Genomic DNA, 144,179 nt, shown 5'->3' on the forward strand with positions numbered 1-144,179 from the left:
TAGGCACCGACAACAACATAAAACAACGATGAATTGTATGCTATAAATTCAAAGTGAAAGTGGCTGCCTCTTTATTTATTATGGAATTGCTGGTTGTATTTACCAGCTTCAATGCAAGCTTGAGATGCTGACTCGATGCATCAGCAATCATAGATTACTCTTCTCAAGGAAAGTTCATTCGACACTTTGAACATACGTCAGTCTCTTAGTAGCTAAGAGGAATCCCTAGAAGGCACATGAGATTTTACATGGTGTTTTGTAATTGACCCATAATAAGCTTTGTATTGTCATATTTGGATCACCATTCCTTTTAACTAGCACTTAGATGTTAGCTCCTAAGACCCGAGACTTCATCAATGAGACTCTTATCATGTTGTCAAGAATATTCCACTTCTATCTCACATCTCCTTATTAATTACTATTGTAGTAATCCCAAAAAAAAAAAAATTAATTAATAATTATTAATTAAATAATATAATATAATATTTTATTAATATAATATAATATTATATTATAATATTATAATATATAATATAATAATATTATATATATATATATATATATATATATATAAAGTTTCTAGGAAACATTTCCCACTGAAATCCCCCCATAGCCGTGAGCTCTCTCCTTCTCCTTACTCTCTTTCTCTCTTTAGCTTTCTCCTCCATCTCTCTGCCAAATTGAAAAACGAATACCATTTTCGGATCCCAGCTTTGCTCTTCAACGTTTTAATCGAAATAATTTCGTCGTTTGGACGTTGTAGGCACCACTCCAAGGTTAAGGTAAAGGAAATAGATTATGTCAGGTTTTGTTTTAAAATATGTCTCATTTAAATTGATTATTTTTATTTTAATTATTTTCATATATTTGAGTTAAATTAAACTACGGGGATTTGATCAAATTAGGTTTTTGGGAATATACTGGAATTAAATTAAATAGGTGAAATTAGTCATACCTGCGTTTTTGTTTAAATTTACTGCGTATTTATATTTATAAGAATTTCCTAGGAAATTTATGAAATTATAATAATAATAATAATTATTATTATTATACAAATTGTGTGGCATGAGAATAATTTATGATATTGCATTATTAAAACCTGTTGGAATTTTTGAGAATATGTAAATACTGTGAAATGACTATTGATAATTTTGTGTTGAGAAAATGAGTCCGTACTGAGAGGATGGGGAGGAATGCTCAGTATGAAAATTTTGTTGTGAAGTCTGTACTGAGACGATGGGGAGGAATGCTCAGTATGGAAATTCTGTTGTGAAGTTTGTACTGAGATAATGGGAAGGAATGCTCAGTATGGAAAATTTTGTTATGAAGTTCGTACTGAGACGATGGAGAGGAATGCTCGGTATGAAAATTTTGTTGTGAAGTCTGTATTGAGATGATGGGGAGGAATGCTCAGTATAGAAATTCTGTTGTGAAGTATGTACTGAGACGATGGGGAGGAATGCTCAATATGGAAATTCAGTTATGAAGTATGTATTGAGACGATATGGAGGAATGCTTAGTATGGAAAATTCTATTGTGAAGTCCGTACTGAGATGATGGGGAGGAATGCTCTGCATGGAAATTCTGTTGTGAAGTCTATACTGAGACGATGGGGAGGAATGTTTAGTATGGAAAATTCTGTTGTGAAACCTGTACTGAGACTATGGGGAGGAATGCGTAGTATGGAAATTTTGTTGTGAAGTTGGTACTGAGACGATGGGGAGGAATGCTCGGTATGAAAAATTCTGTTGTGAAGTATGTACTGAGATCTTTGTTGTGGAGGGCTTGCTGAATTGGGGGACGGCGATACGTAACGCCTCAATCTTAGCAATTTGTAGATTTATATAAATGGGGTCAAGTATGGGCTGATTTTTACAAATGGAAAGGAAAATATATATTTTCAAATAAATAGGTGTGAGTACAATTTTATATGTTATCTTAGTTTAATTTTAAATAATGGATATATTTGCCTACATAAAAACTCATTTGCCACACACTGATAATAATCTATTCCGTCTTACTGAGAAATATCTCGCCCCAATAACTTTATCACATTTCAAGAAATACAGGGAGCCCAACTTAGTGAGCTTCGGGAGGGGGCTTAGTTATTATAGCTTAGAGTAAGTGCTTGTGAGACACTGATATGTATATAGATATGTTTTTGTCTATTTAAGATGTAGTATGAATGCTTGGAGGTACATGTGTAATTACGGTGATATTAGAACTCTAGTATAGTTTTGAGGTTTAAAATATTTTCTGTTGCATGATTTTAAATTGAGTTATGGACAGGTGTACCCGGAACCCCACTTTGGGTTTGGGTCGTTATATTATGGTATTAGAGATTGTGAAATGGATTTATTTATAGATTTGTAGCACTCCGGGACCCACCGGGTTTGGGGCGCTACAACTATGATCATGTATAAAGAGATAAATTCAAGCAATGGTTGTATAGGGGCAATTATTTGAGTAATGAGTATGTGAAGAATGCAATTGGGAAGACTAGAGAATTAAGAAGAATTTTGAGGATAAGACATGTAAACCAAGGATGTCCATTTTGAGTACTCCAAGGTTCTTTTTATCAATGACTAACAACAATGTATTTTCATATATGATGTCAAGGTCTACAAAATTAGTCATTGCTTGCCAAGATAACCGATTTACACCTCCCTCAAAGTTTCGTCATTTTTCTCTCCTTTCTTTCTACCTGCTCTTTTTATTTTTTATCTTTTCTTTTCTTTTCTTTTTTGCCAATATACCCCTTTTGGTGCCAATTATGGTTTCCATTGAAGGTTGGCTCTACAAGTATAGTGCCCTTATAAATTTTCACCATATAAGCAGACTTTCTAAGGTACTAATGTAGTGACCCGGAAAATAGGAATAATAAGAAGAACAAAGAAAAAGAAGGAATTTAGATTGGTATAGACCAAACCGTCGATGGTTTGGTCGGGAAGTAGAAAATCGTCTACGATTTTGTAATTATTGTGTTACGATTAAGGGTAAAATGGTGAAAAGGTTTGGTTAAAAGTCAAACCGTTGATGGTTTCAGAAAAACCGTTGATGGTTTTGTTTGGCAATAGCTTGAATATAAAGCATCCTGCAACTCATTTTTATTAAGGAAATCAAATCTCTCTCTCTCTCCAAGAGTTGCGGCTCTCACTCTTTCTCTCTTTGATTTCTCGCCTGATTTCAGCCCGAATAAGCTGATACATGTGATTTTGGGATCTCGGCGGCAATTCTCTGCAATTTAACCGAAGTAATTTTGTGAATCGGGAATTTTAGGCACCACTCCAAAACCAGGGTAAGGAGGTTATTTTTTAAAAGTTTAGCTAGTTATTGGTAATATGTGGGCCTAGGTATGTTGAATGACTATTATTCTGGGGTTAAGTTGATTGAATTAGGGTTTATGGATACAAGCTTTGTGCAGGCACGGCAGGCATACTATTAGATTCACTGCAGGCATAGTTCCAGGATGTTGACCTTATGGGTCATTTCCAGTTTTGATAATGACAAATACTCTTGGTATTTAATGTTTTCCAAGTTTGTGTGCAAGTTCATATTGACGAAATCAATTGATGGCACATGAAGACTTGACGAAAACAAAGACCCTGAAGCTTTCTCATTATTGTACTTTATATTATTGGCTTATTTAGGTCTGTAATAGTAACATAAGGCAAAGGTCTATAATAATCTGCATTGCATGCATGTAGGAACTTATAAGCTCAAGACCGTAGAGAGACCTTAGGGAAGAAGGTCGACCTATGTCGGATTTTTTCGGTAGGATAGAAAGACCTTAGGTCCCTAATCAAATGCACAAACAGTCCCCAATATCACCTATAATATCAAGAAAATTAATTGAAGAGAAATTGGGTTAAATTGTGAAAATTGAGAGAGGTCGGGCAACCGAATTCCAGGTGAATAAATCACCTCGGGCGTCTAAACTGTTGGGAAGTCAACAGTTTGACTTGTGTTCAGGCTGCCGAACCAAGAAAGACCCTAACGCCCCCGAGCGACCAAACCCCTAGATGTGACCTTTTCACCAACTCGGGCTGCCGAGTAGTTCAGTTCAAAATAGGCCCCGAATGACCGAACCTCTGTGTTCGAGCTACTGACCCACTAAATGGGCACTCGAATCTATGAATAAATGCTACTAACTTTTGTTTGGGCTACCGAACCTACACGTGGGCGACCAAACTGTTTAAAATGAGTTTTTTAATATGAGTCTATTCGGGCAACCGAACCTCGGTTTAGCCACTTGAATCTCTCAGGTAAAATTAATTTTTACTAAAAATTAAATGGGGTAAACTGGGTTAATTTTATTAATGGCTTTTAAAAAAAATTTAATTATTCCCATTGAGTCCCCAACAGTCAAAAATTTCCCCTTGCTTATATATACATGTTTATTTGTAATAATCAGCAAGGATTAGAAAAATTGATTAGGGTCAAACTCTCTCAAATTCAAAAATCCTTCTTTAGCCTATGATACTCTCATACACTTCAAAACATCATTTTCCTTGATCATTCAAGTGTTGTGAGTATATTTAGTGTGCTTGTGCATCATTCTAATTTGCTCATACACTCATTTGCTATATTGATTGTTTGATTTTTGTTGAGAGTAAAGCTTTAAGTTCTCCCATCAATTTTATTTGATAAATCTTGTGTGGAAAGACTTAGTGGCTTGTGGTTCTTGCTTTGTCATTGCAAGTTACCTTAGCCTATAATTTTTTGTGTGTAAAAATATTTTACAAACTCAAATTTGAATATCTCATTGTGCATTGTCATTGAGAAAATTATTTTGCAAATATTCTAGATTTCTATTAGTTTGAATCTTTGAAACCTTAAACTAAGATTGAGAGTTTATCATTGCCTAGTTTTAAAGATTAGCTTGTATAATCACTTATGTGCTTGACTTGAGATAATCACTATACTAAGTGTTGATTGCACATGTAGGGCACCGACCTTACAGTTCTTACATTATTGAGGTGCATTGATTGTATTGTGCGGAGTGGTACATATTCGCTTGTGTAAGAAGCATTTCCATGTACACAAAACTTTAGACACATTGACTAGCCCTGTTGAATAGTCCTGGACTGGCTCAGACCCGGTTAGGAAAGTTAGGTGCGCCATCCTACTAAGGCATGTTGGTTGAGGTCAGCCCCTTGAATTGACCTCGTTGTGATTGGTGCTACTCCACCCATTAAGTGAGCAGTAGTGAAATCCATATGCTAGTGTGGCCAAGGCGGGGACGTAGGTAGTATTGGTCGAACCCTAATAACATATCACGTGTATTGTTTGCTTTTTCGCTCTTTACTTTTACTACACGTGTATGTTTATTTATTGATCGCATAGATTGACCCTAGGTTGTGTAATATTGCTAGATTGGTTGTGTAAGAACCCGAACCGTGATATATGGATAAATTAATAAAGAGAAGGGTAAAATGGTAATTGACCAGACTTTGTCAACGAAGCCATACTTCATCGACAAAGGCTTTCTGTTAGTCGGCAACGAACTGTAGAAGCTCGTTGATGATGAGAAGCCGAGAGGTTTCAGAAAATTGGGAATCTCAGGCTCGTCGATGAGGTCATCGTCTCATCGACGAATTGTCTTCAGTGTTCGTCGACGAAGATGCCATCTCGTCGACGAGGGCGGTCAAGTGAAAGGGCTTTAAATATCCATTTTCATTACTTCTCAGCTAAAAGATATCAAATCCTCTCTCTATCTCTCTAGGAACTGAACATACTTTCTCTCTCTCTCTCTCTCTCTCTCTCTCTCTAGATTTCTTCGTCATACGTTGTGGGAATCGTTGATCCGACGTTACCACGAGGATCAGGGAAGAATTCTCTATAAGATCCATGGATTGGATCTTCATTCTGGGAGTTTTCAGGTTTTGGCTCGAAATCGAGGTGAGGCTTTATTTTTAATTCTGATCCGGTAGTTATGTAGGGAACAAGATTGTGAGTATCTTCTGTACTATGCTTTATAGGTTTTGAGAACTCAGTTCGCTATTAAGAGATCGTAGAATTCGGGATTTGTCATTTGGGGAAAGGTAAGGGGATTCAGTATATGTCAGTTATTTTTTAAATTGGACTTGGTAGAACTGTGGTTCACGATCCTGTGTGTGTTTTTGTCACTCATTTGGGAGAATCTAACAGGTAAAATTATGGGTTTTTCATGTTATAGTTTTGGGGAAAGGGAGCGACGGGTTACATCCCTAGTTTTGTTGGAAAATCGTAAATATATTGTGATATATTGTGTTATAGGGATGGTCGTGCCTTGACTTGTTTACACTATTTATGTTTGAAAAATTATGATTTTAGATTACTAAATGAGTGTGGTTTGTTTGGTTATATGAACATGCATGGTTGTGTTTTGTTGAAATGCAATAGGAACTGGGTTCCGAATTGTTCTAGGTATTGAAAGAGTGTCCGGCTCTATATCCGAGGGCGTGAGTAATTGCCTGCCATGTTTGGCAAGAGTGTCTGGCTCTAGATCCGAGAGTGTGAGCCTTACTGGCTAATCATCGAAGGGTGTGGATCCACCAGTTGTACTGGTACGATGCCATGGGAGCTTGGGGCTACGTCATGTGTCGGGGACGCCGTGTAATGCGAGCCAGCTTCGGGCTGAAGGGTGTGAAGACATCGGGTTACTTGATCATGTGTGTGTGCATGAATGCACCGTACTGGAACTGTTTTGTGAAAATACTAGAATTACATTGAATTGTGTATGTTTTGTGTCATGATGACACTCATATGCCACACAATAATATAACTTGTATCTTCCTTACTGCGAGGTGTCTCACCCCTACTGTACGTACATATTTTTAAGGTTCTTCGAGTAATCGGAACTAGCATCCTTGTGTTGGGAGCGTAGTGGTCGGTGTACTACGGGAAGCACTTGGGTAAGTACTAGGACTGTACTGGGTTGTCTTTTATGGTTTTGGCTAACACCCGGATTGTCTTTTGTATTATGGGACCTGAATTCCTTTTCTATAGACTCTGGTATGGTATAAATTATGTATAGAAAGACCTTTTTGCACTGTGCACATGGGTTGCATATGGATGTGTATAGGGTGTATGGGAACCCCATAGGGTCGGACCCTCATTCATTATGGTGTATCATGGATGTTTTGTATGATATAGGGACATGTTAGGTTACTAATTCACCCCTAGGTCCCATTATTGTGTTCGAGGCATGACCACTTGGTATCAGAGCTAACCAGGTTGTTAAGTCTTGTAGACTTGGTTAGGCATAGCTGTGTGTACATACCGGAGTATAGGATGTTGGAAATGGGTAGCGTAGGTCGAGGGTTGTTTTGTTGCTAGACAGGGACTCATCGGCGGTGTTCCATGTTTTTCCTGGAATGAGGATTTTAGTAAAATCATGGCAAACCATTGATGATATTCGTGTTGGTGTGATGTGACAGACCTGGAGCTATGAGGTTGTACTTAACATGATTAGTTGTAGATGATTGTGTTAATTGTACGTGTTGTAGGAGTACTAATAGATTCCAATCATTTTTCAGAATGGGGCCCAAGGATAATAACTTGGAGAGTGGCTCTGAGGAGACGGCGAGTGATAAGTCTCCTTCTGTGCCTCAAGGGCTGACGAGGCAGGTGCTACAGGAGATCGAGCGAAGTGTTAGGAGACGCCAACACTCTCCTATTGCTGCAGGGTGCACCATTAATAGGTTCACACGCATACACCCTCCGATGTTCTCAGGAGGACCCGATTCGATGATAGTGGAGGAGCGGGGTCGAGAAGACCGAGAGGATTCTAGAGGTCTTACACTGCACAGATAGGAAGAGAGTCCTCTATGCTTCCTTCCAGCTATCTGGGGAGGCAGGGCGATGGTGGACTACAGTGAGTCTGCTGGAGAAGCAAAGAGTCGGTCCTATGGAGATGACGTCGAGCCGTTTCAAGGAAGTATTCTTTGAAAGATACTTCCCGGCTTCCACACGCGACCCTAAGGTGGATGAGTTTTCTGCTCTGACTTAGAGGAATATGACGGTGTAGGGTTATGTTGACCGGTACATAGAGTTATCTCGCTTCGCACCGTGTTTGATCTCGAGGGAGTACGAGAAGACTCGGAGGTTTGAGAAGGGTTTGAGGAAGGATATCCGCATATTAGTGGGTATGCTTCAGATCCGTGAATTCTCAGTGTTGGTGGATAAGGCCACAGTGATCGAGACCGGCATCCGAGTGGATGAGGTGGATCAGGAATCAAAGAAGAGGCTGGAACCTTCTGGTTCTCAGTCTGAATCTCATCAGGGATCATGGAAGAAGTGGAACAGGGGCTCGGGTTACCATTAGAATACCGAGCATCAGGGTTCTCAGATGAGCCAATCGAGTGATCGTTGTATCAGGTGCCACAGATGGCATAGTCGTGAGTGTCGGCTATTTGGGGGTAACTGCTACAACTGTGTCCAGTCAAGTCATATGCATGGGATTGTCACACACCACAGAGGGGTACGCCTTCTTTGAGTCAGAATCAGGGAAGTAATCAGGTATCCCGTGGGACTTATTAGGAAAACACAGCTCCGATAAGGGTGTACTCGCTTACTCCAGCTGATGCTGAGCATGCAGGGAATTTGGTGACAGGTACTATGATGTTGCTTTTAAATAGAGTTGTGGTTTTATTTGATTCGGGTGCCACCCACTCCTTTATATTTGTTAATTTTGTGAAACTGTGTGGGGTGGAGACCCAAGTCATGACAGAAGGGTTGTCTATAGTTGCACCATTTGGGAGTGTATCATTTTATAGTAGGATGTTAGGAGACTACCCAGTGGTAATTCAAGGGAAGTTGCTATCAATGAATCTTATGATATACGATATGTCGAGGTTCGACGTCATACTCGGGATGGATTGGTTATTCTCCAGTTATGTTGTGATCAACTGTCGTAGGAAGGTGGTAGTATTCAGACCTCCTTGGGAGCAGGAATATGAGTTTGTAGGATCATGTGTGTGTTCGACGCCAAAAGTTCTATCGGCACTACAGGCGAGGAGGTTACTCTTAGATGGATGTTAGGGGTACCTGGCTTGCGTAAGGGAACCGTCGCAAGATGAGTTGAGGCTCGAGGATATTTGGGTAGTCAGCGAATTCCTGGATGTGTTTCCAAAAGATTTACCCGGTTTATCTCTGGATTAGGAGGTGGAGTTCGTGATAGAGTTGCTGCTTGGCAAGGCACCGATCTCTAAAGCTCCGTACAAGATGACTCCAATAGAACTTCAGGAGTTGAAGGAGCAGTTGCGGGAATTACTGGACAAGGGCTTCATTCGACCTAGTGTTTCACCCTGGGGAGCTCTAGTTCTGTTTGTGAAGAAGAAGGATGGGTCGATGCGTATGTGCATTGATTATTGTGAGATCAACAAGGTGATGGTGAAGAATCATTTTCCTTTGCCTCGTATCGATGATCTCTTTAACCAGTCACAGGGGACGGAGGTCTTTTCGAAGATCAATTTACGGTCAGGGTATCATCAGGTGAGGGTCAGATCTGAGGATGTTCCAAAGACTACTTTCCGAACCAGATATGGCCACTATAAGTTCTTAGTCATGCCTTTTGGGTTGACAAATGCTTCGGCAGTGTTCATGGATCTGATGAATAGGGTTTTCCATTAGTACTTGGACCAATTCGTAGTGGTATTCATTAACGAAATTCTAGTATACTTGAGGAGTTCAGAAAAGTATGAAAACCATCTGCGGTTGGTACTACTGATTCTGCGGGAAAGGAAGTTGTATGCTAAGCTAAAGAAGTGTGAGTTCTGGTTGAATCAGGTTGCATTCTTAGGTCATGTGGTGTCTAAAGACGTTATCTCAATGGATCCTAGCAAGATCGAAGTTATTGTCGATTGGTTGAGGCCGAAGAATGTTTAGGAGGTTCAGAGTTTTCTGGGACTAGCGAGTTACTATCGTCAGTTCGTGGAGCAGTGTCTGACGTGTCAGCAGATGAAAGCTGAACAATAGAGGCTGGCAGGGCCGTTACAACCCTTAGCTATTCTGGAATGGAAGTGGGAGCATATTTCCATGGATTTTGTGATCGGATTGCCTCCAACGCTTCACGGGCAGAATACCATTTGGGTGATTGTGGATAGGTTGACGAATTCTGCTCACTTCTTACCAATGAAGGTTAGCTACCCTTTGAGTCAGTTAGAAGACATGTACGTGCATGAAATAGTTAGAATGCACGGGGTATCGGTATCCATTGTGTCAGATCGAGACCCGAGGTTTACTTCTCGATTCTGGACAAGTTTGCAAGAAGCACTGGGGACGAAGCTTACTTTCAGTACATCGTTCCATCCCCATACTGATGGACAGCTGGAGAGGACAATACAGATCTTGTAGGATATGTTACGAGCTTGTGTGTTAGACTTCGGTGGTAGCTGGATACAGTTTATGCCACTGGTAAAGTTCGCCTATAACAATAGCTTCTAAGTGAGTATCGGGATGGCATCGTTCGAGGCTCTGTATGGTCAAAGGTGTCGATCTCCTATGTATTGGGATGAGGTTGGTGAATGTTAGGTGTTAGGACCTGAACTCGTGCAGCAGGCGTCTGAGAAGGTGGGTTTGATCTGAGATAGGATTAAATCAACTCAAAGTCAGCAAAAGAGTTACGCAGATGTTCATCGCCGTGAGTTAGAATTTGAAGTGGGGGGTAAGGTATTTCTGAGGATGGCTCCGATGAAAGGGGTGATGAGATTTAGGAAGAAGGGCAAGTTGAGCCTGAGGTATATTGGACCATTTGAGGTTCTTGAGTGAGTGGATCCGGTAGCCTATAGGATTGCACTACCCCCAGCACTCTCCAGGATCCACGATGTGTTTCACGTATCCATATTGAGAAGGTATGTGTTGGATGCATCGCATGTTGTTAGCTACGAGGACTTGGAGATTGGGGATGCTTTAGCATACGAGGAGATACCTATTCAGATTGTATACCGTAAATTTCAGAAGCTACGTACCAAGGACATACCATTAGTGAAGGTATTGTGGCGGAATCATGAGGTTGAGAAAGCTTCTTGGGAACTAGAAGCGGAGATACGCCGGAAGTATCCACAGTTGTTCTGAGTATGTGTGCATTACCCTACTTTGTATTGGAATGGGTGGTTAGTCGTCAAGAGTGTGTATTACTGTGAACACCTGAGACAGTTTATGTATGTAACCACGGTATTCCTCCGCCATAAGTGAGGGTATGTATATATTGTGATGGGGCTGCATTGTAGTAGTCACCGGTTCTTTCTAAAGTTGAGTGTGTGTGTTTGGTAGTGTGAATGAGTTCATGAATGAGAGATTGCAAATTTCAAAAAATGAAATTTTTGTAAGGAGGAGAGGTTGTAAGAACCCGAACCGTGATATATGGATAAATTAATCAAGAGAAGGGTAAAATGGTAATTGTGCAAGCTTCGTCAATGAAGCCAGAGTTTGTCGACGAAGGCTTTTTGTTACTCAGCAACGAAATGTAAAGACTTGTTGATGAGGAGAAGCTGAGAGGTTTCGAGAAATCGGGAATGTTAGACTCATCGACGAGGTCACCCATCTCGTCGACAAATTTTCTTTAGTGACTCGTCGACGAAGACGTCATCTTGTTGACGAGGGCGGCAGAGTCAAAGGGCTATAAATATCCATTTTCATTACTTCTCAACTAAGAAATCTCAAATCCTCTCTCTATCTCTCTAGGAACTCAACATACTCTCTCTCTCTCTCTAAATTTCTTAGTCGTACGTTGCGGGAATAATTGATCCGACTTTACCATAAGGATCAGGGAAGAATTCTCTACAAGCTCTATAGATCGGATCTTCGTTCTGGGCATTTTCGGGTTTTGGTTTGAAATCAAGGTAAGAATCGATTTTTAATTCTGATCCAGTAGTTATGTAGGGAAGATGATTGTGAGTATCTTCTGTATTGTGCTTTATAGGTTTTGGGAACTCGGTTCACTGTTTAAGGACCGTAGAGTTCGGGATTTGTCATTTGGGGAAAGGTAAGGGGATTCGGTGTATGTTGGTTATTTTTGAAATTGGACGCGGTAGAACTGTGGTTCATGGTCCTGTGTGCGTTTTGGTTACTTATTTGGGGGAATCTAATGGGTACAATTATGGGTTTTTCATGTTACAATTTTGGGGAAACGGGGCGACGGGCTGCATCCCTAGTTTTGTTGGAAAATCATAAATATATTGTGATATATTGTGTTATAGGGATGGTCGTGCCTTGACTTATTTAAACTTTTTATGTTTGGAAAATCATGATTTTAGATTACCAAATGGGTGTGGTTTGTTTGGTTATATGAGCATGCATGGTTGTGTTTTGTTGAAATGCAATAGGAACTAAGTCCTGAATTGTTCCAAGTAGTGAAAGAGTGTCCGGCTCTATATCTGAGGGCGTGATTAATCGCTTGCCATGTTTGGCAAGAGTGTCCAGCTCTATATCCGAGGGCATGAGGCTTATCGGCTGATCATTGAAGGGTTTGAATCCACCAGTTGTACCAGTACGATGCCATGGGAGCTTGGGGCTACGCCATGTAATGCGGGCCAGCTTCAGGCCAAAGGGTGTGACGGCACTGATTTACTTGATCATGTGTGTGTGCGTGAATGCACTGTACTGGAACTGTTTTGTGAAAATACGAGAATTGCATTTAATTGTGTATGTTTTCTGTCATGATAACACTCATATGCCACACAACGATATAACCTGTATATGCCTTACTGAGAGGTGTCTCACCCCTACTATACGTACATATTTTTTTGGTCCTTCGAGTAACCGGAACTAGCGTCCTTGTGTTAGGAGTGTAGTGGTCGGTGTACTATGGGAAGTACTTGGGTAAGTACTAGGACTATACTGGGTTGTCTTTTGTGGTTTTGGCTAACACCCGGATTGTGTTTTGTATTATGGAACCTGAATTCCTTTTGTATAAACTCTAGTATGGTACAAATTATGTATAGAAAGACCTTTTTTCCGTTGTGTATATGGGTTGTATATGGATGTGTATAGGGTGCCTGGGAACCCCACAAGGTTGGACCCTCATTCATTATGGTGTATCATGGATGTTTTGTATGATACAGGGATAGGTTAGGTTACTAATTCACCCCTGGGCCCCATTATTGGGTTTAAGGCATGACAAGTTGACTTAGGGACAAATTTTTTGAATACCCAATTCACCCCCCTCTTGGGAATACACCAAATCTAACATAGGAAACAAATAAGAGGATAGATTATGTCAGGTATTTTCAGAAAAAAGTTTACCGTTTAAAATATAGTATTTCATTCAGAAATTATATATATGAATTAATGTAAGTTTTTGGGAAATCTGATTTTTGAACTGAGAAAACCCTGGAAACAAATTTATTATTATTTTTCAGAAAAATATAATCTTCCTAGATAGCCAGCAAATTATAGAATAGCACTCACTTGTGTGGCATGAGTATAAATACTTTATTGTAGATATTAGCTTGTCAGATTGTTTTATGGTTACACAGAACAAGCATGTTTTCGTAATGAATTTTTAGAAAATCAATAAACAATACAAAACTTATGATATTTTCAATACATTGTGATAATTCAGGCGGCTCAGATGTCGTGATAATTTAGCTGGCACAGATGCCATGATAATTCAATCAACCCAAATGTCGTGATATTTCAGCAGGCTCAGATGTCGTGATAATTCAGCTGACCCAAATGTCATGACTAGATATATTTATAACAGTTATTCCGGAACATTATTATGACAGATTTTACATAGAACCATGAAAGAGTTATATTACAGTTATTTATGAAATGTACTATATGATAACAGAACCCGGATGACTTACTTTAATTTCAGAGCACGGTACAATAGCTATTAGTTTATATTAGTGCCACCACACTTCTCAGATAGAGTGTCGGTGTATGGATTGTAAATTGAACCTAGTATAGTAGTGTGTCCCCCTAGCAGTCTGGACCAGGCTAGGTAGGCCAATCATACTTACAGACGAGTCAGTTTTGGCTTAGTATTGTAGGCCAACCATTGTTAGGTCCCACCTACGGGCTGCACAACACAATCATGTGGGGGTAATACATGATATCAACTAGCTATACATCCAGGGGAGAATTTCAGTATTATATAGATATAGCAGACGATTAATTTCAGTATTATACAGATATAGCAGACGATTAATTCCAGTATCATACAAATATAGCAGACGATTAATTTTAGTATTATATAGATATAACAGACGATTAATTTTAGTTTTATATAGATATAACAGACGATTAATTTTAGTATTATACAAACATAGCAGACGATTAATTTCAGTATTATATAGATATAGCAGACGATTTATATGCATACAGAAATGTATTATGGCATAGTATGTTTATGTTGAAATACAATTTCTTTAGACTTATACAAAACAAATTTTCTTTCTTGACTTATCAGTTACAGTAAATTATATTACAGTTTATTATGTACAGTACATGTTTATATCACAATAAAACTCATGTGCCACACACTGATGCTAATCTATCCCACTTACTGAGAGGTGTCTCACCATAGAATTCAAACATTTCAAGAAACCTAGATAGACGAGCGGAATGAGCTCCGAGAGAGAGGAGATTTTAGTACTGCCCCAGCTGTAGGGTAAGTGTTTGAATTGGAAGAGAGATTTTGTGTGAGTCCCTAGAATATTTCTATAGATTTTTGGGGATGTATATGTATAATTATGAAGTTATTAGGACTCTAGTATTGTGTATAAAGTTTAAGTATATCATGTTTTCCACTGCACAGTTAATATGTATTTATAAACAGGTATATCCCAAGTACCCCACTTTGGGTCCGGGTTAACTTTGTTTACAGCTTGTGGTATAAGAGTTTATTAAGTAAAATGGAAAGAAAAAATAATATAGCAAGAATTTTCAAGGCGTTACATTGTGGTATGAGAGCCTAGGTTGTTAGGTTCTGTAGACTTTAGTGCACAGTAAAAAACAATACCAAAGTATAGGAATATATCTTGAAGAAGATAGGAAATGAGTAGATCAAGATTTTAGTGAGTCAATGTTGGAAGTGAAGATGAGAATTTATGGTTTGTTCCGCAGTTTGGAGGCAGGAACTTTGTGGTGGTTTTTGTGATTTTCCTGGAATGATGATTTTAAGAAAACTATGGTAAACTATCGTTGGATTTTGTTTCTAAATTGTAGGATTGAATCTTAAATTAAGAATTAGGACGTTAGGTTAACGGGTTATATAAGGTTCTTAGTTGGATTAATGTATTAGTCATGTTATGAAGTTAGGATTCTAAAATTATGTTATTTTGCTTTCAGGATGGACCCTGGGAATGATAATACGAATGCTGGTGGGGGTAATGGAGCGGGGCCTTCCAATATAGGCGGTGATGATTCTGATGCGGTACTGCGCAGTGTCGTCCAACAAGTAATGGCAGAAATAACATGAAATTCTAAGGAGCAAGACTGCCCACCAGTGGATCAGGGCTGTTCGATCAGAGATTTTACTCGTATGAATCCCCCGTCATTCTCAAGAGGAGCTAACCCGTTCGTGGTTTAGAAATGGATCTAAAAGATCGAGAGAAGATACTAGCAATGCTGCACTGCACTAATGAACAGATAGTTCTGTATGCCACATTCAAACTGACAGGGGAGGCTGAGCATTGGTGGTTTGCTATGAGACTCCTAGAGGAGCAAAGACCAGTACCTATAGCCATGACCTAGACTTGATTTAAAGAGATGTTTTTGGATTGATATTTCCCTGCCACCATTAGAGAAGTTAAAGTGGAGGAGTTCTTGAATTTGACCCAAGGGCACCTGACGATTCAGCAGTACGTGGCAAAGCTTGTTGAGTTGTCCCGCTTTGCCCCTTACGTAGTCCTAACGAGGTAAAGAAGACAAGAAAATTTGAGAGATGCTTGAAGTAAGAAATTTATGAACAGGTGGTAGTTTTGAAGGTGCAAGATTTTGCAGAATTGGTAAATAGGGCCGTTGTAGGGGAGACGAGCAGGCAGAGGGGTGTTAAGGTGCAGAGTTAGAGGAAGAGGCCCATGCTTCTTGGATTTCAAGGGGGTACCAGCCGGGGCCTATGGAGAAGAGGTAAACATAGAGGGGACAGAGACAGGAGATAGGAAGCCATGGATTTCAAGGCGAGCAGACTTATCCTATTTGCTCTAGATGTGGTAGGAGGCATGTGGGAGAGTGCCGAGCAGGAAGAAATGTCTGCTACCAGTGTGGTAGACTGAGTCACTTGGCACGAGATTGTTGTGCGTAGCCGAGTAATGCTCCCGCCCTCAGACAATTTTAAGGAAATAATCAAGCACCTCGAGGTGGCCAGTAGAGGAATACCACGCTGGCACGGGTTTACGCACTAACACCGAGACATGCTAAGGCGACTGGCGATGTGGTGACAGGTATTATTACTATGCTTTCAATTAAAGCTATTGTTTTATTTGATTCAGGGGCCACACACTCTTTTGTATCTACGAGGTATATCAAGTTATATGGGGTAGAAACTCAGTTATTAGACACCAAATTATCATTAGTCACACCGCCAGGATCAGTAGTGAGGTGTCGAAAGGAACTTAAAGGGTATCCAATGGATATTCAGGAGAGAGTGTTACCAGTTGACCTCGTAGTGTTAGACATGCATGGATTCGATATGATATTGGGAATGGACTGGTTAGCTGCCAACTATGTCAGCATCTGCTGTCATAAAAAATAGGTGGAATTCGGACCTCCTGGAGAGCAGGAGTTCATATTTGTGGGGTCATGCGTGCGTTCCTCACCACATCTAGTGTCAGCTATTCAAGTGAGGAGACTACTCTTGGATGGATGTCAGGGGTACACAACTTGTGTGAAGGAAATGCCAGAGAAAGAATTGAAACTTACCGATATACCAATAGTGAAGGAATTTTTTGAGGTCTTTCCAAAGAAGCTACCTGGATTACCTCCTGGCAGTGAGATTTAATTTGCTATTGATTTGCTTCCAGGGATGACATTGATTTCTAAAGCTCCCTACATAATGGCTTTAGTAGAATTTAAAGAACTAAAAGATATGTTGTAGGAATTATTAGATAAGGGATTTATCAGACCTAGTGTATCGCCCTAGGGAGCACCAGTTCTATTTGTAAAGAAGAAAGACAGGTTGATGAGGATGTGCATTGATTACAAAGAGATAAATAAAGTGATAGTTAAGAATAAATATCCTCTTCCCCGTATTGATGACTTTTTCGATCAACTCCAAGGAACACAAGTTTATTCAAATATTAATCTTCACTCTGGGTACCATCAAGTGAGGGTCAAAGTAGAGGATGTTTCCAAGATAGCGTTCCAAATTCGGTATGGCCACTATGAATTTTTGTTTATGCCATTCAGACTGACAAATGCTCCTGCTACGTTCATAGACCTAATGAACAGAGTTTTCCATCAGTACTTGGACCAGCTTGTAGTAGTTTTTATTGATGATATACTGGTCTATTCGAGGAGTCCCGAGGAGCATGAGACACGCTTGAGGCTAATACTTCATATACTTGGAGAAAGGGAACTGTATGCTAAATTCAAGAACTGCGAATTTTGGTTAGAAAAAGTTACATTCCTTGGGCATGTGGTATCTAGGGATGGTATCTCTGTAGATCCAAGTAAGATAGAAGCGGTGGTGAATTGGGTGAAATCGAGGATTGTGTAGGAGATTGGAGGTTTTTTGGGACTAGCGGGATATTATTGTCGGTTCGTAGAGGGATTTTCTAGGCTATCAGGGCCTCTGAGACAACTAAGAAGGAAGAATACTAAGTTTGAATGGAATGACGATTGTGAGCAGAGCTTCCAGGAATTGAAACAGTGGCTCGTCACTGCATCAGTTTTGACTATTCCATCAGGAGATGGTGGATTCGTAATCTACAGTGATGTGTCTCAAAAGGGGCTTGGATGCGTGCTAATGCAACAGGGGAAAGTTGTAGCCTATGCTTCTCGTCAACTTAAAGAGTATTAGAAGAATTACCCTATGCATGATTTAGAGTTGGCTGCAGTGGTGTACGCATTAAAGAGTTGGAGACATTATCTGTATGGTGGAAGGTGTGAAATATTTATAGATCATAAGAGTTTGAAATATTTCTTCATACAGAAGGAGCTGCATATGAGGTAGTGGAGATTGTTGGAATTGATTAAAGATTACGATTGTACCATCAGTTACCACCCAGGGAAGTCTAATGTGGTAGCTGATACATTGAGCCGTAAATCAAGGTGCGCATCCGTATCAGCAATAGTAATTGCACCTCATATCAAAATGGATTTAGAAATACTTGGTGTAGAGCTGGTAAAGGGTAGTTAGTAGACATTAATTGCTCATCTGGTACTTCAACCAACTTTTCTGGAGAAAATTAAGATTGCACAGATGCAAGATGCAGAATTAGTAAAGATCAGAGATAGAGTGTAAAGCGGATAGGGAGCTGATTTTAATATTTCATATGACGAAACTCCAAGGTTTCGTAGTAGGTTGTGTGTACCTGATGACGCCTAAATTAAAAAGACTATTTTGGAAGAGGTGCATTGTTCCCTATATACAGTACATCCAGGAAGTACGAAAATGTACAGGGATTTGCGAATATCCTTCTGGTGGAGCAACATGAAGAGAGAAATTGATGAATATGTAGAGCAGTGTTTGACATGTCAACAGGTGAAAGTTGAACATCAAAGACTAGCAGGACCATTGCAACCACTTCACATCCTCGAATGGAAGTGGGAGCATATTTCTATTAACTTCGTACCGGGGCTACCACCGACACTTCATGGACAGGACGCCATCTGGGTAGTCGTTGATAGATTCATGAAGACTGCCCATTATCTTCCCATCAGAGTTAACAGCTCCATGGGTAGATTGGCAGAGCTATATATACAGGAAATAGTCAGATTGCATGGAGTGCCTGTGTCTATCGTTTATAACCGGGATCCATGTTTCACATCTCAGTTCTGGAAAAGCTTATAGAGAGCTTTGGGATCCCAGTTGACTTTTAGCATGACCTTTCATCCTCAAACCGATGGACAGACAGAGAGGACTATACAAATATTGGAGGTTATGCTGTGTGTTTGTGTGCTAGATTTTGGAGGTAGCTAGATTCAGTACCTGCCATTTGTGGAATTTGCTTACAATAACAACTACCAAGCCAATATTGGGATGGCCCCGTATAAGGCATTATATGATCGGAGATGTCGATTTCCGTTATATTGGGATGAAATTGGAGAAAAGCAGATATTGGGGCCAGAAATTGTACAACGAGCTTCTAAGAAAATCAAGCTTATTCAGGAAAGAATTAGAACAACTCAGAGCTGACAGAAAAGCTATGCAGATACCCATCAACGAGCACTGGAATTTGATGTAGGTGATAATGTGTTCTTGAAAATTGCACCAATGAAAGGGGTAATAAGATTTGGGAAGAAAGGTAAGCTTAGCCCTAGGTATATTGGGTTGTTTGAGATATTAGAAAGAGTTGGCCCGGTTGCTTACAGGTTAGCATTACCCCCAGTGCTATCTAGAATCCATGATGTATTTCTTGTGTCCATGTTAAAGAAATATGTCACAGATCCATCTCATATAATAAGTTATGAGGCACTAGAGATTGGTGAGACCTTATATTATGATGAAGTGCCCGTTCAGATCTTAGATCATAAAGAGCAGGAATTACGCACCAAGAAAATCCCACTAGTGAAAGTACTCTGGAGGAATCATGCAGTTGAGGAAGCTTTGTGAGGGTTAGAGGAGGAAATGCGTCAGAAGTACCCACATTTATTTAGTGGGATCTAGCATTAGCTAGAGAAAGGTAATGGTTCAAGTGAGAAATCATGAATGTACGTAGATTTTCGTGTAGGTTAATTAGTTGAATGTAATAGTTTTCTGTTTTGGTTGGTTTTGGGAGAGTTTTGATTTAGTTATTGTAATCTCCTAGAACTGTATGTGTAACCACAGTATTCCTCTGCCATAAGTGAGGGTAATTAATAAAATTTTAGCATTTTTCCTTAAGATTGGTGCTATAGATAGATGACAAATTTTGAGGATGAAATTTTTATAAGAAGTGGAGAATGTAGTAACCTGAAAAATAGGAATAATAAGAAAAACAAAGGAAAAGAAGGAATTTGGTTTGGTGTAGACCAAATCGTCGACGGTTTAGTGGGAGAGCAGATAACCATCGACGATTTTGTAATTACTACAGCACAATTAAGGGTAAAATGGTGAAAAGGTTTGTTTGAAAGCCAAACCATCAACGGTTTCAGGAAAACCGTCGATGGTAATCCTGCAGCTCATTTTTATTAAGGAAATCAAATCTTTCTTTCTCTCTCCAATGGTTGTGGCTCTCCCTTCTTCTCTCCTTGATTTCTCGCATGATTTCCACCCGAATCGGCGGATAAATGTGATTTCGGGATCCCGACGACAATTCTCTGCAGTTTAATTATAGTAATTTTGTGAATTGGGCATTTCAAGCACTGCTCCAAAACTAGGGTCCGGAGGTTATTTTTTAAAAGTTTAGCTAGTTATTGGTAATATGTGAGCCTAGGTATGTTGAATGATTGTTATTCTAGGGTTAAGTTGATTGAATTAGGGTTTATGGATACAGGCTTTGTGCGGGCACCGCAAGCATAGTATTGGATTCCCTACAGGCATAGTTCGAGGAAATAAGTAAAAGGATAGATTATGTTAGGTATTTTGAGAAAGTTTACCTTTAAAAATATAGTATTTGATTCAGAAATTGTATATATGAATTAATGTAAGTTTTTGGGAAATCTTATGTTTGAACTGAGAAAACCCTGGAAACAGATTTATTGTTATTTTTCAGAAAAATATAATCTTCCCAGACAGTCAGCATATTATAGAATAGCACTCACTTGTGTGGCATGAGTATAAATACTTTATTGCAGATATTAGCTTGTCATATTATTTTATAGTTACACTGAACAAACATGTTTTTATAATGAATTTTTAGAAAATCTATAAATAGTACAAAACTTATAATATTTTCAGTATATTGTGATAATTCAGCCAGCCCAGATGTCGTGATAATTCAGCCAGCTCAGATGCTGTGATAATTCAACCAGCTCAGATGTCGTGATAATTCAACCGGCCTAGATGTCGTGATAATTCAATCGGCCCAGATGTCGTGATATTTTATCCGGCCTAGATGCCGTGATATTTCAACTGGCCTAGATGCCATAACTAGATATATTTATAACAGTTTATTTAGGAACATTATTATGACAGATTTTACACAGAACCATGAAAGAGTTATATTATAGTTATTTACGAAATATACAATATGATAGCAGAACTCGAATGACTTAGTTTAGTTTCAGAGCACGGTACCGTAACTATTAGTTTAGATTCGTGCCACCACATGTCTCAGATAGAGTGTCAGTTTATGGATAGTTGATTGAGCCTGGTGTACTAGTGTGCCCCCCTGGAAGTCTGAACCAGGCTGGGTAGGGCAATCGTATTTACAGACGAGTCAGTTTTGGCTTAGCATGGCCTAGGAATATGATATCAGCTAGCTATCCATCTAGGGGAAAATTTCAGTATTACACAAATATAACAGACAATTAATTTTAGTATTATACAGATATAGCAAATGATTAATTTTAGTATTATACAAATATAACAGATGATTAATTTCAGTATTATATAGATATAGCAGAGGATTAATTTCAGTATCATACAGATATAGCAGACGATTAATTTCAATATTATACAGATATAGCAGGGGATGATTTCAGTATTATACAGGTATAACGGACAATTTATATGCATACAAAAATGTATTATGACACAGTATGTTTATGTTGAAATACAATTTCTTCAGACTTATACTGAATAGGTTTTCTTTCCTGACTTATCAGTTACAGTAAATTAAGTTATAGTTAATTATGTACAGTATATGTTTATATCAAAATAGAACTCATGTGCCATATACTGATGCTAATCTATCCCACTTATTGAGAGGTGTCTCACCCCATAATTCAAACATTTCAGGAAACTCAGACAAACAAGCGGAGCGAGCTCCGAGATAGAGGAGGTTTTAGTACTGCCCTAGTTGTAGGGTAAGTGTTTGAGTTGGAAGAGGGATTTTGTGTGAGTCTCTAGAATATTTCTATGGATTTTTGGGGATGTATATGTATAATTATGAAGTTAGTAGGACTTTGGTATTGTGTATAAGGTTCGGGTATATCATGTTTTATGTTGCACAGTTGATATGTATTTTGAACAGGTATATCCCTGGTACCCCACTTTGGGTTCGGGTTGACTTTATTTACAATTTGTGGTATTAGAGTTTATTAAGTAAAATGGAAAAAAATAATATAAATAGAATTTTCGAGGCGTTACACTAATGCTGTGTGGATGTCTCTTATATTGGATTCTATTATGATATGTGGCTCACATACTGAGTGGAAAGCATGCACAAAGGGAAACACATAAAGGAAATCAACATGCAGTAGGGGAAATCGTTGACGGTAACCCCAAACCGTCAACGGTTTAGGGCAGTGTCTGAGAGAATTTACATTATGTCTGAAACCATCGACGATATGGCACAAAACCATCGACGGTTTGGCATGGGAACCCAGCGCAGATTTTTGAATTTTGAAAAAGGGACATTAAGTTGGTTGGGGTTTGGAGGGAAAGCCTTCAAGAACTCTATTTATATATCATTAGTGATGTATGTTAAATTAGGTGTAATCCCAAGAGGGGGGTGAATTGGGTATTTTAAAAATTTTTTGAATCTATTTACCACTTAATTCCTACTTGTATATTTAGCAAACCAATCTTAGGGATTTATAACAAACAAAATTCAATTTACCAAAGAGTTCTTATTACCCAATTAATTGTGTACAATGTTATTCAACCTATACATGCAATATGAATAGTTCAAATATAGTGCTGAAAGTAAAGAGTAAAGGGAAGAGAGAAGACAAACGCGGTTTTTATGAGGTTCAACCAACTCGGCCTACGTCCTCACCTTGAACAACCACTCAAGGATTTCACTAAAAAATCCCTGCCCCTTAAATTGGGATGGAGCTTCCCTTACAATCAACTGTTTCTAAGAGGTACAACTTTCTCCTCACTCGCTGCTTACAAGAGATACAACTCTCTCCTCAACCCCGGTTCACAAGTCGAACCGTGAATACAATGAATCTGTAAAACACTCAAAAATGCTTCCAAACAAAAGCTCGTGAGTACAATTCAGATTCCTAATACATTAACATATGATATAACTTGAAGCTCAGAATGTATGAAATGATACAATCATTTATGTGTGATATGCTTCAACACACAAAACCCTTTTCAACAAAAACTCCCAAGTAATGATATATTTAAAACGCTTTGGAGAATATTAGGGTTCTTAGTTCACTTTGCAAAAATGCACAAAGATCTAGTGTGAATTTATCAAAACCTTTATCTTGAATTTTTATCAATCTAAAAACAAAAAACTTTCTTTCAAATAGTCACTCACAACTCGAACTTTGTAATATGCAAATATATATATATATGATATGTATTCCAAAGATCAAACACTGAATATAAAGTTTCAGAAAATATCCTTTGATAATATAGTGGTATAGACACTATGGATATTCAAACAAGTCATTTTGCAATATGAAAAGTATCAAGTCTTTGAATAAAAGAAAACTCACTTGACTCATAAGATTTAATTAATGACAACAGCTTTTCTCAAGTGATAATCTTATAAAAAATGATTTTAATATATAAATATAAGCACACTCAAGATCAAACTCTTCACACTTAATCAAAATAGATTTTGTAATACCAAACTCTTTCAAGAATGAATATCAATCAGCAAATCAGTTTAAATGAAGAAACTCTATGAAAATAACTTTTGACGAGAAGATTGATTTACCAAACCTCATTATTAGAATGAAAACAAGATGAGTAAATGAGTTCCCTTAGATATTCTGAGTTGATTTGCCTAAGCTTGATGTATGTAGGCTAGAGTGCAAGCAATCGTGTATCAATATGCTCAACTTTCTCAATTCTCTTTCAAATCGAAGGTCTCTTCTCTTATCTTTTCGTTTTTTTTTCATGTGTACTAGGGTTTAGATATTCAGTATATATAGTGTCTTACCCTTAGAATTGATCTCAACCGTTGGATCAAAAGATATCTCACGTGTTTGCACAATAAAAATTAAATTTTTAATCTTTCCAGCAAGTTCAGATGACTAAGGTCAAGGGCCCAGACGACCGAAGTCACTTTTATCCTTCAAAAAAATAGTCTGGACACAGGGTCAGATGACCGAGGTCAAGGTTCAAACGATTGAAGTGTCGATTTCAGATGACCGAGGTCAAGGTTCAGTCATCCGAGGTGCTTCTGTCAGTTTCTATTTTTCACCCAAAAATCTTCAGACGTCTGAACTTATTCTTCAGATGTCTGAGGAAATTCTTCAGTCAATCGAACTTAAAGTTCAGTCAACTGAAATCCCCAATTTTTGCATATTTACTTTCCAGTTCAAAAAATTATTTTTCTTTCTTTCTTGGCTCTTTTATAAAAACATTTTCCAAGGTTTTGACATTAATTCTAAGTCCATGAATGTCCCCTAATGATGTTCATGAAATGTATGAGTCCTAAATTCATTCTAAGGTGTATGTTGAGCCGCAAATTAAATCATACGAAAATGTAAATACATGAGGTCTAAGTACCCATTCCCAAGATGTTCTTAAATTTTGCCGCTTGCATCTTGATTCTCGTACTCTCTGAGTTCCATGGATCTTGCCAAGATATGTATGCTTTACTTTAATGTTTCCATGACTCGTTATCCTTCCGTGCATGCTTAATATGGGTCATGTTCACAAACTCAATGCACAAATCAAATACCAAGTGATTTGTCATTATCAAAACCGGGTTGGACTCGTAGAGTCAACAATGTATTTTGTAATGTTGTTCATATCTTTGACACAAGATAGTAAGAAATATTGTCGATTGCTCCTATGGACGTAGGCATTGTCAAACCACGTAATTCCTTTTGTTGTTTCTATTGCTTTCATTATAGTCATTGTGATTGTCATTTTTGTATTATTCATTATTGAATATTGCGCTCATGTGATTGTTTATTCCATTGTGCAATTCGATTTTACACAACAAATTGGTATCAGAGCATTGTTGTAATGGCTTCAGGCACTTTGTTTGCGAAATTTGACGTTGTCAAGTTTGATGGAACCAGAAAATTTGATTTTGGCAGGGAAGGATGAAGGATTTGTTAGTTCAGTAAAAAATGGTGAAAGCCTTGTATGGAGTTCAAGTGGAAGGCATGGATGAGGCAAATTGGAAGGAATTGGAAGCAATGGCACTGGTGACTATCAGGATGTGTTTGGCCGATGATATGCTATATCACGTCATGGAAGAGGATTCTCCTGCGGTTGTTTGGAAAAAGCTTGAAAGCTGATATATGTCTAAGTCTTTTACAAATAAACTTTTTCTTAAGCAAAAGTTATATTGGCTTAAGATGGTGGAAGGTTCGAAATTGAACCAACACATCAATGCATTTAATCAAATCATAAGTGATTTAATGCGGGTTGATGTGAAATTCGAGGAAGATGACAATGTGTTGATGCTACTGAATTCCCTGCTAGCGTCTCACACATATGAGAATTTGGTTACGACTCTAACATGGGGTAAAGAGACCCTGAATTTGGAAGAGGTAACAAGTGCGTTGTTGGGCTTTCATCATAGAAACAAAGTCAGCGATGAAATTTAACATGGTGAAAGGCTTGTGGTGAAGGGTAACCAAGAACGTGGGAGAGGAAAATTTAGGAATGGATAAAATCAAAATAAGTCTTGATCGCAGTATAATAAGAAAAAGTATATATGGTATTTCAAGTGCAGTAAAAAGGGGCACATAAAATCAGTGTTTCTGGAATGGAAGAAAGGGAATGCTGAAAAGTAAGAAGGTACTTCAAAATCAACAAATGTAGTTAAAGAATGAAATTCATAATTCAGTGATGGTGATATACTTTTAGTTTCGTCAAGGTCAGATCACCTCTCAGACTCTTGGATCTTAGATTTGGCGTGTTCTTACCACATGACTCCACATAAGGAATATTTTAGCACTTACTAGTCGATTAATTCTGGTTCCGTCCTTTTAGGTAATGATGTTTCATGTAAAATCATTGGAATAGAAAATGTAAGAATTAAGATGTTTGGTGGTGCTGCAAGAACTTTATGTGATGTAAGACATATACCGAACCTACGAAAGAGTCTAATTTCATTAGGCACTTTGGATTGTAATGGATTCAGTTACAAGTCTGAAAATAGAATTATGAAGGTGTGTAAAGGTGCTTTAATGGTGATGAAAGGGTAGAAGTTAGAGGGAAACATCTATGCACTGCTGGGCATTATAGTTGCTGGTGAAACTGCAACCATAGATTTTGTATTTGATGACACCATTTTGTGGCATATGCAATTAGGGCATATGGGTGAGCATGAGATGAAGGAATTTCATAAGAGGAAACTTTTTGAGGGTATGAAAACATGCAAACTAAACTTATGCAAGTTTTGTGTTTTTGGGAAGCATAACAGGGTGCAGTTCAAAACAACAATTTACAAGACGAAAGATATTCTTAATTACATTCATTTTGATGTTTGGGGGCCGGTGAGAGTAGCATCATGGGGTGGACATATGTATTTTGTGATTTGCATTGATGATTACTCACGTAAGGTCCAGGTGTGCTTCGTGCGACACAAGTCAGATATGTATGCTAGGTTTAAGTTGTGGAAAACTAAAGTGGAAAACCATATCGAGAGGAGAATTAAATGCCTCAGGTCAGACAATGGGACCGAGTACGATGATTCTAGGTTCATGGAGTTTTGTGAGCAACAGGGGCATAAGGGAATATTTCACTATTCGCCAGACACCTCAACAAGATGGTGTGGCTAAAAGGGTGAATTGAACTCTAACTGAGAGAGCTTAGTATCTTAGGCTGAATACAGGGCTAGAAAAAAACTTCTAGGGGTTGAGACACTTAGTATAGCTTGTTTCTTGGTAAACCGACCGCCAAAGGCATCACCAGAGAAGAAAGTGGCAGAGGAGGCATGAATGTGTAATGCGGTAGACTACTCCAGTTTGAGGGTATTCGGTTGTACAACCTATGTGCACATATCTAGTGAGAAGAGATCGAAGCTTGATGCAAAGTATAGGCACTGCATTTTTCTGAGATATCCGAAAGGTGTGAAGGGGTTCAAGTTGTGGGATCTAATAGCAAATAAGGTGGTGATCCGTAAAGATATAGTTTTTGATGAGAAAGTTATGGTGAAGCATACTCAAGAAGATGATGAAGAGAAATAAAAGTAAAAAAACTAGAACAAAGATGAGCATATTGTGCGGGTAGAGTTAGAGGCTTAGGGCAATGATCATGGTCCCCCAATTGCAGGGAGTTCTAGCTCGGAAAATGAGCAAGTTGATAGTGTTCCTATAAGAAGATCCAGACGCACTATCAGACCATCGCCTAGGTGTGGAATTGATGAACTAGTATCTTATGATTTCATAACCAATTGCAATTTCCAACTACTTTTTAAGAGACAGTGCACGACCAGGAGATAAGTAGATGGATGGGTGCCATGGTGAAGGAAATGGAGTCGTTGCATAAGAACTAGACTTGGGATTTGGTGAAGCTTCCAAATGGGAAGAGGGCGATAAGTTGCAAGTGGGTATATAGGAAGAAAGAAGCAATTTCAGAAAAGGAATGCGAGAAATTCAAGCCACAGTTAGTGGCAAAGGGGTGCTCGTAGAAGAAAAGAGTAGATTATGATGAAATCTTCTCACTTGTGGTCAGACACTTCCATCAGGGCAATGTTGGGATTAGTGGCACATTATGACTTGCATTTGGAACAAATGGATATGAAGACAACATTTCTCTATGGTGAATTGGAGGAGCATATCTATATGGTACAGTTAGAGGGATTCAGTCAACCTGGGCAGGAGCATTTAGCTTGCAAATAGAAGAAGTCTCTTTATGGGCTGAAACAGTCTCCAAGGCAATGGTACAAAAAGTTTGATTCTTATGTGATCCAGATAGGCTACAGGAGGTGTGAGTATGATTGTTGCGTGTATGTGAATAAGTTTGATGATGGTTCTCTCATTTTCTTATTGTTGTATGTTGATGACATTCTAATTGCTGCGAAGGACATAACTGAGGTAAATTAGATGAAAACTCTATTGAATAAAGAGTTTGACATGAAATATCTTGGTGCAGCTAAGAAGATACTTGGGATAGAGATTTGTTGGGATAGAACTGCAAGGAGATTGTGGCTATCTCAGGGCGGTTATGTAGAGAAGGTGTTGAAGAGGTTTAGCATGACTGATGCAAAATCGGTATGTACACCTTTAGCGAATCACTTTAAATTGTCTACCACTGAATGCCCAAAGACGAATGATAATATTCGGGACATGTCAAATGTAACACCCCGACCCCGAGGGGCCTGGGATATTAACTTTTTACTACTGATTTACAGCGGAAGCAAATAAACTCAATTTTTATTAAACCAGAGCACTAATTATCCATATTACAATCATTTATTTCAAAAGAAGAAAAATTATATAAGCATAAATATTTGGCATCATACTAATATTTCTAAACAATCTTTATTTTTCTATCCCCACCCGCATGCTTGCTAAGCCTAATTTCCAACATACTCTTCAGAGTTATCTGAAATAAAAATATGATTGGAGTGAGACGACGCTCAGTAAATAAATAAGATTATTATTAGTGTGTGGCAAAAATGAGCTTTTTAAAAATTTCGTAAAACAATATTTAACATTATAACTTCAAAACTATCTCTAGAATAAATATAAATTTAAAAATTTCTACATAAAACTTTTACCATCAACTATAGCAGTAAAATTTTATAATCATATACTATAACTGTTAAATTAAACTTTTAACTTTAAAACTGTATAAATATTTAATGATAAATATACATATACTTTTCCTTATACGTTTTCTTTAGATCGTCATTTAAGCACTAAAATGATCATTTTCATGTAAACTTATACTTTTCCTTCAAATCATCAATAACTTTGTACACGTAATTAAATATGTATAAATATATATTGTAAAAAAACCACCCTTAGGCTTGTTTGCTGTAAGTCATGTTTACCCCCATGACTGAGTTGTGCGGTCCGAAGACTGGACTTAGCTGGCTGGCCGACCAAACTAAATCAACGTACGTAAACTTGAAGTGAGATTTTCCTTATTAAATCCTGGTCTGGAACCAGGTGTGCACTCAGGAGAAATCCACTAACATAAATAACCACTCTGTAAACAGTGTGGGTGCACTCTGATCCGTATAAACTTTAAACTACGGTACCGAGCATCTGTAACTTTGAACTTTTGTTGCCATAAGGGATTTTAAAATCATCTTATTATAATTTATGCAATTTAAAATAATATCGTGAAAATCTCATCTTTACTCATATTTACATAAAAAATGTAACGTAGAAATAAACTCATGCCACACAATTTTTTTGTCTTAAAAATATATATAATTTTATTTTTGAATAGAAAGAAATGCTGAAAATTTACCCGAGGGGATTAGAACATTTCTTAACCCAAAAATAGATGCAAGTATATTAAAGATAGAACTGGTATAATCAAATATGCGTAAAAATAAACTCATAAAAAATTTTGTGGAACTAATTAACATAATTGAAATTTACTTATAAAATAAACTCGGGTATGAATTTTAAATAAAAAAAACTAACATAATCAAAATTTACTTACCTTCTTCTTTTACCGTGTGCTACGAACACAAAAACTATCTTTAAAAAATGAGATCGGAAAGAGTGGGTGAGTGAGAACTTACTCAAAATTCTCTTTCCACCACAAATTCTTTCACTCACTAATCCTTCTCTTCCTTGAAAAATTGTTGTGAAAAATGAAGGTTGAGAGCTCCCTATGTATAGGAAAATTTTGGGGAAGAAATGAAATTTATAAAAGTGTGGGGAGATGGGTGAAATTATAATTTTTTAAAAATTAAGGAATGGGTAAGGGATGGGCAAGGTATGGGTTGAGTATGGGATGGGGATGGAGGCCATGTGGGAGTGCTTGCCACCATTCCCATTAAATAAATTTTTAATTAATCACTTACCTAATTAATTAATTAATTATTTTATTATTTTTCTTAATCATTATTATCATTATTATTATCATTGTTTTTACTTTTAAACTATTTTTAGTATTTATTTATTTTATTATTTATTTTTAAATAAGAATTAAATTTAAATTTTGAAAATTCATGTGGGCCCCACATGGTCTTGTGGGCCCCACACAACTTCGAGACCCGAATGGATCCTACGTAACTCGAATAACCCTCATACGAGTTTATGCGTCCTACATAGTTTTGAGACTCGTATAAACCTCTACATGGCTTCGAGACTCATGTGGGCCCCACACAGTCTTGTGGGTCCGGCATAGGATACTTATATTATTATTTTTTTATCATATAATTCTACAAATTATATCAATTAAAACATTATTTTATGTACTTATTTACGTATATAAACAGTGTCTTGTGGCTCCGGGACTCATGTGGACCCCACATAGTCTTGTGGGCCCCACATATGATACTTATATTATTATCATCATATTATGTATTTCTACAAATTATGTCTGTCAAAACACTATTTTATATATATATACTTATTTACGTGTACAAACAGTGTCTATCCTGTTTATCTTATGAAATTCCATTTTGACCAGGCCGACCTCCAAGGAGCGACTGAGCCGCAATGGTTTCTGAGTACTCGCTTAGATAAGGTCTTTCTTAGGCATCAAACATGGAATCAAAGATCTTACAGAAAAACACTTCTGTATTGATATTAAATCAATGACCCTTTTAATTATTTTATTATTATTGTGCTTTAATCATATATATATTTTTGGGTCATCACATCAAAGGTCCCCTATGGTAGTGCTGTGGGGAGTTTAATGTATGTCATGGTATGTACAAGATCGGACCTCGCACCTGTAGTCAGTGTGGTGAGTAAATTTCTTTCAAATATGGGTAGACAACATTGGGATGCCGTTAAATGGATTTTTAGATACTTATGGGGTACTTTTAATTATGACATCGTGTTCGGCAAGCAATAGAGTGATCCGTTAGTTGCGAGGTATGTTGATGCAGATTATGCAAGAGATTTGGATGACAAAAGGTCTACATTGGGGTATGTATTCACCCTTGTGGGAGGAGCTACTTGTTGGAGGTCTATGGTATAGTCTCTGGTGGCATTATCAACAACTGAGTCGAAGTATATAGTAGTCGCCAAAACTGCATAGGAAGTGTTGTGGCTTACTAGTTCAGCTAAGGAGCTGAGCATACAATAAGGTGGAGTTGAGCTGCGTTATGGCAGTTAGAGTGTCATCTATTTGGCAAAAAATCAAGTATATCATACTAGAACCAAACATATAGATGTAAGGTTCCATAAGATTCGGGAGTTGATTTCTTCATGTGAACTTGTACTTGAGAAAGTTCATACATCTGAGGATGTAGCGAAAATCTCGACAAAACCAGTTACAACAAATAAGTTCAAGCATTGCTTAGACTTACTTCATGTCTCCAACTGCTAGAAAGGAGACGGTCCCAGCTTAATGTCCCAAGGTCAAGGTGGAGTAATGAGTTTATGTTTTCAATTTCTCCTAAGGGGTGTATGTTCGCCAAGGTGGAGATTGTTGTGATATGTGGCTCACATATTGAGTGGAAAGCATGCACAAAGGGAAAACATGAAGGAAATCAACATGCAGTAGGGGAAACTGTCAGCGGCAACCTTTAACCGTCGACAATTTGGGGCAGTGTCTGAGAGAATTTACATTCTGTCCGAAACCATTAATGGTATAACACAAAACCGTTGACGGTTTGACTCGGGAACCCAATGCAGATTTTTGAATTTTGAAAGAGGGACGTTAAGGTGGTTGGAGTTTGGATGGAAAGCCTCTGGGAACTCTATTTATATGCCATTTGTGATGTATTTTATAATGTTGTTCGTGTTTTTGACACAAGATAGTAAGAAAGATTGCTATTTGTTTCCGTGGACGTAGGCATTGCCGAATTACATAATTCATTATGTTGTTTCTATTGCTTTCATTACAGTCATTGTGATTGTCATTTTTGTATTATTCATTGTTGAGTGCTGCGCTTGTGTGATTGTTTCTTCTGCTGTGCAATTCAAGTTTACACGACAAATTCCTTCCCAAAAACCTTACTGCTTGTCTTTCTTACTTTGTGATTTGTTCATCCATTTCGAAGCAAACAAATCCTTTTATAGATATTTTGATTTTAGAAACTCAATCTCAGGGTGTTCTTATGACATGGAATGAAACATAGGCTAGGTAAAAGTGCAAAAAATGAAGGACTTCATAGCTTTATGAGAATAGAAAAGGATATATGAGGCTCAAAATTCATATCTTTGGTTGTTTTAAATTGATCAAGGATCACCTTTTGGCATGTCTCAAGTTATTTTTCCCTTTTCTTCTTTTTTCTTTTATTTCTTTGCATCTTTTCAATCAATGATGTCATTTTTGCCTTATTTATTTTTCCTCTATAATGTAGCCTACGTTTTGCTCCAATGTCGGGTGATCTCTTCAAGTTGAACTGCCAAACTGCTCATGAGTGGTAGATTCGTTTGCCACCCTCTTAACCAAATGGACTCACCCATTATTGGTTGGATAAAATTTGCCTTGAACAAAAAAGAAAAAAAGAAAAAGTGTATACGTTGTCTCCTTCTATTTTTAAAAAAATGTTTTAGCTCTCGAGCGAAGCACTTTCAAAAATTGTTCAGGTGCCTCTCTAGCGATATCCAAGGACGAATCTATTCCGTCTTTCTCCAAAAATCGAGCAAATGGACTCGCCCTCGCCGTGCCCGACGACTCCTCGGTGGAACGTCGATCGGCCGTTTCTCACCGGCCGCTTCCACCAGGCGTTCTCTCTTCCCAAAGCAAAACTATGTTTTCATAATCACTCGCTTCGCTTCCTTGAACTGTTTGCTCATTTTCTCTTCACTTGCTCTGGAATTTGCTTGTATAGGAGATGAAGTTGTCGACATCGAGGGCGGAGGCAAAAGGCTTTTCCATGGAGTCGTTTAGGTACGAGTGTGCATTACTCTGTGTTTGTACAAATTAATCAAAATTTTCATTATCATTTTGATCATCTAACTTTGTATCTTTTGAAAGTACATTCTGCTATGTTTGGTTGCTTGGAAAGTTTCTGGGAAAAAATTAGGATGTTGAATTACTTTGTTTAAAATTTTGGGTAATTTGGAAAGAAAAGATATCCACGGAAATAAAATTATTTATCGTTTTATATATGAATAAAATTGTCATTTGATCTTATGATTTATTTATTTTGATTTTATTTGGCAGTCCTGGATTGGAAAAGGCCATAGGTTGCTACCATGCTTCTGTACAGGTATGCTTTACAGTTTACACTACACACAGCACACCCCTTGAAAGAAGAGATTAAAAATGCCATCCTCAATGTTTTTTGACTTGTGTGTATTGTAGTGGATTTCCTTCCTTTCCATTACATAATATCTGCTTAAGATACTTTTATTGATACAGTTATCTAAAAAATAATTTTCTTATTATGTGGTTAGATATTTTGTGCGGTTTACAATATCTAACATTTAACTGGCGCAACCATCTAAGCTTTTGTGCTTGTGTGATGTCAACGCAACACCACTTGGCTCTGCTTTTGCAAAAGAATTTTTATTAAGAGAGAGTAAAGTTAGCAAGAGGTTCAAAAAAAATGAGGAAAAATTAGATAAGTTCCATTCTAATGCCTTGGCAAATCATTAAAGAAATACCCCTAAAACACTAAAAGCCACCATTCCCAAAGCAAATATTAAGGTGTATTTTGATTTCGTAAAAATTATATAGTTCCTTTCTGTCCATAGATTCAAGGGTGCATTGCATTCGGTTGCTAGGATAGGCTAGGCTAAAGACCTTTAGCCTATGTTTGGTGTTACTCTATGGTAGGGTAGGACTAGCCGAGAAAGGAAACTTATCCCATTTCTATGGGATAAGGCTGGCCCTCTACCCCCACCGACAATCCTTGGCTAAAAATATTTGGCTGGTCATAAGCCTTTTCTTTGTTTGGTGAGGGATACATGGAGTGAGGATATTTATAGAGGTTGGGAGGGTTTTGTGTTTATGAGAAAGATCAAAAAGCTTAAGTGTTGTAGAAGTGTAAATTTTTGGAGACAATAGAACTAATAAAAGCAACATTTTGGGAGAATTGGATTGGTTGAATAGGAAAGGGAAGGAAGGGGATTCTTGTGGTTGATGAGGAGGTTGAGAGGGTGGGTTTAAAAAATCAGTTAAGGGGTGTAATTTTTAGGACATTAGGAGTTTGAGGTAGGGGGCTAAATATAAGTGGGTCAAGGAGGGTAATCGTGATTCCAAATTCTTTCATAGTCTGGCTAATGGTAAAAGGAGTACTATTAAGGAGTCGGAGTTGATGGAAAGAGAGGTTAATTTTGACCCTGTTGTGATAGCAAGTTAGATTACTGATTTTTTTTTTTTTTTTGTTTTTTCCTTTTTTTTTTTTTTGCAAATATTTTTGTCAAAGGAGGATGGGAGTAGTCCAATGATTGATGGTTGGAGTGGAATCTCATATCTTTCTTGGTTGGAGAAGCTTTTTGGGGGAAGTGAGGTTAGGAAGGTAGTGTTTGAGATGGATAGTAATAAGGCTTTAGGTCTATATGGTTTTAGTATGAAATTTTTCTAGGATTGTTGGGATGTGGTTAGAGTGGATTTAATGAATATTTATAAGGAGTTCTTCCTTGATGGAGTTCTAGTTAATAGCATTAATTCGACGTCCATCACTTCTGGTGCCTAGGAATATTATATTTGTTAATGTTGTTGATTTTTGTCCTTTTAGTCTAGTTAATGGTGTCAGTGCATATTAGACTATTGTGAATGTGCTTGAAAATATGCTGACTTCAGTTACTAGAGATATGATTTCTCAAGCACAAAAGTGTTTTTGTTGGGGGTGAGCCAATTGTGGATGATGTTTTAGCGAATTAGCGGTTATTGAGGTTCTTGAAGATGTGCAAAGGAGTAAAGGGAGGGAATTTGTGGTTAAATTGGATTTGAAAAGGTTTATGATTGAGTCAATTGGAAGTTTCTAAGTAGGGTCTCGGAGAGGAAAGATTTTGGGTTTAGGTGGAGGGCTTGGAGTGGGGTTGTTTGTCTAACGCTTCCTTTTTTGTTATTACCATGAAAAGCCTAATCATAGTTTACAACTTTGCGATGTTTTAGGTTGGGAGATCTATTATCTCAATTTTTGTTTGTCTTGGCAATTGACTATTTGAGTAGAATGATAGATAAGGTAGTTGGTAGATGGTTTGTTAAAGTGATTCGGTTGGGAAGTGAGAGGGTCATTGAGTTTCATCGTCTAGTTCTCTAATGATGCTATCATTTCTTAAAGGATCATAGGGAATCTTCTTTAAATATGCTCACTATTATACAACTTTTGTTAGAGTAATTGGGGTGGGAGGTGAGAGGGTCATAGTGTTTCATCTTTAGTTTGTTGGTGACCCTATCTTTTTTCTTAAAGGATCATAGAGAGTTTTTTTTTTTTTTTTTGAATATGCTTGCTATTTTATTTACAACTTTTTTGAGTGTATTTCAGAGTTAAAAATGTAAAATTAGGGAATAGTGGGGCAGTAGGAATCAGTTTGGGACTTGCTAGACCTTTGGAGTTGGCTTCATTAGTGGGATTGCTACCCTAGATTGGCCTTTGACATACTTAAGGATTCCTTTGGGTGGTAATTCTAGGGTGGCGGGTTTTTGCACTTGTGCTAGAGAAGGTGGCAAAGCATCTAGATGGGTGGAAAGGTGCTTTTTATTTTTTTAGGTGGCTGCGCCACTCTTATTTAGTTTTGTCTCTCTAGTATACATTTAAATTTTATTTTCTAGTAAAGATGAGTAGTGGAGAGAAGGTTAAACTTGATAATCAAGAAATTAATAGCACTTGTAGATTTCGATATCTTGGATCTGTTAGGCAAGTGGAAGGGGAAAATTAAAAAGGATGTAATACAAAGAATTAAAGTAGGTTGGGTAAAATGAAGGAGTGCGTCGGGCGTGTTGTGTGATCATAGAATATCCTTCAATTTAAAAGGAAAGTTCTATAAGATAGCTATAAGGCCAACTATGCTTTATGGTTTAGAATGTTGGGCAACTAAGAAACAACATGTACAAAAAGTAAAGTTGTCGAAGTACAAATGTTAAGGTAGATGAGTGGTATAACATTAAAAGATAAATTTAGAAAAGAGCATATATGCAATAGACTAGGCATAATCGAAGGTAAGATAAGGGAGGGGTGGTTTGGATGGTTTAGGCATTTGAAAAGTAAGCCTAGTAGTGCACTAGTGAGAAAGAGTGAGTTAGTTATTGTTTCTAGCATGAAAAGGGGCAGGGGTAGGCCTAAAATAACTTATAGTGAGGTAGTGAGGAAGGATTTAATAGCACTTAATTTCGTAGAGGAAAATACTCTTGATCGGGTGAATTGGCAGAATAAGGTTCATATAATTAGCCCCGCCTAGTGGGACTTAAGGCTTGTTGAGTTGTTGTTGTTTATTTTTAAAGTTCTTGTATGGGTAGCTAGGGCTATAGGGATAGCTAGGGTTATTGACAGAATCATGAGATCTTCTTTAGTTTGGATTGGGGAGAAGAAAGATGATTTTGTTGGTTGGGAGGTGATGTGTAGATCTAAACAAGGTGTCAAAATTGATGTCTAAAAACATTGCCTTGATGAGTAAATGGTTAATGGAGGTTTCCTTTATAGGCGAACTCACTTTGGCATAAAGTAACTTAAAAGTAATTTTGGCTTACAAGAAAATGGGTGGGATACTAAAGTAGGTTTTAGATCTTCTTTGAGAGTCTTTGGAGATGTATATGTTAGCTTTACCATGTTTTGTTATACCGAATTTGGGTGGCTAATGGGCTTCGCTTTCATTTTTGGAAAGATCCATGGGTGGGGATTTGGCTCTTTTACTGTGGTTTCCTCGTTTGTATCATCTTTCTTCGCTTCATAATGGGGCTATTTCTTCTCTTTTTGCTTTCTAATGGGGAAAATTTTTTGTGGGATTTTCATCTTTGTAGATCTTTAAATGATAAGAGAGGTGGACGAGCTGTCATCTTTGTTGAGTTTGTTGGAGGGTTTTTGTCCTTCCAATAGGGAGAATGTATCGTCTTTGACGATTACTATAGACTTGGGCTGTTTGTTTAAAAGCAATAAAGGCCTTTTAAAACCTCTGATGTGGCTGTTGGTTAAGGAGGGAATCAATTGCTTGGGTGATCGCCCTTTTGCCTCCTGTTTGGTGAAAAAGACTCCCATGAGTTGTTATAATAGGTCAAACTATCTCCTGGTAAAAGGGTACTAGAGTCATAGTGGCGGCCATAACCCTTTCTTCATTGGTTCATGTTGTGCTTCCTGACAAACTCCTTTTTCCTCTATGTATAGAAAGAAGAGTTTGTAAATCCAGCTTGATGTGGCTGTTGGTTACGGAGGCCCAAGAGCAGAATTTTAAGTCTATATTGGGCCTGGTTAGTGTAAAAAATTCAGTAGGGTAAATCACAGCTAGGCTAATCGAATGGGCAGGCCCAAAAGCCTAGTCAGGTTCCCAATCAAAACGAATGCTTTTTTTTTTTTTTTGGAAAACTGCGTGGCTACAGGATTTAGTCTCTCTTCAGAACAGAAGCAAGTTGCGTTTCGTTCAGTGCTTCAAGAGGAGAGAAGTAGTTCCTCCGAGAACATAAAAGAGAAGGAGGCAAAACTAGTAAGATGGGTCTTTAAAAATTCTACTTATTTTCTAGAGGGTGATGTTTCTCCTATTCTAGAGAAGAATGATAGTAGTTGTGGTTATAGGATTGAGTTTGGGGGGATTTTCTTCAGAGAATTTTAATTCTTGTGAGGTTGAAAATCAGGACTTATTGTTGGTCCGAAAGGAAATTCTGCTGGTTAGGAAGCCAATTCGGATAATTTGAGGATTCAAAAGGTTTACATTCACCTTAAGTGCAAGTGGGCTTTAAAAGGAGGAAATATTTTGAAGATAAACGAGATTCATCTGGTGAGAAAACAAAATAACATTCTTGAAAACTAAGGTGTAGTCCTTAGAGGGGGGGGGGGGGTGGTGAATTGGGTTTATAAAAATTTCTTTAAGAATCTTTTTATAAATTCTTTCTCAACCTTTTTATATTCAACAATCACAAATGTAATGTTTAAGTTTTAATCACTAGACCAGCTGAAAATCAAATTCAAATTTTAAGACTCTGTGAATGAGTATATCAACTTGATCTTGCAGCAATTTCAATCAACACCCAACCAATGAATTCACAATGTAGTACTTTCAGCTTTTGAATATTTCAATCCACTCAACAAGATAGAATTGATTTCAATATGAAAGAATTCAACCAAACATCCAAAACTCAGAAATTAAATAAGTTTGATTAATCAATGAATCAATGAGTCTTTGAGTGTTAATCAATCAACGTACTCCCTTACGGTTTCCACAATAGATATTGATTACCAACGTACTTCCTTTCTGTTTCTGCAAATCCCAAGGGCAAATCAATTTTCAGCAATTTAATTCACACCCATGTAGTTTATAGATTTGAAATAAACAACGATATAGTTATATATGCTGAAATTTAAAGAGAGTAAGAAAGATAGTGAGACCGAGATTTTTACGAGGTTCGGCTATACCCGCCTACGTCCTCGCCTTAGGCACACCACCTAAGGATTCCACTATAACATTCCTTTATGGGCGGAGTAAACCTTTTACAACACTCCTTCAATAGGTTGGAGCCCTCCTCTCCAAGTGCGACGTTTCAATAGCCCTGAGCCGTCAAGAAAACAAGAGAAGAAGAATTAGTTCTTGCGTACAAGAATTACTCTCAAACAGAGCAGATTAGTACAAGATATAGCATAGCTAATCAATACTTCAATGTAAATATCAATGAAGAATAGAATTGAAGCTCAAAGAGTATATCACTGGGATCTTTCTTTGATTGATTCAAAATTCAGAAGTTTTGCTCAGAGATTGGTGAACAATAACTCAGTAATTCTCAAAAAATCTTAGCAAGTAGATGTGTGCAAGAAGGCTTTGAGAGAGTATGAGCAATATAGGCTTGAAATCAGATTTTCAATTCTTGGTGTTTTATTTGATTTGAGAAATCATGTATTTATAGAGCTAAAAAGTCATATTTTCGTGTTGCTCAAGTTACTTGGAGTTTTTCCCAAGTTTTGACAAAGTTTGGGGCACAAGCAACTCATTTTGGAAACATTTAAACGCTGTCTTAAAACTAGTCGTTATGAAGGTCAGTCGACTGAACTCGTCAGGGTCAGTCACCTGATCTTTGAATTTCAGCATATTTTCGAAGTTAGTATGGGGTCAGTCGCCTGAACTCTCAGGGGTCAGTCGACTGAGCCTATTCTGTTTCCTAACTTTAATTCAGAAAAAATGTCAGTCGTCTAACCAGTCAAGGGTTAGTCGCCTGAACAGTTAAAACACTGTTTTTAAACCTTGTTTCCAAAAACTCTTGCCAGCTTGTTTTGATACTTTTGAAAGATATTTTCAAGGGTTTTCAAAATAAGGTCTCTAAGTCCATAATTAACCCTAATGAGTTTCAAAGCATTCATTTTGATATTTAAATGAAGTACTTACACAAGACTTCCTTAAGACTTTAAAACTTTCTAAACTTGAAGTCTTCATGCATATCTTTGCTTTTAGTCCATCTTGTCTTGAGCTTCAATATCCTTTAAGCTTCCATAAGATTTGTTTGTCTTTGACCTTTTAAACTTCCTTTTGATCACTTGTTGTTGGAGTATGAGCTTTTAATAATCACTTGTGATCTTGGACTCTTAGTACTTGAACTTTTGAACTTCATATACTTGATTTCCTGAAACATCATTACTTAAACCACAACATGTTAACTTTGCCTTGATTTGTTGTCATCAAAATAAGATTTGAAAGCCATGTTAGGCCAACAATTCTTAGGAGAGATTATAAAGGTGTTTTAAGTATAGTGGAAGAGCCAATCGGGAGATGGCTAATATGAGTAAGGATAGCAAGAGATGGGGGGATATTTTGGAGGTTGATAGTGTAGGCAGTAGTGAATTTAATGTGATAGGGGTTTACTTTTGTATCAAATTCGGGATTTGAAAGGATTTTCTTCCGACTCTTCTTCTGATTGCCTTGGAGATTTATCTTATGTGCCGCCTCCTCCTCTAGAAGGTTTAGATGGAATTAATATTTTTGAGAATGATGTTTCTAAAGAAGAGCTGAAGGTAAAAGATGGAATTCTTCCCACTCCAGTTCAAGAAACTTTTGAGAAAGACATTCAAACTCAAAGTTTGTTGGACAACTTGGGCCTCATGTTGTTTGATGGAGGAAAGGAAGTTAGGCTTGGTGGTAAATCTAAGGAAAAGAAGGGTTAGAAGGAATCAGCTAATTAGAAGTGTTCGGTGGCCTATGACGGGAAGGGATTAAAAGGGGCTTTCTTGGTTGATTTCAGTTTTTTTTTATTAATTATTTATTATTATTTTTTATTTTCATTATTTTATTCATTTATTTTTCTTTTGTTTTTCCTTTTTAATTTTTGAGGATTTAGTATCCTTGCTCTGATTGTACATTCTCTTTGTGTCACCCACTATTGATGATGTAAACGCTGCTTTCCATTTTGCTTTCTGGCTGTGACTAACGCCTATTTATGAAATTAATTCAGTGATAATTTTTTGTTTGGACATGTAGGAACTCATAGTCATTGACGATCTTCTCTCTGCCTTGGTTGGGATTGAAGGACGATACACTTCAATTAAAAGGGTCCATGGAAAGGAGGATGATCTTACCTTCCAGGTTGATGCATCTATGGATTTAGCCCTTCAGGTGATTATTTATCAAATTAGTTCACATATTCTGAATCCCGGCATGAGCATGTTTAATACACTTTTCAGGATGATGTTCATGTTTAACTGTTTAGGAGAGGTTTGGATTTTTGGCCTCATTATGCTCATGTGGTTGGTAGGTTTCTCAATATTCTATGACTTGGTTGAGACATTATTGCAGGAATTTGCAAAGCGGTTATTTCCTTTATGTGAGAGCTTTTTGTTGATTAATCGTTTTGTTGAGTCAAGATCTCAGTTCAAGAATGGTCTGGTTAATCATGCTTTTGCTGCTGCGCTTAGAGCATTCCTTTTGGTATGTTTTTCTCCCTTTTTATTTGTTTGTTTTGTAATTTGTTTTATTATCTTACAATGCACTATAGCTTATGCATGTTCTGTTTCCTCTATACTGTAATTAAATATCTAGCCTTTCATAGAATGGCTAATGGGAAAAAGAGATGTAATTATTTTAGAGAGTTGGAGTTAAGGGATGGGAAAGTGGTGAGGTCTGCTGATTGCAAGATAAGAGAGCTGTTTCTTTAAAAATCTCTTACTGAGGAGGATCATTCTAGGCCTATGATTGATGGTTTAATTGGAACCCCATTTCTAATACCCAAATGTCTTGATTGGTGAGGCCTTTTTGAGGAAGAGGAAGTGAGGGTGGAGGTGTTTGGTTTAGAGAGGGATGAGGTTCCAGGTCCAGATGAATCTTGTTGGGACGTGGTGAGGAATTATTAGAGATTTTTTCATGAGTTTCTATGGGAATAGGGTCTTGGGGAAAAGTGTTAACTCTCCTTATCTACTTGCTGTTTAAGAAGAGCAGATGCTATGGAACGGATTTTTGGCCTATTAGTTTAGTAATTAGTGTGTGCAAGATTATTGCTAAGGTTCTTACACTCAGGTTTGGTGCTTAGTCATACTATTTCACATGCTTAGGAATTAGGATGCTTTTGTTGGGGGTAGATTGATAATGGATCCTATCTTAGTTGTAAGTGAGGTGGTTTTGAATGTTTATTGAAGGAAGAAAGAAGGGTATTGTTTTTAAGTTGGATTCTGAAAAGAAACTATGATCATGTTAGTTCAGAGTTTTTTGATAAGGTCTTTCTATACGAAAGATTTTGGTGAGAGATGGGGAAATTCGATGAGCTTTTCTTTTTTCCTTTTTTTTTTTGAAATGCAAAAAAAAAGGATATTTCATTAAAGAAGAAAGAATGTACAAGAAGAAGAATAAAACATCCTCCTATAAATAAAAGAAAACAAGAGAGAAAAAACTACAACTGAAATAACAATGCCTTTCTGTTCTTGCTTTAGATTTGGAAATGACACCTGTTTAAACAATTAGCTGCAAAAAGACCCTATCCCATAGCAAGAAACATGTCATCTTCTTCCCCATAAAAGTACATGCGTTTTTTTCCAACCAAATTCCCCGAAGAACTGCAACCATAAAGTTGAGCCATCTCTATTCATGCCAAAACTTGTAAAGGAAATAGCCAACAAATTCTCTACTTGGACAAACCCAATTCTCTCTCTGTAACCAAACAACTTATTCCAAAACTCCAAAAGATAGAGCAATGCCAAAAGGGATAAGAAGTGGATTCTGAATTTTTAAAACCTATAGCAGGGTCATTTGGAAATAGAGCCGTCAAAGGCCTTCTGCTTCACAGCAGATTGTTGATGTTAACTCCATTAAGAACAACCAACCCAATAAAAGCCTTAATCTTAAGATCGGACTTTGGCTTTCCAAATAATGCAATGAAGTAGAAAGGACATTATATTTAATAAAATGCTCAAAAAAAAAAAAAAAAAAAAAAACCCCTGAAAAATCTAAAGCCCACAACTAAATGTCCCTCGTATTGAAAGGACAACAATCCTCCAACAACAACAACGAAGAAAAGAGAGAAGAAAATTTTAAAGGACAATGAAGGTTATGAGAGGATCAATATGGAGATAGAATTGAGTCTGATTGTATAATCTTAGACTTTTCCATGTCATGTGCTCTTACTAAAATGAATATATGCTTTAAATAGAGAGAAGAACACTTAACAACCTCAAGAATGGAAAAATTAAAAGTTGAATATATTTATATTTTTTTAAAAGTAGGAATGTAGATTGTTTATCATGTAAGGATTGTAAAGTTATTTCAGTGCAAGGTCAACTGCACAATATAGAGTTTTAGTGTTAGATATATGTGTTAAAAAGTGGAAGAGAAATGGCAACATAAATCAATGCAAGAGAACTAGGCAGTGGAACCTAAAGGGAGAAAATGTAATAAAATTTAAAGAAATCAAAGTGGGTGATTGAACAATAGGGAATAGTGTTGGCACAAACACTTTTAGAGTAGGATAGCTAGCTTTATTTTTAAATAATAAAACAAATCTATTAAAAATAAAACATAAATGAAAGTATAGCTAAATCTTTTAAAAGATAGCAAAAGAGACTTTAGGTGAATCTAGAGGAATATTTTCGGCTAAAGAAATTTGATGGTGGGATCAAGATCTCCAAAAAGCCGTAAACACAAAAAGAATTTGATATAAGACATGGCAAAAAGATCGAAGCATGGAAAACTTTGAAAATTATAAACAGGAAAAAAAAATTGCGAAGTGATGCAAAATGAGAATCAATATGCTTTGTCCTCTTATGAAACATTGGGTTACTAACAATATAAAAGCAATTTGTTCATAAGAACACATATCTGTGGGTTTTGCTACCAAGAATCCATCTCTAACATGAAAGACTGAAAGACATCAACCACGTAAGCTCACTTGCAGTATTAGCGATAGCTGAGTATTCTACTTCAACACTAGATCTTGCTAGAGTTGTTTGTTTGTTGCTAGGCTAGGAAATAGGATTACGGCCTGGCAACAGGATTACATCCCACAAATGTATAGTATCTAGTGGTAGACAATAAAGCCAGCCCAATCTGCATCACGATCTCACAATTTCTGTTACATTTATGTATCAAGCATCTATCATAAAAGCATTTGTGATACCATACAATCCTATAAGCAGCATCATATGGTTATTTGGAATTTCCATAAATTGACTCACTACCCACAGAATGGATATGTCAGTTCTAGTGATCAACTTGCCAACTAAATGCCTAGATTTATGTTTTCAAAGTCCAATCCAACATCCGCAAACAACTTCATGTTGGGAGCCATAGGAGTATCAGCTGGTTTACCTCTCAATGTCTCAATTAGTAAGTCCAAGGTATATTTTTGGGAAAAGAAGAGGGACTTGCATATGATATTTATTGACCTTGAGAAAGCATATGATAGGATACCTATGGTGGGTTTTAGAAAAAAAAGGGTGTATGTTGTAGGTGTACCGATGCCATTAAGGATATGTACGATGGAGTAATGACTAGTGTAAGGACTATGGATGGAGAAACTAGAGAATTTCCAATTACCATAGGTGTACATCAAGGATCTGCTTTGAGTCCTTATCTTTTTGCTTTAGTGATGGACCAATTGACTAAGAGTATTCAAAAGGAGGTTCCATGGTGTATGTTATTTCCAAATGATATTGTATTAATTGACGAAATTATGGACGGAGTAGAGGCTGAGTTAGAATTATGGAGAGAAGCTTTGGAATCAAGAAGCTTTAGGATAAGTAGAAATCAAATAGAATATATGAAATGTAATTTTAGTAATGATAAGAGGAATATTGGAGACAAAGTTAAACTTGATGATGAAGAAATAAATAGCACTTGTAGATTTCGATACCTTGGATCTATTATTCAAGGTGAAGGAGAAATTGAAGATGATGTAATGCATAGAGTTAAAACCGGTTGGTTAAAATGGAGAAGTGCTTCAAGTGTGCTATGTGATCATAGAATACCCTTAAAATTGAAAGGGAAGTTTTATAGGATAGCTATAAGACCAGCTATGCTATATGGATCGGAATGTTAGGCGACAAAGAAACATAATATCCAAAATGTAAAAGTTGCCAAGATGAGAATGCTTAGATGGATGAGTGGCATAACATTGAAAGATAAATTAAGGAATGAACATATTCGTGGTAAGTTAGGTGTAGCTCCTATAAAAGATAAGATAAGGGAGGGACGACTCAGATGGTATGGACACTTGCAACGTAGGCCTTATAGTGCATCTGTGAGGAAGAGTGACTTTGTTACTGTGGGGGGCAATAGAAGGGGTAGGGGTAGACCTAAAATAACTTGGGAGGAGATAGTGAGTAAGGATTTAATATCCTTGAATCTATCAAAACAAATGGTCCATGATCACATAAATTGGCGGAAAAGGATTCATATAGCCGACCCCACTTAGTGGGACTAAGACTTGGTTTTGTTGTTGTTCTGTTGTTGTATATTTTTGCTGATATACATCCAGCCCTTTATTACATTGTACGATCTCAATCCAAGAAAGTGATGCAAAGTACCCTAGTCATTGATTTGAAGATTTGCTTAGAGCCACCTCTTGACATCTACAATCCTGCTCTGGTCATTAGCAATGATGATGATATCAATATATTACATAAACTACTAGAAGTACCACACTAGTCTTCTTTTTTTGGACAAAGATGGAATGATGAGAGTAAAATTGGATAAAACCAAATGTAGATACCCTCATACTAAATTTGTCAAGCCGAGCTCAATGAGATTGCTTAAGAGCATCAATGGCCTTATGCAACCTACATATGTTAGCATGCTATCATTGAGCAATGTATCCACGTATATACCTCTTCCTACTAATCTCCACACAAGAAGGCTTTCTTTACGCCCAATTGGTATAAGAGCTGATCAAAATTAATGGCTAACAAGATCAATATAAAAAAAAAATTTAGTCGAGCAACAAGAAAAAAGGTCTCAATATAGGCAGTGTTTTAAAAGACATTCTTAAGGTGCGCCTCAATGCGTTTTCAAGCAAAAAAGTTCCAAGGCGTGTTTTAAAATGTGAAACTCTCCATTGTGTACGCCTTTTGCAGCTGGTTGTATGCCTTAGCCGAAAAAATGTGCCTTTCATGCCTTAGAGTTTAAGGCAAATGCAAATTGATCCCCTCATAAGCCCGTTTTCTAAAATAGAACAGCTATTTTAATAAAGAGAAAATAGCATATTAGGTCATGAATCCCCTTCGTTTGTGCAAGCTCTAGTTCCTTCTTGATGATGGCAGCCACCCAATGAAGCATCCCCTCCACGAAGCATCCCACTCAACAAAGCAACTCCCTTAATGAAGCCCCTCTTTGACAAAGTTGTGCCGATCTTCTCCGGCAAGACAACTCCTCTAGCGCCATCATCTCTCTTGTAGAGCACAATTCCCAACCTTCTTTTTCCGACGGGCTGATTGGTGTCTTCAAGATTTTCTCTCTCATCTCACTTCTCGACAATTTCTCTCTCATATCTCGAGTCTATCTCTCATCATTGCGTCAAGTCTTCTCTCAGTTTATAGAGACAGAGGTGGTGCTCCCCCATCCCTTTTTGTACTCGTGTAATTTCAATTAATTGTGCATGTGGCTGTTTCATTAGAGTCCATACCATGGGCATGTGGCGGATTTATGTGTTTAGACTTTAGAAATATTTTTTCCATACTATTATTTAGTTTTAAAATTGAAGCAAAAGAAATTGTAATTTATTTGAATAAATTTCATATTAATTTTGATATATATATAAAATTTATTTTTATATATTTAATATAAAAAAATAAATTCCTAAAGGGCTTATGCTTCACCTCCTCGAGGCTTACGCCTCACTTTGTCGGGGGTAAAATGCCTCACCTTATGCCCCGGCCTTTTAAAACACCAGTCAATACCATATGTTTGGGTGTAACCCTAAAGGATCAAGCCTTAATCCATTCAATACAGTTGTAGGGAAGATATCTAATGGTGTAAACCTAGTTACACCTAACCAGCTCTTTACTAGGAGGTCGATCCACTAAGGCCCATGTCCTCGAAAGGTCAAGGCATCCATTTCAACCTCCATTGCATGTTTCCACTAGTGTGACAAGCCAAGCTTGTTTAGGGAATTATGATTTTCTATGACCACTTGTCTTATGCCCATGGGATGGGTAATCATCATCTAGATACTAGTGTAGGTTTCATTCTCAGAGTAGGATAATGCCTTGGTGAAAATCATATGACTTTATGATCACACTAACGTTTCCTAATGATGGATTGAGAATAACATAGAATGCTCTTTAGGAGTGGGTAAGTGTTCATCAATCATTGTGAAACTCACTAGCTATTGCAAAAATGATTAGCTTACTAGCTTCCCTCGCTAAACACACGCACCTATGGAGGTGTCATTAATGAATTGCCTTGCTTTACAGTTCACTATGTGACTCTTGCTTACATTCATGTTTTCTTACTACTTCCACTTTGTCACGGTGTTTTTGAATTTGTTATTTGGTGAAACCATAGTTTACTTTTGGCTCACTAGTTAAGCTTGTATGTTACAACTAGTGCCACATGCCCTTAGTGAGGTGTGAAGTGTTCGGCCTGTGACAATTAGTATTAGAACTTGGTTAATTGGTTTATAATTTGGTTGCCTTTGGATTGCGGTGGTGGGCGAAGCATCAGTCCAAGAACTATGCTGCACACTAATGCCAAGAGAATTGGTGCACTAGAGGCAAAGGCTAAGGCTGCCAGCCATGTGGGTGTAGGGATGGCCCTACTTTCAAAACATGGTGATTTAGAAGAAGGGTTAGGCATTGTTGGGAGATGTTTGTGGTATAGTGGAAGCCGTGCGAGCGAGCTTAATGCTAAGGTGAGCCTCATGGTTTCTGGGATTCCAAATCTACATGGGGACAATATGGGAGAACAAGGGTTCTAGAGCCAAGAGCATATGGGGGTGCCTATGATGCCAAGGAGTTGGAGAACTTCTTATTTGACATGAAGCAATATTTTCGTGTTGTTAGGACTGAATCAGAGAAAACAAAAGTGTCCATGGCTAGAATTTAATTGAGTGGAGATGCTAAGTTGTGGTGGTGTACCAAGTATAATGAGATCATGGTCGATGTGTAATTGACATGTAGGTAGACTAGAAAAGAGAGCTTAACACCCAATTCTTCTGTGAGAATGTTTCTTTTTTTTGTTTTGGATAGAAAAAGAAATTCATTAGAAATAGAAATAATGTACAATTAGGAGAGAAGACGTCACCTCAACGAAATCTGGGGATCCCCAGAAAGACAAAAAATAAAAATAAAAGACAGCAAACTAAAATCAGCATGTCCTTAGAAGGGACTGCCAGTCACCTTGAACATTTGACAAACACATCCCCTTAAAATTTCCGTTGCCCACACACCGCAAAGAAGTCATAAAAAGCACCTTTTCCCACACCAACCAATATGGAATCTTCTTTCTTTAAAAAATATGCAAGTTATGTTCGTTCCATAAGCCCCACAACACTGCAAATAAAGCACAATTCCATAAAGCAATTCCCTCCTTCCTCCTTTTGAACCCTACAAAAGATATTACCAAGAACTCCTTCACTATTATAAGACAAACCCAACTTTCTCCAAAATAATTGAATAGCTTGTTCCAGACCTTCCATGCAAAATCATAATGCAAGAAAAGATGAGAAACAGATTCTGAACTGTTGAATGATTAGGTAAAATGGAATACCTAAACTCAATGACAGGTCTCACCCTCTATTTATAATATATGTCAAGTACAATAGGAATAGCCATAATGCCCTTACTAACTCACACTTTTTACAAACAATGCTCTAAAACATAATAATAATGCTAAATGACTAAATAACCATTTACACTTCCCCTCGAGCAGGAGCATATATATCATATGCTCCTAGCTTGTTACAAATGAATTTCACACAAGCACCTCCCAAGGCTTTAGTGAACAAATCAGCAACCTGAAACTCAAACTTCATATGAGTAGTTGTAATGAGCTTTTGTACAAGTTTCTATTGAATAAAATGACAATCAACTTCAATGTACTTTGTTTGCTCATGGAAGACAGTATTGGAAGCAATATGAATAGCAGCTTGATTACCAACGACAAAGATACAATATTCAGTTGTGGATCTTTGGTTGGAAGGTGACCTGACCCAATTTGCATGTGTATATCCCTGAATATGAGTATGACCCCGATCCTGATATAAGAGAACTCTCCTTGGTGCACCTTTGAGATATCTCAAAATGCAAACTATTGCATCCTCGAGATTTGTTCTCGGGGATTTGAGAAACTGACTCATAACACTTGTTGCGAAGGATATATCTGGTTGAGTGACTCTGAGATAATTCAACTTTCCAACAAGTTCTCGATACTAACCTGGGTTTGGCAACAAATCACCACCCATATTTGGCATTAACTTACTATTGGGATTCATGGGTGTATCAACAAGTTTGGATCCCAATGGCCTTGTCTCATCTAAAAGATCAAGAACATACTTCCTCAATGGCAAGACAGTTCTTGTACGAGATCTCGATACTTCTATACCCAAGAAGTACTTAAATGGTCCCAAGTCCTTGGTCTGAAACTTACTTTGTAGGAAAAGTTTTAGGTCCTGGATGCCTCGATTATCATCACAAGTGATCACAATGTCATCCACATACGCAATAATAAAAATCCTGCCAAATGGAGCATGACAATAAAATACAGAGTGATCTATTGCACATCGATGGAGGCCAAACTCAAGTATTGCAACACTAAAAGAACCAAAAAACCATGCCTTTGGAGATTGTTTTAATCCATACAATGGTTTCTTTAGTTACATACTGAGCCTGACTCCCTTTGAGCAACAAACCCAGGTGATTGTTCCATATATACCTCATGAAGATCACCATGTAGGAAAACGTTCTTCATATCTAACTGATGTAGAGGCCAATGACAAGTGGTGGCTAAAGAAATCAACAAATGTACTGAGGCAAGTTTGGCAACCAAAGAGAATGTGTCTGAATAATCCAAACCATACACTTGAGTATACCCCTTAGCAACAGGGCGGGCCATCAGACGAGCTACAAAGGTATCAAGATTGAATTTCATAGTGTACACCTATCGCAACCAACTATAGACTTACAAGAGGAAGAGGTACTAAATCCCAAGTATCATTATCATGTAGTGCACACATCTCTTCAACCATTGCTGTCCTCCACCCAGAATGGGATAAGACTTTAGAAATAGATCTTGGAAGAGCAATGAAAACATAGTACTAACAAAACAATGACAAAGGGTGACAAGAAATCATAAAAAACATAATTAGAGATCGGATATTGGGTACAAGTGCCTTTACCTTTTCAAATAGCTATAGGAGGATCAACATCATGGGAAATAAAATCATTCAACAAGGGAACTAGAGGCACAGTAGTAGAAGCAAGAGGAGGCACTTCCCCCTTGAGTTGCCGTGTGTATGCCTGCAAATTGGGATGATCCAAGCGACGAGAAGGACTCAAATTGGATGAAGATGTAGGAGGGTTGGGGACAGATACTAGGTTTGGATCTGGAAGGTAAGGCAGAGGAAGAGACTCATTAAGGTCAACAAAAATCAAGGAATCAGAGTAGTATAGCGTAGACTCAAAGAAGTTGATATCAGTTGAGACAAAAAAATCAATGTAAAGCAGGAATATAACATTGATATCCTTTTAGAGTTTAGGAATGACCAAAAACGATACATTTGATAGCACAAGGATCCAACTTATCCATTCTTGGAGTTAACTGATGGATAAAGGACACATAGTCGAATATACGAGGAGGAAGGGAGAAAAAAGGAGCCTTATAGAAGATAACTAGATATGGGATTTTACCACCAAGGAGGGATGGCATTTTATTGATGAGGGAGCAAGCAGTGAGCACAACATCACTCTTAAAAACTTTGGACATTCGTTTGATACAATATGGTACGAGTGACTTCAAGAATATGTCTGTTTTTCTGCTCTGCAATCCCATTTTGTTGTGGAGTGTGGGCACAAAAGGACTGATGGATCATACCGGAGTTAGTCATATAAGTACCGAGTTGGATACTGAAGTACACCTTAGCATTATCACTACGAAGTATCCTAACTCGCATATCAAATTGAGTCCTTATTTGGGAATAAAAGGCACAAAAGATATCAAACAACTTGAAACGATCTTTCATTAAATATAAGAAAGTCATCCTAGAGTAGTCATCAACAAATATAGAAGTACTGAAACCCCAAATTTAATGTGACATGACTAGGACCCCAAATATCAGAATGGACTAGCATGAAAGGACTAACCACTTGTTTGTTGACCTAGGAAGCAAAGATAACATGATGATACTTGCCCAATTGGCTAGATTTGCATTCGAGATTAGACACAGAATTCAATGTAGGAACTAGCTGTTTCAACTTATTTAAGGGTAGATGACCAAGGCGACAATGGATTTGAAGTGGTGTAATTGTGATTGTGTAGGCAATGGGTTGAGAAGGCAACTCAAAGTAGTAAAGTTCACGAGCCTCACATCCTATGCCAATTGTCTTTCTTGCCTTCAAATCCTGAATAACCATAGAATCAGGGAGGAATGTGATAGAACAATTTAGTGACTTTGTAAGCTTACTAATTGACATGAGATTGAAAGGAGATTTAATAATGTTTAAAGCATAAGAAAGAGAGATTGAAGGAGTAGGATTTAATGTTCCTATCACCTTAACAGCAATAGTTGGGACTCATCAGCAAGGGAAACTTGAGGTAAATTTTTAGGATACAGGAGATCAGAAAAGAAGTTGGTTGCACTTGTTATATGGTCAGTGGCAGCAGAATCAATAACCCAAGTACTAGTAGGAAGGATACCAGATAACATACATACTGTAGGATTACCTTTCTGGGCAAAAGATGCAATGTGATTTGATGCTTTTTGAGACGATTAATAGTGTAGAAACCTTGAATATTCCTCATCTGATATAGTCACAGTACACGGTTCACTCGAACAAGTGACTAATGAAAGAACCATACTTTTGGGATTTGCAAACTCCGTCCCAACATTCACAAACTCAGACCAATGATCATAAGATTAATTGCTGGAACAATTGGAACAACCATGAACAAGGTGACCCACCATGATCAAGTCACAAATTAATCAGTACAGGGCTGCCACAGAACCAAGAAACTCAGACGCAGCCCCAAGAAAGCAACACACAGCACTGGAACAATTGGAGAGGTGGACCACTGAAGCTCCATGAACAAATCACCAACAAACTTATATAACACTGCCACAGCCTTCACAAAAGGAGCTTATAAGCACTGCCACTGCTCCAAGAAAATCACCAATGATTGTTACAAACACTGAACAACAACTAATGTATTACCATGAGTGCATGGTCACAACAAAGATTGGATCTTTGAGCAAAACACATGCCCAACAGATTGATATTTTGGTATATGGAAGGAATTAGAACATTGAACCGAAAAACACAGCAAATTCCACTGTTTCAGACTCAATAGATACAATAACCATTTATAAACAGCTTCACGGAGCATCAAACAACCATTCCTTGAGTGCTGCACATGAGCAATTAAAAAAGGTGAGATCTTTGGACAAAAAAACATCACAAAAAACTCCAATAACATGTTAATAAAGGGATTGGATCACTGCTGGATGATTTCAGGTCAAAACCATGCCAGAAAATAGGTTCATGCGCTGGCGCGTGGGGTCGGCCCTGGCAGCCTTTGGCTGGCGCATGGGACACTGGCTGTAGATGGGATTTCACTGAGGGGCAGATCGGCAGTGTCTATCGGTGAAACAACAACAACAACAACAACAAAACCAAGCCTTAGTCCCACTAAGTGAGGTCGGCTATATGAATCCTTTTCCGCTAATTTATGCAATCATGGACCATTTCTTTTGATAGATTCAAGGATATTAAATCCTTACTATCTCCTCCCAAGTTATTTTAGGTCTACCCCTACCCCTTCTACTGCCCCCCACAGTAACTAAGTCACTCTTCCTCACAGGTGCACTATAAGGCTTACGTTACAAGTGTCCATACCATCTGAGTCGTCCCTTCCTCATCTTATCTTCTATAGGAGCTACGCCTAACTTACCACAAATATGTTCATTCCTTAGTTTATCTTTCAATGTTATGCCACTCATCCATCTAAGCATTCTCATCTCGGCAACTTTTACTTTTTGGGTATTATGTTTCTTCGTCGCCCAACATTCCGATCCATATAGCATAGCTGGTCTTATAGCTGTCCTATAAAACTACCCTTTCAATTTTAAGGGTATTCTACGATCACATAGCACACTTGAAGTATTTCTCCAGTTTACCCAACCTGCTTTAACTCTATGCATTACATCATCTTCAATTTCTCCTTCAGCTTGCATAATAGATCCAAGGTATTGAAATCTACAAGTGCTATTTATTTCTTCATCATCAAGTTTAACTTTGTCTCCAATATTCCTCCTATCATTACTAAAATTACATTTCATATATTCTGTTTGATTTCTACTTATCCTAAAGCCTCTTGATTCTAAAGCTTCTCTCCATAATTCTAACACAGCCTCTACTCCGTCCCTAGTTTCATCAATTAATACAATATCATCTGGAAACAACATACACCATGGAACCTCCTTTTGAATACTCTTAGTCAATTGGTCCATCACTAAAGCAAAAAGGTAAGGACTCAAAGCAGATCCTTGATGTACACCTATGGTAATTGGAAATTCTCTAGTTTCTCCATCTATAGTCCTTACATTAGTCATTACTCCATTGTACATATCCTTAATGACATCGGTATACCTACAACATACACCCTTTTTTTTCTAAAACCCACCATAGGTATCCTATCATATGCTTTCTCAAGGTAAATAAATATCATATGCAAGTCCCTCTTCTTTTCCCTAAACTTTTCCATTAATCTTCTTAAAAGATAAATAGCTTCTGTGGTAGATCTCCCAGGCATAAAATCAAATTGATTTTCTGAAATCTTCGTTTCTAACCTTAATCTTTGTTCAACTACCCTTTCTCGTAGTTTCATCGTATGACTCATAAGTTTAATTCCACGATAGTTATTAAAATTTTGAATATCTCCTTTATTTTTGTATATAGGTATTAAAGTGCTTTTCCTCCATTCATCTGACATTTTCTTAGTTTTTACAATTGTATTAAATAAATTAGTTAACCATATAATTCTGTTATCACCCAAGCATTTCCAAACTTCAATTGGGATGTTATCTGGTCCCACAGCTTTCCCATTTTTCATCTTTTTTAGTTCAAACTTAACTTCGTTAACTCTAATTTTGCGAATAAATCTTATATTTTTAGTCTTTTCCTCATTTGACGATTCTAAGTTTAAGCCTTCTATTTGGTTTTCGTTAAACAACTTACTAAAGTAACTTCGCCATCTTTCTTTAATATCTTCGTCCTTAACCCAGTCAATATCATCCTCACTTTTTATACATTTTACATTTCCTAAGTCCTTGCTCTTCCTTTCTCTAGCTTTAGCAAATTTAAATATATCATCTCTTTCCCCTTTTTTTGTACCTAATCTATCATACAAACTATTAAATGATCTATATTTAGCTTCACTAACGGCCCTTTTTGCATCTTTTCTTGCCTCCTTAAATTTTTTAAAGTTATCTCTGTTTCTACATTTTTGCCACGTTTTATACCAAATTCTTTTTTTCTCTATGATTTTTTATACATTTTTATCCCACCACCAACTTTCTTTGTTATTCGAGAATCTTCCTCTTGATTCACCTAAAATCTCTTTTGCCATCTTTTTAATAGAGCTAGCTAATCTATTCCAAAGAGTATTTGTATCTATCCCATCCTCTAAGGTCCAATCCCCATCTTTGATCATTTTATCTTTAAATTTTATTATATTTTCTCCTTTTAGGTTCCACCATTTAGTTCTCCTACACTGGTTTATTTTATCCTTTTTCTTCCATTTTTTAATACATATATCTAATACTAAGACTCTATGTAGTGTGGTTAGGCTTTCACTTGAAATAACTTTACAATCCTTGCATGATAAACGGTCTACCCTCCTAGTTAAAAAAAATCTATTTGACTTCTATTTTGTCCACTTTTAAAGGTTATTAAGTGTTCTTCTCTCTTCTTAAAGCAAGTATTCATTATACTAAAATCATATGACATAGCAAAGTCTAAGATCATCTCCTCAGACTCATTTTTGTCTCCATATCCATACCCGCTATGTATCATCTCATAATTTTTATGATCTCTTCCAACATGTCCATTTAGATCTCCTCCTATAAATATTTTCTCAGTCCTTGGTATGCCTTGTATAATACTATCCATATTTTCCCAAAATTGTCTCTTAAGATTTTCTGCTAAGCCAAGTTGAGGAGCATAAGCACTAATGATATTTGTTATCTCTTGTCCTAATACCATCTTGATTTTTATAATTCTATCCCTTACTATAGTTATATCCACAACGCTATCTTTTAAGTTTTTGTCTATAATAATGCCTACTCTAGTGTACCAAAGTTTAAATCATGATTTATCGATTTCTCTAGCTTTCTCCCCCACTCACTTAGTTTCTTGAAGGCAAATGATATTAATTTTTCCTCTAATCATTGTATCCACAATTTCCATGTTTTTACTCGTAAGTGTCCCTATATTCTAAGTTGCTAATCTAATCCTAGTTTCCTGAACTAACGTCTTTACCTGCCCACGTCTAGAATGATGCAAGAACCCTCGCATATTTGACATCGTACTCGGGCGCCAACACGGCCCGTCACTTCGGGGCGACGACCTAACCCACCCTCGCTCACTTTTCGCTACATCCGGGCAGTTCAAGTGCAATGCGTCGTTCGTAGGTGACTATGGTGTTTTTTTTGCAAAATCTATAGTAGATTTGATATTCTTGAACTGGCAGTGTCGTCCTGAAAATTCCAGCGATTGGTCTGACTTTTGGCTGCTGGTGGCTGTTTTCTAGGGCTATAATGTTGCTAGAAATTCTTCTATGATAGTAGACATGCAGTGGATTTTTGGTTTCAGGCTTCGGTTTTGATGGTGGTGGTAACAATTAGGGTTTGGGTTTCAAAATCATGCTCTAATACCATGTTGAATAATTGGGTAAAATGGAAGTCCTAAACTCAATGATAGGTCTCTCCCTCTATTTATAATATATGTCAAGCACAATAGGAATGACCATAATATCCTTACTAACTCACACTTATTACTAACAAAGCTCTTAACACATAATAATAATGCTAAATGACTAAATAACCATTAACATGAACAATCAAAACAAAGCATACCAAATTCAAATTACAATGCTCAGCCCAAACTGCGAGATCTTAAGCACACCGATACTACAATGGAGTGTGTGAAATAACTCTTTGTTTTGAAGTTGGATATTCAAGACGTGAGAAAGATAAAGTATTCTATTTCCTTGAAGGTTTGAACCATGGCAAGGGTTGAAATTCATTGACTAAGAGTTCACTTCTTGTCTACCGCACAAACTACTGCAAAATGATTGACTGACTATGCTAAAAAGAGTTCCCCCATGCCTATGGAGAGTGGAATGCCGAGTAGACACAACAAAAAATCTTTCAATAATGACAAACCCAAGTGTGGAGGACTTTACACCAAGGCATCAACTTCAAAGAAAGCGTTGATCTTTCAGCACATTCTTTCGTAAGGATAGGTTGCATGCATCTCATGTTGAAGCCTTTATAAAGTTGTTGATTAGGCTAACAAGTGATGACTCAATGCTTTGCAAACCTGCTTGGCAAAGGGGATACTAGGATAAGTTGAGCATAAGGAGGAAACCCCTAGAATAGGTGCAATGTAATTACTCAATGTGTTGGAGAAGCATACAAAAGAGCTTAAAGTTACCCATGCTAAAGGGTTAATGTTTGTGGATTTGGGTATCAATGGGAAGATAACCCATACTATGGTGGATATTAGGGCTACCCATAACTTTTTCTCACATTGGGAAGCAGAGAGACTCAACTTGAAGTTGTATAAAGACATAGGACTCATGGGTTATTTCTGCAGCCCAACAAACGCCAAGAGTAGCCAAGCAAGTCATTGTGAAGCTTGGACAATGGGTGAGACATGCAAATTTCACAGCTGTTCAATAGTTGCCGTTTGCTGATTCCTTTGTCTAATTAGAGATCACCCTTGCATGGTGTAAGCAATGGTGAAGAAAGAGGACAACAAGAAGTTCCTTTCTTCCATGCAACTAAAGAAGGGATTGAGATGGGGTGGACCAAGTTAGTGGTGGATATAGACTTAGTACAAGAGCTTATGCCTACTGTAATCCAATATGCATTGGATGAATACAAAAAGTTTTGATGTCACATAAGCTACTACAAAACTTGTCTCTATGACGTGGTGTGGAGCATAAGATCAAGTTGCTACTTGAATGAAGCCTCCTACTAAAGGGCCAATGCCTCCAAAGTTAACAAATTGAGGAAACAACTAAATGAGTTATTGGTGATGCCCTTTTGGTTGATGGATGTGCTAGCTACTTTTCAAAATTACAATCTGAACTCAAATGCGGATTGATTCTTTTTTTTTTTGTTTATTTCCTCTCCATTCATTTGGTGCGAATAATTTTTTGAACGATGAAATCTACGAAAACCTAATGTGTATCGCATCTTCAAAATTGTAACCTTCCTATGGTATAGCTTGTTGCATGGGTCGTGAGTGGGAACATAGTATGGAAAAAATTACAGAAAACCGAACAATTATCAATGGTTATACGGGTATCCCAAGTACAATGGAGATGCTACTTCTTTCGGTCTGATCTTAGGCCGTGACTCACCTTCCCGTGGACGAACCTTACCCGAACCTGGGTGATCTATCCATGACCAGGATGAAGCTTGGGTAAAATATGCGGGTCGGAACTTACCCGACAAGGTACGTACCAATGAATCGGGTACTTTCATGACTTTCTCAAGAAGTTCATTGTGGTATGCCTAGGTGACATCATTGTCTATAGTTCCACTTTAGAGGAACATGAAGAGCATCCTAGGTGTCCAACATGCTGAAGGAGAACAACCTACACATGCAGAGAGAGAAGTGCTCTTTCTCTCATAAGCATATCAATTCCTTGGTCATATGGTTGAACAAGGTCGTTATTTGGATGGATATGGAGAAGGTGAAAGCTATCCAAGGTTGGGACTTGGAAGACCCCATTGACAATCAAGGAGTTGTATTCCTTTCTTAGACTCGCCAATTACCATGGCAAGTTCATGGAGGGTACTCAAAGACTACCCCATTAACTAAATTTTGAAGCCTTTGACAACTTGAAGGAAGCCATGATGCAAGATCCAACATTGGCTCGTCTAGACATAATGAAGCCCTTTGAGGTACTGATGTTGGAGTACTTTTACAGGACAACCATCCTACTGGCAAGGTCTTCAATTTCAATTTTGGACTCAAATTTTGAAGCTGCAAAAGTACAGAAATTTCAACGGAAATTTCGATTTTGATTTGAAAAAAATAATGGAAATCAGTAGTAAAGCATGAAATTCTTTTATTGAACTTTAGGAATGGTTAATAGACTTAATAATATAAGTTTTAGGACTAATGTTTTACAAGTTAAATACATCTATGTTGTGTATGAGGTGGAAAAGTTGTAATATAATATGTATGTCAAACATATTTGTAAGATAATGTGCATTAAGCATATTAAGTTAATGCAAATGAAATTCATAAATCATTTAAAATACTATCTATTATACAAATAATGATAATTTTGACATGAATGGTTAGGTAAAATGTTGTTGGAAGTTTATTTTTTCATACAATTTTAAAAGCGCTCATAATAATCTTTTGTTTCATTAAAATAAAAAAGAAATAAAGAGAGAAATTTCACTTTGCTCCTAAATTTCTCATTTGAAGTGTAGAACATTACATTCTATAGTTAAAATTTTGATTAGTTTTGCTAAATTTTTGAGATTTTGATAAATTTCGGATGATTCGTTGAAATTTTAGACAAAAATTATGTAAAATGGAAATTGACAACCATTTCAATTTCAAGTGTGATCGAAATTGGAAATTTTGATAGAAATTTTGACAATTTCATGGAAATTTAAGACCATGTTTGTTACTAATCATTGTATGTGTGTCAAATAAGGTTTGGGAGATAAAGGAGAAGTGTTTCATGGAGAATTGTGCAATTTAAATTTTTTAGGGGCAAAGATGTTCAACATTGGTCCTTAATGAACCTTTTGGGGTGAGATGCTAGTTCATTGAAATATGGTGGAGGATTTTTTTGTGGATGTGGACTTGGGTGTTTGGGTGATCTTCTAGCAATATGATTGTTTTGTTGTTATATGGGCGGTACGGAAGGAAAATAAATGACAGGATTTCAGTGTTCTCAACCTCATTGGTTTTACTTTGTGATATAGAGTGGTTTACCTTGCATCGCTATGGAACTCGGTTTCAAGGGTAGGACGTTGTGCACTGGGCTGCCCTTCCTTGGACTTATGCGGGAGCGTTGTGACCCAGGCTGCCCTTTGTTTTTTTTTTTTTTCCTTCAAGGGTAGGACTTCTTGCCTTTTTATTTTTCATCCTTTACTCTTCCTATATGAATGTATGTTTGTTTATATATACCAAAGAAAGTTACATGACAGAAATGGAGATAAAATTCTATGGTCATGGCCAATATTTTTCAATGTTTCTCATCCATGTTCCTGCACCCATAGGTACGAAAATAGAAACTACAAAATTGAATGATGATAACAGGTCTTTTTACATGTTATTGTGCCCATTTGATAGCATATGGTTAAATTCCATGCAGTGCTCTATAAATCTAATTGATACCCTGCAAATCCTATTTAAAAGGGCACACTTTACTAACACAGCACAATTCTCATTTGTTCGTACATTAGATATAAATGGTTGCCACTACTAATCTGCTGCCACAATTTTTTCTATCAGGATTACCAGGCAATGGTGGCACAGCTTGAACACCAATTTCGGCTGGGAAGGCTTTCCATACATGGATTGTGGTTTTACTGTCAGGTTTGACTTTATCTTGAGCCAAAAACAACCTTTTCTAGAATATTCACTTATTGTATCTTTCACCATGCGTTGCAGCCAATGATGGGATCAATGCAAGCTCTGTCCGCTGTAGTGCAGAAAGCTTCGGCAAATAATTTTTTGGGTTCTGCGGTTCTTAACCTCTTGCAGAGCCAGGTATAATATTATCTTTGAGCAAGTCTGAGATGTTACCATATTGAAATATCATTTGAGAAAACTTTTAGGCAAATTCATGGAGAGTATTGCGAGAACATGCAGAAGAATCAAGGTAGAATGATGACACAGAGCATGTCAATCTTTTTTCTCTTATTTGACTCCCAACCCTAATGAGGATCCCTTGGGTTTATACTCTTCGATTTGGAAAGATAAAGCTCCCTCAAAATAGAATCTTTTATTTGGACTGGTACTTGATAGAACAAATACTAATGATGTGCTTCAGAAGAGAAGACCTAATAAGGCCCTGTCACCGGATGTTTGTGTCCTTTATTTGAGTAGTGGGGAGACTTCCTCACACTTGTTTCTTAATTGCCCATTTACTTGGGCTGTCTAGAATAAATGATTTAGTATATGTGGTGAAGGTTGGATTTGTCTCTCCACTTCGAAGGCTTTTTGCTCTATCACATTTAGAGGTTTTCAAAAAGCTAAGGATAGGAAAGCCTTGTGGTGTTGCACTATTATGGCTGTTATTTGGTGTGTTTGGTTGGAGAGAAACGGAAATTTTCAAAGGGGTGGCCACAGAAAATAATTTGGTTTGGAGTAGAGTGGTTTATCTTGCGTCTTTGTGGGTGTTGGCTAATGACTGTTTTTGTCATGTTTCTCTGGGAGACCTGCAGCAGGACTGGTTGGCTCTGCTTCATTGACTTGGCTTTCAGATTTGGATGATCTCCTGATGTAATTTTTTGTTATTGTTGTAAAGAGAGGATTACTTATGCTCCTGATTTTCCTTTCTTTTCCACTTTATTTATTTATTTATTTATTTTGTTGTACATTCTTATCTCTTCTAATAAATTCTTTATAAAAAAAAGAAATGGGCAATTTTGGGATTATTTGGGAAATTAGCATAGGATTGGTTATTATTACATACAAAGTTATTTAAAATTAGACTATTTAATAAGTATTGATTGTGAAACAGCCTCTTGCAAAAATGCAAGGTAAGGTTGCATCATAGATGCATTGTGATCCACCCCTTCCTTGGTCCCGCATATGTGGGAGCTATGTGCACCGGGCTGCCCTTTTTATTGGTTGTCAATTTTAATAGTTGTCTTGTTAAAATGTTTATTTCTTCAGAGCAATTATAAGTGTCCAACTCGTGGGAAGAGATTATAGAGTAATCCTAAGTGTCCGACTTGTGGGGTAGAGATTATAGAATGAGCAAAGTTATGCTTATGTGCAATTTTTAGTGAAGTTTCCTATTTATCTTCTTCTTCTTCTCTCCCCAGCTTCCTCTTTTATAATCTTGTTTTGTCCTATCCATATTAAACCTATTCTCTGTTTCACCCCCTTTTTTGCACAACCGTTAGAATCAAAAGCATCAAATGGTTAAATTTTTGAGAGAATAAAATGTTGTTGGAATAAGAATATCATTTCCTGAATTTAAAAAGTCTCTTGTGATGCTCTCTCTCTCAAAACCTCTCCCTTTCTCCTTCTCTCTCTCAATCTTGGTAAAATTCGTTATGGCTGCAGCAGGAGATGACAGGAGAGGATCTCAAATGTTGTGTACAGATTGAGGGGATGATCTTTGATCTGAAGTTGGATAAAATGGGCGAGGTGTATCTTTTTTCATTCTTGAGCACAATCCATTTTGTAATAGTTGGGAAGGCTGTCTTCAAGTGCTGCAAAGTGGTTTCCAGATGGGTTGTTGTCAATTTTTGGAAGGTTGGTTTGGGGATTTTGAAACATTAATATTGGCAGGATGAGGTATTGCTGTACTAGATGGTGATTCAAGCTCTGAAGGTTGGCATGTATTTGGACTCGGGGCTTGGTTGGAAAGAAAAGAGGGTTTTGGTGTTTGTTCCTGGTGGATCAAAAGGATATGGGAAGCAACTATTTGTAAAAGTAATTTAAGTGTTGGCTAGGATTTTCCTTCTTGATGCCGGTGGTGCAGGTGAAGGAGGCCAGCTAGGCATTGCTGAGACTGGTTTGGAGACAGAAAAAGAATCAGTTCTGTGCATGTTGTGGCGGTGAGATGCAAATGGCAAATTGGGCATTCATCACTGGTAGCTATTAATCTTCATCTAGAGGTTACTTTTCCTGCAGCTGAGGTGGCTAGAGTTTCGGTAGGGGTGGCGATGGTGACAAAGGTGGCTAGAGTTTCTCTTGGGGATGAGAACACAATGAAGCTTGGGGGGAGTTGGCCTGGGTGTTTGATGATTGTTTTGGACATGGGCCAGTTAATGGAAATAAAGGAGGCTTTTTTACATCTTAGATAAATGAACAGGCCCAAAACCAGAATGTTGTTGGTTAGACTATTAGAGTTTATTTATGTCTTTTAGTATTATTATTATGTTTGTTAATATGTTAATTAGAAAGAGTTAGTAATGGTATTATTGTCATTAGAATGTATTTGATTTGAATTATAAATAGAGGGAGAGACCTATCTTCAAGTTAGGTCATTCATTCTATTCAAAATCTCAACGTGGTATCAGAGCGAGATCCAACCTAAACTCTATCATATACTTGGCTGTCGCCAGGAAACACCATCTCGTCACTACCTTTCTCAGGCCCACTCCCATCCTTCATTATTACAAAAAACCAACCATATGGCCAAAAACATAACCCTCTGAAGCCTACCCCCACAAAATCCCATCGCTGACAACAGCCCCACACGCTGGCCAACTGCTGGCAGTGCCGACCCCACACACTGGCACGTGAGAGAGTTTTCGGCCACTTTTTCCTTTGCAATGTTCTGATTCCTTCTCTAGACTACATTATCAAGCTGTTGGGGATGTTTTTCGCTCAAAGATCCAACCTTTTTCGACCATGCACTTTTGGTAATCCGTTAGTTTTTGTTCGGTGATCGTCAAGGCTTCTTTTTGAGTTTCTTGGAGCAGTGGTAGTGTTCGTAAGTTAAGTTGTGAAGCTGTTGCAGTGCTATATCAGTTGCTAAGTCGTTTACCTTGTCCGTGGTTGTGTTGGTGCTTAACATCGTTTGTAATTGTCCCGATTAGTCTTGATTGTTCTTCATGTTTGAGAATGGTGTGGCTGCTAGTTTGTGAGTGTTGGGATGGAGTCTATGAATCCCAAAAACTTGTTTCCTTCATCGCTGCCACAGATAACAGCTCAAACGTTGCATGGAAAGAATTATGTTCAATGATCTAAAGCTGTCCGGGTTTATTTAGCAGGTCTAGGAAAATCTGACCACTTGCTCCAATCTGATCCTTTTGTTGAGAAAAGAAAAGAAGTGTGGATTCAAAAGAATGCCTTGATTGTTCTTTCTTATGGAATTCGATGGTGCCATAGATTGCACGGATGTGCATGTATCTAGATACGTGCAAGGAGATTTGGGATTATGCCACTCTTCTATACTCAAGTAACGGTGCATGTATGTATGATTTATCCTAGGAATACTTTCAGTTACAGCAAGGAGATAGGAGCATTGTAGATTATTTTGGAGAGATGAAACATATTCATGAGGAGCTTTGTGTTGTGCAACGTATAACTGCCGACGTTCATGAGATGCAGAAGCAAAGGGTGCAGATGATAGTTCTTCGGGTTCTAGAGGGCTTGAGACCTGAGTTTGAGGCAGTATGGTCTTAGATAGTAGTGCAGGGTTGCCATCGTTTGCTGATGTTTATTCTCATGTCCTTCGTGCTTCCTTTAGCAGACATTCTCTGCTCTTGCATCTGGCTTTAAGAGGACAACCTTTGCTACATAGGGTGATTTTAGTTCTCTACCAAATAAGCATAGAAGTTATCGAGGTGGTTCGAGTGGTTGTGGTGGTAGGATGGATGAGATAGAGACACTCCTTAGTGTACTCATTGTGGTCGAGCTAATCATACTATTGAGCAATCTTGGGATCTCCATGGTAAACCTTCACATGTTGCTAATGCAGCCGCCATTGACTTCATAGCTTTGGGGGTAGCCAATGCAGCCACCATCGACTCCACCCCTTTAGGGCTGAGTGGGTGGCAGCGTATTGTATCCATGTCAAAGGAAGAGTATTCCAAGTTCCAACAATATAAAGCATCACAACAAGCTTCTCTTCCCATTACATCTCTTGCCCAAACAGGTAATCCCACAATATGCCTATCATCAAGTACTTCTCGTCCTAGTCCTTGGGTGATGGCTCATAGACTCCATTGCCATTGATCATATCATAGGTATACCTAATTTCTTCTTTACTCTTCAATATCTTGCAAATTTACCTTGTGTTACTTTTGCTGATGGATCCACCATTGTCATAAAGGGAGCTGAGACTGTAAATCCCACTTCTTTTATTTCTCTTCATTCAGTTTTGTATATTCTTAAGTTTCCTTTCAATCTTATGTCAATTAGCAAGATTACTAAATCTATGAATTGTTCAATAACATTCTTCCTTGATTCTTTGGTTATTTAGGATTTGAAGACGAGGAAGACGATTGGCGGAGGGTGTGAAGTTGGTGGACTTTATCACTTTGAGCCGCTATCTCCTTCAACCGCCTGCACTGTTGCTGCCACACCTCTCCAAATTCATTGTTCCCTTGATCATTCTTCATTGGAAAAATTGAATTGTCTTGTTCTTGATTTGAGTTTTGTGTCTAGTCTTGATTGTGAGTCTTGTCAGTTGGGAAAACACCATTGTGCCCCTTTCGCTTCCTGAGTCAATAAATGGGTTGCAAGCCCTTCTATGTTAGTCCATTATGATGTTCGGGCTCCTAGTAGAGTTGTGTCTAAGTTGGGTTTTCAACACTTTGTAACCTTTGTGGATGATTATTTAAGAATGACTTGGCTATATTTAATAAAAGGTCATTATGATTTATTTAATATATTTTGTGCCTTTTGTTCTGAAATAAAGGCTCAATTTGGTTTTCCAGTTTGAATACTTTGAAATGATAATGCTAAAGATTATTTTAGTTCACAATTTACTACTTATGACTCAGTTTGTTTTTGTCCATCAATTATCATGTGCCCACACTCCTCAACAAAATGGGGTTGTAGAGAGGAAAAATAGACATATCCTTGAAATCACTTGCACCTTACTTTATCAAATGCATACACCTAAAGTGTTTTGGAGTGATGCTAGACTTACTGCTTCCTATTTGATCAATAGGATGCCATCCTCTGTTCTTAATGGTAAAATTCCCTACTCCATTCTCTTTCCTAATTCACCTTTACTCTTTCTCCCTCGTTTATTTGGGTGTGTGTCCTTTTTTCATTAACTAACTCTTGGGGTGGATAAGTTGGATCCTCATGCTATAAAAGGTCTTTCTAGGATACTCATATACTCAATGGGGATATCATCATTATAGTCCTGTGCTGCATCATTTATTTGTTTCCGTAGATGTTACCTTCTTTGAGTTTATACCATACTACACCTAGTCCGTTAGTGCTTCCGAGCCTGATGAGTCCCTTCCTTTGCCTAATCTTTCTGATTCTAGTTTGTTGTCCTTGCCCAATCAACCATTTGAGTCTCCATGCAGTTCGAGTCCTTCTTGTCGCCTTGATCATCCTAATTTGCTGGTGTATTCATGACAGAGGCTCCTAGGAAGAGGGTCTCCTTTAGCTTCTACTGCCACGCCTTTGGTTTCCTCGTTTGATGATCCCATGATGTTGATCCTCCGATTGCTGTTCGGAAAGGTAAAAGCACATGTATCCTGTAAGAATTAAGATGTAATAAATATAATAACTTAAATTAAATTAGTGAGACAATTACAAAAAGAGAAGCTGAGGTGTGGTAGGACCATTGTCCTTAAAACTGATTTTGTGCTTACGGAGAAAATCTATCGAAGCAAATAGTCACAGTGCGCACGGTCTCCAAGATTACCCAGCTAGGTTCGGGTTTTTGTGCACTCACAAACTCCAGAGCTTTAGGAGCTATAGTATATGGTTACCCAATGTAGAGGAAGAAAAATAAACAAGAATGAGATGTTAGAAAAGAAAATAATAAGAAGATATCTACTAGAGACGACTACTAGATGATGGAGAGAAAAAAGTATGTAAGAAAGAAAGGAGATATGTTTCTTTGGTTGTGTTTTGGAAAGGGCCTGAAATAGCCTTTTTAAAGCTGCATAGAGGAGTAACTTCCAGCCTGTTATTGCCGCAGAGTAATGGTATTTAACCATTCAAATACCACCATTAATATCTAGCTGTTGGAAGACATTAAACAAAAAAATAGCTGAAAATTAACACCAAGAAAAAAAACTGCTGCCATTAATCCACAAAATAAAAACCAAAAACTGCTGGAATTTGAAACATCTCCAACAATCCTCCATATGTTCCAAATTATGAAACAAAACAAAACAAAATAAAAAAACAAAAGTAAAAAAAGAGGTTGGGTAACCACGAAAAGTCATGCAAAGGGTGACAATACCTTTCAGTTTGAATTGCACTTAGACAATGTGTGCTAAGAGCGGCAAGAACTTGGTGAATTTTATAATCTTAAGCCACCTCTTTTAGTGCAACTCTATAAACATACAACTCACATGACATTTCTAAATACAAGGCTCTTGTGGGTTGGTACGAATAGGCCATGCACCATACCTAGATTTTCATGAATGCTCTAAAAAGTTTTAGCCCACTAAACTTTCATAGGAAACGGCCCTACTTCCACACTCATATAGGTGAATCCATCAAGTGTGTAACTACAACTAAACACACCACCTAACAAAGGCTTTGGATTCATTAAGAGATAAACTCATCAACACATATGTTGTCGGTGTACTATTCCAACACCATAGGGATGAGCCAAACAAAAAAATAGTGCTCAACAAACTACCCAATGACTTGTTATTACTCATTGGACTTAATTCATGGGATCTCTAATCATATAGGTTGGGTTGCCATCATTAGTAGTTTATGTTAAGGGCTTAAGACCCAACCCCCTCGATGTTTCTTCTACTAGCTTTCTAGCTAGTCCCTTTGTCAAAGAATTTGTTAAATTTGTCTTTAATCTCACATAACTCAAAGTGATCACTCCAAGTGAGATTAATTCTCTATCTTTTATCTTAGGTGTATATGCCTACTCTTGCCATTATAGGTCTTATTATTTGCTCGAGCTATTGCTGCTAGGCAATCACAACCTATGGACAAAGGTGGTATCGGTTTAACCCACAAAGGAATATCTGCCAACATATTCCTTAACCAATCAGCCCCATTAGCTGTTTTCTCCGAAGCTACAAACTATGTCTCCATAGTGGGCTTTGCTATGCATGTCTGTTTATGGGATTTCCAAGAAATAGCAGCACTGACTAAAGTAAAAAATAGCCACCCATAGACTGATATCAGTTGTGTCTGATATCCAATTAGCATCAGAAAATGCTTCTACAACTGTTGGGATCTACAATAAAATGGTCCATAATTTGTAGTATCCTTAAGATATTTCAACACCCTTTTTAGTACTATCCAGTGGTTATGCCTAGGATTATGATTTTATCTACTAGGTCTACATACTGCAAATGCAATATCTGAGAGTGTATAATTCATTGAACGCATTAAAGAACCCACTATCTGAGCATACTCAACCTTAGCAATAGGATCACCTTTATTTTTCTTTAATTGCAAACTAGCGTCATAAGGTGTTTTAACAGGTGTGCAATCAACATGATAAAAATTTTTTCATAATTTTTAACACATAATGTGACTGGGATAAACAAATACCATTGTGCTCACGTATAACTCTTATACCTAGAATTACGTCTGCTTGTTCCAAGTCTTTCATTTCAAATTTTGAGGCTAGAAACAATTTCGTTGAGTTGACGATTTTTATACTGGTGCCAAATATTAACATATTATCAACATATAAACATATTATTACACCACTATTACCATCAAATTTGCTTTACAAACATTTATGCGATTCATTAATTTTATATCCATCACTTATAAGAATGTTATCGAACTTTTCATGCCATTGTAAAGGTGCATGTTTAAGTCCATACAAAGATCTAACTAATTTACAAACTTTATTCTTGACAATATCTACTTTATATCCTTCAAGTTGCTCCATATAAATTTTTCCTTCTATATCACCATTCAAGAGTGCAGTTTAATTTCTTCTTCTATATCACCATTCAAGAATGCAGTTTTTACATCCATCTGGTGTATATAGAGGTTATATATAGAAGCTAAGGCTATTAAAACTCAAATAGTTTTGACCTTTGTAATTGGCAAATAAGTATCAAAAACATCTTCCCCTTCTTTTTGGTAATCTAGCTTTAAACTTATCAATACTACCATCTGGTCTCAACTTGTTTATGAATACCCATTTACACCCTATTGTTTTATATCTAGGTGGTAAATCTATAAGATCCCATGTGTTATTTATTCTTAAAGATTTTAATTCATCTTCGATTGCTTCTCTCCAAAACATAGCATCTAGTGAAGTTATAACTTGTTGATATGTAAGTGGATCATCTTCAACTAGAAAATTTGTCACCAAGTTAGATTCATAAGTTGTTTACTTTCTAAGTCTTTTACTTTTCATAGGTTCAAGATTTTTTTGCATTGTTGTCAACAATTTCTTTTCCATAAGATGTTTTATCTATTATTTCTTCTTTATGTTTTAAAGGAAAAATGTTTTCAAATTTTTTTTGCATCTCGCGCTTCTATTATTGTTTTCGGTTGTAACATATTATTATTAGATCTAATGATTAAGAATCTATATGTAGCACTATTTAGTTTTAGGACAAATTTTCCTTTTCTTTACTTTTTGCAAACCTACTTTAGCTAAACATCCCCACACTTTCAAATATTTTAGGTTGGGTTTATAGCCATTCCATAATTCAAAAGGTGTTTTATCACTTTTCTTAGGTGATATTTCATTGACTATATGATTAGTAGATAGAATAGCTTCTCCTGACATAAGAAGGCAAACCTGAACTTATTTACATTACATTCATCATATCTTTCAATGTTCTATTTTTCCTTTCAGCTATACCATTCTGTTAAGGTGTATAAGAAGCTATTACTTCATGTATTATCCATTTTGTTCACTAAATTCACTGCAAAATCTTGATTCGTATTCCTTGATCAGTTCTTAATTTTTTAATTTTCTTATTTTTTGATTTTCCACTTTTGTTTTTAAACTTAATAAAAGCATCTTTAGCTTCATCTTTTGATTTTAATAAATAAAATATTGTATATCTTGAGAAGTCATCAACAAAGGTTATGTAATATTTTTTTACCACCTCTACTCATCTGATTTTTAAATTCTCCTAAATCACTATTGATGAGTTCTAATAATTGTGTACTTCTAGTTTTCACAGATTTAAAAGGTTTTCTAATAAATTTAGCTTCTACACAAATTTCACATTTTTCTTTGTTAGAGTTAGCTAAGTTTGCTATTAAACCTAGATTCTGCATTCTTTTAACAGAAGCAAAGTTTATATGTCCTAATCTATTAAGCCAAAGATCTAATGAATCAACTAAATAAGCAGAAGAACAAACATTTTTATTCATACTATTTATAACATTCAACACAAATAGTCCATTATTACTGTAACCCTTACCCAGGAGGACAATGTTACGAGTCAAGATCAATTTGTTTGACTCAAAAACCAGTTTGATACCAACCGTATTGAGGATGGATCCAGAAATCAAGTTTCTCCTGATATCTGGTACATGCTGCATTAGTCAAGCTTAATGTTTTTCTAGAGGTGATCTTAACGTTCACAATACCCTTTCCTAGCATAGATGAGGATTGGGCATTACCCATAAATACTGATTCCTGATCAAAATTTTCATATATGTTGAAAATATTACGATCACTGCATATATATTTAGTGGCACCAATATCCACTACCCAGTCATGTGGATTTTCCACAAGATTCACCTCGGATAGCACAACAGCAATCTCCTCATCTTCTACTATATTGGCTTGGGGCTTGTCATTATTATTATTATGATTATTATTACTACTACTACTACTATTATTGCCACCCTTCTGGCGAAACCTACAAAGAGGTGCATGATGTCCAGGTTTACCACAAACATAACAGTTACCTTGTGTCTTCTTTATGTTGGAGGAGTTGTATCTCAGTCGATTGTCAGAATGGTCCATTCCGATTGTCTCCATGGTTGTTGATTCGGTTGTGCAGTCGATTGTTGGTTTGGTTGTTTCCTCTGGTGTTGAACCTTCTGTTTCTATAGCTTCCCTTAGCTTGCTTCCCAGTTCCGAAGTTTCCCATAGATATCGCCTGGCCATCTTCCACCAAATTTTCCTTTCCCATTACTTCATTATTCTGAACTGCCATTTTTCTATTAGCTTCCTCTATCTGCAGGTAGGCAATAAGTTGTTCTAAGTTCATATCCTTCTTCTTATGCATCAAAGTTCCCTTAGTCTCGTTCCAAGATGGTAACAACTTAGCAATTAGGGAAGCTGTTTAAAATTCTCGATTTTGGAGATCTAGTGTTTTTTCATTTGTCATCTTGTAGCGCAGGAATTTGCTGCAAGGAAATTTCTTGGTTCAAACGTCTTCTGTGATGAAGTTCTTGTTGAAGATTTCCCATATTTCCTTGGCAGTGTCATACTTACAGTAAACATCATAAAACTCATTCCCCAAAGTATTGAGAATGTAGTTCTTGCACCTCTCATTGTCTTCCTCCCACTTTAATATGATGTGGTTATTATTTCCTTCTGGTTGAGGTTGGGGAGTTTCTAGAACATAGACCACTGACAGCGTTTTTAAGGAAAAATAAATTTTTTTCTTTCCAACGCTTGTAATTGGTCCCATCAAAAGATTCCACATGGGTGAGATCTGCTAGTAGTTTCTTCGGTGTCGGATTGAGAGCGTCCATTTCGGTTTTAAGATTGTATGAATTAAGATGTAAAAATAATAACTTAAATTAAATTAGTGAGACAACTACAAAAAGAGAAGCTATGGCATGGTAGGACCACTGTTCTTAAAACTGATTTTACGCCTACGGAGAAAATCTCTTGGTGCAAATAGTCACAATGCGCACGATCTCCAGGTTTACTCAGCTAGTCTTGGGTTTGTGTGCACTCACAAACTCCAGAGCTTTAGGAGGTATAGTATACAGTCACCCAATGTAGAGGAAGGAAAAGAAACAAGAATAAGACGATAGAAAAGAAAATAATAACAAGATATCAACGAGAGACTACTACTGGATGATGGAGAGAAAAATTATGTAATAAAGAAAAGAGATAAGTTTCTTTGGTTGTGTTTTGGAAAGGGCTGGAGATAGCCTTTTTATAGGCTGCATAGAGGAGTAGCTTCCAGCCGGTTATTGCAGCAGATTAATCGTATTTGACCGTTCAAATACCACCATTAATATCTAGCTGTTGGAAGACATTAAAAAAAAAAAAAAGCTGAAAATTAACAGCAAGAAAAGACATTACTGCCGTTAATCCACTAAATATAGAACCAAAAACTGCTGGAATTCGAAACATCTCCAACATACCGAACTTCCCATTTCCAACTATGTTTGCTATGACTGCTTTTCTCCCACCTATTATTGTTTTGTTACTGGTCTATCATTATCTGCCCTTGCTAAATTTGTTTTGGAAGCCTTAGCCCACTCTGGGTTGAGGAATGCTATGGTTGAAGAGATGAATGCTTTACATGACAATGGCACTGGACTTGGTATCTTTTCCTCCTAACAAGTTTGTGGTTGGTTGTCGCTGGGTATACACTGTGAAAGTCAACCGTGATGGTTCCGCGGCTCGTCTAAAGGCCGGTCTTGTTGCTAAGGGGTATACTCAAGTATATGGTTTGGATTATTCTGACATTTTTTCACTGATTGCAAAACTTAGTTATATCTGTTCATCTCCTTGGCTACGACTTGTCATTGGCCTTTGCATCAGTTAGATGTTAATAATGCCTTATTGCATGGTGCTCTTAAGGAGGAGGTCTATATGGAGCAACCTCGTGGGTTTGTTGCTCAGGAGGAGTTAGGCTTAGTGTGTTGGCTCAAGAAGGCACTATATGGTTTAAAATGAGCCCATAGCATGGTTTAGTTGTTTTAGTGCTGTAGTACCTGAGTTTGGTCTTCGACGGTATGCAGTGGATCATTCTTTGTTTTATTGTCGTACTTCATTGGGTAGGATCCTTGTTGTGTATTTGGTTGATATTGTTATTACAGGAAATGATGATAAAGGTATTTAGAGTCTCAAACGTTTTCTACAAACTAAGTTTTAACCAAAGATTTGGGACCGTTGAAATACTTCTTGGGTATAGAAGTATCTAGATCTCTTATGAGAACTATGTTGTCATAAAGGAAGTGTGTTTTTTGTTTATTTTTGAAATTCCAAAGGGAGTTGCTAGCAATATTGAGAGAATTATGAGAGATTTTTTGTGGTCAGGGGTGGGGGCTTTAAGGATTGCTTAGTGAATTGTGAATTGGGAATTGGTGTGTAGGATTAAGAGAGAGGGTGGTTTGGGTCTTAAAAGTTTGGTATTTGAAAACATGCCTCTTTTGGCTAAATGGCTTTGGTGGTTCCAGTTAGAGGTTTCCTCCTTGTGGCATAAACTAATCAAAAGTAAATTTGGACTTGATGGGAATGAGTGGGTAACTAATTTGGGTTCTAGATATTCTTCGGAAAGCCTATGGAAATCTATTTCCCAGATTTACCCTCTCCTTATTCCCCATAGCAAATTTGTGTTGGGTAAGGATTGCAACATTTGTTTTGGGAAGATATTTGGTTGGGGGAGGGGGGGGATGTTGTTTTGGCCACCTCTTTTCCTTGTTTATTTCATTTGAGCTCAGGGCAAAATGATCCCATTTCTTCGTATATTGTAGATTCGGGAGGTCCTCTACCTTCTTAGGATTTTCATCTTAGGAGAGCCTTGAATGATAGGGAAACTATTGAATCATCTTCTTTGTTGGCTATGTTGAATAATTGGAGGGTATCTTTCGAGGATGATAGTCGATCTTGGTTGTTGGATTGCTCGGGTTCTTTCTTTGATTTTTTGTTTGGTTCCAATCATTCCTTCTCTCTTTACAAAGCAACGTGGAAAATAAATCCCCCATAAAATCAAAGCATTTCTTTGGTTGGTTGTGCTTAATAGGATAGACACTAATGACCTGCTGCAGATGGAGAGACCTTTAAAGGCTTTATCTGCTGACATATGTATGCTTTGTTTTGATTGTTCAGAATCAGTTTCTCATTTTTCTTGCATCGCGGTTTTGCATGGAAGGTTTGGAATAAGCTATTCAATTATTTTGAAGAAAGTTGGGTTTTTCTGAGAATAGTTAAGGAGTTCTTGGTAATATCTTTTGTGGGGTTTGGGAGGAGGAAGGAATGTATTGCTTTATGGAATTGTTCTTTATTTGCAGTGTTATGGGGCTTGTGGAAGGAACAGAACTCACGTATTTTTTCAAGTAAGAAGGTTCCATATTGGTTGGTGTGGTAAAAGGTGAATTTTATGGTTTCTTTGTTGTGTGTGGGCAATGGAAATTTGAAGGGGATGTGTTTGACAGATGTTCAGCACTTCAGCGGGATTGGCAGTCCTTTCTAAGGGCTTGCTGATTTGATTTGCTATATTTTATTTTTTGTGTTTCCTTTTTATGTTTTGTTTCTGGGGATTTCCAGATTTTGTTAAGGATATGTCTTCTTTCCTGATTGTGCATTCTTTCTTTATCTAATGAATTTCTTTTTCTATCAAAAGAAAAAAAAAACAGCCCCAAAAATCAACTGTCCAAGGTTCTGATGATACTTTTAAGTAGGGACCAAGGGGGTTCAATTTTTGGGTTTTCAAGTAGAGGTGAAGTTCAGAAGGGCTCATATTGCATTAGTCCTGGTCAAAGTCAGTGCAAGGAGCAGTGCAGTTCTCGCAATGGCTCTACTGGTGGGAAGGCATTTTTTTTTACAGAGAAAAGATTAGGCAAGGGTCTCAGGCTGCACTACGGGAAAAGAGCCTAAAGGTTGCTGATGGGAATAGCAGTTGTCTGAGTGTGATAAATCTTCTCCTGGCGGGATGTCGAAAGAGATTTCTTGAGAAGATGTTAATTCTGAAGGGACTCAGGTGGAGCAGCAGTTTCTGACAGTTGGTCACGGAAAGGAGTGAATCGGCAATTGTTTGTGTTCTGAGGTGATGCGTAGATTTGGGGATATCATGGATGACAAGGGATGAAACAAGGTTGACGATATGAAGGCGTACAAGGATCATCCAGAGTCTAACAAGCAGGTGAGCAAATTCTTCAAAAGAGTTTCTGCCGGGATTTTGTTTTTAGGAGTCTAGGAATTGTTCTAAGCTAGTTTAGAGTAGGATAATGAAGGAAGTCATATTGAGAAGGAAAAGGTGTCGATCTTTTGGAAAATGAAAGTTAAATATAGTGATTTCGTCTATGACAATGTTTTACTGTTGGATGAGTTTTGGGAACATTTTGGTAATGTTTCTGACTCTTCCAGTTGTAGGGTTGGAGGATTTACCTATTCTTGAGGAAGGGAGTTTGGTTGAATGCTTGGCATGAATTGTCATTGTATGGATGGAATTTTACCCACCCCTGTGGAGGAGGTTAGTGTGAAGGATGTTGAAGCTCAAAAATTGTTGGATAGAATGGGAATGTGGCTGGCTGATCCTGGGGGGGAATGAAATTCGCTTGGATGGTGCTAAAAGTAAAGCGAGAAAGGGCAGTGTGAATTAGCAACTCTGCATAGCTCTGTCAACTATGGCGGGAAGGGTTTAAGGAGGGTTTCTTATCAACAACTTGTTAGTTTTTATTTTATTTATTATTATTATTATTATTATTATTATTATTATTATTATTTTTTGCTTCGAGGATCTCTTGTCTTCTCTCAGATTCTATCTCTCTGGTTGTATTATTTTCTATCTTCTCTTTGTTAATAAAACTCTTTTGCTACCCAAAAAAAAATGTTATTGGACTGTTAAGCTCTCTGGTGGTACTCTTTCTCCATTAATTTTAAGTGCCAAAATGTTGCGGTTCATTTCTTTTAGTTATTGTTGTGACTTTTTCGATTTCAGGCTAAGGCCATGGCTGGTGATAATGCAGTGAGGTCATTGCTGGAAAACATGACACAACGTGCAAGCTCTGCATATCTTGGCATATTAGAAAGGTACTCTCAAGCAAGCCCACAAAGCATCCATGATTATGCTTTTGGGGGCTTTTCTACCCTGTTTGCCATGTAAAAATCTTTCTTTGATTGAAGATCAGAAACATTTTTTGCTTCGAAGAAGTAAAACTCATGCTTTTATAAAACTTTTGTTGGAGTTTTGAGTTAATTGCTGCTAGAAGTATATTTCTCCATTTCTGCACCTTTTCATTGCAAAAAAAAGGGATCAAAGCTTAAACTTGAGGTTGTATGACCTCAATTCTTTGCTTCTTATCCTTTGACAAAAGGTTTTACGAATTTATGTGATTATACTATGAAATATGAGTATGTTATTGTTATCATATTTTTGATTAAAAAAAAAAAAAATTTCATTAAGATGAAAAATTATTGTTATCATCTTTTTGATAAAAAAACAATAAATTTCATTAAGATAATAAGGACATACAAAGCAGAGGATATGGTATCACTGTAAATCAGCAAAACCAAAAGTACAAATGAAAATTCCAATGGAATAAGAAACAACACGTTGTCAGCAATGTCACCTGATTCTTCTTGAAGTCCAAAAAAATGTGTTCCCTTGAAACAGAGATGAAAGACCACGGAGATTCCAGAAATCCAATTCTATCCAAAGCAGCAGTATAGTCAGCAAGCGTCCATGAAAAGTATGAGCTTTTCTTTCCAATCATATGCTGCAATTAAAACAAGAACAGCACAATGCCACAACCTATTACCATCCTTGTCCCTCCCAATATCTATGAAAGAAATAAGCAAGAAGGGCTCCATCAACTCCAGGCACAAGCATTTCTCACCGAAGAGCCTAAACAATCTATTCCACAAACTTCAAGCTGTTGAGTTGTACAAGAAAAGTTGGGAATGAGTCTCAGCCAAGGTCTTAAATTTTGATTTCGACTCAAATTTCGAAACTCCAAAAGTATGGAAAATTCCATGTGAATTTTGATTTCGATTAGAACAAATAACAAAAATCAATAATAAAGCATGGAATTCTTTGTGAAACTTTAGAAATGGTTAACAGACATATAATGTAAGTTTTTTAGGACTAATATATTACAAGTTAAATGCATCTATGTTGTGTATGAGGTGGAAAAGTTGTAATATAGTATGTGTGTCAAACATATTTGTTAGGTAATGTGCATTAAACATATTTAGTTAATGTCCATCAACTCCAGGCACAAGCATTTCTCACCGAAGAGCCTAAACAATCTATTCCACAAACTTCAAGCTGTTGAGTTGTACAAGAAAAGTTGGGAATGAGTCTCAGCCAAGGTCTTAAATTTTGATTTCGACTCAAATTTCAAAGCTCCAAAAGTATGGAAATTTCGATGTCAATTTTGATTTCGATTAGAACAAATAACAAAAATCAATAATAAAGCATGGAATTCTTTGTGAAACTTTAGAAATGGTTAACAGACATATAATGTAAGTTTTTTAGGACTAATATATTACAAGTTAAAATGCATCTATGTTGTGTATGAGTGGAAAAGTTGTAATATAGTATGTGTGTCAAACATATTTGTTAGATAATGTGCATTAAACATATTTAGTTAATGCAAATGAAATTTGTAAATCATTTAAATATTATTTATTATACAAAGAATGATAATTTAGACATGAATGGTTAAATAAAATGTTGTAAGTTCATTTTTTCATATAATTTCAAAAACACTCGTAATAATCTTTTGTTTCGATAAAAATGAATAAAATATATTAAGAGAAAATTTTCACTTCACTCCTAAATCTCTCATTTGAATTTCATGGAAATTTCATTGCATATTTAAAATTTTGATAAGTTTTGCTAAAATTTTGAGATTTCGATAAATTTCAGATGATTAGTTGAGATTTTGATGGAAATTATGCAAGATGGAAATCGACTGCCATTTCGATTTCGAGGGTGACAAAAACTGGAAATTTCAATGGAAATTTCGACAATTTCGTGGAAATTTAAGACCATGGTCTCGGCACTGTCAAAGAACCTAACACAAACATCTGGGGATAAAGCCTTGTAAGGCCTTGAACTCCACAGAAGATTGTAGGTGTAAACTCCATTAAGGACTGCCAAGCGCCAACCAAACAAATGGCTTGACCTTGGAAGGGGTCTTGTCTCATTAAATACAATTAATGAGAGGAAAATATATAAGGGAGTGAATCAAATGAGAGGAAATAGGTTCATAAAAAAAAATGTCAGAAGTATCCAAGGTCCAGACTCTTAAATCCTGCCTTGGTAAAGGCTGGAAAGCATCCAACAAACTGAGTAATAAAGGATGCTCAACCAGCTTTGTTAAGATTTCTGTGAAAGTTAAAATTTCAAGAAAAATATTCCTTTTCTATAACCGTGAAAGAAGAAATAGGGGCATTTTGTGACAAAAAGACACAATAAAGAAGAGGGGGGATGATAGACAAAAGAAAATCACGCCCACATATCCTTCCTATAGTTATTTGGTGTTATAACCAATGTTGGTATCTGCCAATTAGTAAGGGTATTATGGTCATTATTGTTGTTCTTGTGATTTATTCCGGGCTATTTATCTTATTTGTGGTTGATCTTAGTTGTTTTGTGTTGGGATGGAATCCATGAACCCCAAAAACGTGTTCCTTGTTTGTTGCCACAAACTACAAATGAGAAGTTGAATGGAAGCAACTATGTGTTGTTAGAGGCTGTCAAAAATCTATTGACAAGCTTAGGTAAGTCTGAACACTTGTTTCAGTTTGGACCCAATGACACCAAACGAAAATAAGTATGGGTGCATGCAAGGTCTTAAATTTCAGTTTGAGTAAAATTTTGAGGCTCGGAAATTTTGATGCTGATGTCAATTTCAATTCTGATTTAAGATAATGGTGGAAATTAATAGTAAAACATAGAATCCTTTTTATGAAAAATTAGAAACTATTAGTAGCTATAATTAATTAATTATGCATGATTAGAACTAAAATATTATAAATAAAAACCATCAAGGGCAGGTATATGGGGTATAAGGTGCAGTAGCTGTAATATAATGAACATATTAACTCTCTCTTTCTTGCAATGGGATGCACTCTCTTTCTCTCTCACTAAATGTCTCATTTCTTTTTTTTTCATGAACTGTGCCATGGATTCAATATAAGGCAGAGAGATGCACTGACATTCGATCTTCATGTTGAACAAAGTGGTGGAGAGTCCTTATTTTTTTAGTCTTGATTACAATCACTCATGCACTAGGTGGCCGAGATTCCCTAAAGTTGCTGCGAATTGATTTTCTCATTGCTTGTCAATATTTGGTTGATTGGGAAGAGGTTTTCGAAGCATTCAAATGGGTAGTATGCAGTATTTCATGCCAACTGGTTTAACAAAGTTGGGTAAGTTTTTGGAGTTAAGGTTGGGATGGAAAGGGAAGAGATTTTCTGTGTTTCCCCAGGTGGTTCAGAAGGTAATGAGTGGCAAAGCTTTGCTAATGGGTTTTGCAAGTTTGCTAGGGATCTCCATCTTGATTCTGGTGGCAAAGGTGAAGGAAGCAAGATATTCTAATTGGAGTCAGGTGGTGATGGAAGAGAACAATGGCAGGGAATGGTAAGATCTGTACTTGGTGTGGTGGTGAGTTGCGATTGAAGGAACCTGAATATTCTTTCCTGGAATACATGAGTTTTTGGAGACGATGATTCACACAGTCAAGGTGGCTAGGGCTATGGAAGGAGCTGCAAGGTTGGTTGAGGTAGCTAGCGTTTCTCTTGGAGAGGAGGAGGTGATGAAGATTGGGCTTGGTCGTTGCTCTTCATCTTGAACCTGGGCCAGATACTTTAAAAAGAATGAAGTTCATTTTAGTGGTGGGACTGCCATTTGAACATGCTCGTATTCAGGGTAATCACGGCTTGGTTATGGAGCATTCTTTGGAAAGAAATAGAGATTCCTTTGCATTCCAAATTGGCCAATCTCTATTAAACAGGCCCATAATCTTAATATTGCTGCAAAGGAGGCAGGTACAGGAGCCTATGTAGCTGATCGACTTGCTAGTAAGGGTCAAGGGGATTCTATTTGTCATGTTTCAAGTAGCTGAGAGGCCCAAAAGTCTTTGCATTGCAATATCAAAGCCCAAAGGGATAAGTGCAAGGAGTAGGGTTGTTTGCGTGGGAGTGATGTAGTACGGAGGGAAGTTTCAGTCATTGTAGGAACTGCAATCAGTTGGAGGCCAGAATCTGGAATAGTTTGGGAATGATTCACCCACAGAAGAGGTGGGTATTTCTAGGGAAAGCAAGGATGGAAAAGTATGTAAAAAGGCCATGGATATGAAGGTGTATGAGCATCAATCAGCGAGAAAGGAGGGGAAAGGTAAAAAAATGCTTTCTTAGTAATTGTATGAGTTCCAACATGCAAGGAGGAAAGTTTATAAAGATAAGATGATGCTGGAAGTTTTATGTTGAGGAATATTAGAGCTGTTCTAAGCCTGACTTAGATAAATGAGGTAACCATTTTTCAGAAGGAAAGAAAATGGGGGGATATTTTGGAAGAGGACTGTTAGTATGAGTGATTTTGTATGTGATGGAGGACAATTGTTGGATGAGATTCGCCAAAAAAGAGATTATGTTTCCAAATCTTTTGTTGCACTTGGGGATGTCTCTTTTGTGCCTCCTTCTCCCTTAGAAGGTTTGGAGGATATATAGCTATCTTTGAGAAGGGAAGCTTGGGTGCAGACTTGGATGTGGCTAGTCAATGTAGGGATGGGTCATTACCTACTGCTTGGAGGTGCAGGATGTTTATTAACTAGAAAATCCGTTTTTCTTCACCTTCTCAAATTTCCCATGCCCAACTATTTCTATGGAGCCACATCGTTTGGAAGGCTAGAGTTCCATTCAAGATCCAAACCTTATCTGGATAGTGACTTTGAACAGGATTAACACATGAATTGCTTTTGATTAGAAGGCCTTACATGACTTTCACGCTTGATATGTGTGTGATGTGCTGCGATTCAATGAAACGAATGCGTACCTTTTCCTTCATTGTAGGGAAAGGTGTGTGATCACTGGCTTGATTTGCTACTCACCTTTCAGGTACCCATTTTTCTGGCCTTGGTGAAGCTTGGGTGTCGCCTTGGGCTGTGGAAAATTTTTCCGTGGAACTTACTGGGGTTTTGGTAGGAGCAGGAAGGGAGAAGTGCTTGCTTTGGCATAGCACTGTGTTTGCTATCTTGTGGATGGTATAGGTCAAAAGGAATGCGAGGACCTCCAATGATTGCACAACTTCCCCAGTTTTGCTATGAGATGGAGCTACATTTTAGCCTCTATGTGGGTCCATTATTTTGGGTTTTATAGGGGTTTGCTGTTGCCCGATTTTGTTAGGGATTGGCAGGCAGCACTTTTGTAATTGCCTGCAATTTTTTTTTTTTTTTTGTTGTATTTCACTCTTTTCTTGGGGGGACATCTTGTTCTCTGTTGGTTCTGCTGTTAATATCTTTCTTTTTCATTTAAAAAAAAGTGCAAGATGTTAGTGGTCAAAAGATTTTGGATGATATGGGAATGTGGCTGGGTGATCTTGGAGGGAATGAAGTTCGATTAGATGGAGCTAAAAGAAACGCGACTAAAGGTTAGTGACAGCTAGCAAGATTACTGAGCTCGACGAGTTACAAACGAAAGGGCTTAATGAGTTCTTCTTTTCTTTAATTAAGATTTGCTTAATGAGTTTTTCTTTTCTTTAGTTCTTATTTCCTTTTTAGTTTTCTCTCTTCTTTTATTTTTTTGCTATGAGGATCTCTTGTCCCCTCCTAGGTTTTAATTTTCTCTTTCCCTTCCCTATCTTAATATATTTATTTTGCAATAAAAAAAATAATGTTAAACATATTCAATTAATATAAATGAGATTTATAAATTTGTTAAATATTATTTATTATACAAATACAAATAATTTAGACATGAAAGGTCAAATAAAATGTTGTAAATATGTAAGCTTAATTTTTTTTATAATTTCAGTAGTCCAAAAGCTATAATTCACATCCTTATAATAATCTTTAGTTTCTGAAAAAAAAAAAAAGAAAGAAGATAAATTAAAAGAGAAATTTCAATTTGGATTTTGACTCTTAAATTTGGATTCTAAGAGAATTTCATTCTTTAGTTAAAATTTTGAAAAGTTTCACTGAATTTTGTTGATTTCGATAAAATTCAATGATTTGTGGAAATCTTGATGGAAATTTTGAACAATTTTGTGGAAATTGATTACCATGGGTGTAGCAACACACATTGATTGTCTTCCTACTGTGGAACTAGTGAAACTTCTACCCTAGGTTGCACCAATTCATTGGATCTAGATGTATGCAAGGAAATTTGGGACTATGTCAAACTCCTATGCTCCTGTAACATAATCCACGTGCATGATCTCTCCCTTTGAATATTTCAACTATTATAGGGAGACTTAGAGTGTCAGTACTTCATGGAGATGAAGTTCCTCTATGAAGAGCCTCTTCATGCAACCCTTAATAGATGATGTCTGTGAGGTGTAATGGCAAAGGGAGCGTATGAGAGTTCTTTGAGCCTTAATGGGTTTGAAACTTGAGTTCCAACTGGTCTAGATTCTTAGTAGTGTAGAGTTGCCATCCCTGGCTCATGTTTATTCTCATCTACTTTGTGCCTCCTTCAGAACTTATTCCCCAGCTCTTGATTCTAGACATTTCTAGTGCTCTAACCTCTAGTTTTGAGAAGCATGTGTTTGTTGCACATAGCGGTTCTGGTCATCAACGAGATAGGACCAAAAGTTCTTGGGGTGGTTTGAGTACTTTTGCAGCAAGGCCAATGTGGTAGAAATACTCCATGCAAGTGTACTCATTATGGACAAGGGGGTCATATGATTAAGCAGTGTTAGGAAACGTATTGTATCTGTTTAGAGGAGTGTTCGAAATTCTTGGTATCAAACATCTCAACAATCTTCTCTTCTCGTTGCATCTCTTGCACATATAGGTAATCCTACAGCATGCCTCTTTCTGAATATCTTTTGCACTATTCCTTGGGTCATAGATTATAAGTTTAACCAACTTCTTTTCTATGCTCGAGTGAAAACTTACCTCATGTTACCCTTATATTAGAGGGAATAAGGACAACAAATCCTACTCCCTTTATCTCTCTCTCTTCTGTTTTATATGTTTCTAATTTCCCCTCTAATCTCATGATGATTAGCAATATTAAAAAATATATAAATTGTTCCATAACATTCTTTCCTCAATGTTGTAATTCAGGATTTGAAGATGAGGATGATGACTGGTGGACATGAGGTCGGTGGACTTTACTAGGAGTCGTTATCCTCCTCTATTGTCTCCAGTGTTGCTACTACCTTACTTCAAATCCATTGTTGCCTTGGTCATCCTTCATTAGACAAATTTAAATAGTTGGCTTCTACTTTAATGTTTGGGGTCCTAATTGTGTTTTGTAAAAGTTGAGCTTTAGATGTTTTGTCACTTTTGTAGATGACTACTCAAGGATGACTTGGCTTTATTTGATAAAGGATCAACTGAGTTATTTCATATCATTAATGCTTTTTCCCTTTGGTTATGAAATGGTGACTCGATTTGATTTACTTGTTTGACTACTTCACGGTGATAGTGCTAAGGAGTATGGTATCCAATCCACTATCTATATGTTCAAATCTGATATGATTCTACTGCCTGCATTCCTGGTCTTTGGATCCTTCAGGGGTATATTCTTGCAAATCCTTTTGTGAATTTTTGACTAGTCTTGATTCTTGCTTTCCTCTCCACAAATCTATTTGGAAGGCCAAAGTCCTCCTAAAATCAAGGCTTTTCTCTAGTTGGTTGCACTTAATATAATCAACACCAATAACTTGTTACAGATTTGGAGACCCTCGAAGACTTTCTCTCCAGATGTTTGTAAGCTTTGTTTTAACTGTTCAGAATCTGCATCACATCTTTTCATGCACTGCGATTTTTCTTGGAGGGTATGGAATACGTTATTTGGTTTTTTCGGAGAAAGTTGGGTTTGTCCAGAGACTGAGGATTTTTTGGCAGTTTCTTTTGTTCGTTTTGGTAGGAAAAAAGGAAAGGCAGCTCTTTGGAAATGTGCTTTCTCTGCAGTATTTTAGGGACTCTGGATGGAACACATTGTGTGCATATTTTCAGGGAAGAAGTCTTTCCTAGTTGTGAGAGGATTCATTATATAGCATCTCATTGGTGTGTGGGTCATGGGAACTTTAAGGGGGTCAGCTTTTTGGATATTCAGTGGTGAGCGATGTTTGCTGGATTGTTAGTGTCTGCTGGTTTTGTGTTTGTTCTTTTTCTTTTTGGTTTTCTTCTTTGTTTTATTTTGGTTTTCACAGACGTTGTTAAGAAGATGTCTTATTCTCCTGGCTATATATTCTTAATCCATCAATAAACTTCTTCTTTTTTCTTTTTTAAAAAGAGGGCATCCCCGGGCCGCAAGGCTCCTTTCTTTGCGAGGGGTAGGGGGAGGGTCATCACAGCTGTATATTCTTAATCTATCAATGAACTTCTTCTTTTGCTAGAAAAGAAAAAGGGCACCCTTGGGCTACAAGGCTCCCTGCTTTGCGAGGGTAGGGGGATGGTCGTAACAGTGTACGCAACCTTACGCCCTGCTTTTATGTAAATATGCTGTTTTTAAACTTCTTTTTCTATCAAAAAAAGAAGAAGAAGAAGAAGAAGAAGAAGAAGAAGAATGCCCACATTCCTGAGTTGCAAAGACAAAAAACAGACATATATTTGATGTCATTCATTCAATGTTGTATCTTATGAATGTCCCAGAGTATTTTGGACTGATGCCGTGCTCAGTGCTCACCGCTTGCTCTCTTACTAGTAGAGTACCATCATCTATCCTTGGTAAAATTCCTTACTCGATTCTCTCTCTAATGCTTCTGGTTCTGACAACCTCCTTGTATATTTGGGGATGTGCATCAATTAACTCCAAGAATGGATAAGTTGGATCCTTGTGCCATCAATGTATATTTTTTGGGCTACTCTTGTACTCAAAAGGGATATCACTATTATAGTCCTATTTTGCATTTTTGTGACATTCTTTGATTCTGCACCATATTAATCCAATTCCCTCCTGCTGACCTTATTAAGTCCTTTCTTTTGCCTAGTCTTTCATATTCTGGTCTACTGTCTTACCCCAATTCTCCTCTCACATCCTTATCTGAGTTTAATTGGATCATCCTCATCTGCAGGTATATACATGACAGTGACTCAAGGGAGGAGTGCCCCCTCTAGATTCTAATGCTATGCCTTTGGTGCCCTCATTTGATGATCCAACTTTCCATGACATTGACCTTCCGTTTGTTGTCTGAAAAGTTAAATGGATGTGTACCCAACATCCAATCTCTAATTTTGTCTATTATGATTTCTTGTCACATACTGCTGTTTTGTATTTTTAGGATAGAAAAATAACTTCATTAACAGAGAAGTGAGGAAACTACAAGGGATGGAGGATAAGATATCCTCTTGAAAAACAAAACAACGACAGTTACAATAAACCCCACCTCCAATCATTCTGCAAATCAAGCAATAGAACTCCCCAAGAAACCCAACAATGAGCCCAAAATGAATCAAAGAGAACAACTCTATCTCATATTAAATGAGGAGTTGTTTTTCCATTAAAAATCCTTGCATTACCCTTTTGATCCATAAAATTCAAGAGAAAAAATAACACATCTCCATAAAACCATCTATTGAATAATTGGGTAAAATGGAAGACCTAAACTCAACGATAGGTTTCTCCCTCTATTTGTAATGTATGTCAAGTACAATGGGAATGACCATAATACCCTTAATAACTTGCACTTATAACGAACCAAACTCTTAACAATTAATAATAATGTTAAATGACTAAATAACCATTAAGACTCTCCCTCAAGCTGGAGCATATATATCATATGCTTCTAGCTTGTTACAAATGAATTTCACACAAGCACCTCCCAAGGCTTAGTGAACAATCAGCAAGCTGAAACTCGAACTTCGCACAAGTGGTTGTAATGGGCTTTCAAGTTTCTTTTGAATAAAATGACAATCAACTTCAATGTGCTTTGTCCGCTTATGGAACATAAGGTTTGAGGCAATATGAATAGTAGCTTGATTATCACACTTCAACTCTTTAGGTTGAGAATGTGGAAAACCTAGTTCTTTCTACATGTTCTTTAGCCAAACAAGTTCACATGTAATGTGCACCATAGCCTTGTATTCTGACTCAGCACTTGACCTAGCCACCACAGTTTGTTTCTTACTTTTCCAAGACACCAAATTACCATCGACAAAGATACAATACCCGGTCGTGATTCTTTGTTCGTTAGGTGACCTGGTCTAATCTGCATTTGTATATCCCTGAATAAGAGAGTTGCCCCAATCCTGATATAAGAGACCTCTCCTTGGTGCACCTTTGAGATCATCCAATGAGGGAAGTAGAGGCACAATAGTAGAAGCTGTAGGAGGCACTTCCCCCTTGAGTCGCCGTCTGTATACCTGGCAATTGGGATGATCCAAGCGATGAGAAGGACTTAAACTGAATGAAGATGTAGGAGGATTGGGCATATATACTAGGTTTGGATATGGAAGGCAAGGCAGAGGAAGTGACTCATTAAGGTCAATAGAACTCGAGGAATCAAAGTAGTATGGTGTAGACTCAAAGAAGGTGACATCAGCAGAGACAAAAAAATCAATGTAAAACAGGTTTATAACATCAATATCCTTTTAGAGTATAGGAATAGCCCAAGAAGATACATTTGATAGCATGAGGATCCAACTTATCCATTCATGGAGTTAACTGATGGACAAAGGACACAATCGAATATACGAGAACGAAGGGAGGACAGAGGAGCCTTAGGGAAGATAGCTGAATATGGGATTTTACTGCGAAGCATAGAGGATGACATTTTATTGATGAGGGAGCAAGTTGTGAGCACAACATCACTCCAAAAAACTTTGAGGATATTCATTTGATACAATAGGGTAAGAGTGACTTCAAGTATGTCTGTTTTTCCACTCTGCAACCTCACTTTGTTGTGGAGTGTGGGCATAGGGGTACTGATGGATCATACTATAGCTTTCATATAAGTATTTATTTGGGTACTAAAGTACTCCTTAACATTTTCACTATGAAGTGTCTTGACTAGCATTAGGGGTGTACACGGTTCGATTCTGTTCGGTTTTTACCAAAACCGCCAACCGAACCAAACTCCTCGGTTTTCAAAATGATTGAACCGAAACCGAACCGTATACCGTCGGTTTATGAACAAACCAAACCGTGAACTTTGCGGTTCGGTTCGGTTATTTTTGGTTTTACCGAATTTTGAAATATCAAAACAAAATATTACTTGAGCTGGGCTGCATCAACAGGCCACAGACCATTGTGGCATTATAAAATTCCTGGGCTAAGGCTTTAATAGAAAAGCCCAAAACGTAAGCAATGTTGAACGGAGGATCCATATAAAATATATAGGGTGGGATACTAGTTCTCTTCCCATTTCCAACCGATGTGGGATGGCTATTGGCTAGCATGTGGTTCTTGGCTTCCTGCATGTGCCTTGGCAAATTTGTACTTCCCCAGTTGCAATCTTTGCAGTTCGCCGGTGGCCTCTCTCTCTCTCTCTCTCTCTCTCTCAAACACACACACACAGAGATGGGGCATGTGCGCACCAAGACGGTGAAGAAATCTTCTCGGCAGTTGATCGAGAACTGAGAAGTACTACTCTCGCATTCGCATGACCCTGGATTTCCACACCAACAAGATGATCATCCAAGCTCCAAGAAGGGTTCTGTGACTGTATGAGACTCTGAGGCATCTGTCCGAGGGTTCTGTTTCTGTCCGAGGCATCTCTCTCAACTCTCAAGTCTCAAGCTCCAAGAAGAGGAGTGCGAGCGTCGCAGACTCGCATGGACTTCGTCCCAGAAATCTCCGCCATCCAGATTGACTAGAGGTGGATTCGGAGGTGGTTTCTCGCCGGCGACTGGCGATCCAACACCAAGGCAACAGGTAGCAGCCGTAGGCCCGTAGCACCGTAGCATCTATTGTATAAAATTATACAATTATTATTTATTAATTTGGTTTTCGGTTTTTCGGTTCGGTTTTGGTCCAAAACCAAAACCGAAACTGAAATTTTTTATATTTCAAAACCGAACCCGAAACCGCAAACCGAATAACCGAACCAAAATGTGTTTCGGTTCGGTTTCAGTCCGGTTTTCGGTTTTTCGGTAAATTTTGAACACCCCTAACTGGCATATCAAATTGAGTCCTTATTTGGTAACAGAAGGTACAAAAGATATCAAACAACTCGAAACGATCTTTCATTAAACCAAGTCATCCTAGAGTAGTCCTCAACAAATGTAACAAAGTACTGAAACCACAACTTTGATGTGGCACGACTAGGAACCCAAATATCGAAATGGACTAGCATGAAAGAACTGACCACTTGTTTGTTGACCCCGGGAAGCAAAGGGAATACGATGATGCTTGCCCAATTAAAGAGATTCACATTCAAGATTAGACACAAAACTCAATGTAGGAACTAGCTGTTTCAACTTGTCCAAGGGCGGATGACCAAGGCAGCAATGGAGAAGAGAGCGACTCAAAGTAGTAAAGTCAACCAGCCTCACATCCTATGTCAATCGTCTTTCTTGTCTTCAGATGAACAAAATCAGGAAATAAGGTTACAAAGCAATTTGGTGACTTTGTAATTTTACCAACAGACATGAGATTAAAGGGGGATTTAGGAATGTAGAGAACAAAAGAAAGAGAGGTGGGGGGAGTAGGATTTACTGTTCCTATTACCTTAGCAGCAATAGTGGACCCATCCACAAGGGTAACTTGAGGTAGATTTGTAGAATATTTGTCACACTAGTCCTATGGTTAGCAGCAGCAGAGTTGATTAACCCTGGGACTAGTGGGAGAGACACTGGATGACATACAGACGGTATAGTTACTTTTCTGAGCAAAAGATGCAATGTGATGAGATGCTTGTTGGGATGCCTGATACTGCAACAGCATTGAGTACTCCTCTAAGACAGCTGTAGTACGCTGTTCACTCAAACATGCAATGGACAAGGGAGACACACTTTTGGGATTTGAGAACTCCATCCCAACACACACACAACTTCAATAAAGCAGAAGATAAAAAATACACAGCAGACAACATGTCTTTCGTATTCACCAACTTGATCCCAACATACACAACCTTCAACAATCAATGCAAACCACAGGCCCACAACAAATGAATAAAAAATACCACAAATACCACTGTTTCAGGTCAAATAAACTCAATAAACATTGACAAACAGCTTTGAGAAGCATCAAACAACCATTCATCGAATGTTGTAAATGAGCAACTAAAAAAAGTGAGATCTTTGGACAAAAAACATCATGAAAATTTTCAATAATACGTTTATAGAGGGATTCGAGCCCTGCTGGAAGAATTCAGGCTAGAGACATGCCTGAAATTGGCTTCATGTGCCGGCACATGGGGTCAGCCTCAGCAGCCTTTGGCCGGTGCATGAGGGCATGTGGGGAATTGTCTAGAGATGGGATTTTAGTTTTTGGGGGGGGGGGGGGGGGAAGCAGATCGGCAGTGTCTGTGGGTGACTATGGTGTTGTTTTTGCAAAATCTATAGTGGATTTTGTATTCCTGAACTGACAGTGTCGCCCAGGAATTTTTTGGTGACTGTTTTGGCTTCCGGCTGCTGCTGGCTGTTTTTTTAGGGCTATAGTGTTGCTGGATGTTCTTTTACAATGATAGACATGCAGCGGATTCAGGGTTTTAGGCTTCAATTTTGATGGTGGATGTGACAATTAGGGTTTAGGTCTCAGAATCATGCTCTGATACCATGTTAATAATTGGGTAAAAAGGAGGACCTAATCACAATGATTGGTCTCATTCTCTATTTATAATATATGTCAAGTACATGCCACTGACCACAATACCCTTGCTAACTCTCAGTTGTTAATGTAACACACACACAAACAACGCTAAATGACTAAGATAACCATCAACATTTGTTAATCCTGGAGACACCAGCCTCTAATCTCTTTGCAAAACCAGAATCAATAGCCAATCTGACATTTATATTATTACCATCATTTTTTGTCACAAACTGTTTTTGAAGCCAAACTAAAATCATCCTGATTATTATGCTCTGAATGTTGATCCATTCTATGCTTAATTTGGAGAGCTGGAGAGATTTTGTATTTCATTAACATCTTGCTGAATACCCACCTATTCCGTATGTAAATTTTGGCTAGGATACTGGGCTTGTTCAGTAACAGGGTCGTGCAGGGGAAGGGTCTGATCACCCATATCCTTGCACTGGGCCTTTTTAGATACAAGGCCCATCTGTGAAAGCTCCTTTTTATAAGAGCCTGCTTTTGAATCCAGAGAAAGGCCCAAAGCATTCTTGTCAAAACATTGGCATGTTGTTCTTTTAAATGGCCAGCTTTGTTAAAAAAGAAGCACCACCTTTCTCATGAACTTGGCCCAGGTTGAAGATGAGTATCAGACGACCAGGCCCAGACTTCATAGGGCTTGTTGTCCCCTTTTGCAACCCTAGCCGCCTCTGCAAGATTAGCAGCGACCACCGGAACCCTAGCTCCCTGCACCTTATGGATGTTTGCCTCAGATCGCGTAGCGCTGTAATCTGGTAACAGCACCTCCAGTTCCTTCGATCACAGATCAGCCCTGCACCAAAGACTCAATTTTTCTGAATGTAGACTACTTGAGCAGTCTTTGCCCATCTTTCCTTCCATCACCACATTACTCCACGATCTGGGAGCTGAAGTGCTTGCAACGGCTGCTCCTTTAAAATCGTGACGAATTTCTTTTGCAAATTTGTAAAACTCATTCGCAAAGCTTCACCATCCAATTCTCCAGGAATAAACGCCAAAAAAATCTTCCCTTTCACCCTCGGCCCTAATTGCAAAAACTTCGCCACCCTCATCCACCAAATTGCCATCCAGCTACGGAGGTTTCCCTTACTAATGCTTCTGGACTGCTTCTGGATTCCTCGACACTATTCCCAAAGCATAACCAAATCAGGAGAGGCCCTAGAGATAAGAAGTTTAATTTTCCGATGCTTCTTAGGATCCCCCTGACCCCTGACATTCTAGCTCTAGTCCCTTTTTTGCTACCTGTCTACTTAATTCTTCCTTTTAACATAAGTTTTAGGAGTTCCCACTGTGCACACCTCCTTATTGAAGGAACAAACTAAGCTCAAACACAAACACAAACTATCTGGCAACACCTGTGGGTCCTGGGTTCCCCTCTCAACCCTAGAGGTTTCACAGGTAAGGCGTTCCTATTTAACTCTTGACTCCTCGCAGCTTGTCATTTCCCCTTCTAAAATGAGAGTGGCATCAGTAAAATCCTTTTAAGCCATGCCTTTATTCAGAAACCAATATCTTCATATTGTTAGTAGCTTGTTTCAATTGTATTTCCAGCCATTCTATTGTTTCTTCATTATTTTTCTTTTTTATTGTATTGTTATTTATTTTTATTTCCTACTATCAGCCCTCATGTACTCTTTAGGAAATTGCATGCATTGGATTTCTCAGTGAACTTGAAACTCCTAATATTCATAAAAATCTATAGAATAATAGCGAACTAGGTCCTTGCCTACTCACCTAAATGACTGTTAACTAGCAAGAAAATTTAGGGTCACCTACTGCTTCTCTTTGCAAGCAACCTGCTGCCTTGTCTGAATAATTTTTTATCCTTTATTCGAACATGCTTTTTCTGTCCTGAGATTTTTTTTTGAGATTTTTTTTTTTAATTTTTATTTTTCTACTCTCAAAATCACTAATGTGATATGTTGTAGTCTTCTAGACTTTTTCCTATTATTATTATATCTTTTATTTCTAGGATATGGACTTACTAAGGTCCTGCCAGTGCCTGCTTTTTCTTCATTGCACCTAGGCTCCCAGATCCCTGGAATGTAGATGCGCGTGCACCTAGAATTTTCAAAACTTTGTGGCTCGAATCATATCTTTTTTCTCATGCTATGATTTTTTGATGATCTCCTATCATTGAGTAGTAACTTAAATGTAATCAAATTAAATTTAAGGTGGGTCTACGAGGGAGTGATTGATGATCCATATGGTGAATTTTTCATCATCGAGAGCAAATCTCTTCAAAAGGTACTTTGATTTGTCTGCAAGCATTTCAGATGGGTGCATTGACTACTGTTGTTTAGATGCTTAAAATTCTTGTTATTTTTGATAGGAAAGCCTAATCAAGGATTATGATGCCAAGTATTGGGGACAGCGTTACAGCCTCAAGGATGGTATTCCCAGCTTTCTTGCAAATGCTGCTGGGACAATTTTGACTACAGGAAAATATCTGAATGTCATGAGAGAATGTGGGCACAATGTTCAGGTTTATCATGATTTTGCCCTTGCTATATTGTTTTGGGATGAAAAAGTTCTACATCTTTTTTTTTGGGCATGCAAAAAAATTCTTTGATATTCATGTGGTGCATGAGTAAATGGCTGGTTTCCCTGACAATATTACTACTTGTAGGTACCTGTATCAGAAAATTCAAAAATGATGAGCTTTGGCTCAAACCATCATTATCTCGAGTGTATAAAGGCTGCTTATGACTTTGCTAGTGCCGAGCTCTTAAATCTCATGAAAGAAAAGGTGGGATTCAGTGTACACCCTTCTGTAGTTTCTATGCATTTCATTTTAAGTTATTCTCTCCAGTTTTGGAACAATTGCTTTTGACATGATGCCAATTATCTGATGACAAATGTTTTTCATTTTTCGTTGGTATAGTATGATCTAATAGGAAAGGTGCGGTCCATAAAGCACTATCTTCTACTCGATCAGGTACTTTCATCTGCCAAGTGTTGAGCTCCAAATTGGAAATCAGAGTTATGACATGTTATCTGGTTGAAATTTTTTTAGTTGGATTTCATTTTCGTATGTGAATGTGCAACATGAACCCATTTATTTCTGGTAAGATGGCTGGCCTGGATAAGATTTTGCCAGCTGTACCTTATGTCTGTCATAGTCCATACGCATACATAATTGTCAGGGAACTCTTCTGTACTGAAACCTGTTCTGCTTTGCTGGTTGGGCAGATCACTTAATTGTAAGTGCAAGAAATTTAACTGATATAAAATCAAATATCTAATGATGGAATTAAGAAGTGAGCTTTTTGGAGTGGGCAAGCTTGATTATTCAGTTTATGATCTTGGAAGCGGCACAAGTGCGACACAATTCTACTACCTCTTTCATTCATGTTTTATGTTAAAACATCATGAGAACTTATTTATTCAATGCACGACTCTAGCAAGTATTTTTCTTTAAAGCATATAGAGGATTCACTTAATAAATGTTTGGGTCTTTTGGTTCTCTGTGGTTAGGTTGCAAATGTTTTCTACCTCAATATGAGACAACCATTCAAAAGGAAATAAGAGAGATTGGAGTGTCTTTTTGACGAGTTTTTATTTTAACCCATTCTAAGCTTATCTTATTATCTTTCCTCATATTCTCTGTAACCATCTAGTAATGGTTTTACATGGTGATTTGTTAGGGGTTTCTTTATTAGGGTTTGCTAGTTCTATTTTGCTTCATTCTATCTTCTTTTTGTTTTTCATTTTTTCTTTTCCGTGCTTTGAGGATTTTTCGTTCTCTGCTAGATCATAATTTTCTCTCGTCTTTTTATTTATATATTTCTTATGCGATAAAAAAATAATTATGCAGGGTGATTTCTTGGTTCATTTTATGGATATAGCTCGAGATGAGCTCACAAAAAGGGTTGATGATGTTTCTGTGGAGAAGTTGCAGGTTTGGTTTTTTTCTTTGGCTTTGTAGTTCATTTGGGCCTGAAACTTTTTTCCTTCTCTTCTTAATTTGTACCTTTAAATGATTGCAACTTTAGCAATGGATAACTCAGTGTTGTTTTTGACTAAATAGTCACTGTTAGACCTTGCTTTGCGTTCCGCAACAGCTGCAGCGGATCCTGGTCATGAGGAGTTAACATGTTTTGTGGTAGGCAGTTGACTTTGTGTTGCTTGCACAGAGGTGAAATATGGGAGTCTTTATTTCATGAATTTACTTTTTGATCCAGGAAAGATCTTCATTGGTCAAAAGATTGGGAATGCTCAAAGACCTTGAATTTAACAAGAATACTTCTGATGGTAATGATCTAGTGGAGCCTGTGAGCATTACGGGCCTTGAGACATTTTCGTTGAGTTACAAGGTTTGTTTCATTTGTCTTTTCCTCTGTTTATTTTCTACTTTAAGAATTTCTCAAATTGAATCTTCCTTTTCTGGAGAATTTCCCTATGGCTGCCAAATACTGTTAACATATCCATGTGAATTGACTCTCCTCTTAGTTGTGAATCTTTCCAAAGAAATATACTTTACAGTTATAGTGAGATGTATAATTTGCTAGTGTTAGGCCCTATTGTCCTAAATAATGTAACAGATAAGGTTGTTAACGTCACTTAATATTGTGTAACCATTGTTTCATAATTCTTCAAGACTTTTTTTTGTATTTTCTCTTAAATCCATGATGATGCTTCTCCTTTATCTTTGAGGAGGGAACCTTAAGTCTCTAGCTTGTATCATTCTGTTAGTGGACAGCCCATTCTTGTCACTGGAATTTTGAATAATTGGTTCCTGTTTCAGGTTCAGTGGCCGTTGTCTATTGTTATATCAAGAAAAGCACTCACAAAGTACCAGTTGATTTTCCGCTTTCTATTTCACTGCAAACATGTGAACCGCCAGCTTTGTGGGGCATGGCAAGTGCACCAAGTATGGGCTGGAATCTCTTTCTTTCATTTTATGAAATAATGTCGTGCCTCCTTTCAATCTTCTAAAGTAATTTTCAACTTTATTTCCAGGGAATCCGTGCCCTTAACACATGGGGTACTGCCATCTCCAGATCTTCTCTACTTTGTCACAGCATGCTTAAATTTATAAACAGCCTCCTGCACTATCTAACATTTGAGGCAGGTTTAACCTCAGCATCTTCCACGTATTGTGTAGAATGTTTGCCATTCCTTTCCTTGGATTTTTCTTTTTCTCTTGGCAACCCCCTCCCCCCTTTTCCTCTCTTTTCAAATTTTCTCTCTTTTTTCTCTCTTAATTGACAGGGACAGTGGCCATATTTTTGTGCTAAGCTAGGGATGTTGTACCCTTTTGGCTGTATTTTTATTTTTATTTTTGAAGTGGAGGGGGGAGGGCGGGTATATAAAATGGTTTTTTCATGAAATAAGTGGTTTGTAGATCTTTGCTAATTTACTTCTGTGCTTGGTTTTAGGTTCTTGAACCCAATTGGCATATTATGCATGATAGACTTCAGACTGCAAAGAGTATAGATGAGGTACATTATCATTCTCTTGTATAACCTTTGTACTATGGTAGTGTGATGCAGTGGCAAAGTCCAGACTTTGAAGCATGAATGTGGAGGTTTGGAGTATTGAGAGTTGTGGCTTTATGCCAAAATGTGAGAATCTTGGGTCGTTAATACCATATATTACTCACACTTTACAAGACTCCAATTGGCGGGACCATTATTGGGTGATGACCTTGTTTTAGATGCAAAAATTGTATTTTCAAATTTGCGAATGAATCAATAAATCTCAATTGTTGCATGCATGTGGTCATGTTCATGCTTGTGGCACGTATATATGGATTCTGGACATGAATCTTTCTGAAACAGGTTATGCATCACCATGATGTCTTCCTCGAAAAGTGTCTCAGAGAATGTTTGCTTCTTTTGCCTGAAGTTCTAAAGGTGAGTTCTGAGTTTATATTATTTCTTGAATGTGAAATAGTTATCAAGCTCGAGAGCTGTCATATATATCATACTTCTGTTGGATTTTCTGTTAATCTACATATGAGATTTAAAACCTTTGGCAACTTACTCATGTAGTCCTGTTATTTAGGTTGGAAAGAAGAAAAGAGTGAAACAAGGTTGGCAAAGAAAAACAAAGAAATCAATTTTTGGTTTTCCCTTGAGAGGCTCATCCTCTTATAATATTATGTTATTTAAGATACTTACCAAAACACCTTTATGACTAATAGTTTGAAGAGTAACCTCTTACTATCATTAATTTATAGTTAACATCCTTGCATAACACTACTTCTATTTCCTACACTCCCTCTCAAGCTGGTGTGCGTTTGTGTCCTGCACACAGCTTGCTGTAAATGTCAGGAAATTGTTTGCTTCCAAGAGATTTGGTGAGTACGTCAGCTTATTGCCCTTTGAACTTCATAAGGCATAGAAATCTTCTTTGACATTACTGCACTCTGTGCAAAGTGGTAATCAACTTTTTCAGTGTTTTTTTCCTCTCATGGAACACCGAGTAACCAGAAGCAGTAAAGGCGACAGCCTGATTGTCACATCATAGGGTGATCACCAACAACATAAAATTCCGGTTTTCAGTTCTACAATAACAGCAACTTACACATGGTATATGTTAGAGGTTATATATGTCTTTTAGTATTATTATTATTGAGTGTGTTAGCATGTTAATAAGTGACAGTTAGTAAGGGTATTATTGTCATTAGAATGTATTTAATCTGTATTATAAATAGAGGAAGAGGCCTATATTCAAGTTAGGTCATTCATTTTAATCAAATCTTAACATGGTATCAGAGCGTGATCCAACCTGAACCCTATTCCTCTCAGCCGTCGCCAGAAAACACCATTCCAGTGGCTGTCCTTCCCAGATCCATGTCCGTCCCATATTATTTTACAAAACCAACTATACACCCATAAACAGACCCCCACAATGACCGACCCCACAAAACCCCATCGCCGAAGGACACCCCACGCACCCCCACATGCCAGCCAAATGCCAGCAGGGCGGACCCCATGCGCTGGTGCGTGAGTGAAGTTCTGGCCACTTTTTTTTTTTTTTTCCTCTGCCATGCTCTGAGTCCTTCTTTAGATTATATAATCAAGTTGTTAGGCCAGTTTTTTGCTAAAAAATTCAACCTTTTTCGATCATGCACTTGCTGTATTCCGTTAATTTCTGTTCAGGGTTTGTGAAGGCTTCTTTGTGAGTTTTTTGGAGCTGTGGCAGCGTTCTTATGTTCAGTTGTGATGCTGTGGCAGTGCTATATCCGTTGGTGAGTTGTTCACCTCGTCCGTGGTTGTGTAGAGGCCTCACATAGTTTGTGATTATCCCGATTATTGATTGCTCTTGTTTTTGGTGTGGCTGCTGATTTGTGAGTGCTGTGGCAGTGCAATATCTGTCGGTTAGGTGTTCACCTTTTCCGTCGTTGTGTCAGTGCTTAACATAGTTTGTGATTGTCTTGATTAGTTTTGATTCTTCTTCTTGTTTTTGTTGTAGTTGCTAATTTGTGAGTTTTGGGATGGAATCTGTGAATCCCAGAAATTTGTTTTCTACATTTCTGCCACAAATATTGACTCAAAAGTTGGATGGAAAGAACTATGTTCAATGGTCTAAAGCTGTTCGGATTTATTTAGCAGGATTATGTAAATATGACCACTTGCTCCAATCCAATTCTTCTGATAAGAAGAGAAAAGACACATGGGTTTAGGAAGATGCTTTGATTGTTTCCCCTTTATGGAATTCGATGGAGCCACATATTGCATGGATGTGTATGCATCTAGATACGTGCAAGGAGATTTGAGATTATGTCAAACTTCTATACTCCAATAACATTACACATATGTATGATTTATCCCAGGAGTACTTTCAATTACAACAAGGATGATTTATCCCAGGAGTACTTTCAATTACAACAAGGAGATAGGAGTATTGCAGAATATTTTGGAGAGATGAAGTGTATTCATGAGGAGCTAAATGTTGTGCAACCTATAACTGCCGACATTCTTGAGATACAGAAACAGAGGGAGCAGATGACAGTTCTTCTTGTTCTAGTAGGCTTGAAACCTGTGTTTGATGCAGTTTGGTCTTAGATACCCAATAGTGTCAAGCTGCCATCATTTGCCGATGTTTATTCTTGTGTCCTTTGTGCTTCCTTCAGCACACATTCTCCTGCTATTGCATCAGAGGACAACCTTTACTACATAGGGTGATTCTAGTTTTTTACCAAACAACCACAAAAATAATCACGGTGGTTTGAGTGGTCGTAGTGGTAGAGACGGACAAGGTAGAGGTAATACTTGCAAGTGCACTCATTGTGGACAAATAATCATACTATTGAGTAGTGTTGGGTTCTTCACAGCAGACCTTCACGTGTTGCGAATGCAGCCACCACTGACTTCACACCTTTGGGGGCAGAAAATGCAGCCACCACTGACTCCTCACCTTTGGGATCAATTGGGGGGCAACGTACTGTATCTATGTCAGAGGAAGAGTATTCCAAGTTCCAATAGTATCAAGCGTCACAACAAGCTTCTCTTCCCATTGGATCTCTTGACCAAATAGGTAATCACATAGTATGCCTGTCATCTAGTACTTCTCATCCTAGTCCTTAGGTCATAGACTTCGCTGCCACTAATCATATCATAGGTATACCTAGCTTTTTCTCCACTCTTCAATATCCTGCAAATTTATCTTGTATTGCTGCTGCTGATGGATCCACTATTGCAATCAAGAGAATTGGGACTCTAAATCCCACTTTTTTTATTTCTATTCCTTCGGTTTTATATATTCCCAAATTTCCTTATGTTTGTTAGCAAAATTACCAAATCCATAAATTGTTTAGTGACATTCTTCCTTGATTCTGTGGTTATTTTGGATTTGAAGATGAGGTAAATGATTGGTAAAGGGCGTGAAGCTGGTGGACTCGATCACTTTGAGCCGCTATCTCCTTCTACTGCCTGCCTTGCTGCTGTCACGCCTTTCCAAATTCATTGTTGCTTGGGTCATTCTTCATTGGAAAAGTTTAAATGTCTTGTTCCTAGTTTGAGTTCTGTGTCTAGTCTCGATTGTGAGTCTTGTCAGTTAGGAAAGCATCATCGTGTTTCTTTCGCTTCTCGAGTCAATAAACGAGTTGCAAGCCCTTTATGTTAGTTCATTCAGATGTCTGGGATCCTAGTAGGGTTGTGTCCAAGATGGGCTTCTTGTACTTTGTAACCTTTGTGAATGATTATTCAAGAATGACCTTGTTATATTTAATAAATGATTGTTCTTAGTTATTTCATGTATTTTGTGTCTTTTGTTCTCAAATAAAGACTCAATTTAGTTTGACAGTTCAAATACTTCAACGTGAAAATGCTAAAGAGTTTTTTAGTGCACAGTTCACTACTTATATGACTCAATTTGGTATTGTTCATCAATCATCCTGTGCCCACACTCCTCAACAAAATGGGGTTGTAAAGCAGAAAAATAGACATCTTCTTGAAATCACTTGCACCTTACTTTATCAAATGCATGTACCTAAAGTGTTTTGGAGTGATGCTGTACTTATTGCTTGTTGTTTGATCAACAGAATGTCATCCTCTATTCTTAGTGGTAAAATTCCCTACTCCATTCTCTTTCCTAATTCACCTTTATTTTCTCGTCCTCGTATATTTGGTTGTCCTTTGTTCATCAACTAACTCTTGGGGTGGATAAGTTGGATCCTCGTGCTATAAAATGTGCCTTTATGGCTACTCATGTACTCAAAAGACATATTGTTGTTATGGTTTTGTGTTGCATCGCTTCTCTGTTTCGACCAATGTTACCTTCTTTGAGTCTACACCTTACTACACCTAGTCACTAAGCACTTCTGAGCTCAATGAGTTTCTTCCTTTGCCTAATCTTATAGATTCTACATTGTTGTCCTTGCCCAACCAACCATCTGAGTTTTCTCGTTTGATGATCATACTTCCCATGACGTTGATCCTCCTGTTGTTGTTTGGAAAGGTAAACGCACTTCCAACTATGTTACTTATGACTCCTTATCACCCTTCTATTATTGTTTTGTTACTGCTCTATCATCTACTACCCTTCCTAAATTTGTTTTAGAAGCCTTAGCCCATTCTGGGTGGAGGGATGCTATGGCTGAACAGATGAATGCTTTACATGACAATGGTACTTGGGACTTGGTACCTCTTCCTCTTGACAAGTTTGTGGTTGGTTGTCACTGGGTTTACATTGTGAAAATCAACCTTGATGGTTTTGTGGCTCGTCTAAAGGACCATCTTGTTGCTAAAGGATACACTCAGGTGTATGGTCTAGATTATTCTGATGCTTTTTCTTCAGTTGCCAAACTTACATCAGTATGTCTGTTCATCTCCTTAGCTACTACTTGTCACTGGCCTCTGCATCAGCTAGATGTGAAAAATGCGTTCTTGCATGGTGACCTTGAGGAGGAGGTTTATATGGAGTAACCACCTCGGTTTGTTGATCAGGGGGAGTCAGGCTTAGTGTGTTAGCTCAAAAAGGCTTTATATGGTTTAAAACAATCTCCCAGAGCATGGTTTGGTCGTTTCAGTGTTGTAATACTTGAGTTTGGTCTTTGATGGTGTGTTGTGGATCATTTTGTGTTTTATCATCATACTTCATTGAGTAGGATCCTTCTCATTGTTTATGTGGATGATATTGTTATTACAAGTAATGATGATTAAGGTATTCAGAGTCTCCAAATTTTTCTATAGTCTAAGTTTCAAACCAAATATTTGAGACGGTTGAAATACTTCTTGGGTATAGAAGTACCTACATCTCGTGTAGGAATTGTTATGTCACAGAGGAGGTATGTTCTTGATCTGTTGGATGATATTGTATTGTTGGGGTCTAAACCGGTTGATACACCCATGGATCCTAATAGCAAGTTAATGTCAGATATGGGTGATTTGCTACCTAATCCTGGACAATATTGGAGACTTGCTGGAAAGTTGAATTATCTCACAATTACTCGGTCGAATATATCACTTGCAACAAGTGTTGTGAGTCAATTTCTAGATTCTCCAAGGACAAGTTATTGGGACGCAGTAATTCGCATCTTGAGATATCTCAAAGGTTGTTGAAACTGTAAAAATACTATTTAGTATATTAATTTTAAAAAGTTGTACAATATGCCCTACTATATAACATGTAACCAGCAGCTAAGTTAAGGAAATTAAATCCTAGATAAAGGAATATACAAGAATCATAGAAATCCCTATTGACCAGCACCCTTTCTGTACATGCCTAAAATAAGACAATCAAGAATTCATTCCTTAACTATAGAGATCACGCATGACTCCTAAACTGTAGGGATTTCTGCACTCACCCTCAAGTTGGATCATAGATGTTGATCATATCCAACTTGCCAATGAAATCCTCAAAGAGTTGCCGAGGTAGTCCCTTGGTGAATGTGTTTGCAATTTGCTCCTTAGTAGGGACATATGTCATGCAAATAGTTCCTTTTTCCACCTTTTCTTTAATGAAATGTCTGTCAACTTTCACATGTTTGGTTCTATCATGCTAGATAGGGGTGAGTGAGATACTGATAGTTGCCTTATTATTACAGTACAACTTGATAGGTAACTCTAACCCAGCATGTAGTTCTTCCAATAGCCTCCACAACCATAATCCTTCACATATTCCCTGAGCAACAACTTTGAATTCTGCCCCTGCACTGCTCCTTGCTATAACATTTGTTTCTTGCTTCTCCAAGTGACCAGATTTCCCCATACAAAGGTGTAGTATCCAATCGTGGATCTTCTATCCTCTGTAGAGCCAACCCAATCAGCATCAGTGAATATTGCCACTTCTTTTGTTCACTTCGCTTGAACAATAAGCCTTTCCCTGGAGATCCCTTTAGATATCTTAGGATCCTGAAGGCTGCTTCCTGGTGTGCTTCTTTTGGAGATTGCATATGTTGACTTGCTACACTTACTGCAAAAGCTATGTCTGGTCTGGTATGTGATAGGTAGATTAGTTTGCCAACTAATATTTGATATTTCTCCCTATCTACTGGCATCCCAACATCTTCTAATCTTTTTCCAGCTTCAATAGGTGCGTCACTTGGTTTGCAACCTAGCATGCCTGTTTCGGTCAAGAGATCAAGGGTGTATTTTCGTTGTGAAACTCTAATTCCCTTCTTTGATCTAGCTATCTCCATCCTTACAAAGTATCGCATTTGCCCCAAATCCTTCACTTTGAATATTGTGGCTAGAACTTTCTTTAGTCATCCCATTTCCTCAATGTCATCTCCAGTGAGGATAATGTCGTCTACATACACAATCAGAATAGTCTTCTTCACATTTTTTTGTTTGAAAAACATAGTATGGTCGGACTGTCCTTGATAGTATCCATCTCCTTTTATCACCTTTGTAAATCTATCAAACCATGCCCTGGGAGATTGTTTTGAGTCCATATAAGGACTTTCTCAGGAATGCATTTTTGATGTCGAGTTGTTGAAGTGGCCAGTCTAGATTGGTTGCTAGGGATAGGAGCACTCGGATAGTGTTCAACTTTGCCACGGGTGCAAAGGTTTTTGTGCAATCGATGCCATAGGTCTAAGCAAATCCTTTTGCAAACAACCAGGCCTTGTATCTTTCAACTGTCCCATCTGCTCGGTATTTTATAGTGAATACCCATTTGCAGCCTACTGGTCTCTTTCCTTGGGGCAAATTCATAACCTCCCTTGTTCCATTCTTTTCCAATGCCCTTATCTCCTCCATTACAACCTCTCTCCATTTTGGAATTTCAAGTGCCTCCTTAATGTTCTTTGGAATTTTGACCCTATAAAGGTTAGAAGTAAAGGCACAGTATCCCGTGGACAAGGTATTATAGGACACAAATTTTTCAATTGGAAGAAGGGTACATAAACAAGGATGTTTTTTGAGAGCAATGGGCAGATCAATATCATCAAATTTATTAGGAGTAGGTTCTATTACTTGTTCTGAGTTGTTGGGAGGTTCTTGGTTGCTCGGAGCTACCACTAGTTCCGACTCTCTTGGTGCTTCGGGTATGAGTTTTTCATTACCACTTGGCTTTGGCCTTCATTAGTAGATTAGTGTCTCCTTGTTATTCTGTTGTTCTATCTCTCCCCCTGAGTTTAAGTTTCCTTCTGTGACCGGTAAGGAAGTCGAGGAGGATGGTAGATTGGTGAGAGGAAAGTCTCGGAATAAACATGTCACCATTGGAATTATTCTGAGTTTGAGATTTGCTCACATTCTCCCCCTGAATAGAAGACTTGGGATAGAATGGAGTGGTCTCAAAAAAGGTGACATCAAGGCTGATAAAGAGACGATGAGAAATTGGGTCATAGCACTTGTAACCTTTTTGGGATGGAGAATACCCAAGGAAGACACACTTGGTGGCCCGAGGATCCAGCTTGGTGCACTGGTGAGGATGGACATGCACAAAGGCAATGCAGCCAAATAAACGAAGAGGGAGACTGGAGTCCAGTCGAGAGGTAGGGAAAAATTCGAGAAAAGTGTCAAGGGGTGTAGCATAGGACAGAACATGACTGGGCATTCTATTGATAAGGTAAGTGGCTGTAAGAATAGCATCACCCCTAAACATTGTAGGCATGTGGGTAGTGAGCATTAAGGCTCGTGCTACCTTAAGAATTTGTCTATTTTTGCGTTCAGCAACCCCATTTTGTTGAGGGGTGTCAACGCACGAGCCTCGATGAATTATCCCTTTTTCTTGAAGGAAGAGACCCAAGGTGTGGTTGAAATATTCCGTGTCATTGTCAGTACGCAATATTTGAATCTTGGTGTGAAATTGTGTTTGGACCATGGCATAAAAGTTAATAAACACCGAACGTCCTTCAAACTTATCTTTTAACAAGTAACAGTCGTGAATTTGTGTCATGCATGCACAACCATGCCAAAATTTAAGAATAAGCATGAAATCCATTAATACATTGATTTTGAATGAATTTTGACTATTTTTATTCAGTCTGCAAATGCTTTTTAATAGGCACTATGATTTTTATATTAATTTTAGTGCATTGTTTACAAAAAAAAAAGGTCATTTTTTTAATAGTTTGCACTACTTTAATAGGTAAAAAATGTAGAAATGTAATTAAAATGAAGAAACAATTAATTAGAGGCATAAAATTACTAAAAATGAGTCGATACTCGGGATACATATATATGAATTTGAAAAATGATTGGTATCAATAGTCGAATACATGAATACAATATTACAATTACATGTCACCACCAAAAAGAATGATGTGGAGAGTCTTCATAATTTGCTTCTCTATCTTGAGATTGGGATTGGGAATTATCTCCCCATCTTTGTGGAAATACATAGCTAAATATACCGATGTTCACATTATTTCGTTGTTGCTCTTGAAAATATACTGGTAGTGAAAATTCAACTGACATAGGAGGTGCATCATCTCCTCCTTTACCATATCCTGAATAATATCCATAAGTTGGGGCTGGCTTTAGGTAGTGTGTAGAAGAAGACTCACTAGATCGTGACCCACTAGGATATGGATGAGACACATAATATGGATCATAGTGTTGAGGTGGTGGATATGCTTGATGAGATCCATATGATTGTGATGATGAATCATCTAAACCAAAGTCTCCAAAACTACGAACCACATTATATGAATTTTTAGCAAAATCACGATCTCGGTGTCGGTGACTTCTTCTAGTTTGTGCACCATGACTCCCACTCATGGTTTTAAATAACGGCTGTTACGTAGCGTAACGACCGATACGTAACGGAAATCTGAGGCCCCGAAACTGATACGGGCCAATAATGCGGTTCGGAAAAAATTCACGGCCGTAACGGCACGTAACGGCTGATACCCCAACGTTACACGTCGTAACGGTCCGTTACATGGCCGACAGGTCGCAGATTCGCCGAAGGCTTTCTGCTGCAGGCAGCAGGCAGCAGCGCTGCTTTCCTCGTCTCCCCAGTCCGCACACCCATCTGCCATTCAAAGAGTAAAATGGAAAGTTAAAAACTGACCTTGAAAATTTGTTGGCCGAAGCAATAAGAAGGCTTCGAAGCCTGAGAGTGAGCACACCGAGCAGATTTACTCATCTTCGCATTTCGCAGCCTTCCAGGACTCAGGAATTGCAGACTTGCAGTTGCAGCAGCTTGGCGAGTCACCGGCGACAAGTCTGCAGCAGCTCCGCCGCCCCTGCGAGTCACCGATAGCCCGTTGGCACCTTCCTCCGCCAGTCGTCGCATTCACCACCAGCTAGCATCTCGATTTCAGCTTCGGAGCTTGGAGTCATCGCTGCTTTGTGCTTCGCAGCCTTCACTCCTTCAAGGCTCCTCCGAGTTCCCTCGAATCCCTCCCCTCTCTCGGTCTGACTCGACTCCCAGCGTATGAGACACTCAACACTCAACACCCACAGCACTTATCATTATGTTTTTTTTTTTTTAAATTATATTTTGTTGTAAAATAGGTTTGTTAAATTGAATTAAAAAAATGTAATTTAATGGAGTAAAAAATTAGAAATCATTAATAATTATGTAAAATAAAATTTTCTTAATTTATAAATATTTTAATTGTATTATATTTTTTGAAAGATAATTATGAAAATTAATTCCATGATATAGCAAGCAATTATTAATAGTATATAATTAATATTTTTTAAGGTTAGTAAATAATTAATATTTATCAATAATAATTGAAGCCTTTTTTATAATAATATTTGAATATCCACTACTGCATTCACTATCGTAAACAAAGCATTAAAATAATGTATGTACACAAGACATACATGTGATGGCATTTTATATTATCTAGGCTTAATTGAGCTCTATTTTTCACCATTCTTAAAGAATTCCAAGGAATACTCTGCACAATTATTATAATATTTAGTCTTAGGATTTGCCAAACTTATAGAAATAAAATTAATTCATGGCACCAATTGGCTAACATACTATTTATGTCAGCAGGACAAAGTGGTCATTTTGATAAAGAAGATATCATATTCACTCCCATCTATTGAAAAAATATTAAATAATATTCATATTATAAAAGAAAAAAAATTAAATAACATCTGTCACCCATTTTATGTTACATGTGTATCTACTTGCCATTTCTTGAGTAGGGTGATCCTGTTTATTAATATTTTTTAAGTTTTAAAATATCATTTTGACCTTAAATTTAAAATTAGGTAAAATAAATGTTTACATCTATTTTTTGTTTTTAGTTATCAAATAAAGTAAAAATTGATAACGTAATAAAAAAAAAATTAACCTAATAGTTAATACATTAATAAATCTGATTTTTACTAATTACTACTGGAATTTGTAGAAAAATTTAATTTTAATCCATATACTGAGAAAATGCTTAAAAAATTAAATAGTCAATTTGTAATGTATGGATCTCTATTTGTGATGCTGTGATGTATATGAAAGTAGAGCAAAAGTCTTTTTTACCTTTAAAATTACAATGTTAATTTCTTATAGTTATAAATGAAAATAAAATCAAGCTATAAAAAATAATGAAAATATCTTTTTAAAGATAAAGGAATATATTTTTGTTGTAATAAAATATCTAATATTTTATAATTTTGTTTATTTAAATATAAAAATAATAAACATTACTTATTATTTTTAATCAAATATTATACTTTATTTTTACATAATAAGTATTTAAAATTAGGACTATTTAGTTATTATTTAATATTTACTAAATTACTAATTATATTATTCCTGTCATTGTAGAAAGGTTGTAACTTTGTATTTTCTTTATGTTTTGTGTAGAGATCATCAAATTAAGTCTATCAATATGTCACGTGATAGAGGAAATGAAAACTTACCTAGTGAGGATATTGGATGGCATTTTGGTACTGCGGTGGACGATAATAGACATGTTATTATGTGTAAGTTATGTGGGAAGATAATCAAAGGGGGCATTACACGCTTGAAACAACACTTGGCACATAAAAAGGGTCAAGTAGCTGGATGCTCAAATGTGACCACACAAGTAAGAGAACAAATGATGAAACATCTACAACAGTATGCTGAGAAAAAAAGAGATAAACAAAAAAGGTAAGAAGAAGCAGAAGCCCAAATTAGAGGAGATTTTGAGAATTTGAGCGATGAAGAAGATTTGGAAGAAGAAAGTATGAGATTTGCTCGACAAGAAAACATACGATCACAACAACAATGGGAAGAGAGACAAAGATTTCGAGCAAGAACAACTGGAAGGGGTAATATTTATGAAGAGGGAGGTGGCTCTGGCAGTGGTGCTACCAGTGGTTTCAATAGAGCAGGAGCTCGATCTTATAGTGGTCGAGAAGCTAAAGGTAGTGGACGACAATGGATCAATCCTGATGCCCCTGAAACTAGACTAAAGGCAATGGATCCTATTTTAGAAAGAAGCAAGAGTGCGAAACAACCAAAAATCAACACAAAGTTACTGAAAGGTTTAAGAAGTAAATTAGGAAAAGCAGTTGGAAAATTCCTAATTTATAATCGGATTCCAGCGAATGTAGCTGACTCTCCATTTATGCAGCCTATGCTTGATATTGCTGCAGAGGTTGGAAAGGGGGTGAAGAGTCCATCACCCTATGAGATATCTGAAATTTATTTGGAGCAAGAGTATCAAGAAATGAAAAATTATATAACTTCTTTTACTGGAATTTGGAAGGAGAGAGGTGTAACACTTATGTGTGATGGTTGGTCAGGACTAACTAGAAAACACATTATAAACTTTTTAGTTTATTGCGATAGAGGCACCGTGTTTCATAAATCAGTTGATGCCTCTGATGTGCCAAGCAGAACAGCTGAATATTATTTCAGGTAATTTTCTAATTTTAATTGTATATGCAAATAGTATTATGGACTTGCATGTTTTTAATTAAATAGTAATAATTATTGAATCTATAATTTCATTTCAGATTAATGGATGAGGTGGTTGAAAAAATTGGAGAGGAGAATGTTGTCCAAGTAGTGACTGATAATGAAACTGCAATGAAGGCAGGAGGAAAATTATTAATGCAGAAGAGACCCAATTTCTATTGGACAGCATGTGCAACTCATTGCATAGACCTTATTCTTGAAGATATTGGTAAGAAAAGTAACGTGAAGAAGGTCTTAGAAGATGCAAGAACAATAACCTCATTTATTTACAACCATACATGGACAGTGAATTTCATGAAGAAATTCACAAATAATAGAGAGTTACTTCGCCCTGCCATCACTCGATTTGCCACAAATTTCATTGCTTTGGAGACATAGTCAGGCATAAACAAGTACTAAGGGAAATGTTTACATCTGATGCTTGGAAAAACTCAAGGTTTGGAATGGCAAAGTCAGGTCCAGCATATGATTCAAAGAAAATTATCTTAGGCAAAGAGTTTTGGCAAAAGGCCTCTGATATAATTAAAGTGCAAGAACGCTTGGTGAAAGTTCTTAAATTGGTTGATGGTGATAAAAACCAACCATGGGCTTCATATACGAGGCAATTGATACGGCGAAGTTGACCATTCAAAAAGATTGCCGGTTTTACAAAGACTATTGGAAAATTATTGACAACCGGTGGAGTTTTCAGTTGCACCAAGATTTGCACGCTGCTGGTAAGTGTAAATCAAATACAATTTCTTATTATTTTAACTTTTAAATTATGCATAGTTGCATTAGAAAACTATTAATTAATATGTTTTTAAATTTAATTGTAGGGTATTTTTTGAACCCACAATTTCATTATGGTGCCCCACCCTCTCCTGAAGTTGCTAGAGAAGTCATGGATGGAGTTAAAAAAGTGATAACCAAGTTGGTACCCGATATAGATACTCAAATTCGGGCTATTAATCAAGTATTGGTTCCATTAAATTGAATAATGAATTGTTCTAGTATTCTGTAATACTTTTAAGAATAATTATTAATACATCTAATTAATTAATTATATTTCACAATCATCCTTTTTTAGTTGTTGCTATATCGAGATAGGCAGGAGACTTTTGGAACCCCGTTGGCACAAAGGACAATGAAACAAACAAATCCTAGTAAATATGGCTATATAGCTAAATAATGGAGAATGACTCTATTTTCTCTCTTTGTGTTCAAATTTGACTTTTGAAATATACGCTATACTAACATAAAACTCTTTTTAATTATTAATGCAGCTGAATGGTGGATTCATTATGGCTTGTGTGCTCCTGAGCTCCAAAGAATAGCAATTAGAGTTCTTAGTAAGACCACATTAGCTTCGAATTGTGAGCGTAATTGGAGCACCTTTAGCCTCATCCATACGAAAACAAGAAATATATTAAAGTACATGAGACTACAAAAACTTGTTTTCGTACATTACAACATGAGGTTAAAGTTAAGACGTACAATGAGAAGAAGCCAACGAGAAATTGAAGAGGGTTTCAATCCTATCAATTTGGACTACATTTTCGAAGAAGATGATCCTTTAAGTCAATGGTTAGAGGAGAGAGAGACACCACTACTCGACGGTTAGGACAATTCAAATTGGTTAAATGAAGAAGTTGGTGGTACTACAGAAGGAGGTGATCAACGACCAATAAATGCGCATAATGTATCAAGTTCAAGCCCTGAACGTACACAAAGTGATGACAATCTTAGTTTGAGCCCACCAAGTGATGATGATGGTAATAGTGGTGTTGGAGCTGGGGTTGGGGGGGGGGGGTGGCAGTGGTGGTGGTGGAGGCGGCGGTGTAGAATATAATTATGGATATGATACAGGGACATCATTTGCAAGGGATATATATCCTTCTGATCCTTATGGACTACATGACATACCTGAAAATTATGACTTGGGTATTCCTCCAGGGAACCAATCTTCACAACCCAGGAGAAGGAGTGCTTGTGGTGACCCTAGTGATTCTACTGAAGATTCATATGGTGTGGTTCGTAGTTTTGGTGACTTTGGTTTAGATGGTTCATCATCACAATCATATGGATCTCATCCAACATATCCACATTATGCATCTCGTGACTCACATTTTTATCCCAGTGGATCAGGAATCTCAGGATCTAGTGAGTCTTCTTCTACACACTACCCAGAGCCAGCCCCTACCCCAACTTATAGACATTATTCAGGAGAATTTTCATCACCAGTACATTTTCAAGAGCAACAACAAAATGACGCAAACTTGGGTTCATTCAACTATGTATTTCCACAAGGATGGGGAGATAATTTCCCATCCCAATCTCAAGATACAGATGCAAATTATGAAGACCCTCCACGTCATTCTTTTGGTGGTGACATGTGTTATGTTATAAATTTGTAATATTGTATTCATGTATTTTCAACTATTTATTGATATTTGATATTAATCACTTTTTAAATTCATGTATGTGTAATGTGTATATTGAGTATTAAGTCTATTGAGTATTGATTCATTTTTAGTAACTTTATGACTTTAATTAATTGATTCTTACATTTCTACATCTTTTTACTCATTAAAGTAATGTAAACTATAAAAAAATATGCTTTTTTTTATAAACAGCGCACTAAAATTAATATAAAAATCATAATGCCTATTAAAAAGAATTTGTAGGTTGAATGAAAGCCTTCACAATTCATTAAAAATCATGTATTAATGGATTTCATGCTTATTTTTTAATTTTGGCATGATTGTGCATGCGTGAAAAAAATTCACGACCGTTACGCCTGCTTCCCATTACGTAACACCTGCGTCTCCCGCGACCCGCGACACCCGCGATCGTTTCGCGACGTTACTCGCGACCGCGATTTCAAACCATGCTCCCACTAGGGCCACCACAGTGGCACTCTTCCTCCTGGGTTATGAAGATTGGTACTCTAGAGGAATGCCCAAGTCATAATTTTCCGGTTTATCATGTAGTCCATAACGACTAGGAGGATATGTATCCCCTACAAATGATGTCCTTGTGTCATACCCATAATTATATTCTGCGCCACCACCACCACCACCATCACCCTTAGCCCCAGTCCCAGCACCACTACCACCATCATCATCACTTGGGCTTAAGCCAAGATTATCATCACTTTGTGTGCGTTCAAGACTTGAACTTGATTTATGTACATTTATTGGTGGTTGACCACCTAGTACCACCAACCTCTTCATCTAACCAATTTGAGTTGTCCTGACTGTTGAGTAATGGTGTCTCTCTCTCTCTTTTAACCATGGACTCAAAGGATCATCTTCTTCGAAAATATTGTCCAAATTGATAGGGTTGAAACTATCTTCAATGTCCTTGGCCACTTCTCATTGTATGTCTTAACTTTAACCTCATGTTGTAATGCACGAAAACAAGTTTTTGTAATCTCATGTACTTCAGTCTATTTTTTTGTTTTCATATGGATGAGGCTATAGGTGCTCCAATTACTCTCATAGTTTGGAGCTGATGTGGTCTGGTTAAGAACTCAGATTGCTATTTTTTGTAACTCAGGGGCACACATGCCATTATGAATCCACCATTCGGTTGCGTAAATAATTGAAGAAAAACATATGTCAATATAGTGTATTTTTTTAAAAGTCAAATTTGAACATAAAAATGACAAAATATATCCATTCATCCATTATTTAGCTACATTTACTAGGATTTGTTTGTTTCACTGCCCTTTAAGCCGACGGAATTCCAAATGTTTCCTGCCTATCCCGATATAGCAACAACTAAAAAAGGAAGATTGTGAAGTATAATTAATTAATTCGATATATCTTATAGAAAGTATAACAGAATACTAAAATAATTCATTATTCAATAAAACCAATACTTACTCGATTAATAGCCCAAATTTGAGTGTCTATATCGAGTATCAACTTGGTTATCATTTTTTTAACCCCATCCATGACTTCTCTAGCAACTTCAGGAGAGGGTGGGGCACCATAAAGAAATTGCGAGTTAAAAAAATATCCTAAAATTAAATTTACAAACATATTAATCAATAATAGTGTTTTAATGCAACTATGCATAACTTAAAAGTAGAAATAATAAAAAATTGTATTTTATTTAGCATTTACACTCACTAGTTACGTGCAAGTCTTGGTGCAATTGAAAACTCCACCGGTTATCAATAATTTTTCAATAATCTTTGTAGAATCGGCAATCTTTTTGAATAGCCAACTTCACCCTATCAATTGCCTCGTATATGAAACCCATGGTTGGTTTTTCATTACCATAAACCAATTTAAGAACTTTCACTAAGGGTTCCTGTACTTTAATTATATAGGAGGCCTTTTGCCAAAAATCTTTCCCTAAGATAATCTTCTTCGCATCATATGTTGGGCCTGATTTTTCCATCCCAAAACTTGAGTTTTTCTAAGCATGAGATGTGAACATTACCCTCAATGCTTGTTTATGCCTAACAATGGTCTCCAAGGCAATAAAGTTGGTGGCAAATCGAGTGATGGCAGGACAAAGCTATTTGTGAATTTCTTCATGAAATTCATTGTCCATGTATGGTTGTAAATAAAAGAGGTTATTATTTTTGCATCTTCTAAAAACCTTCTTCACATTACTTTTCTTACAAATGTCTTCAAGAATAAAGTCTATGCAATGAGCTGCACATGCTATCCAGTGGAGATTGAGTCTCTTTTGCATTATAACTTCCCTCCCACCTTCATTGCAGCTTCATTAGCAATTACTGCTTGGACAACATTGTCCCCTTCAATTTCTTCAACCACCTCATCCATTAATCTAAAATAAAATTATAGATTTAACAATTACTACTACTTAATTAAAAATATACAATTCATCAAGTGGCTTAAGTCAATCAAAATTGGAAAATTGCCTGAAATAATATTCAACTATTCGGCTCGGCACATAAGAGGTCTCAACTAACTTGTGGAAACAATGTCTCTATTGCAATAAACTAAAAAGTTTATTATGTGTTTTCTTGTGGGCCTTAACCAACCATCACACATAATGGTTACACCTCTCTCCTTACAAATGCTAGCAAAAGAAGATATATAATTTTTCATTTCCTGACACTCTTGCTCCAAATATATTTCAAAGACCTCATAAGGTGATGGGCCCTTCGCCCTCTTTCCAAGATTTGCAGCAACATCAAGCATCGGCTGCATAAATGGAGAGTTAGCTACATTCGTTGGAATTCAATTATAAATTAGGAATTTGTCCACTACTTTTCCTAATTTACTCCTTAAACCCTTCAGAATTTTGGTATTTATTTTTGGTTGCTTGGCACTCCTACTTCTTTCTAGAGTAGGATCCATCGCCCTTAATCTAGCTTCAAGGGCATCAGGGTTAATCCATTGTCGTCCACTACCTCCAGCTTCTCGAACACTGTGTGACTGAGCTCTACCAAAACCACCAGCATTGCCACTGTCGGAGCCACCACCATGTTCATAATAATTACCACTTCCACTGGTTCTTGCCCTAAATATTTGCCTCTCTTCCCATTCTTGTTGTGCTTGTATACTTTCTTGTTGAGCAAATCTCATTCTTTCCTCATTTGAATCTTCTTCATTGCTCAAATTTTCAAAATCTCCTCTAATATGAGCTTCTAGTTCCTCTTGCCTTTTTTGTTTATCTTTCTTCTTCTCTGCATATTGTTGTAGATGTTTCATCATTTATTCTCTAACCTGCATGGTTACATTTGGACACGAAGACACCTAACCTTTTTTATGTGCCAAGTATTGTTTCACTCGTGTAATTCCTCCTTTAATGGTCCTTCCGCATAATTTACATAAGACAACATGTCTACTACCTTCCATTGGAATAGCAAAATACCAACCAATGTCTTCACTAGGTTGCTCTTCACTTCATTTTTTATCATGCGACATCTTGATGCTTGATTAGATGACTTCTGCATATAAGTAAAAATAAAAAGTTATGGTCCTTATACAAGAAATTAAGAATAAAATGGTACATAATTAGCTAATCACATAACAATATAACTTTTATGATGGATTAAATTTAAGACTTTAAGTTGCTAACTTTTAAAAATTTTAGTTTATACATATATAATACAATTATTTATATTACAATTTACAATTTAGCAAAATACATATAGAATTGAAGATCTTACAATTTAATTATTTAAAAGGTAGTGTACTTGAGTCACTTGACTAATTGTGTAGAAATTAGAATATATTATAAATTGTAGATCTAATATTAAATTGTTAATTGTTAAGGTATTTAAAAAAATAAATGTGTAGATTTATAATTTGCAGAAATTTTATATTAATTAATAATTTTTGACTTATATATTAATTGTAAATCTGTACTCTATACTCTATAGATTCTATACTTGATACTAATTTTTTACATTAATTAATAAATTTTAATTATATAAATATTTACAAATCTGCATACATAAATAAATAAAAGTAATTAAATAAAAAGTGTAAACTTGAAAGTATAAGATAAACTAAATTCCTAATTTATTAGTAATTTAGTAGGCTACACTAGCACTGTATTAGGCTGGAATAGCCTCTAGTCCTCTGCTGCTTCAAATTAAAAGAAATAATTAAAAAAAAAGAAGAAGAAGAAGAAGAAGGAAGACTGGAGTCTGGAAGAAGGCATACCCAAGTCCTGAGTCTCTCGACAATGGCCGAACCTACCGAATGGGGTGATTTTGAGCTACAAGCCCCCAAATCCTCAAATTTCTTCTTTCAAGATTTCCATGTAGAATCTACCCTAAACTTTGCCCATTAACAAGAATTTTGCTGCCAAATTGTGAAAATCTCCACAGATTGAAGAGTCGAATCAGCCAACTTGCGGGGCATAGCTTCAAACAACAAATTGAAGCTGATTTTTGGGGTATCAAAGCTTCAGATCAATAGATCTAAGTTGGACAAAGGAGACGAAGGAGAAGAAGTAGCAACACACAAAGAGAAACACAAAAATTGAAGCAAATTTGAGGAGATAAGGTGTCGGGCCTATCGGCAGTCGTAATGTGGTGTAACGGATGTTATGGGCCATAACGTAAGTGTAATGCCCGTTACGATTCTGTAATGGCTGTTGCGGCTGTGAATTCACATTAGCAGCCTGTAACGGTATTAGAAGTCTTAATTTCCGTTATGTAACAGCTGCTACACTACGTAACGGTCGTTATTTAATACCATGTCTGCTTTATAAAAAGAAAAGAACATCTATTAACTTTCAAGAGTGAAATAAAAGCCAAATAAATTTCTTTTTAACTAGAAAAGGAGATAGTCTATCATGTAACGATTGTAAAGTTATCCCATGCGAAAGTTCAACTACACAACATAGATTCCTAGTATTAGATGTATATGCTAAAAATGGAAGAGAAAGAACAATATAAATCACTGCAAGAGGATTAGGTGGTGGAGCTTGAAGGGAGAAAATATAGTAAAATTCAAAGATAAAATGATTAAAGAGAGTGATTAGACAGTAGGGGAAAAGGTATATGCGAACACTATGTGGAATAGAATGACCATCTCTATCATAAAGATTGCAAAAAAGGTTTTTGGTGAATCTAGAGGAAGATACTCGAGCAGTAAAGAAAGTTGGTGGTAGGATCGAGGTGTCCAAAAATCCATAATGACAAAAAGAAACTAGTATAAAATATGGCAAAGTTGTAGAAATATGGAAAATCTTGAAAGTATAAAGAGGCAAGAAAAAATGAAAAAAAGAAGAAGAAGAAAAGTGAAAAAAAGGCTATTAGTGAAGTTAAATATAGAGCTTATGATACTTTATACACTAGACTAGATACAAAAGGAGAAAAAGATATTTATAAACTTGATGGAGCTATAGTAAGAAAATGCAAAGATTTAGGTAATATAAAATGTATAAAGGACGAAAATGATAATGTATTAATTAAAGAAGAAGACATAAAAGATAGATGACAGAGATACTTTAGTAAGTTGTTTAATGAAAATCAAATTAAAAGCTTGAACTTGGAAGTGACAAATGAGGAAAAGATTAAAAATAGGAGATTTATTCACAAAATTAGAGCCCTGAAGTTAAGATGGCTTCAAAAAAGATGAAAAGTGAGAAAACTATAGGATAAAATAAGATGCCAATTGAAGTTTGGAAATGTTTAGGAGATAAAGGAAGTATATGGTTAATTAATCTATTCAACACTATTAAAAAACCAAGAAAATGCAAAGGAATGGAGGAAAAGCATGTTAATATGTTTATACAAAAACAAAGGCAATATCCAAGACTGTAATAACTGTTGCGGAATTGAGATTATGAGTCATATGATGAAACTATGGGGAATGGTAATTGAACAAAGACTACAAATAAGAGTTTCAAAAAATAAGTTTGGTTTTATGCCTAAGATATGGACAACATAAGCTATTTATCTTTTAAGAAGATCAATGAAAGAGTTTAGAGGAAAGAAGAGGGACTTGCATATGGTTTTTATTGATCTAGAGAAAACTTATGATAGAGTACCTAGGGAAGTTCCTTGGTGGGTTTTAAAAAAGAAGGGATCTGCAGTGTATATTGAGTTTCTCATGAATGTGTATCATTTCAACAATGTAATGCCCCGGTCCCAACTTACAGTCTAGGTGTTACTATAGTGACGTCTGTGCACCTGATTTACTTCTCAACAGATATATGCGCGGTGGAAAACATAAACATCCATCAAACTATTACCAGAGTTCTAACTGCTTGATAGATACATACAACTATTCCAACATCCATATACAATATTGTATGATACTCGACGAATCCTAAAGCCTTACAACATTTTACAAGTTCTGAAAACCTATAACATAATCTACAAAATCGAGCTCATGGAGACGCTCATTCAAAAACAGATCGCTACCCTACCCCAGTCCTTGCTAATCTCAACCTCGATAAGGACCTGAAAAGACAATTTGTATGATAGGGTGAGACACCTCTCAGTAAGGGACGATTAAGCTAATAACAGTGTGTGGCTAGCATGCTTTAAGTGTTTAACAAAAACATAAACATATATAATCATCATTTCCACAATTGTAAAATACGTAGCCCATTTTCATCATATGAATAACCCCATAGTATATAACAACAATTACATAAATGTACAAATATGCAGGATAGGACACGCCCTCAAACTCTATACCATGTATAAATCCCCACAATTGGGGTTGACCGCCCCTACTGTCTCAATACAGCCTGGGTACACGATCAAGAGGCAAACTCATACTAAGACCGCCCCTACTGTCTCAATACAGCCTGGGTTCATATAGATCAAAAGTATGGTGCCCTCACTAGCAACGGATCCGTGCCTACACTATCAATCCCCAGGCTTCCTAAAGCATATCGTGCAATTTAAGCAATTTAAACACTCTTTTGAAATCATTTCACAAAACACATCATTACGTGAAATCCGGCCTGTGGCTGTCAAATAAACTTCCTACATTTTCACAACAGTTCCAATATTTCACAACATCAACACCTACCACACAATTTTCCACATTCGAAAACAATCCGAAAGTAAATATAAACAGTTAATATCACAGTATGGGTTTTGAACAACGAAAACAACATTTTCAACTGATGAAAAGGTACGAAATGACAAGTACAATATTATAAAAATATAACATTTGAATTTAACTGTTTGGTTTTGAAAACATAGCCGGTTTACCAAACCGAGGTCCGAAAACCCTAAAACCACTGTAACTCGATATTTAAGAGTTATTACAACATTCAATCGATTCATATTGTATAAATCATTGTATTAACACAACCCCCTTACTTGCGTGTGAATCGGAGTCCGAAACAACCCGAAACTAAAGCCCTAACTTTCCGAACCCTAAACCTAAACGGTTCAAAATAACGGCACAAAAACCCTGAACCCTAATACTCGAAGAACAACACTTCAGTATAATCTCGTATACTACAGATCTATCGGACCAAAAGCAAAAATCGACCCTTACCTTGATTTTCGAGAAAAACTCGAAAATTTTCGAAATGAAATTCTGATCCATAGAACCTGTAGAGATTCCTTCCTTGATCCATGTAGCAACGTCGAATCGTCGATTCCAACAACACACGACTTGGAAATATTAGAGAGAGAGAGAGAGAGTGGAGTTCGTGTCTAGAGAGAGAGAGAGAGAATGAGAGTTTATAAAGAAAAACCTAAGATTCCATCAAATCCACTTTAACGATATAATCAATGCATCTTCCTAAACCCATACTCCATCCATTTGTCATTGTTGAGTTCATGCTGGAAGAGACGTTCCGACTACCCTATGACTGTCAAAAAATTTTTGACAACCTTGGACCAGTGTAAGCAATTATTTCCATTTAATTTGTGTGTGGTGATTTGTGGCAATGACACGGTAACCCGACTCTAAGGATTCATGGACTCCATCCCTGGGAGAAACACCAAACAAACGGCAACAGAAAAACTAACACACGAATTGCTCCTCCATTATGAACAAGAAACCAACTCTACTTGCATGAACGACCCACACACACAAGCATGGGCCAAGAACAGTTGTACAGAAGAGCCTGTATTGATCACACAAGATTTAGACTCGGCTGAACATCAGGACCGAACTGTGAAGGTTGAATTTGACCATCACAAATTAGGCTTAAAAGCTTGCAAAAGACCCTGTTTGAATGGCTTATGAAGCGAGTTGTAGCAAAATGAGCTCCAACGAAGCCTGATGTGCCAATATGTGGCTTCAGAGTTGGTGGCCTGCAAAAAGGGCAAAGGTGGCGAGTTGGTTGCCAAAAAGAGGGTTTCATGGGTAGGTAGATTGGTGGTATTTGTGGGTGATTATGACTATGGTTTTGAGAAAGGGACATGGAAGGTGGCTGTACAAAGCTAGTGTGGCATCTGGTGAAGTTAACATGTTCTACAGTATGATTGAATATTTTCTGGCCAGAGTGTTTCTGGCTTTTAAGGATGACAGAGAGGCATGAGGGTGAGAGCTGGTGATGATAGCAGTGGCTGCGGTGGCAGTGGCATCAACGGCTATGTATGGTTTTGGTTCTCAAGTCTTTGCTTTGATGCCATGTTTGAGATATTGCAATAACTAGTGACTAGTGACTGGGTAGATCTCCTTTTCTATTTAAAACAAATGCTATGTACAATAAACGATGTTTGTGCCCTTGTTAGATTACCACTTTACCTAAAAGCTTAAGCTATTAGGTTCTGCACATGCAGCCTGACAGCACGTGGAGAGATAAACACATGATAGATAACATCCATTATAGGAAATTCAAAAATTTTTTAAACAACACACAATAAACACGGGCAACAGGACTAGAACTTAAGACCTCCTAGTAACCAGCTCTGATACCATGTTAGATTACCACTTTATCTAAAAGATTAAGCAATTAGTTTGTGAGCCAATAATGTATATCAAGCTTTAACAGCCCCCACTAGCATTTCAACTTGTAACAAGCTCCAAATGTTAATGTGAGGTCAAAATTAAAATTATTATCTCTTCAATAAACTTGTTCTTTTAATTTCCTTTTTAAGCAAGTACAATTAAATTTACATTTTCTTTTTTTTTTAGTTACATGTGCTTATGAGGCCACTCAAAACATATTAGTTTATCTTCAAAAATGCAGCGTCTATATGGGTTTGAGGAAATACCCATTGTAATGAGATTAAGATGTAAACTTGTGTGTGCTCTCCTTCCTTTCTCTGTCAAAATTTCAGCGTTGGTTCATACTTCGTATCTCGCAATTGTACATGTAGTAATTAGACCAGGTTTCTTTATAGGGCCAAGATTTCAACATTTTCTCTATATGGCAATTAGCATTAGTTTGTAGTGACATGCATTTTGGTTTTACATTTTTTGTCACGAGATTAAAATTTTCTAATTTATGACTTTCTTTACAAATTTTTACCATTTCTATGAATGGTACACATGTCTTTATTGTAATCTTGTTTAAGATTTTTAGGTTTATTTTGTTTGAATTGTGGATGACAATCCATGACAACCATACAGTTATTGGAAGCAGATATTGTCTGCAGATCTATAATTGATGCACATATGTACCTTGCCATCTGCAGTGCACTCTTCATAAATAAGAAGTTTCTGATTACGCTAAGTTTATATTCATTTGTAAGACTTTTTTTTTCTTGATAAGCTTGTGCCTGCCCAGTAAATTGTTCTGTGGTCAAGATTCAAAACAATCCTGGATTTGTAGGGCCAAGAAAACATTTCTGGATTTGTAGTAGTGAACTGTTCTCATGAATGAGATGCCCAACTGCAGAAGGTGGAGAGGTTGAAAGCAATATGCCTTCAGTATGCTGCAGCTACTCAGTGGTTGATTTCATCATCGATTGACATTCCCAAGTCAGAGGTAATCTCTGATACTTCCCGTGGGGCGGAAGAATCCAAGAAATGGAAATCAAGAAACCCTTCTCGGGAGGTCAAATCAACTGGAAACACTATAGTCACTGATTCTATTCTGTAAGAAAATTCTCTCATCTTTATCAAATCATTCTCCCTCTCTCTCTCTCTGACAAGTAAATTTGCAGAAAATTTGAGAGGGAATTTAATGCTGAGCTACAGAGTCTGGGACCAATCCTGAGCAGCAGTGCCCAGGCAGAGCCATATTTGACTCATCTTGCACAATGGATTCTTGGTGTTGGAAATGACCAGTGAGTTCTGATACACTAAATGTGATTTTGAGGAATTTTTATATATAATGGATTCTGGTTTCTGGATGTTTACCAAACTTTTATGGTGCTAGGCTTCTGTTTTTTATGTTGTCATTGTGCTCTGTGGTTGTAATCAGAGTTTACCATAATCAGCATCATCATCATCATTGGTTTCAAAACTAGATTATTTTGTATCGTACCTGATTTTGTTATTCTATTTGACACTAAGGTACCCAAGGTCCTGATACCAGGCTGTGTTTTGGAATGACTTCAAACATGTAACGAGCACAAGTTACAGCTACAAGCTTCTTCTGATTAGATTTTACGATTAAAGAACATGTTTGTTAGAACCACGAGGCCTGTGAATGTTCTAACTTTGGTACAGCTGTAGTGTAATAATACCATTTTTTTGGTGGCATTGAGGGCCTGAGGGCTATTGATTTGTTCTTTCTGTTGACCTTATGTTATTTACTGTCATGACTTTGTTAAGGTTACTCTCATGTTTGCACCTTAAACTTTACAAGAATTCTCACCCTCAAAAAAATAGGAATCTCTATCTCTCTCTCTCTCTCTCTCTCTCTCTCTCTCTCTCTCTCTCTCTCATATATGGACAAGTTTCGCATGCTGGTGTCCTCCAAGTTCCCCTTGCAGACAGGCAGGCAGGCAGAACCAACTTGTGGCATGACATCTAGGGGCGCTTTCTTCAGCACATTGGCAACAGCTTGTTACTGTACTGTAATATGAACATACCTCAACTGAGAGGCCCATGACTTCAATGCTGTGTTGATGACAGAGAGAATGGAAGTTAGGGTGTGACCTTTGTCGGCCTGGGTGTGGGTGTGCGTCTAGAAGAGATAGAGAGAGAGAGAGAGAGAGAGAGAGAGGGGGGGGGGGGTGAGTAAACGTCTTTTGTGGATATATATATATATATATATATATATATATATATATAAATTTCTACAAAATAAAATAACTAGGCAAGAAGCAAGTAAAATATATCACAATTATTCCAAAACAAATAAACACAAACAAATAAATAGATGAGGGAGAGAAAAGCTCAACACAACGATTTAACGTGGTTCGGCTCCAAGCTTACATCCACACCTTAGCTCTAAGTCAAGAATTTTCAAATCCACTAAACAATCTCCTTTTAAGCCGGAGTAGGCTTTACAACAAGGGAACAAATCCCAACTATTCACCAAGGTGTTCACTAAGAACCACCTTCCAACAGTTTACCACGAACCTCCAAATACAACAATTTGAAAGCAAGTAGATACAATATAAAATGCTCATTCTGGAGATGATAATATATGTATAAACCTTACACTACTCTCTGTTGCAAGTGATGTGTAAACAAGAACAAGTAGCGAGAGAGTTTTGAGCAAGTGGAAAACGAGAATGAATGCTTCAACTAATTTCTTAAACAAGTGCTCAATCAATGCCCTTAATGAATGCTGAAGGGGCATATTTATGGCCAAGGAAATGACCTAGTCGGTGGCTAGCTTTTGGGCATTTATTGAGGCAAGAAAAATAAAAAATTAGTCGTTTTAGCGCATTTATTACAGCCTGCCTCCATACAAAATCGTCAATTGTTTTTCTAGGCTTTCCCAAATCGTTGACGGTTTTTTTGAGCTCTCCCAAACCGTCAACGGTTTTTTGTAGGTCAATCCCTTTTCAGAAAATCATCTAAGCACTTGATTTGTTCCATTTCCTTTGGGTGCTTAACCATTGTTGAAACAAAATGAGGACCTAGTTTGTGAGATATTAAAAACTAATCTTGTTTAAAATTTGTCCTCACAAAAGTTTGTTAAGTATAGGATATCTTGTAAAAATCTATTTGAAAACTTACTAAGTTTGTTAATGATATCCTACAAATTATCATACAGATGCAATTACTCAATTCTTGCCAAATATTTTTACCAACATCATGCCACAAGAGTTATAGGAATTTTTTACCTCACACACAACCCATTATACATATAAAACTTCATGTAGACTTTGGTTGGTTGTGCCTTAAGTATTCCTTGTGTATGCTTTTATTCATTGTTTCATCAAAGTTTGTCTGATCCTTATGTTTATCTGAACTGAATTTGAAGAAAAATATTAGTTAACTTAAGAACCACTAATGAGTTGCTATCATTAAAACAAGTTGGAATGGAGAACCTTAACCACCAGAGCTAACAACCTTAACTAAATCACCGGAGTGATTGATCCTTGAAGTAATTTTCATCCTTTGCTAATAGGGTCATACCTGTAGAACAGAGATCGTAGAAATAATGGACTTCAGTTGGCCAATTTTTGTAGAAATTGCATTGCTTTTAATGTCACCAAGCAATACCGTACTCGTTGAAACTTGTCAATATCATATACTTCCAAATAGTTCATAAGAAAAGGCTTTATTTTATGTCTACATTGGTTGAAATGGTGAGGTGGGTAGGCTAAAATTTTTGCGGAAATGGCACAATATTTCTAATTAAAATGAGATTATTCTCATATAAGCGTCATGTGTGATTGTGGACATTATTTTATAAGTAGATATTTTAAATGGGTGAATATGGATAGAGATAGGAGTTGAGTCATTAGTGATCCATTTATTTATGAACTTTTATGACCCCTAGCATTATGGGTTTGGTCACCTCACGTCAAAATGAGTTCAGCTCACCAGCAAGGGCGGCTCTGCCTTTAGGCCATTGAGGCACCCGCCTAGGATCCCAAATTTTTGGGTCTCTCAATTTTTTTTAATATAATAATATACTTTTTGGGTCTCAAAATTTTTTTTAATTAAATAATATTAATATTATTTATTATACTCTATTTTTCATAATTGACTTCCCAACTAACAAATAAATGAAATTATATTTTAAAATATAAAATAAATATAATTTAATTCTTTTTTTTTTCAAGTCTTATACTTCCTAACTAACAACTTTATTGTATTTCAAATTATCTATTACTCCCATCTCTCTCTCTTAGTCTCTAAAATTTTTTTTTCATCTCTCGCGCTCTCTCACTCTCATCTCTATGATTTTTGTTCCAACTATTGTGTTCATCATCTTCGGGCTTCTGATTCTCTGTAATTTTCTTCAACTCTAATTTTGATTTCAATGTTTGTATATTATTTTTCTATTATTTTCACTCTGAATTTTTTTTTTTCCTATTTTTTCTTAGATTTTGGAAGCTTTGAGGTTAGAGCGTTGTATCCGACAAGCCGATCGATTTGCAATAATGATAATAATCAGGTTATATTGTTATAATCTACTATTTCTATAGATTTATTAAATTTATTTTTATTTGTTTACATAATTCGTCACTTTATAGTGTTAATTTTGAAATTTAACTATGTCAATGAAAAAAATATGAATCCGGATATGAAAAATGAAGAAAGAAAAAAAAAATAGAAGAATTAATGTCATCTCAAAAGGGAGCTCTTGATAAATTTATTTTTAGTTCTAAGTAAAATATAAATGAGCAAGATGAATGGATTTGCTATGTTATCAATAGAAAAAGAAATACTTGAAAATCTTGAATATAAAACTTTAATTAGTGATTTTGCAACTCAAAAAGTTAGACAATTTTTAAATAAAAATAAAAATTTAAAAAAATATTAAGGGTCATTGATTAAATCATTCACCTAGGGCCCCATATTGTAAAGAGCCGACTCTACTAACTAGCTGAGGTAGGTTTAAGCTAAAATGAATTGGACCACTTATAATCCATTAATTATCTTAGTTAATATTATTATTATGCATTTATAATTACGTACATATCTAAAACAAATCAAATCAGTTAATCAAATCAATTATAAAATGTAGATTTTTGAATTATAATATTAATTATATAATTGCATAATTTAGCGCATATATTTTTTAATTATATTACTAATTATGCAATTATGTAATTTAAATTGTACTAATTACATAATTACATACCTACATGCATATTAATTAGTTTGGATAATTGAATCAAATCAATTTTATACATAATTGGTTGTCGAAGTAAATTGTCAATAATTACAAAACAATGTACATAGATTCTTGAATTATAGTATTAGTTATGTAATTATATAGTTTAGTTTCAAATGACAAATATACTCAATATTGTAACTAAATACTGACATATATATATATATAAACTGAACCAAGTTGATAAAATATTAATTAAGTAGTTGTATAGATTCTTTTTAAAGTATAGGTACTCAGATAAATATGGACATATTTAAATCGAACTAATTATATGCATGCATATTAATTGGTTTGAATAATAAAAAAAAATAATTATGACCATATATAATTACATAATACATATTCAAAATGATCTATCCATAATTACCCAATTACATAAATCCAATTATAGTTTTAATTATGTATACAAGTACATAATTAAATAGTTTAGTTTCAAAAAAGAGATGTCAATACCATATTGAGCTATTAACAATTAGATAATTACATAATCACATATATAGATATTTAAACTATGTTACTAGGTAGTTACGTAATTTAATTTCACATTAGAGGTGCAGTCATCATCATCATCATCATTATTATTATTATTATTATTATTATTATTATGTACATACATAACTAAATACATATCTAAATCAAACTAATTAGGCAATTACGTATATGCATGCTAATTGGTTTAGATAACAAAATCAAATCAATTGCATATGTAAGTACATAGTTACATAAATATTCAAATGAAATTATTCATAATTATATAATTATGTACATAGATTTTCAAATTATAGTATTAATTACATAATTATAGTAAGGTGTCATAAAGAAACACACTTATAAGGAACGATTAGGAATAGCTCCTCCAAGTAAGATTTGAAGTCTACCAATTATAACATGTCATGTTAGCACTTAAACCCATACAAGTGAGAGGTATTGTCAAGTATGAGTTCCACATTATTTCAATGATTCCAAATATTAACATAAGAAATAATAATTGGTTGCTTTTAAACATTAAATAGGAAAAACGGTTCCTTTTGTTATGAAAAATATGAATGTCACCCCATCTTCCACCCCATCATTTTTCACTCCAATAAAAGCTTAGCTATCCTTATTGTATATAAGGGCATCCTCCCCTTCTCATTTGGAATACACATATTTGCATGCTTGTATTCACATTTGCATGCTTGAAGTAAGTAGGCCGGTTCCATTATTTGTACAAGGTCGATTCCAAATCATCTTATAATTTTGCCCGAGATAGTGAAATTTTTTTATCCCATCCGCCCGTGGAGTAGGTATATCTGAACCACGTAAAATTTTTGTCTCGTATCTATTTATTATTCTATTTATCTTTCTGCATCTTTTATAATACGTTATCAGCATGAGACTCTAACCAACTGAGTTATTTATTTAATTCTTATTTAATCTATTTATTTCTTGTAAGTTTTACTGCACAAGAATATAATAATCTCGAGAAGAGAATATGCCTTTTAAAGTTTAAAGAGAACCATGTTTGATATGTCCCAAAGGATATGTCCCACATGAATGATATGGATCCCACATGAAGGATAAATGCACCATATGATAAGGGAAATGAAATGACTTATGATAAGGGTAATGAAAGGTCTTATCTATGGATTAACTAAAAGGATTAGTTTAATTAATGTGAGAATATAATGGCTGAAAGTTGAAGAGTTTCCTATGTATCTATATATATAGTTATTGTTATGGGGAGTAGTGGAATGGATATATTATTATGTATGGTAATAGAATAAAAGTAAGGCATATAAGAATTGTCCTCTCACTGCCTTGACTCTTTGTTCATCAACCATATTCTCATAAATCTGGTGAAGTTTTCGAAAGAGATCGAGGCGAAGCGAGAGAAATGATTTCTACGGTTTCTATGAGTGTTCTTCTCGATTAACATACGCCATGAAAGATTTCGGTATGTAAATTTATGGCTTTCTTTATTTTCTGCATAAAGGTAACATATATGTGAAGTTCATGATAATATAAAGATCTCGTGTTTATAGTAAATAACAACATGTAATTTTTTACAAAACAATTTCCAGAAGAGATGGTAAGATAATCCTCTTGAAGAAGCTATATATTTAAATCTCCCGAAGAAACAATCCTCCTAAAAAGGCTATTTATTTAATCTCCTGAAGAAATAGACTTCCTGAAGAGAAAACATATTTAAATCTTTATTTTATATATTTAATCTCCCGAAGAAATAGACCTCCTGAAGAGGCTATGTATCTAATCTCATAAGAGATAGTAAATATTTACCTCGTAAAGATATGTTAAATTCGACCTCTTAAAGAAATGAAACATTTATCCTCCAGATGCGATAGTATATTTAACCTCTAGAAGAGGTGGTAAATTATTACCTAATTTCATATTGTAAATTGGAATCATACTATTGAAAAGTATAAATTGAGAAAAATAAAATAATATTCTTGAAAAAACATATTTAAGTACCCCGGAACGGTGGAATTAATATTATATTATTATTTTAATTTTATTTTAGCTTTTACATTATATTTTTACAAATTGTCTTATTATTGTTAATTTATTCACATGTCGAACATAAGCAAAATTGAATTTGTTTCCTTTGACATAGAAGGTAGTAATTATTTATCATGGATTCTTGATATTAAAATCTATCTAAATGCAACGAAATTGGGAAATCCTATTTTAGATGGAAATACCACATTCTTGCAGGATCGCCCAAGAGTCAATGTAACGCTCCGACCCAGCACGTGGGCCCAGGGTGCTACTTTAGTGATGTTTGTGTACCTGATACCATCTCAACATACAAGATATGTAGCGGAATAACGAAACAATCTCAACATACTATTACCAGAGTCTAAATCAACATATAAATTATACCAAGGTTCTTTCCATACTCATATTACATCTTAATCTAATAAGTCCACAAACTCGTGTCCACACGACCATAAATACAAGCCCGAAGTCATACTATAATAACTACTCACACCTGAGTTCTTGAAGACACTCACAAAAAGTAACTAAACTAGTCTCCACCCCCTGGATCCCACTAAACTCGATCTCTGGGATTCCCTGAAAAGATATGTTGTACAACGGGGTGAGACACCTCTCAGTAAGGAAGATTAAGTTAATGACAGTGTGTAGCAGCATGTTTTTCAGTGTATACTAGAATCATACATCTTTCTCTTACTGAACATAATATGTATACTCATTTCTCATTTCTTATAACATATATCAATACTGGAAAACATTTACGTCATTACATAAATATACAGATATGCATAAAAGATACACCTTGAAACTACTCACCATGTATAATCCCCCGTGGTTAGGGTTGTGCCGCCTAAAGGCTGGACAAAAACCTGGGTGATCAACCCAAGCCAAGTCAACTTCTTGCTATATACATCAGTAGGCTTCCACAAGCTTGCTGATGGGTCTGATTGCATCTTGGTCAATTGTCTAGGACCACCCAACACCACGTGCTCGTAGATGTGGGCACACACGGTCAAATGGTGAAACTCTCTCTAGCAACTGTACCGCACTTGCAACACTGGGTTCACAGCTTTCCTAAAGCATATCGTGCAATTTAAGTAAATGAAATTGTACTTTAAAATTCATTTCATAAAACCTAGCCACTCACCGTTTAACATCACTCGGGCCTCTGTCCTCTCGTAAAGTACAAATTTTGGGCCTTGGCCCATCTATTACAACTCGGTCGTTTAATACAAACTCCAGCCTCAATATAACTCTATTATTTATAAAATCCGGTCTCGGTCATTTAAGACAAACTCGACCTCGGCCCTCTCATAAGTTTCTGCATTTCTCAAAACAATTCGAGTATTTTCGCAAACAGTTCAGTATTACACAAACATATCCACCCTGACATTTCCATAATTCCCAAAATAATATTCACTTGCCACACAATTTTCCATATTAAAAACATAGCCCGTAGGCAATCATGAAAACACTGTATAAATGGTTTGTAGAAACAAGCCAATCTTTTCAATGTTCATTTCTACTCACAATTTCATATAGTATATCCTAGGCTCGAAAACAAGCCTTTTGAACAGTTGGTTTTTAGAAACCTCAACTGAAATCATAAACATACTCACACCATAAGCATATCCATCGATTCAAAAACAATAAAACACTGCATTAAACATAATCCCCTTATCTAATTTCGAAACTGAAACTAAAACGCTCGAAAACCAAATCTTGACCTTTATCACCAAATCGAAAATCTAATCCACTAGAACTATAGATCGTAGCTGTAACGTCCCTCAATTTCTTAACATAAAATATCACATAATAAATAAAATAGTCAACCCGAACCCGTGGGTAGCGGGGACACCTGTCAAATACAACGGAAAACCTAGCAGCAGTAAACATAAAATCTCAAACATCCAATCATAAAACATAATACCAGAGCATTCTATTCATCCTCACATACATCCAAATATCTCTAGGGTCAAACACAAAATAACTCTAACGCTATTACAAAATCTTACCCTTCTCATAGGGTAATCTCACTAGCTCAACGGCGGCCCTGACCCGCCAGTCTCTCAAGGGCTCCTGAAAAATTAATTAAGTTTGGGGGTGAGACACTTCTCAGTAAGGGAAAATAAACTAAATACAGCTGTGTAGCAACATGAATATTTAATGCATTTGTACGTATACAGTACATTTCATAATTCTATAAACATAATCATATCGTACTGGGTAAACATATATTTTCACATTTGTTAATAAATCATATCATACATAAAATCATCTGTTATAACTGTAGTACTGAAAACAAACCCAGGATGACTAGCTAGCTGGTGTCATGTATTACCCCCCATGACGGGTTGTGCAGCCCGAAGGCGGGACCCGACAATAGCTGGCCGACCACTTCCGAATCAAATATGTTTGTAAGTACGATGAGCCCGCCACACCCTGGTTCAGACTGCCAGGTGGACGTCCACACTCTACTGAAAGCCACATCGACTATCCATCTCCCATCCCCTCGTGGGACGGTAGCACTAATAAGGCCTCGTGCCAAAATTAACCCATAGCTACGGTACCGAACTCCTGGTCTGAACTAAACTAACATCCTGGTTGTGAAAACATATAATACATGATCACACGTAACATCATTACGGCCTCGTGCCGAAAACATGGATACGGCCTCGCGCCGAAATCATACATATGGCCTCGCTCCAAAATCATAGTAAATATGGCCTCGCGCCAATAATATAAATACGGCCTCGTGCCGATAACATAAAATACATGGCCTCACGCCAATAACATATATACGGCCTCGTGCCGATAACATAAATATATGGCCTCGCGCCAAAAACATAGATACGGCCTCGTGCCGATAACATAAATATATGGCCTCGCGCCAAAATTGTTTCAGGTATATATATACTGAAAATACATCATTTATTACATAATCGTCAAAACCATCACAACATAACTCATATTTTCATAATACCTGAAATCATGCTTGGTTCGTAAAATCTTTCACATCATAATACATTTCACATAAAATAATATTCATGCCACACATATGCTATTAAAAGTCATACTTCATATTCTAAAATCGTGAATTCCTTACATCTCATACATACATATACATTTTAATCATCATAGTAGTATTTTCCCAATCGTACATTTCATTCGTAATACACAATATAACATATGCTTTTCTTAAAATAAATTTACTCATAATCAATAATAATTTGTACGGAAAATTACTGCTTTAGTTTATTCCCTTACCTGGCTATTGAGAAATTCCTTAGGACCCAAATCCTACGCCCTTAGCGCCCAAAATTCAACTCCTGAAATTTACATTTTTCCCCAGATTAATTAATCTATTTCTCTAAAATAATACTCATCTAGCCTTCCTTAGGCTCCATATACCTCAAATTAATATTTAAACTATTATTTAATATCCCTACTTAATTTTCTAAATTTTGCCTGCGGGTCCTAAAATTACACCTGCGGCGCTCACCCGAGCCCTAAATTTCAGAAATCCTACTTCAGTCTCAGATGCTTAATATTTTAGTATTTCCAAATTAATGCTAATTAATTAAAAATAAGCCCCTTAATAATCGCCACACCCCAAATTTGGGGTTTTGGCCTGACACCCCCATGAGAATTCCGTCCCACTAGACTTGTAGAGAATTATCTTTAGATTCTCGTGGTGGTGTCCGTTCGTCAATTGGGCTTATATTTTACAAGAAATTAAAGAAAAATGGAGAAATGGTTTACCCCAGGGAATACGCTTACGCCGCTCCTACCACCGATCCGCTCCGGTAGAAATGACGGCAGCGGCGAATGGAGTCCAGTGGTATCTTCAGATTTTCGATCAGGCGAAAATCCATCACGAAATCGAGGAGAGAGGGAGAGAGAACGTGAGGAGAGAGAGAGAGTTTAGAGAGTTGTAGGAGAATAGCAGAGAAAAGAAAAAAAATAAAAGAAGAAGAAGATAGAAGATGGGGGGGGTGCTGCGCCAATTTCAAAATCACCTGAAGCTTCCTTAAGCTTCAGGTGATGTAATATATTTATATATATATATATATATATATATTAATATAATAATAATAATAATATATTTAATTAATATTAATAATAATATATTTTATTAATAAAATAAAAATAAATTTTAATTAAATTTTTTATTTTTCTTTTAAATCCGATTAAGTAATTAATTAATTAATTAATTTTTTTTTGAAATCAATCCACTAATCTGTTATATCTTTTTTTTTTTTTTTTGGGGTTTTTACATTCTTCCCTCCTTATAAAAATTTCGTCCTCGAAATTTGTCATTCCCCTATTTTCCTTCCTTAGCGAAATACTTCCAATTTTTATTGATTATCCTCACTTATGGCGGAGGAATACCGTGGTTACAATGAGGGCTTTGAGAGATTACAACTATTCAAAATTCTCTCAAAACCATTCACGTTTCAAAACTAAAAACTCTATCTATCTTACGTTACACTATACAAATAAAAACTACAATACTATTCCATTCACTTGACTGGCTCAGCTCTAAACTCCACTGAATAAGTGCGGATATCTCTGGCGCATCTGATCCTCTAGTTCCCAAGATGCCTCCTCAATGGCATGGTTGCGCCACAGAACTTTTACCAGTGGAATCTTCTTCGTGCGTAGCTCCTGTTCCTTCCAATCAAGAATCTGCACTGGCACTTCCTTATAAGTTAAAGTATTGCCCAATTCCAATGCTTCATATCTAATCACATGGGAGGGGTCTGGTACGTATTTCCTCAGCATAGAAACGTGGAATACGTCATGGATCCTAGATAGGACCGGTGGTAATGCCAAACGATAGGCAACTGGACCCACTCTCTCAAGAATCTCGAATGGTCCAATATACCTAGGGCTTAGCTTACCCTTCCTCCCGAACCTCATAACACCTTCAGGAACACGTGATCTCCTGTGTCAAACTCCAATTCTCGCCGACGAGTATCAGCATAACTCTTCTACCGGCTCTGTGCTGTCCTGATCCTGTCTCTGATGAGTCTGACTTTATCTTGAGTCTGCTGTATCAGCTCTGGCCCCAATACCTGTCTCTCTCCAACCTCATCCCAGTACAACGGGGATCGGCACCTCCTGCCATACAGTGCCTCATACGGTGCCATCCCAATGCTGGCCTGGTAGCTGTTGTTATACGCAAACTCAACCAGTGGCAAATACTGCATCCAACGACCTCCAAAGTCCAGCACACATGCTCGTAGCATATCCTCCAGAATTTGTATCGTCCTCTCTGTCTGTCCATCTGTCTGAGGATGAAAAGCTGTGCTGAACAACAACTGAGAACCCATGGACCCTTGCAAACTCTTCCAAAAACGAGATGTGAACCGTGGGTCTCTATCTGAAACTATGGACACTAGGACGCTGTGGAGTCTAACTATCTCTTGGATGTATAACTCAGCCAATCTGTCCATGGAGTAGCTAACTCTGATTGGCAAAAAATGGGCAGTCTTCCTCAATCGATCCACCACTACCCAAATAGCGTCCAGTCCATGCAATGCTGGCGGTAATCCTGAGACGAAATCCATCGCTATATGCTCCCACTTCCACTCAGGAATGTGGAGTGGCTACAACGATCCCGCCGGTCTCTGATGCTCAGCCTTCACTTGCTGGCACATCAAACACTGACCCACAAACTGAGCTATCTCCCTCTTCATGTTGCTCCACTAGAAGGACTCTTGGAGATACCTGTACATTTTAGTGCTACCCGGATGTACAGTATATAGGGATCGATGTGCTTCCTCCAGAATGACTTTCTTGATCTCAGGATCGGCAAGAACACATAACCTATGGAACCTCAAGGCTCCATCATCTGAAATGCTGAACTCTGGTTCCTGACCATCCTGTACCTTTCCCATAAGCTCTACTAGTTCTGCATCATTCCTCTGAGCTGCTTTAATCCTCTCCTGTAGAGTCGGCTGCAAAACCAAGTCAGCAATGAACGCCTGGTGATCGCCCTCTACCAGCTCCATACCGAGCCTCTCCAAATCCATCTGAATCGGATGCTGAATCTCCACTGCAGATACAGATGATTCCACTGATTTCTGACTCAAAGCATCAGCAACCACATTAGCCTTTCCCGGGTGGTAGCTAATAGTGCAGTCGTAATCCTTTATTAGCTCCAACCATCTCCTCTGCCTCATATTCAATTCCTTCTGTGTGAAGAAATACTTTAAAATCTTATGGTCAGTAAATATCTCACACCTACCCCCATATAGATAGTGCCTCCAAATCTTCAGCGCGTAAACAACCGCCGCCAACTCCAGATCGTGGGTAGGATAATTCTTCTCATATTCTTTCAACTGTTGTGAGGCATAGACTATCACTCTCCCCCGCTGCATCAACACGCATCCGAGTCCTTTATGGGACGCATCACTGTAAATTACGAACCCCTCTTCTCCTGAAGGAATCGTTAACACAGGCGCAGTGATGAGTTGCTACTTCAACTCCTGAAAGCTCTGTTCACATTCATCAGACCACTCAAACTTCGCTCCTTTCCTGGTCAATCTGGTCAACGGGCTTGATAATTGAGAAAAGCCCTCAACAAACCTGCGGTAGTACCCAGCCAATCCCAGGAAACTCCTGATCTCATGCACGTTCTTTGGTCGTACCCAATCAACTATTGCCTTAATTTTACTCGGATCAACAGAAATACCACCCTTGGATATAACGTGTCCAAGGAAGGTAACCTGTTCCAGCCAAAACTCACACTTCTTGAGCTTCGCATATAGCTTCTTCTCTCGCAATACCTGCAACACTATACTCAAATGCTCCTCATGCTCCTCTGGACTTTTCGAATACACCAGTATATCATCAATAAATACTACCACAAACCAATCCAAATACTGGTGAAAAACCCTGTTCATAAGATCCATAAACACCGCAGGAGCATTCGTCAACCCAAACGGCATAACTAGAAATTCATAGTGACCATATCGTGTTCTAAATGCCGTCTTCAGAACATCTTCCGCCCTGACTTTCACCTGATGGTACCCAGAGCGTAAATCTATCTTCGAAAAGATCTGTGTCCCTTGTAACTGGTCAAACAAATCATCAATACGTGGGAGCGGGTATTTATTCTTGATAGTTACTTTATTGATTTCTCGATAGTCGATGCATAATCTCATCGAGCCATCCTTCTTCCTCACAAACAAAACTGGTGCTCCCCAGGGTGACACACTGGGCCGAATGAACCCCTTATCTAACAGCTCCTCCAATTGCTCTTTCATTTCTTTCAGCTCTGCCGGTACCATTCTATACGGCGCCTTCGAAATCGGTGCTGTCCCCGGAACCAGATCAATAACGAACTCTACCTCACGATCAGGAGGTAGTCCCGGTAAATCCTTAGGGAATACATCAGGAAAATCCCTCACCACTGGGATATCCTCCACCCTCAGTTCCCCTTCTGATACAGCCTTCACATAGGCTAAATATCCCTGACAACCTTCTGATAGCCATCTATGCGCCTGAATAGCAGATAATAACTGAGGTGGGGTGCGCACACGTGATCCCACGAATCTGTACTCCTGTCCCTCTGGAGGTCTAAACACTACCACTCTCTGATGGCAATCAATGCTAGCATAGTGGGCAGCTAGCCAATCCATGCCCAAGATTACCTCAAACCCATGCATGTCTAAAACCACCAAATTAGCTAACAAATACCTCCCTTGAATATCCACTGGACAGTCCTTGAGTACCTTCCTACATACCCCTACGGTCCCAGTTGGCGTAGCAACAGACAAACTAATTTCTAACTGCTGAGGCTCAAACCCACACAATTTAACATAATCCTAGGCGATAAATGAATGCGTTGTCCCAGAATCAAACAAAGCAGTAGCTTTAAATGACAGTATTGAAACAGTACCTGTCACCACATCTCCTGCTGCCTCAACATCGCCCGGTGTCAAAGCAAAAACTCTGGCTGGGGCCGTATTACTCTGCTGGCCTCCTCGTGGTGCCTGGTAACCTCCTCGTGCAGGTCTAGGAACAGTACCAATCTGTGTCGGACACTCCTCATCATATGTCCTGGCTCCCCGCACCTGTAGCAGACACCTCGCCCAGCACGACACTCTCCCAGGTGTCTCTTCCTGCAAGATGGGCAAGCGAGAGATGGCTGTGCACCCTGGAAATCGCGATTCCCGATCTTCTGTCTCCGGTCCCTATAATAGCCACCTCTTTTCCACGTGGCACGGTCGGCTCCCTGCTGGAAATCAGAAGGTATGGATCTCTTCTTCTGCCTCTGCTCCTCAGCCTCCAATCGCTCACCAATCTCTGCTATAGTAGCTCGGTCAACCAACTCGGTGAAGTCCTGCAACTTCAATATTGATACCTGCTTGTAAATTTCTCTCATCAAGCCTCTTTCAAACTGTCGTACCTTCTTCGTCTCATCTGGAATAATGTACGGGGCGAAGCGAGATAGCTCGATGAACCTCGCCGCGTACTGCTGTACTGACAGCTGTCCCTGCTTCAGATTCAGGAACTTCGTAATCTTAGCCTCCCTAGAAGAGGCTGGAAAATACCTGTCGAAGAATATCTCTCTAAATCGCTCTCAAGTCATCTCTACAGGTATAATCCTCTGCTTCTCTAACAATCTCACTGCTGACCACCATCTCTCGGCCTCTCCAGTCAGTCTGTAGGTGGCAAACAGCACCTTTTGCTCCCCTGAACACTGCAGTACTGCAAATATTTTCTCCATCTCCTGCACCCAATTCTCAGCGATTGCAAGATCCGTTTCTCCTGAGAAAGCTGGAGGATTCATCTTTATGAACTTCTCGATCGTACAACCGTGGCCTACAGACAGACCACCCTGTTCTCTCGAACTCCTGGCAATTTCTGCCATAACCTACTGTGCTACGCTGCGTAAGACTGCATCTGAATCACTACCCGCAGCGCCTGAGGTCCAGCACCCTCACTCCCACTGGCGTGGGCACTATTTCCACCGTGGTCCATCCTGAAAGAAGAAATAACTTAACTCAAAACCTCTTTTCCTACGTGTATCCCCCAACTCATATAGTATATTCTCCTAATTAACTTATCGCTCCTAATCTTAATTCAAGGTTCAATCCTACAACCTAGATACCCAACCCGACGATAGTTTACAATGAATTTCCTGAAATCGTCACCCCAGGAAAATCATACAAACCACCACGGAAGTCCTGCATCTAGACTACAAAACCAGACCTCAAATCCACTTATCTATACTTTGGTATTATTACTGCTGCACTCTAGAGTCTACAGAACCTAGTTTCCTAGGCTCTGATACCAAATGTAACGTCCCTCAATTTCTTAACATAAAATATCACATAATAAATAAAATGGTCAACCCGAACCCGTGGGTAGCGGGGACACCTGTCAAATACAACGGAAAACCTAGCAGCAGTAAACATAAAATCTCAAACATCCAATCATAAAACATAATACCAGAGCATTCTATTCATCCTCACATACATCCAAATATCTCTAGGGTCAAACACAAAATAACTCTAACGCTATTACAAAATCTTACCCTTCTCACAGGGTAATCTCACTAGCTCAACGGCAGCCCTGACCCACCAGTCTCTCAGGGGCTCCTGAAAAATTAATTAAGTTTGGGGGTGAGACACTTCTCAGTAAGGGAAAATAAACTAAATACAGCTGTGTAGCAACATGAATATTTAATGCATTTGTACGTATACAATACATTTCATAATTCTATAAACATAATCATATCATACTAGGTAAACATATATTTTCACATTTGTTAATAAATCATATCATACATAAAATCATCTGTTATAATTGTAGTACTGAAAACAAACCCAGGATGACTAGCTAGCTGGTGTCATGTATTACCCCCCATGACGAGTTGTGCAGCCCGAAGGCAGGACCCGACAATAGCTGGCCGACCACTTCCGAATCAAATATGTCTGTAAGTACGATGAGCCCGCCACACCCTAGTTCGGACTGCTAGGTGGACGTCCACACTCTACTGAAAGCCACATCGACTATCCATCTCCCATCCCCTCGTGGGACGGTAGCACTAATAAGGCCTCGTGCCAAAATTAACCCATAGCTACGGTACCGAGCTCCTGGTCTGAACTAAACTAACATCCTGGTTGTGAAAACATATAATACATGATCACACGTAACATCATTACGGCCTCGTGCCGAAAACATAGATACGGCCTCGCGCCGAAATCATACATATGGCCTCGCTCCAAAATCATAGTAAATATGGCCTCGCACCAATAATATAAATACGGCCTCGTGCCGATAACATAAATACATGGCCTCGCGCCAATAACATAAATACGGCCTCGTGCCGATAACATAAATATATGGCCTCGAGCCAAAAACATAGATACGGCCTCGTGCCGATAACATAAATATATGGCCTCGCGCCAAAATTGTTTCAGGTATATATATACTGAAAATACATCATTTATTACATAATCGTCAAAACCATCACAACATAACTCATATTTTCATAATACCTGAAATCATGCTTGGTTCGTAAAATCTTTCACATCATAATATATTTCACATAAAATAATATTCATGCCACACATATGCTGTTAAAAGTCATACTTCATATTCTAAAATCGTGAATTCCTTACATCTCATACATACATATACATTTTAATCATCATAGCAGTATTTTCCCAATCGTACATTTCATTCGTAATACACAATATAACATATGCTTTTCTTAAAATAAATTTACTCATAATCAATAATAATTTGTATGAAAAATTACTGCTTTAGTTTATTCCCTTACCTGGCTATTGAGAAATTCCTTAGGACCCAAATCCTACACCCTTAGCGCCCGAAATTCAACTTCTGAAATTTACATTTTTCCCCAGATTAATTAATCTATTTCTCTAAAATAATACTCATCTAGCCTTCCTTAGGCTCCATATACCTCAAATTAATATTTAAACTATTATTTAATATCCCTACTTAATTTTCTAAATTTTGCCTGCGGGTCCTAAAATTACACCCGCGGCGCTCACCCGAGCCCTAAATTTCAGAAATCCTACTTCAGTCTCAGATGCTTAATATTTTAGCATTTCCAAATTAATGCTAATTAATTAAAAATAAGCCCCTTAATAATCGCCACACCCCAAATTTGGGGTTTTGGCCCGACACCCCCATGAGAATTCCATCCCACTAGACTTGTAGAGAATTATCTCTAGATTCTCGTGGTGGTGTCCGTTCGTCAATTGGGCTTATATTTTACAAGAAATTAAAGAAAAATGGAGAAATGGTTTACCCCAGGGAATACGCTTACGCCGCTCCTACCACCGATCCGCTCCGGTAGAAGTGACGGCAGTGGCGAATGGAGTCCAGTGGTATCTTTGGATTTTCGATCAGGCGAAAATCCGTCATGAAATCGAGGAGAGAGGGAGAGAGAACGTGAGGAGAGAGAGAGAGAGAGAGTTTAGAGAGTTGTAGGAGAATAGCAGAAAAAAGAAAAAAAATAAAAGGAGGAGAAGATAGAAGATTGGGGGGGTGCTGCGCCAATTTCAAATTCACCTGAAGCTTCCTTAAGCTTCAGGTGATGTAATATATTTATATATATATATATTAATATAATAATAATAATAATAATATATTTTATATATAAAATAAAAATAAATTTTAATTAATTTTTTTTTTCTTTTAAATCCGATTAATTAATTATTATTTTTTTTTTTTTGGAAATCAATCCACTAATCTGTTATATCTTCTTTTTTTTTTGGGTTTTTACAGTAGTTCCCTGATCCTCGCAGTAACTTTCGATTGTCGAAACAGGTGACGAATGACGAAGAACTATATAGAGAGAGAGAGAGTGAACTTGTCGGTTCTAGAGAGAAAGAGAGAGAGATTTTGGGATTTCTTAACCCTTAAGCAATGAAAAATGATATTTATATGCCTTTTGATCCGGTCAAACTCGTAGACAAATTCCTCCCTTGTCGACGAGCCATAGGAGGCTGTTCGTCGTTGAACCTCCTCCCTCGTCAACGAACCCTAAGCCTGATATTTTCTTTGTCGGTCGAGATCTCTTTGCTAACGAGCCTATCAATTTCGGCGACGAAGCACTGAATTGCCTTCGTTGACGAGAACCTTTGCTTCGTTGACGAAGCCTGCAAAAATCCCCTTGTTATCCTTTTCTTATTTTTACGGGTTCGGGTCTTCTACAGTCATGATCTTCCTTACGCATGTATATATGATGCTGTGTGGAAGGTGCATGGAGTGGGCGGCTTATTAAGAAAATATTATATATTATTATATATATAATCATGCATGGGCTTAGATGTATTTTCCTATTCTATTTTATATTTAGATCCCCATCTAATTAATAATTCTTCTCTCTCTCATAATTTTTCTCTCTCTAATTGCCTTCTCTCTCATATATTTTTATTATTATTATAATTATTATTATCATTGTATTTATAGATGAAGAATTAAAGACTGAATACCTCACTTTCAAAGACTCACTTATCCTATGAAAAATTTTAAAGGATAGATTTGACCATCAAAAGAATATGATTTTACCAGAAGCTCGATATGAATGGTTGCACCTAAAATTGCAAGATTTTAAAACAATCAGTAAATATAACTCAACTCTACATAAAATTAGGTTGAAACTAAAATTATGTGGTGAAAATAATACTGATGAAGACATACTTGAAAAGACTTATTCTGAACTCTTATAATGTCTTCTTGTTGCTGAGCTAAATAACAAGCTTTTGATAAAATATCACCAAACTCGTCCAACTGGTTCGACCCCATTACCTAAAGTGAATATGAATGTTGACCCTATGGGTCATACCCTGTTTTGATTATGACAAATATTCAGGTATTTAATGTCTGCTAAGTTTATGTGCAGGTTTATCTTGGCAATATCATATGATGGCACTCGCAGACCCGGAGGAAAATGAAGACCCTAGTTGATATTTAATTCGTTATTATTCATTTGGGTCTGTAATAGTAATATAGGAAAGGTCTGTAATATTTAATGCATATCATGTTTGTAGGAACTACAAAGCTCAAAGGCCTTAGAACGACTCTAGATCCCTACACATCACTTGAAAATTAAATGACCTTAGACAAGACTTCAGTCGATCGACGCCAAATTTTTTTGGCGTCCTCAATAAGACCTAGACTGACCTTAGGACTTCCTATGCTTCACAAAAATATGTCCTATCTTCTTAAATTAAATCATCATATGAATAGAGACAACTTTTTAAAGAGAAAATGACAGAAAATGCCCAAATTGGCATGTTCAGTCAACCAAACTTAGTTACATTGAGTTCCTCGGTTGACTAAACTCCCACCAAGTCAACAGGTTGACCTCTCGATCGACCAACCAAATATGTACATGCAAGCCCTAATCGACCGAACCTCCCTGGGTCAACAAGTTGACCGCTCGGTCGACCGACCAAATTTATACGGGCAATGCCCTGGTCGACCGAACCCCCACGTGGGAGAATCCAACTGTCTGGTCAACCGAACTACCTAGTTCAAAATCACCTAGTAGATCGAACTGCGCGGAAATGGAAAAATCGCCCTTGAGACTCTCAGTCTGGTCAACCGAACTCTCAGTTCATTTGTTTCATGGTCGACTGAACTTTGTTACTTGGTCAATCAAACCTCAAATTCGGTCGACCGGTGCTCTCAGGTTGGACAATTTTTTTCCCCAAGTTAAATTTTTTAAAAGGGGTTAACTTTGTTAAAACGTTTTTAAATTTTCCTAATAATACCCTACATGTCATAAACGGTCATAAGTTGGCCTTGGTTTATAAATATGAGTTCATTTGTGAGGATTAGAGAGAGATTAGCACAAATCATTATAAAAAATCCTCTCTATTTCCAAAAGTTCATATTGCCCATTTTACTTCAAAATACTCTTAAATCTTCATTCCTTTGATATATTTTAACTTTATGAGAGTTCTATATTGGGTCATTGATTAGTATAAATTGCTCATACTCCCATTTCCTTGGTTTGATTGTTTGATTTTATTTTGGGGAGTTTAGCAAAGTTTATCCCACATATTTGAATATAGTAAATCTTGTGTTAGGATAAACTCATAGGCTTGTGGATTTTTGCATCGTCATTGCAAGATTCTTATAACTTGATTTTGTTGTGCAAAATATTTTCTACAAGTTATAATATTTTCAAACTACTCTTGTGCTCATTTCATTGAAGGAAATCTTTTGAGATAGTTTGATTATCTTATTAGTTTGAAACCCTGATTTGTTATTGAGATTTGATATAACTTGTTTCAAAGATATAGCTTGTTTAGAACACTCTTGAACATTATAGTGATCACATCTTGTTGAGTGTTGCTTGCACAAAGATACACATATACACCACTGAGCTTATAGTTCTTACATGTTTGATGTGGATTGATTGTTACTTGTGCATATTGTAGTACATATCTACTTAGTGTGGGAAGCATATTTTCGTGTATGCAAAAATTATATTTCATTATTGTATTCCAGGCACGGGCCTGAAAAGGGAGACTAGCCCTGTTGAATAGTCTCGGATTAGCTTAAACTCGGTTAGAAAAGTTAGGTGCACCATCGTGATAAAGTGTAGGTTGAGGTCAGCCCCGTTAATTGACCTGGTTGTAATCGGTGCTGATCCACCCGTTAAGTGAGCCATTAGTGGAATCCTCGGGCTTGCGAGCTAGAGGCGGGGACGTAGGCAGTAATGGCCAAACCCCGATAACATATTGTGTGTGCATTTTATTTTTTCGTAATTTATTTATCGCATGTGTATGTTATATTATGAATTTTGTGCATGATTTAATTTCCACAAGTTTTATTTATCTGCGCATTTGGAACTGTATAGATAGACCTTAGGTTGCGAATATACTGTTGTTAGATTAGCTAAACCTAAGAATAAATTTTAAAATTCCAATTCACGCCCCTCTTGGGAATACACCAAATCTAATAATGAATACATCTCGTGGTCGAGGACGAAGTGGTCGAAATAATCACTCTCATCAACATGAGGCTGTAATCCCCCAAAAGAGGGACGGCCCGCAGAAGCGGGTTAATGATCAAAATCAACAACCCAAACAACATGAAACTGAATGTTACAGATGCGGAGGAAAAGGTCATTAGTTGCGTACCTGTCATACACCCAAGCACTTAGTAGATCTATATTAAGCCTCTATAAAAGAAAAGAAAAAGAGTAAATAAGTTGGAACAAATTTTGCTAATAATGTTGTTCCAATAGATCTTAATTGTCACGCCCCAAACCCGCAGATAGGTTCCAGGTGTGAATATAGTAACCTAACCTGTCTCTGTATCAATTCAAACATACATGATACAATACAATAAGAGGGTCCGGCCCCGTGGGGTACACGAATGCCCTACACACATACACATATACATCCATACTCATCAGTTATGCAGCTGCAAATGCTTCATCTATCTATATAACATACCATACCAGAGTTTGTACAAAGTTAGGATACACATACCCATACAATACTAAGGTTCACATTCCTATAAATATTGTACATACTCTGAGTGTCTACAAAAACCATCGCGACAACCCGGTTACAAAATTAGCCGCCACATAGCTGTTTTACAAAATACCTGGAACATTTACATACAACCATACATACCACACTTATTTGGCTACGGCAAATCATATTGTTTCCATTTCAAGTATACAGAATATGCAAATATGGATAACAGTCATCTCAATAATACAGTTTAAACAAAATGAACGGTTTTCCAAACAAAGTAGAGATGATACACGAAATCCCCAAATTTTCTCAAAAACTATAACTCAAAAATCCCGTATTTTTACCCGATAGATTTCCCCAAATAGTTACCAAAACATACATACGATTGTAGCCTATAAGCTTACTGATCCTGATTTCGAAAATAAACTGATATAAACTGAATCCCCTTACCTTAACCCGAATTTCAACTACGAGCTCTATAGTCCCCAAAACTACAAACCGAGATTTCAAAACCTACAAACCACAGTACAATACATGCTTACAATTCGTACTACTACACTTATTCTGAATCAGAAATGAAAACCGAGCCTTACCTCGATTTTAGCCCGAAACCCAAAAACGCTCAAAATGAGATTCTAATCCGCTAGAAACGTAGAGAATCCTTCCCTGATCCTCGCAGTAATGTTGGATTTAGAATTCAGGTGACAAATGATGAAGAAAACTAGAGAGAGAGAGAGAGAGAGAGAGAGAGTTCTTCAAGTTCTAGAGAGAGAGGGAGAGGACATTTTGAGATTACTTAGCTTAGAAGCAATGGAAACTAATATTTATATCCCTTGACTCGGCCACCCTCGTCGACGAATTGGCGTCCTCATCGACTAGTCTACCATTGCCTTCGTTGACGAAGCGGTGGCCTCGTCGACGAGCCTGAGATCCTTGGTTTCCCGAAATCTCTCGGCTTCTACTCGTCGAAGAGCCTCTGAATTTCATCGACGAGAATAGAAGGGACTTCATCAACGAACTCTAGAATTGAGCAAAATTTGTCGATGAGAATAGAAGGGGCTTCATCGACAAACTCTGGCCTCGTCGACGAATTCTGCTTAATTTACCAATTTACCCTTCTTTTAAATATTAAATCCACATACCACGGTTCGGGTTCTTGCAACCTCCACTCCTTACAAAAATTTCGTCCTCGAAATTTGCAATCTCTCATTACGAACACATTCATACTACTACATATATACACACTTTAAGGAGAAACGGCGGCCATTTGTACGCAGCCCCACTACAATACATACATACTCTAAAGAAAACGGCGGCCATTTATACACAGCCCCGTCATGATACATACATACACACTCTAGAGAAAACGGCGGCCATTTATACGCAGCCCTGATACAATACATACATACACGGTCTCAGGAGCTCACAATACTACAAAACTCTCCCAGCGACTGACCACACCATACTAATATGATAACACAGTATTACATACATACATACATACCCATACCACCCTATTATCCAACTACTACTTAGAACAACTGCGGATACTTCCGACGTATTTTTGCCTCCAATTCCCAAGAAGCTTCCTCAACCGCATGATTCTGCCACAATACCTTTACTAACGGTATTTCCTTGACACGCAACTTATGAACCTTCCAGTCCAGAATCTGAACAAACACTTCCTCATATGCCAAAGTATCCTCAAGTCCCAAAAACTCGTAACTGATAACATGCAACGGATTCGACACGTACCTCCTCAACATGGATACGTGAAATACATCATGGATCCTTGAGAGTACTGGGGGTAGTGCAACTCTGTAGGCTACCGGACCCACTCACTCAATAACCTCGAATGGTCCGATGTACCTCGAGCTCAACTTGCTCTTCCTCCCAAATCTCATCACTCTCTTCATCAGAGTGATTCTAAGAAATACCTTACCCCCCACCTTGAACTCCAACTCACGGCGGCGAACATTCGCGTAACTCTTTTGCCGACTTTGAGCCGATCTAATCTTCTCCCGGATCAAACCTACCTTCTTAGACGCCTGCTATACGAGTTCAGGTCCTAAAACCTAATGTTCACCGACCTTATCCCAATACAAAGGAGATCGACACCTTTGACCATACAAAGCCTCGAACGGTGCCATCCCTATGCTAGCCTGGAAGCAATTGTTATAGGCAAACTCCACTAGTGGAAAAAAACTGAATCCAATTCCCACCAAAGTCTAATACACAAGCCCGTAACATATCTTCCAAGATCTGTATCGTCCTCTCCAACTGTCCATCCGTCTGGGGGTGGAACGCTGTACTGAAAGTAAGTTTCGTCCCCAATGCTTCCTGCAAGCTCTTCCAAAATCGAGAAGTAAATCTCGGATCTCGATATGAAAAAATGGACACCGGTACTCTGTGCATTTTCACTATCTCATGCACATATAGGTCCGCTAGCCTACTCAAAGGGTAGCTAACCTTCATCGGTACAAAGTGAGTTGATTTTGCCAACCTGTCCACCATTACCCAAATAGCATTCTGCCCGTGAAGCGTCGGTGGCAATTCAGTACCAAAGTCCATGGAAATGTGCTCTCATTTCCACACCGGAATAGACAAAGACAGCAACGGCCCTGTCGGCCTCTAATGTCCAGCTTTCACTTGCTGACATGTCAAACACTACTCCACAAACCGAGCAATATCCCTCTTCATACCACTCCATCAGAAGGACTTGCGCAAATCCCGATACATCTTCGTACTACCCGGATGTACCGTATACAAAGAACGATGCGCTTCCTCTAGAATCGTCCTTCTGATCTCATCATCATTTGGAACGCACATTGTGGTCCCAAACCTCAACACACCTCTGTCAGAGATGTTAAAATTTGCAGCCAAACCCTACTGCACTTTCTCCATAATCTCAGCTAACTTTGCATCATTTGCCTGCGCAACTTTAATACGCTTAAACATGGTCGGCTGAATCACCAAGCTAGCAATGAAAGCCTGATGATCATCGGAAACCAA

The 144,179-nt window shown here is 37.3% G+C and overlaps 1 protein-coding gene across 1 annotated transcript; it reads left to right on the forward strand.

Moving 5' to 3' along the window:
* The first annotated feature begins 32,671 nt into the window (after positions 1–32,671).
* Positions 32,672–119,672, forward strand: LOC131154341 (gamma-tubulin complex component 2). The gene is made up of 22 exons (XM_058107044.1): positions 32,672–32,919; positions 33,027–33,085; positions 33,362–33,407; positions 40,756–40,890; positions 41,071–41,202; positions 59,679–59,762; positions 59,838–59,936; positions 74,861–74,952; positions 90,987–91,059; positions 91,145–91,297; positions 91,442–91,561; positions 91,697–91,750; positions 92,630–92,713; positions 92,843–92,917; positions 92,997–93,128; positions 93,560–93,685; positions 93,775–93,882; positions 94,194–94,256; positions 94,596–94,670; positions 118,828–119,027; positions 119,096–119,218; positions 119,448–119,672. The coding sequence occupies exons 1-22, from the start codon at positions 32,842–32,844 to the stop codon at positions 119,461–119,463; spliced, it is 2,127 nt and encodes a 708-aa protein (XP_057963027.1). The 5' UTR covers positions 32,672–32,841; the 3' UTR covers positions 119,464–119,672.
* The last annotated feature ends 24,507 nt before the right edge of the window (positions 119,673–144,179 follow it).

This window comes from Malania oleifera, chromosome 4, assembly GCF_029873635.1.
Source record: "Malania oleifera isolate guangnan ecotype guangnan chromosome 4, ASM2987363v1, whole genome shotgun sequence".
NCBI classification, from domain to species: Eukaryota; Viridiplantae; Streptophyta; class Magnoliopsida; order Santalales; family Ximeniaceae; genus Malania; species Malania oleifera.

What these genes read in the sequence shown, in the direction of transcription:
- LOC131154341 (XM_058107044.1), top strand. Translation starts at nt 32,842, where the DNA reads ATGGACTCGCCCTCGCCGTGCCCGACGACTCCTCGGTGGAACGTCGAT. An exon ending in TTTTGCCTGAAGTTCTAAAG is followed by an intron (nt 94,671 to 118,827) that starts GTGAGTTCTGAG and finishes GCCCAACTGCAG; the next exon opens with AAGGTGGAGAGGTTGAAAGC. An exon ending in ATAGTCACTGATTCTATTCT is followed by an intron (nt 119,028 to 119,095) that starts GTAAGAAAATTC and finishes GTAAATTTGCAG; the next exon opens with AAAATTTGAGAGGGAATTTA.